A 141,169-nucleotide genomic window follows, 5' to 3' on the forward strand; every position below is an offset into this window, starting at 1 on the left:
AGTCCGTTATTTTAATGGCATCATGATATTTGCCCTCATGCAGTTTCCTTTCTTACTTACTGCATTTCTGTTCACTGAATTAATAAAAGAAAAGGCACCATTAAAAATGTCTGGGAACTGACTTTAAGATGTTTGCTAAATTATTGCGAGTTGCTTCCACATTGATCATGTTTTCTTTTTTGTTCAAGTTCTGTCTTCTTGAGCTGTTGTCACTCAGCTTGTTGGTCCTGCTGCAGCTGCCAACCTGGATCCCGGGCCACGACGGGATGTCAGCACTCACCCGTCAAGTGAGAGAGTCTATGCGACACTTCTGCCCTACTTCCTTGGGACTTGACCTAGCACCACTTGTGTGTGTGTGTGTGTGTGTCAGGGGAAAGACATATACATGTGAGAGTAGCCTGTTACCTTCTTTGCTCTTCAGACAGTGACGTTTGTATTCTGTGTAAGTGTATGTTCACTTCACAAAGCTGGTAACTACCCATATGTATATGTGTGTATCCTTGGTTCAGTCAGCACCATACTAGTTTGTTTGTTTCCATATTTATCTCATTAAGATTTACTTTACATTACTCCCAACCATTTTCCAATCCATAACTTTACAGTATAGATTGATTCCCTACCTTCCAGTTTACGGTTGCAGTAATCATGAAAATCATGTGCAATGATTTGCAGCATCCAGCTTCTCATGTCTCAGGTGTGAGTGTTTGAATTCAACAACAAGACACACTTTTAACATACAGTAACTTTAACAAAACCTAAAGGTGACCAAATGTTTAGTGTGATGGATTACCTTCAGCAAGCAAATTTAAGGACTCTGCAAGCTGATCACACAGCTAGAGAGGGATGTATATCAATCTAAAATCAAATCAATCTAAAAGGCTGTGGTGCAAACTCACAAACGTGTGAGTCAGATCTTCTCTTAGTCAGTAGGTGTCTGACAGGATCCACCTGACCACAGTCTCCAGCAGTGAATTATCCCTGCAGGCTCCTTTGAATACCTGTGTTGAGAGCTGTATGTATGTGTGTGTGTGAGTTGTGGGGGTGCATCCTGAGCGATGAGCACTACATTGGGGAGCTGCAACCTCAGCACATCTCAGCAACAGAGAGGATCCATCATCCAGGACAGCCCTAGAACAGTGGAGCTGCTGGTCCACATGTACAGACAGACATACAGTCCAGTACACATGCAGGTATACCCAACATGCGAGCTTGTTTATAAGCCATCCCCTGCCTTCTCACCCAAGGCTGCTGTAATCAATCCTGCTGTGTGAGAGCTGGCCAGTCCAAATTAATGCAACACTGCATGCTGCTCTGCGTCCCACCATCTGTACTGAGCTGTCCGACTGCTGCCACGGACGATGAACAGCTACTGTAGTGTGATCGCACCCAGAAGCATCTCAGACACATTGGAAGTGAAGCGCATGTCCTGAATGAAGCAGAGACTCTCCAGGGGCACCCCCCACATTACAAAACAGGCCAAAATAAATGCACAAAAACAGACTGATTTCAATTCAGACATTTTAATTGAGGCGGTGACATCTTACAGAGTGGAAATGGGCAAAATGCAGAGCAGGAAAATGTGGCCATATAATATCCCGTTAGCTTGACAAAAAAAAAGTGACACAGCTTTGTTTGCAAACTACATTCTCTGACCTTATATAAACTACTGTCTCCAACAAATCAGAGGTAAACGGGTTACCAACAAAAAATGAACACAATTAAATCTGTACTGAAGACTTGTAATGAGATGTAATTGTCCTTGTTATGATCCAAATGACTTGTCAATGGAGCTATTCACAATAAAGGTGTTGCAGTGAAATACATTTGCCCACACAGCCGGCAGAGGATTTTCAAAGACATGCAGACAGTGTCCAGAGGCGACCTCTATTCCCATCATCCTGGACGTGTGAGGACAGATCTGACAAGTCTAAGAGATTATTGGTGAGATTTGGTGAAATGGGGGCAATTTAGCCTTTGCAACCTCCCTCATATTATATCTCCAAGAGAGGAGGTTTGGGTTGTTGATTGTAGGCCATAGGCTCTCTGTGTAGGGCAACGACATGGCACATTGAACACATGCAGCAGTGACATATAACCCTCCACAATACTGAAGGTCAAAGGATATCAACAGAACTGTATGATGGCACGTAGTGTTAATGTCAGGACTGAAAGCTGGAGGTACACTGGTTTTAATCTGTCTGTGTGTTTCTGTGTATGCCCCAGACCAAGAAAGCTGTCAAAGTGATCATGTTCACTACAACCTAGTTTACACAGGCAGCTACATTTCACTCAAAGCAAATGAGTGCTCTAGCTCTGCTCTGGAAATACAACTGTAAAAATTCTCTCAGAAGTAGCATTTTTCCCAAAGGAAATATAGCAAACACTGAAATCCCACTTGAGGATTTAATTTAAAAAAATAATTAGTGACTGCCCTAGAAGGAATCACATGACATCCTCCATGTCAGGAGAAAAGCTTAACCATTTGCAGGGTAGAAGGTAAAAAATATTGGGTTTTTTTCAAAAATGTCTGCTAGAAAAACATGTGTCATCTTTATTTTTCATAATAAATATAGACTTTCTCACAGTTTAACAATTACATCTGATACGATTATCATACAAACAAGGATCAAGGAGAGCACTGATCGGCCACAATGCCACCAAGATAACGTCTCGGAGAGGAAGAGAGAGCGTATGAGGGACTGATAGGACGTCTGAGATTTTTGAGATACTGACACCAACCTGAAGTTACAATTCAGCTCCCTTGATTTTCTTTCCTCATATTCATGATAAAAGAGTTGCTACCAAATGCCAACAACGGTTGCCCTGCACCATACAGTTTCAATAAATGGACAGTGGTACAGGCATTGTAGAAAGGACTGTGGATGAGAGTTGTTGATACTCTATCGCCCCCTAGTGTGAGCCAGAGTAATGGTTAGAAATAACTCAGGCATTCAAAGAACCAGGGATTGCAGTGACTGAACCAGATGCCAGTGTAGTAGAATTCACCAACAAGACACACTAAAAGAGAAAGTGAAGCACTTAGCAGTAGCAATGTTTCTGTTGTGAAGTGAGCCCATGTCCCACTTGTCTGTCCCTCATCTCCTCGAGCCTTCCTCTATCCCACTTTTCTTCCCAGCCAGCCCCAGGGCCTGTTCAGGTACAGTATGTTCTCTCCTGGGGTGAAAGTTTTTTTGTGCGTATCAAAGAGTCTTAGAGGATCTGTTCGGTGCTTGAAGCGGAAATGTCAAGTAGTCTCCAGGCAGCATATGGGTTGAGCTCCTCCTGGTCTCGACACAGAGCCCACACGTACATCATCCTGATCACTTTTTCCTGGAGGGAGAGAAACAGATGGGTACACTTACTCTTAACTGTTCACTATTAAACAGGGAAGACAGATGTACACTTACAAACCAAATATAAACATCTCTTTTGTGTTTATGTTAGCCTGATGTAAGCCATGTTACAGCTAGACCATTTGCAGGCAACGGGAGTGTGAATGACTCCAACAGCTAACCAGTGACCGCTCACATTATCTTTGCGTTAGCGGTGCCCAGTCAATACCCAAAAGTCCCAGTTGTCCAAGAAAGTTTAAAAGGAAAAACAGTCTGATGAGGAGTAACAGTGAGAGCTGGGTGTAGGAGACACTAAATACTGTAGTCCAGAGTCTATCATTTGATGTGCAGAAATTCAGCTGATAAAACACGGAAGAACAGTACATCCACCATTAATCCTCTTGTAGTAGTCTTTTAATATGAACACTGGGCAGATGCCAACTGCATGGTACTGAGTGGACACCAATCACAGGTGTCCCTGAGGAGCCCTGAGTGGACAACAACAACACGGCTGATTTACAACCAAAACAGCTTTAGTCTGTGTGGTGGATCTAAATGAATAAAAGCCTAATAGTAAAAAGTGGCTTCTTTATCTTATAATGTTCTCTCATTTATAAGACGTTCTAACGCACTTGTGATTATGACAAATGCTAGCTAAAGCTTTGTATTAATTCTATAACATTACACAGCACAAATGTCATATAATTTACATTTGTTGTGTTTTAAGATGCTCCTTACTTTATCATAGAGCAGATTCTAGCAAACCAAAAGACTGTTTTCTTAGTGTGTGTAACTTACAGGGTCTCCCTCCACCACCTCTCCTTTGGTGTTTCGGATCACCATCACTAACTGGGCCTGGAAGGTGATAATCAGCACTGGACCCTGGTCCATCATCTTCCCCATGGCCAACTGGAGCAGAGGACACATAAATACTTTACTGAACAACAAAAAGTGATCTTTAGATAACATTCAAGTATTAAAGGAGTGTATTGTGGCTCAAGAGATATTTAAAAATACAAAAGTCATGGTTGATAGAGACAAAATTGCTTGAATTGTTAATTCACTTGGCTTGTAATAAATATTCCAACCAGTAACTATCATTTCGATTACCAGCTATTGGCGTGAGTGGAGTGGAGTGCCAATAGTCAAGGCTTCATTATTAATCTTGTGCGGTGTAGTCTGGAGTAACTTACATCAATATTGTCAATGTCCAGGATCTTAGAGTGGAACTGAAGTCCCATGGCCTTGGCTTGCTGCAGCGGGTGTGCCAGCTGGCTGTACGTCTACACACCCAATATGGAGAAAAAGAAGATAAGATAACACTATGACCAAACATTTCATTAAGAGCTGCCCACACGAAGGCAATATGTGCATCAATGTCACCAATGTGCTCTGTGGACAAAAGAAGCAGAAGTTTCAGCACTTCAAGCTCAGAGTTAGTGTGCGAGAAAGGACGTACCGCTTCATAACACCAGTCCTTCAGTACCTCCAGCTCCCCTCTGATCATCGCCTGCATGGAGACAGAGCAAACACCAGCTTAAAAAACTTCTGGATACATCTAAATCAATCTGAACTCAAGACCTAATCACAGAGGTCAATCTATGTTTTATATTTCTGCATAATTAGTTTTCACTTTCACAATAAAGTATTTCTTATCCTGATCAGAGTCACAAAATCCTTATTACATCTAATGTAATTCAATGTTACATAAAAATTAAAAAAAACACCATCTGCCATTTTTCCTAACTTGATCTATTCATACAAATTGTTTCTCAATTAGATCAAATGATTCAATTACAGACACACTGGTACCAGCACTGTTTGCTGTCCAACATACCTCCAGTATATTGGGGATGATATCTTGTTCACACTGCTTGAGGAAAGAATCTTTGTCAAAGGATGGGTCCACCTTCAAAATCTCTGTCAGTACTTCAGACATCTCCGTCTTAGAAAACAACCCACCTAAAACAGACATGGACAGTAAACATATCATATACGTGAAGAAAAAGAGTACATTTTTACATGTATTAAAGCATTTTTGACAAAATGCTTCTTCTATTGTGTCTGTGAGGTAAATAACACAATCCGGGCCATTAACTTCGGTTTACTTACCTTGCTTTTCAGCTCTGTCTTGACTCGATATCACTAAATATAAATAATCTCTCATCTCATTCAGTAAAGCAGTTATAATGAAACACTAAATCTGCCTTTATGAAAGATTTTAGAGAAAAAAGTAGTACACATGGGCTTTGTATCATCTGTTATAGCTTGATTAGACCTCTCAGTGTGATTAATGCAGACTATCAAGCCAGAGGTCTCTCACCAATGAGGTCAGTCATCTTGTCGGTGACAGCACGAGATGCTCTGATGAGGGCGTTGTCACTCTCATCATACTTCATCTTCATCTCAAAGAACCCTGCGGTGAACGTAACAACAGGAGTTTTATGAGAGACATTTTAAGTTGAAACCTAAAGCTTCCATTTCCCCCACACACACACACACACACTCAGAGGTGAGGCAAAAATCATCTTCGATCAGCAAATCCTTTCAAATTCATAGTAAATTCATATACAGAGATTAGAGATCGTGTTTTCCTGTCAAAATATGAAATCCCACAGGGCTGCTGGTTAGACAACGTGAGGAATGAAAAGGCTAAAAACTGAGGCTCAGCAAACGGCTGCTGTGCTCCGCTGCTGGTTGATTGATGAATCACTGTATGATTCCAATACATGGCCTGATAAATAAACATACACTCACATCTCTTCAGTCCACTCACACAGAAACACACACAACCAAGAGGAACATGAATTTACGAGGATTTGGTGCAAAACCTTCCCACTGGGCATCTTCATCCCTGCAACAAGCAACATCCAACATACTGGGGTTCAAGAGGCAGTGGAGTGTCTGAGCTTCATGCCACTCTGCATTTTGCATCTAAAAACTGCAGTCTTGTACCGCATAAAATAAAGAGCCTTTGAACAGAACATATAGCATATGATGCCACTAAAAAGCCACGGTGGAGTGTTTCAGGTGGTTGTTTTATGCTGTGTAGGACAGTGAATGAATCCCCATATGGAGCTATTTTGCTGATTTAAGTCAGCCAAAAACATCTCCTGCCATAGATTTAGCCTACTACTGAAGACTGATGTACTGGCTCAACGCCCAACCCTAGTATTTAGTGTAGAGTAAAAAGTGTTGATGCTGCAAGAGTAGCTATGGAAATCTACATATTTGCAAATCTGTTGACTTCGCGCTTAATGATTTGATTAATCATCAATGTTGTTTTCTTAACTGATGTGCATAATATCAAGTAAATCAGCACAGTGATGTTCATTTATAAAATCCCCCATTTTACACACTTTCCACCTAAACCCATAGCAGCATCTTCTATTGGCTGACTCTTTCAGCAAATGCTTATTGGTGGAGACTCAACAGCTTGAAGGTTAGTAAAGTGTTCCAAGCCATCCAAGGACAGGCACAAATATAACTTACATAAGTTTTATCACTTGGGAATTTTTGCTACAGATTAATTTATCTCACCAGAGATGTATAAAACCCCCAACAATAGCAGCACCACATGCAGGACAGCCGGAATGATGTGGACAAAATCACATAATATTTAAGGCCTCGGATTTCATGCTGGTTGACTTGGACTCCATATCACTTACATGCAACAGAAAACTGCTGGTACACTCTACATTACAAAGGTGACTATATGTAAGATCAGTTAGTTCTTACTGTTGAAGACCACATTGTTGTCTTTGAAGTCCTTCCACTGCTGGTACCATTTTGAGTCTTTGTGGAGCACCACACCCATAGCTTCCCTGAAGAACACATAAAGCAAATCTTCAAACAGCGGGCCGAGGGAAACAGGTGTCCCTGTTGACTTGCTGAATTCATGCTGACAAGAAAACACTGCAGTATTTACAAGAACAATTGACTAAATGTAAAGGAAACACTGGGAATGCTATCAAGGTTCGGCTTTGAAATTTCATTTCCAGTATTTTTAATATTAATTATTAGACTGAGTTAGGGCGTATAAGTGGTACTAGCTATCTCTGAACCTGAAAGGCGTTTTCCTCTCAGTATCAGGGCAAAGCAGAGGGCACTCACGTACTCGTTGGCTTCGAAGACCTTGCTGTCATCCCCTGCCCCCTTGGAGGAGAACTCACTCCTCTTCCTGAGTCTTGCAGGAGGCCGATAAGGGCCAGTGTGACCCAGGTCACCAATCTCTTTCTTCACACTCTCCATACCCTGACAACAGATGAACAGGTAGCAGACAAGAAGATCAAATATGTTCCAGTATTCAGGCATGTCATTTTCAGGACTAAATGTTTTTTTATACCTAATTCATTTCTAGAGGTACATTATCATTTCCCTACCTTTATCTTTAACCTTGAGCAGTTTCTATGGATTATGACACGTTATTAACAGTGCAACAGTGTAAGCAGTGCATACAATTGGTAATTAAGTGAATTATCATTGAATAACGGGTGCCAGTATGGTGAAAAACAAATTAACACTTCACCTCTAGTCTTACAATGAGACACTTCTTAGTCCTACCTTACCAAAAAGAGCTCAAGATTATGTATCCCTTCTTTATTTAAGAGAAAAATGAACCAATGAATGCAGTTTAACTTTTGGAAAAACAAGGAAATATATCTGCACCATAGTGAGCACAGTGACTCCATACCTGCGATATTGCTCTGAATGCACCAGTCTTCCCCAACTTCTCTCCACCCTTAGAGACAGTTTCCGCTGAGGTCTTAGCTGTTTTGGCTGCTTCCTCCATCCCCTCCTTGATTTTCTTCCCAATTTCTGTACGACTGACCTCCCCTAGTCCCTGTCCACACACACAATCACACACACAACTTGTAAGGGTGGATGGATTAACTTGAATAGCATATCTGATTGACACAGATATCACATGTACCTCTTTAACTGTCTCAGAGATGTTTCCCAACTTCTTCTTGAGAACCTCAGAGGTCTTCACTGTTTCAGACTCTATAGTTTTCTTGGAGAGAGATGGGGGAGCATTGGTAAATTAGTTTTTCATATATAACATACATAGAAATGCTTTGTGGTCAAATACTAACATATTTCCTTCGGGCTTGTTTCAATGCGTCTGATTCCTCAAGCTTTTGGGCCTCTTCCCGGAACTTCTTGATGTTTTCTTTCATTTCCTTGTTCTTGTTCAGCTCCTGCTTCAGGTTGTCCAGAAACTCCCCCAGGAAACCTTTTCTGCCACCGCCTCTCTCCCCTGACAAATACCTTACCTGCAGGAGGGGTGGCTGAAGAACCTTGTTGGTATGAGTAAGAAGCAACACGTACAATTAATTTACTCCAAGCATGTCTGGAGCAGTTCAATTACACTTAAATTTATGTTCTTAGTGTTGCTAATGCAATCAAACCTATAGGGGAGGTGTGTCCCACTGCTCACTGCGTCTTGATAAACTTTAGGAAGGAAACAAGTATAAAAACTTTCAAAGACAGCAGGAGCACTTTAGACAGATAGATATGCAGAGAAGTACACTTTATTCCAGGAGCTGATGTTTCAGCAAACATGTGCTTTCTTCAGGGCTAGAAAAATGTCAATGCTAATGTCAGCTCATGGAATCAAGTATATGCAGCGTATCAGTCATTCTAAAGTGCTCCTGCTGTCTTTGAAAGTTTTTATACTTGTTTCCTTCCTAAAGTTTATCAAGACGCAGTGAGCAGTGGGACACACCTCCCCTATAGGTTTGATTGCATTAGCAACACTAAGAACATTTTTTTGCAAGTTATTATGCTTGTTTTCTACCTTAAGTTTAAATATACACTTTATTTGTAAAGACACACCTAGCTCAATCAATGTATCATCAAATGTAGTCTAATATAGCAGTCTGGAAATTAATCATATCTTCATGAAGGTTATAATGCACTCAATGAGAAAAGACTTAACACCGGATCCATCTCTCTGTATAATGCATTGCAGTCCAACAGCACCACATGTACATCTTCCAAAATTACCATACAGTTGAATCAACACCTCTCTAAAACCCTTTCACCAAAGACTGGACATTATAACTTTATGGCGGCAGGAGTTATTGCAGGACTGCATTCGTTTTTGCTAGGTGTGCCAATTAATTGACAACGAGTGTGTGTGTGTGTGTGTGTGTGTGTTCATTTTGCTGGGTTACAACAACACTATCCAACAAGTCTTTTTCAAATTCAATTGCAGTGAGGTTTGTTGGGGTTGAGAGCATAATCCAACATCAGGAAACGTCTCCACTGATGAAGTCAGATAGTGACACATAGCCTGCAAAGTATGGGTGTAACATGGCTTATGTCAGGTGTTCGTACCTGTGAGGAGCATGTGAGGAGCCCACGTATCCTGTAGACATTGGGTCTGTTGTGAAGGAGCAGGAAAGACGTCGGGAATGCCACCAAGCCTCTTCTTACACATATCTAGAAACACCCATACACAATCACCCTTGGATAACCACGTAGCTACTGACAATCACGTAGACTAGAGGCAAACTCTTCACAGTTGGGCATGTCACTGATAAATTACGACTGCATGAAACCTCGTTATATAGACGACGGCGTAAGATTACGAGAATGGCATAACTTTAGTGTTGGACGAAATCGCATGCCAATAAAAAGGCCCAATAGGCAGGCACTCTGTTCATTACAAGGCAATGTGGAAAATCAGAACATGCAGCTAAACACCCAAGTTGACATTTTTACTTAGAAAACGATTTCGTCCTGCGCTTTAGAGTTCAAACACCGGCTGGACAACTTCATACTCAAAGCGCTAACTTAGCTAGCTAACGCTACGTTAGCACATAGTCACAAAAAAAACTCGTGACACTCGCAGTCAGTTCAAAAACACAGTTTAAGTTCCCATTATTTCTTGGTGGTTAAATACTGATATTTAACACTGAAGTCCCAAGAACTCACCTGGTAGCACTGACACAAGGGGGCCGCCATCTTGAATGTAATGCCTATGACCTTCTTCCGGTTGTGACCTTCCATATCCACGAGGGAGGGTCTTTAGAGCTCATGTGATTTCCTTCACGTGCCTAACCACCACATATTGCTCAAACTGGCATTGGACTACAGTCATTGCTCAGTATGCACCATTACACGAGCATCATCCTTAACGTAAAACGTAAACAAGTAAAACCATCACGTTATACATGACGAACCTATCATAAGTATGTCAATCACACGAAAGCTACAGGTTGATGATCCTGACTGTTCACCGGCACTATAACAGGGAATGCAATGACACAACATCCAAAGCATTTCAAATATTGAGGTTTATTTATCAAAACACCTTATAGAACAAAGGCAATGACAGGTGAAGCATGACAAAAAAAATTTAAAAATTTGGTCTCTAAAAAAAGTAATAAGCAAGAACTAAAACACTTTCACAAATTACTAACTAAAACAACATTTCACCATTACAAAATATCTAACAAACCAAGTGAATGAATATGAATATGCTGAAGGGCAATTCTGATGATACAGAGCGTTTGAACATTAGTGACTAAATGAAATGTCAGATGTTACACAGACAAATAACCTATGCATTCCTATCAATCCTAACATCAATCTCTCTTCCATTCAGCCGATAGCCATTCATGGTCCGGCATGCGCGCTCTGCAGTTTCAGGGTTGTCGAAGCGAACCACACCACAGCCCTTGGACTTGCCATTCTCCATCTTAATATCAGCATACTGAACCATGCCTGCAGAGGGAACAGTACCAATGTCAGAAGTCATCTTAATGTAAAAAGCAAATAATCGTTGATTTTATATTTTCAAACTACGTTTACGCTTACCGCACGCATTGAAGTTATCCTTCAGCATCTTCCAGGTGAAGTCAAAGGGCAGCTGAAAAACAAAAGCAATTCAAAATTGATTAAAATCATACGTGAGAAGATTTAAAAAAAAAAAAGCCCAACTACCCTGTAGATAAACACTTACATTTCTGACAAAGATCTGGCATCCCTTCCTGACATTGCCTCCACCAGTTCCAGGTCCTCCAGCTCCTCCAAAGGAATTCCCGCCAAATCCACGATCCAAGTCAGTAGAGCGATCAAACTGACCACCAACACCTCCAGACCCCATCCGATCCATGCCAGAGCTCATGCGGTCGAGGCCACCGGAGGGGAAGCGGTCAAGTCCCCCAGTGGAGCCAATGCGGTCGAAGCTGCTGCCCATTCTGTCAAGCCCGGTATTGGCCATGCGATCCATACCCATTGGGGAGCCAAAATCCAGGCCAGAACCCATGCGATCCAAACCAGACGGGCCTAAGCGGTCAAACCCAGCTGGGCCGAGGCGGTCCATGCTGGAGCTCATACGGTCCAGGCCAGGTCCAAGCCTGTCCATACTGGGCCCCAGCCGGTCCATCCCCGAGCCCATCCGGTCAAACCCAGAACCCAGTCTGTCCAGGTCAGACACGCGATCCATCCTGTCCATGCCCATCCGGTCCATACCTGCCATACGGTCCATGCCGGCTCCCAGGCGGTCCATTCCAGAGCTCATGCGGTCCATACCCAGGGAGTTTCCTATAAAAATAAATAAAGAAAAAAAGTAAACAAAAGAAAAAAAAAAAAAGATTACATGAACATTACATCTGATGAGGCTTATCAGAGGAATTTTAAACAAAATCCTGAAAATACTAACCCATTCCTCTTTCAAAGGAGTCTCCAAAATTATTGCGAGACATTCCCATTTCATTTCGCCCAAACTCCCTGTCAAAAGCACCACCAATCCCACGGTCCATCTCTGACAATGCAAGAGATTAAACCATTAGAAACATCCAGCACAACGTGAAAGAGTTCCACGCTTGCCTTTGAGTGCTTAACACGCCTCAAAACATCTCCTTACCGTTCATTCTGCCCATCCCTGAAGAACCAAAACGCTCCATATTGTTCATTCCCCCAAAGTTGTCCATTCCTGGAACAGACAAGAAAATCTTAATGCCAGAGGCCACAACAAGAAACAGATGGAACAGGCTGGATATGGAAATCGGATGCCTTTATGATACCCAAATGTGGGAGTTAATATAAAATTGATGATTTATACAAATTCCCCTTTGCTGAGCTCACTGTAAAGCCGTTTGTAATGGAGCAAAAAAACTTCAGGTAAATAATAGCAACATTATTTCAGGGACTTGAATGAGATTATAGCATTAACTGTGGAAATGTTTTGAATATGATAGTTACAGAAGTATTGAATTTGCTTCAGTTCAAGTGTAGACGTTTAGGTAAATACAGGAAGGACACTGGAGAATCTTCAGTACATACCTCCTCCCATACGACCTCCCATGTTGCCAAAGCCGCCCATTCCTTCCATTCCTACAAGTGAGAAGAGTGATGATAAGCCACTGATTTCACTGGCGTCTTTTATTTAAGGGTTTAACAAAATAACAATGGAGCTATTTACCTCCAGGGCCCATGTTACCCATTCCTCCACCTCCACCACCACCACCACCACCACCTCCTCCTCCTCTGTTGAGTTGGGCAGCATCAATGGGCTGACCACCAGGTCCCAGGCCCAAACCAATACCACTCAGGCCACCTGGGCAGAGAAAACAGTATTAGGGCATTGTCCAAAACAGGACATTCTGACATATCCACAGTATTACTATTCTTCAGTATAAAAACTACTGAGGTAGTACTGAAACCATGGCAACCTCTGAAACATTTGTTCAATATTGAAATGTTCAGCACAGAGGCCCCAGTGGTTAATGACAGACCACCCAGTGTACATCACCTTTGGCAATATTTAAGTAGCCAATAGTGTCACTGCTGCTCCCTGGGTGTTTTTGCTCTACATACAATGAAATATCAGATGCAGTGTATATCAAACTATCCACAGCAAGTCCATGTCATCTGATCCTCCAGCAGTGTAGCTGTGAATACAGACCTAGGACTCACATGAGTCATTGAAAGTGCATTTCTGTATAACACATTTTAAATCCCAGTGAAAAAAGTAAAGTGTGTACTTACGGGGAAGAGCAGCAGCTCTGTCAGGTGGTCCAAAATCTTTGGGCAGAGATTTCTCATCCTGAAAAAAGCCACATAAACGCATTCAGACTATGCTCTACTTTCACAATGTCATCCAATGTACAGTAAAGTTGAGGCAACATACCAGTTTGACGTGCATGACTCTGTTGAACAACAGCTGCCCATTGAACATAGCTGTGAAATCATTAAGGAAAGCGTACCAGAGACATTTTGAAACAATATGATTCTACTGAGTTGACATTCTATGTATACACTTGAAAAGGTTTCTCAATCAGCCAACATTTCCAAAAGGATACAGACAGCTTGGACTGCTTCAAGGGGCATATCAAATGTGACTGTGCCCATGCCTCTGCTTTTCCCATCTTTGTCCTCCAGAATGTCGGCCCTCACCACCATGCCCGCCATGCCGAATACCTCTTTCAGTTTCTTCCAGCCCACCTTGTAGTCAAGCTGTAGGCACAAGGAACAACTTGAGAAATGGATACTTGTTTACCCACAAGCAAGGCTACAAAGACTAAACTAAGGCTTCTCACGATGATACAAACAATAATACTGTTTGATTAAACTAGCAGTTGTACACTAATGGGCATTGCAGAAACAGTCATGTCACTTTATAAAGTAAAAATACCATTATTTACTGGCTAGTTTGCATGTATGTATTCATTTACCCTCTTTTCATGTCGCTTTATTTCATACATGGGGTTTTATGGATTATAAAACAATGGGAAGCCTCACATTAGCCACAAAGACAGTGCTGCCAATCCTGCCAGCCTGGAGACCATGGATGATCTCATTTGGGATGTTGGGGTTGTTCATCAAGCTAGGAGGAATGTTGACCATGGGGCCATTTGGTCCAGGTCCCATTCGATCCATGTTCATGCGATCCATTCCACCCATTCCACCCATTCCTCCCATTCCACCGTGCCCTCCTGGAGGGCCGCCGCCTTGAGCCTTGTTGATTTCTCGCTGAGCAATCACACCATCAGGGTCCTAACAAAAAGCATGAAAATATGACTCAGGAAAATCCACAACCATTATTTTGCTCAATTTGCTGCTCTTTGTTTATCCTGGTCATTCTTGCTGTGGCCTACCTCTTTCACTTTTAGGGGTCGTCCATTGAGGTTGTGCTTGTTGACCTTCTCCACTGCTTTCTTCATAAGCTCTTCAGTCCTAAACTCAACAACACTGACAGAAACACAGTATATCATCAATCAACAAATCTCCTGGATTGTTTTTTTTAAATAGCTACCCTCTCCAAATATGTCTTTGACACTGATGGAAGTGTTTCTATTTGGTTAACTTGAGGATTTCCATTTTGTCAATCTGAGATGCATTGACACAAACAATTAGAAATGATAATAAATGGACAGACTACTTACGCACAACCCTTTGTCGATTGAAGACATCAGAACAGGCCGCACCAAGAGGAGTAAAGAATAATTCAAATTAGTAAAAGCAATGGTTATAATGGGTGTCTTAATTGACAAACATTTTAAGCCAAAATAGAGAATTTCATGCACAATGAAAAGTTCAGACCTACAGCCTTGGCCACAACTCTGTGCTTCCAAATAAAATTACAATGTTAAGATCTCACATCTTTCCACAGTCACTAACACAATGCAGGCAAGTCTGGTGAATATTAAAGAGTATTTTTCCAACATCCAAAAGGGCAGAAAATCCACAGTGAGATAGGATTCCCCACTACTAAGACATTGGAGGGAACTTTTCCAGTAAAGCAGTTCTACAGAATGAGTTATATTTAACAACCGTCTAACAGCCTTGTAACAACCTCTTGCAGACTAGACCCCTTTACTTCATGAGGAGCAAATCCAGCACATTGTCAGCTACTGCCATCCCACAGGATTGGCTACAAAGAAAGCTGAAGTCCTGTTATAAGAGCATCAACTCTCGGCCTCAAGTCAGTGCCACAGACGACACCAAATAAAACACACCTCCGGCATGTCACCATCTCACACACTCCACCAGGTTTCTGAATCTGAACAATTCCCAACAGTGAAAATAAAGAAACCAAAGCTGACAAACACAGGTTTGTCTAGGATTATTCATGTTTTATTTGTATGTATTTGCACTTACCCTCGATTTGCCTTCTGCGTCCATTAAGTGTTCCACGTACGTTACCTCACCCACTACAAATCAGATTCCAGAGACGACACACACCAAGGGGAGAGAAGCCGAGAGAACAATGGGGGTTTAGAGCAGAAACAAGTAGGGCGGCCGGTGACAGTGCGCTCAGACTGCCAATCCCGAGCCTTCCCCCAGCACCTCTGCAGCAGCACAATTTGGTACAGGTCTACAAAAAGCAAGCTTGGGTCTTTTAAGAAAAATAAAGACTTCTTAGCGTGCCCTTGTTTCTCCCGAAGCACCAAAAGCAATAGACTGAGGACAACCACTGTTGAAATGGCCATCAGCCTTCCTATTTGGATATAATGCCGTGAACACCACCTTCTACCTGAAGATAATTGACCAAATAATTTCAAGAAGGCAAAACCCGTTCAATGCCTCAGCCCATTTCATTGCAAACCTGTGTAATACATCAATACATTCGCCCATCAGCTGAGCCTAAGAGGAAACCTACAGCTAGAAAACTAACCATAATCTTAATGACGGCACGCTCTTAGGGGAAAGAAACTTCTCTAACTGCAAACATGTTCTTAAAGTGGACTTGTTCCTGAAATTCACAATATCAGAATTTTGATTCAGCGTCGACCACAGCCACGCCTTCGTTCCAGATCACGGGTCTGTTCAACGAATGGACATCAGTGACCAAACCTCTAGAGACAAGGACAGTGCATAAGAAGTTGCTTCATTTTGTAGACCTGTACCCCAAAGAACTCCCCAACGCATAGCTGTGTTTGGCACAACATGGAGATCTGCTGAGAAAACATTTGTTTGTCAAGGTCACACCTAAAAGAGAAAATGCAATTTAACTCCACAGTCAGTTGTCATATACCAGGCACTCCTTCTGAAAAAGGATTGTACCCTTCTTAACACATGTTTTAAGTAAATGCCAGTTTAGTGCATTACTTATGATATATCGCTTTCCAATACCCCATAACTACAAGTACTTTCACATGAAAACTCCATATTGTACATTTAAGAGAGAACTTTAGGCTAATCCCTGCTGAAATTCAAAGTTGCTGCATCACTAATGATTTCGTTTTACACTTCTCCAAAAGTTTGACTTATTTATAAATTATGAGAGCTCAGGCTTTACTGTTAGTTACATGTTGCCACTGAAAGCAACGTCATGATATTACAGCAATGTACTGTATATTTTCATGTATTTCTTGGGGAAAAGCATGTCATTATGCCGCTCATGATCCCAAGCCATTTGGATTTTCACATTAGTGGACCGGCTTTACACATGTACAACTTCCACTTCACAAAACCCCCAAAAGGTGTAAATAATCTCAATGGAGAATAAATGTTCAGTCTAACATCCAGGTTCACAGCACTTGTGCAAGTCTGCAGCAACTCCTTAGCTGGCAGACAAATAAGAGGGACCTCGTCCAAAATCCTTGTTCCAAATAACACCCACGAGATCTCAAGCAACATTGTACAACTTAAGTTCCTGCACAAATTCCCAAAAGCCCTTCACAGCTGCAGTGGTCAAACAAAATGACCCTGGATGCTGCATTTTTTTTTGGTCATGTCCAAAGCTGACTGAGTCAATCCCTTATTCAAAACCATACCTTTTTCTTTCATCAGGTCCTTGAGGGCTTGCCATTTCACGTCATATGGGATGTTGCTGACAAACACGCGGTATCTTTTGTTCACATTTCCATAGGGTTCGTAGCGCCCGCCTCCACCTCTCTTCTGGGGCCTCTCCTTCCTGCTGGAATTGGGCTCATGCTTTGCCTTCCCATTCACTTCTCTGTGAATAGAGATCAGTTAATGCAGTGAGTAAAAAGAGAACATAACTCATACAAGGATGTCAACATGCTTTTACAAGTCATCCCAGAAATTAAAAGAATTATGCATGATTAGATTTTGAAAAGTGAATGCTAAAAGGGCAGCAATTGTGGGCACATAAGATATATAAAATTACTACAAACACATTTGTGTTACATATCATAACCAACTAAATCAAATTAAAACATTACACAGGCTAAACCAGTTGGACTGTACTTTTGTCTGACCACTGCCCCGTCAGAAGGGCCTAATTGTGGCCACTGCTGTAACGTTAACTCAATCCAACAGCGGGCCTAAAAGGATTTTCTTAAATCTGATAATGGGTAAAACCTCTTCAACTAGTTAGTTTTTAGTGCCTAGGAGCCGAGGTTTGTGATACTGCTAAAAACAAGTATTAAAAAAAAAGAAGATATTATTTAGACAGTTACGATGGCTTAAACTGTAATGGTGGTCTGCAATGGTTAGCTATTCAGGCGATAGCTCATAAGGCGCATGGCAAGGCCGCTCTTCGGACGTAGTAAGCTTGTATTACATTGTATTAACGTTACACGAATTGAATTTCTATAACCAAATTGAATATAAACAGAAAATCACTAAGTTGTTTGACTTTAAGAAGTAGCTAAGTGAACTGCACAGTTACTTTAAATTACGTAAAATGGATGGATTCTCCCTGTAAATAGACGGGTCCCAACCACGATAAGTTACCTAACAGAAACTCATATAACGACGGAATGTCAACGCACAGTAGGTGTTATTATATAACTGCTTCATCAGGCTGCAACTAAGGGAACATTTTTCATTAAAGAGTGGTCGAAGTACGACATTCCCGTGGATCAGAATCGTTACGGCTAATACCTGGCTAGCTGGTAAGCGCCAACAAAGGAACCTTCATGAATGGACTTACCCCTGCTGCTGCTGCTGCTGCAGCGGCGGCGGCGGCTGCTGCTGCTGCTGCTGCTGGCCTACTGTCTCGGTAGTATTTTCGGCCTGCTCGTTGGACATCTTCTTGCGCAATTTAGTGTCTTGCTAAATTAAACTTTGTTATTGCAAACTATCGTCGTTGATATTAACGAGACAAGCGCCTTGTAAAAGCAAGCTTAATGACAACGCCGACCACGACCACTTCTGCGACACCAGCTAACCAAAATGGCGGCGAGAGCAGTCTGTGAACAAGGCTACTAATGCTGGGAAATTTAAACCAGGGACAGAAGGGCCTACGTCCGGTGTACCTTCCAAAGTAAACTCAATCATGGCACAAAAGGGGATTTTCAAAATAACAAAATGACATATGTATGTCAAATGAAAATGTATAATTTTGTGAGTGTGTTTGAGTGTGTACGCTTGCCTTGTTTCAAGAAAGCCCTGTTGTAAATGTCACAATTTACTGATTGTTCATAATGTGTATCCCTTTTACTGTTTTGAATGTCACGTGCACACAGTTTTGTACAGCTAACAATAAATATGTGATCATTTAAATGTAAAATTGAGCATGTTGTTTGGTAATGCTTTAGTTTGGGTAAATAACCCAACAGTATATAAAAGAACCCAATTATGGGTCAGTTATTCTGCTTTTCTCCAATTCTCTAAAACAAGCCAAAACCTCAACAACAACAAAAACAAATCACATTAAAGAAAGAACGTGTTTGACTGTTTTAAGTCATGTTTCAACAAGTTTACCTGAATCGCTCTGTGTCTCTCCTCTCTTTGTCACTTTGTCAATTTTAACATAAATATGTTTTATCACACAGTTCCTTAACATTGATAGCACTGCTACTCATTGTACTGCATTACTATACTATACTATGCTTCATTGTTACTAAAAAATGTGTTACCTGGTTTCTGCAACTGAAGCATAATTTGAGAAATTAGACATTTTATCAATTTAATCTTGCTATAATTTTGTAAATTCCATGTACATTGTTGTAAAATTTCGAACTATTCTTTTCTTTTCCAAGAATGAGCACTGTTCTAAATCGGTTTTATGAAGAAGCTTTTAGAAACGACATTAGTCATTTAGCTTGCAAAGGTTCGTTGAGTTGTTGTTATAATTGTATTATTTGTACCAACCCTGTTTGTGCTTTCAGTGTCACGTTCAGTTGTTTTGATTTATTTGAAATAAAAAATGATAATAAAAAAATAAAATAAAAGAGGTAAATCTGCAGTTCACCGCCAGACCTCACGGGGGCGACAGTCAATTCTTGAGTAAATCTGTACAGTCACGACGACATCTTCGGGGACGGAAGTAGTGTTGGTTTAGGTGGCTAGCTACTCACCTAGCCTGAACAAAAGCTTAGGAATATTCTTACTAACTGCCCCTATAGCTTTCACGTATAGTAGAAACGTTCTCGGTAATATTGCGAAAACAAATCTTACAAAATCGTTACTTGGCTTTTTGCGGCTCTGTGTTAAGTTCACGTAGTTTAGAAATGACAACGTTAGCCTTTAGCTAGGAGCGTATTCGTTGGACAGTCCCGCATTAACGTTAGTGAATGAGCGCCTGTGAATGAATGAACAGTATTTACCTTTGACAGGTTGTGAGAAGCGTTAATTAACGGCATATTAAGTCATGGCTACCGGTGCTGATGTCAGGGATATTCTGGAGTTGACTGGAGGAGAAAATGACGGTCCCATCAGCAAGAAAGATCTCATCAACTCAGACAAGGTGAGAGATAATCATAAGATACCCATAATGATGTCTATCCCAGTTTCTCTAATTTTACTCAATATTCAACGAGTCCCACAGGCTGTGGGACAAAACCATGCCATTGCCACAGCAAGAACACGATGCTATGCTGTGCTTGAGAGTATTACCAAAGGTTTTCTTTAAGATAAATAACCAATTTCTCCATCACGTCTCAGAAAAAAACCAAGAAGACAACAGAAACGCTGACCTTCAAGAGACCCGAGGGAATGCACCGAGAGGTCTATGCCCTGCTCTATTCAGATAAAAAGTATGGGGTCCTTTTGAGTTTGTCTTAAATCAGTGTACTTAATTAACCTTAAAGTTTTGATTAGTAAGTATTGTGTGTAATATGTTGCATGAGGAAGGGATCAGGACAAAAATGAGAGGTAGGAGCGTTTTTCTCTCTTCCATGGATAATGATTGTTCATCATAAAGTCAGAAAAGGAAGAAAGAAAATGACAACAGTTGCCATTATTATCAAGTGTGTAAATCTGATATTAAGACCAACGACAGCCCAGTGAGTGGCATGTGGCAAGGGTTTGTGTTCAAAGTTTTCACTTTTTATGTTCTTTTGTAGCTTATATGTATATGCTGAATATCCTAATTGAGCTGGTTAGATTACAAAATAGATAAAGCAGATTTTCCACATATTTTGTACTCTTGCTTTAACAAAGACTTGTTTATCCTGTTAATCCCCCAGAGATGCACCCCCTTTGCTGCCAAGTGATACTACACAGGGCTACAGGACAGTAAAAGCCAAGCTGGGCTGTAAAAAGGTGCGTCCCTGGAAGTGGATGCCTTTCACTAATCCAGCTCGCAGGGATGGGGCTATATTCCACCACTGGAGACGTGTGGCAGAGGAGGGCAAGGATTACCCTTTTGCCCGCTTCAATAAGGTAGGGATGACTAGAGTCCCCTCTTTAGTCTTACCATGTATGCAATACATAAGGGTGGATTTTTACAGCTACCCATATTCTCCTATCTCCCCCTCTTCAGATGTATACACTAATTTACTCTTTTAAGTTATTCATCCTGATTCACTGCATTCTCTCTGTTCTCCTGTCTGCCTTTATAGACAGTGCAGGTACCAGTGTACTCGGAGCAGGAGTATCAGATGCATCTCCATGACGATGGCTGGACTAAAGCAGAGACGGATCACCTGTTTGACCTGTGCAAGCGCTTTGACCTGCGCTTTGTAGTTGTCCATGATCGTTACGACTATCAGCAATACAGAGTAATCACTCAGCCACTCATCTACTCGTGTTCCCTTGTACTGAGGATGTATTGCAAAAATCACAATGAAGTAAGTTAAAGCACATATTTGTAGTAACATTCTTCCTTTCATGCTTTTCAGAAACGTTCTGTGGAGGACCTCAAAGAACGGTATTATAGTATCTGTGGTAAGCTTACCAAGGTCCGCGCAGCATCAGGGACAGAGCCCAAGACCTACATCTTTGATGCCGGCCATGAAAGGCGCCGTAAAGAGCAACTGGAGAAGCTCTTCAATCGCACACCTGAACAGGTTAGTAACTTTGTGATTTTATTTTTAATCTTATTATGTTGTTAAGCTTTCATAACTGAAATATTTCCCATTCAAGACGAGAAGCATCATGCCCATGCCCAACATTGCCAAAGCTTGTAAGATATTTTCCAGCTTGCACTTCTCTCGTTTTTCCTGCAGGTGGCAGAAGAGGAATATCTTATTCAAGAGCTAAGGAAGATTGAGACCAGGAAGAAAGAGCGTGAGAAGAAGGCCCAGGATTTGCAGAAACTCATTAAAGCAGCTGATACAACCACAGAGTTGAGGCGAGCCGAAAAGAGGGTTTCCAAGAAGAAGCTTCCACAAAAAAGAGAAACAGAAAAACCGGTATTATATGCACTCATACAAAAGGAGCAAAGTAAAGCACAAGTCCATGAGAAATGTTTCCCACCAAATTAAAGTATCATTAGAGGAAAAAAGCCCTGTTTTTATTATTGAGACGGCACAGCCTCATGATAGTGGAAATGTTAAGATTCAGCTAAGTGTCAATATTTTGTCATTTTATCATTTTATGTTATTTTGATGGAACAGCTGTGTCTCAAAGAAACTGAGGTGGCTCTTGTGTCTCAGTTTGTGACTCACTATAAAGGCCTGATTTATCCCATAATAATTATTTTAACAGTTTTACACATTAGGTCTATTCAAAATTCAGAAGGGTGTCATGTCTCGTCTCTTATCAGTTATCTCTTCTCTTTTAGGCTGTTCCAGAGACAGCAGGCATCAAGTTCCCTGACTTCAAATCAGCGGGAGTCACACTGCGCAGTCACAGGGTGAGTATAGCTAGATCCTATTAAGGTATTAAAACTTCACTTTGGCTCTCAAATACCAGTGAGGAACTTAAAACACCAATCTGGAACAAAGAACAACCTGTATTTTTCTGTACTGACATTTATTATTGAAATGTATGTAAATATAATATAATATAGTATTAATGTTTTGAATTTGAATTTTAACATTTCATAAAGTTTTGTTTGAACCACAAAACAATTTAGTAAAGCTTGACCCTACAGTTGATGTATGTGAGAAACCAGAATGTCTGAGTTGAGCTAGCTATTTCTCATTAGCACTGTGATGATTAATTCTGTTAGATATCTATAAGACCTAGCAAGGGGACTCTTATTCATCTTCAAGACTGATGAGGAGCTGCCGCTCTCTATGGAAAATGCATTAGCACAGCTAAAGGAGTGGAGTATCCCTCGAGCTAATCACTCAGACAGAGTTCAGTGGATAAAGACATTTTGATCTGGCCTGCTGAAGTGCATTTCATACGAATAAAAAGCCCTGAGGTGGAGCTGTTTATCCTAATATCTCCGACACCTTAAATCACACCCTTGTGTGTGTTGCCGTGTGTGTCTGTGTGTTTGTGTGTGACTCAGATGAAACTGCCAGGCTCGGTAGGCCAGAAGAAGATCAAGGCCATTGAGCAGATCCTGATAGAGCAAGGAGTGGGTAAGTGTGAATAAACATTAAAAATCTGCGAACATTTCAAAGTTTTACATTTTGAACTGTTCTCTGCAACAGAATGACAATATAAAGATCCTAAATTGGGTATTTAGTGGTCTCCGTTTGGTGTTTTCAGTATAGCAGGGAATTATTTTGAATTACTGCCAGGAATATTCTGACATGTTTGAAATGCATCAAGCAGTGTAGTCCAAATACAAAGAGGACAGTGTGGTTTAACAGCAGTAAGCTTACATTTAGGAGCTGTTTCTTGACCAACACCACCTGGGTGCAAAGGCTGCATGCAGCATCTCAGAGGTCCTGTCCTCAAGGTGAAGTTGTCTGATGACAAAAAGATATGACTTTAAAGACATGGCTTCTCATTTGATTTTAACATACCAAGGATACTAAGTAGCTAAACACACCTATCTACACTGTACCGAACAGTTTGGGACAAATACTTGCATCGGTTACACCATCATCTTCTACTTTGCATAATAATGTCACAATTATAAAGTAGTTTTGTAGTGTTTTAATCAAAGCGCTTCAGTCTCATTTTCATTGATCTTTGCTCATCTGTCTGTCTGTGGATCCAGATCTAAACCCCATGCCCACAGAAGAGATTGTTCAGATGTTCAATGAGCTGCGTAGCGACCTGGTGCTGCTGTATGAGCTGAAGCAGGCCCACAGCAATTGTGAATACGAACAACAGATGCTGCGACACCGCTATGAGGCCCTACTGAAGGCCGGCAGCGGAGGCGGGTGTGGTGGAATTACAGGGGCCGGACCAGCGGCTGCAGCACAGGGTGGAGAACTCAATGCTACCAACAGCACTACAGCATCCACCCCAGGGGGTGAAGCTCAGTCCTGGCCCAGTGCAGACGACATCAAGGTGGAAGCCAAGGAGCAGATCATTGATGTTGTAGGAGCACCACTTACCCCCAACTCAGTAAGTCTGCACAGCTTAGACCCAAACTCTTTCAAACCATCACCCAACATTGGGTGAAGATATATTTCTACCAGAGCTGTTAGTAAGTCTTTTGAACCAAGCCAAAGTCAAGTCTTAAGTCTATGAGAAATGTCTTCTGGTCTATCAAAATTAGTATGAAAATGGCAAAAGCACAATGGCCAAAATCACACCAAATACTTATTTTTAATGGAAATTGGGCATCCTGGTTTTGATTTTAACACATTTCTGCTGGTCACATTGAAATCAGTGTTAATACTGAATGTGAGTATGCTTCCTAATTATTTTATCGCTTTATTTTTTCAGAAAAAACTATGAGGATTAGGTAGATTAGACTTGAAACGGCTTTACAAGTGAAAAAATAAGCATGACTGGAAGTCAAGCTTAACTAGCAAAAAAAAGCAGCAGTTCAGGTCATTTATCATTAAGCTGGAGGAGCATTTATCCAAAAACATTTTATTAGATATTTTTTATCACAAACTCCTCAAGCAGTAGGCAGCTGCCCCCTCCTCAAGGTCTTGTTTGAAATAGGGTGGACATCATTTTAAAAAGTTTATTGATAATACAATAGACAATATACAACTTATTAATAATAATCTTAAATATTTGACAAAAGACGAAACTCTTTTGATACCTAAAAGCAGGAACTAGCACATGAATAAGTGATTTGTGCATCAGAATCATTTTCATGGCTGCAGCAGGGAGGAAAGAGAGATGCTGATATGAACAGAGGAAACTATTGAGCTAATCATGTATGGACTAATTCATTTTATAATAAAATGTAATAGGCGTTTTTTGAGATGATTTGCAACACATATGAAGCTTCAAAGCCTGTCAGCCTGAAGCCGATAGCAAATGTTGTCTTCTACCCTGTCAGCATTTGGCAGTGTTAACGAGTGGGAACCCCGTGAGGGATCCAGTCCTTGTCATTGCACTAGCGACTCCTTGTGATTGGTTTGGGTTCGTATGTAGAAGTGGGTAGGATCTGGGTAGATGATGTGAAACCCTGTGCAGAGTACAACCTCATAATAAAGATCTGGGCTGGCAGGTAAAAATAAGCAGTTGTTGACTTCAGGTGTATTGGTTGGAGACACAGGACTGTCTTCACATTCCCCCGGAATCAGCAGTGGGAGTCCGCAGTGTCGAGCACAGCAGAGCACTGAGAACTGGTGATTTCAAATTGGTAGAAAAAGGGAAAACAAATCAAAATAAATTGCTATACCTCTAAAGCAAGTCCGCTTCCTGCCTCATTTCTGGTGTTTTAAACATGGTGATCCTGTCATTCATTAAACAACATTCACTATTTATGGCCAGTTTGCCCTGCTGTTCATCAAACATGTACACTGGTAAAATACTCTCATGACTGTTAGGAATGCAGAAAGAGGAGGAAATCCCTGATGTGATTGTTTTGTGTATCACATTGCAGCGCAAACGGAGAGAGTCTGCATCCAGCTCGTCTTCAGTGAAAAAGGTGAAGAAGCCTTGATGAGGACGAGAGCACCAGCTGGTACACGGTGGAGGACAAGGGACCGTGTTAGTTACTCTGGTCACAGTGGAGACGCCCACAAGTTTTATAGTTGGACAAAGAGGGACACACGGGGTCTGTCCATTTACGAAGAAGCGCCACTGACTACACACACACACACACACACACACACACACATACACACAACTTATCACCTACCAATGAGACCTCTCCAACCCCCTCCCCATCTGGCCTGCCCAGCATCTTTGTGACAAAGGCAACAACTGAGTGACATTTCATTCCATTAGTGCACGTCTCCCTGCCTCCACCATTGCTCAGCCTTAGATGAGGCAAGATCAACTGTAAATTGCCAGGCTGAGCTAATCGGGACATGGGGAAGAAGGTGGGAATGACTGGGTAATTGAAATGAATTGGAATGAAAGAAGAGACTCTGGGAGTGGGAGCACCTCGATGCTCAGTTGACCCATCTGAGTTTTTTTTGTAGCCTAATCATGCCATAGTGTTTACTGGAAATGTGTTTTTGTGTTAGCCTTTAGTACCCACTGTAGCTCCCTCTCCACCAAGACTGCATCTCGCTCTCTCATAGATGGTGGTTCCATCTGCTGCCCATGCTTTTTGTTGGACTTATGAGGCTGATTTGTGTTGTTTGTCTTCAGGTAACCTTGAAGATGCTTTAGTCAACGATTCAATAAACCTCATTGGTTTTTTTTTTTCTTGCTGCGTGTTACGCACGTTTATGCCACCATGGTCCCTTTTCACATTTCAAGCACTTTTTTTCTTTCTCAGATGAGATCTTAACTTGGAGGCAATTAGTGTTGAATACACATTTGCTGAGGAAATTGTAGGATCATGACATTCTTACCTTACCTGTCATCTAAGTTAAGTGACAACTAATGACTTCATTAATATGATAATTAAGCAGTGATCATTCTTTGGTTGGTACAGCCACTGAAACTTCATTATGTCCCCTCTCCATAATATTGCTAATTGCATGTCAATTATGTCATTTAGCCTACTTAGACATTCATTTCTATGCAAATTTTGAATGCCCAATTTACCCAGAAGAGGGGACTGTGATCTGGTCATGCTGTGTGTTTATATATCTACAAAGATGTATACTATTCAAGTTCAGGTACTGCAATCTGCATATAAAATTATCCAAATTTCTTCAAATTGCAACCATTTTGGGGGGTCTTGTTTGTCATCACACACTTGTTCTATAACCGAAAACCATTCGATGGTCACTTAAAATTGTTTTTGGAATATAAATGTAGGTTTTTAACTTCTTAACTTAAAGTCCAAATGTGATTTTGTTTATGTCACTGTTATTTCTCCAAAAGAAATAATTTACTCAAAAGCAAGAAAAAAGCAGTACCTTTTTATTTAACTATATATTTTTTTAAAGGTTTGATCCTCTCCAACTTCAGAAGCCTTCTTTCTCAGCTGTCATAGGTGAAAATTACAGCATCCACCGAATGTTGCCTCATCACCACAATCATAACATCTTAATTTAAGGCTCTAATAAGCGCTGCTAAGGTTACAGTGTAAACCCATTCACATGCTGGAGGCCGTTTGATTGAGAGAGAGAGAGAAAGAGTGAGAGAAGGCAAGTAAACATGGGTAAAATGGATTCTCACTGTCTATATTTCATGTTGAAAATTGGCTCATAAATCCAGTGGTTTGATCTATGGAACCCGTCGTTGCTTGAAAAAACCTCCGTAAATGTGTAATTTCTCCCTTGACAGAACACAGCCGAAAGGCTATCTTTCTTTTGCTTCCTCCTCCCCTCTCCCCTTCTTTCTCTGTCTCTCATTCTCGCTCCCTCTCTCTACCAGCCTGGTGTTGGATTAATGCTCTGCTCTCTTCCCCTCTCTCCTTTCATGCTCCTCTGATATCTTCTTTTCATCACTGCTCATCCATTTATCAAAACTGGGGCTTCTCTCTCTCCCCCTCTCTATCTCTCAATATCTAAACCCATCTTAAGTTATATGGCAGGTATCTTGTAAGATAGGCTTCAAGAAAGTGGAGGTTATTAATAAATACTTGTCTAAATTGAAAATAGGTGGGCAGGGATGCATCACCAGCCATGTGTGAATGATAAAGACCTCCAGCAGCCCCCATCTTGCTCCATCTGCCGTGAGCTCCATCCAGGCTACAGTGTACGTTCTGCAACACTGATGTGAAAAGCATGATGCAGAACACCACGGCGGAGTGTCTTATAATGTGGTTGTGATGGCATTGAGATGGGATCTCTTTATCAAGGCCAGGCTGAAGCTTTAATCACGGCCTAAGAGGTGTGCTGGCTGTTTATCATAATTGAACTGTATCCAGGCTAATCGCTGGCATACGTCACTGTCGAGGGGTCGCTGGGGCTGCACCAGCAGGCGATGCTGGTGGTGGTGATTGAACACACAGTTAAGAGAAAAGATGTGTACTGAGGGACATAAGGCAGGAAGAGGCAGGTAATAGCAGATGTGATAGAACCCTGTTCAAATACATCACGCCTTGAGGTAATCGCTGATGTGACGATGATTAGATTGTCGATGCCTCCTTGCTGTGGCACAGTGCTTTATACCCATCATGTCACATACAATCACTGATTACTACAAGGGGAGGAGGCAGGAATGGTACAATAGGAGTATAAGGACAGGGTCTGGATAATTTCCCTCCTGAGCTCAGGAGGAGCGAGCACTTATGGGCCATAACAAATGTCCAAAACAGACTTTCACCTCCATGCCCCTCTCTCGTCTCCATGTCTCTCACTTTGACTCTCACCTCCTCCAGTATTTAGGTCACCTTGAGGGAGAAAACTTTTAATCATTGTTCCACATCAAATTCACCTGTGCCCTCTGGGACGCTGAGCTGCAACAAAGAGGAGGGGAGTTGAAACCGCGAGTAGGAAAATCACAGTGGCCCACAGGGCTGGACAGTGGAAGTCATTTCCACTGGATTTTTTTTGCAAGTGGGGGAAGGCCTGCTACAACACAAACCCAATCACTGGTGCTAAGCAGTGCTTACAGCTAGGCATTAACCCCACTGTCCACTCTCCACATTAAAGCCCCGGGGAGGCAGAAGAGAGTGGAGTGGAGTGGAGCGGAGAGAGTGGGACTAAATCTAGACTATCCTATTCTCCGGTACTGTGCTGCTCCCGGGAACATCTCCGGTCAGGTGTTGTTGTCTTTCAAGATGTCCTTCCTTGAAAAGAAGTAACGAGGAAGGATGGTGGTGAAAGTCATTATAGGAGGAGAGATTTTCCTTGTATAGTCATATACACTGAGTGTACCAAAGACAAACCAGGTGGATTTGGGTGAAAGATTTGACCCTTGTTTGATTTCATTTATGAAGAAAAGTCTTAATTCTCTGTGGGTTTATCATACATTAACACAGTGATTTGATACATTGTTATTAATTAAAACATCTTTATTAGTGCAGCTTTAATTATGTTAGATGTCTAAAGAAGATTTCTAAATCAGGTGATGAACAACACACTAAGATGAAACAATGGTGTCCTGGGTGTGTATGAGTTTACTCTGGTCCTCAGTTTGTACGTGTATCCATATTTATGGACTTTTATTTCATTGTCTATCTTAGCTAACATGATGAAGAAAGGGGGGCACAGAGGGGCGAGCAGAGTGTGGTCTGCTCAGGTCAGAGCTGTGATTGCATGCTGACTATAAACAAGATCAGGTTGGACAAATCAGCTCCACTCTGTTCCACCATCAGCCCTCAGAAACAAACCGGCTTGACTTGATTTGTCAGTGAGAGATAGAGAGGCCTCTGAACAATATGTGACAGTTACCTCTGCAAACCAGTGCAGCGAATGTCCTCCTCTTCACCTGCACAAGCACAATTCTAACAAAGAAAAAAAAATCCAATTTACCATGCGGATCCACAGCTGTCACGGCAGGGGAATTAAACATTACCCATAACTCACTGGGGGTTCTGAGCAGGTCAGCGGATGGCAGGGATGGTAACATCACTCTGGGGTGCAATAACAAAGGATTTTAACCTCTGACTCCTCCGCTAGTGCTGATGGCAGAACATCCTCCTCACCAACAGCAGCTTTCACCAAGCTGGTTAACAATCTCTGGTTGAGCTGATGACTCAACTTACCGGTGCACACCTTACTACACAACGCTCACTTTTCTCCCTAACACAAACAGGAAGACACGGGGAAATGTCAGCATAAATGCAATGCTTTCCACCCCGCTGGGTCCTGGAGCAGTTCCTGTGATGCTTCATAGGGGTTTGCTGAGATCCCATATAGCTGCAAGCGTCCCGGTGTCATCACCCACATAGGCTGACTGCTTGCCTGGCTGGCCCGCCACCACCAGAGCCTCAATTACCTGACTGACGTTTCATTAGCGCCTGCAGCTGATCCCGTGGCTGAGAGGCAGTGGGGCGCAGAGGAGCATGGAGCGAGAGAGAGAGAGTGAGAAGGGGGGAAGAGAAGGAGGCTTCAACGCATTACATTCTCATGCGCTGTCAGAGTCACAGCCTTGAGTACAGCCACACAGCCACTCATTACATTGCAGTCATTTAGTACATGCTCTTATTGAGCTGGACTGTGTATATACTAAAATAGAGCTGGCTGGGTTTTTATCCGGTGGCACCAGTTCTGAGATGACATTCACATTCCTGTCCTGGATTGTTGGAGCAGCTGAGAAGTGTGTGTGTGTGTGTGCGTGTGTGCACATGGGATGTAAGGTAGCAGTCTATGAGACAAATCAATCTGGTGCAGTGTACTGATCAGAGGTTCATCTCTTCTTGTGTTTCTCTGCATGTATGCTTACATGTGTGGAGCCATATACGTGTGGTTGCGTGTCCTGTATACATACCTGGGTTTGTGTGTGTGATGCGTGTGGCCTCTCCATCCTTGGGGTTAGTGCAGGCCATGTCAGAGATGATCCAGGGCAGAGCTGAGGGGGCTTAGTGAGACCCCCGGCCTGAGCCTCTCCACAGAGCCCACGCTTGGCTGGCCTCTCCTTCCCATTTGTCATCCTGGGCCAGTAAGACCCCCGGAGAGATTATGGCAGAGCAGAGAGACTGGAGGAGTAGCAGGAATAAGAGGATCAGTTAAGCTATAAACACAGACAAGTTTGTGTCTCTCACCCACTCTGGTGCAGTGACAGTTTGTAATGGCTGTCAAAAGTTCGCTCCGTGCCGTACATCTTCCTTTAAAGGACACCGCAGTGCCTGAATGTGCCATACCTCTTGTGTTGGCAAACACAACAGGTGTAAGAACTTTTATGGGTTTGATCAAATGTGGCGTGTGCTGTGAAAAGCGGCCTCAAGTTGGACATGAAACATAAAGAGTTAACTGCATCAACCCACGTTGACCCACGCTAATGAACCATGACCCAGTGCAGAACAGAAAATGCAAAGGTTTGTCTATAATTACAATTCTGTAGCACAAAGACCATTAGTCAAATCCTGAGAGCTCCTTCATTTCCATATTTTTGAATATTCTACTTAATTATGCAAAGGGAAGAGTGAGGCAGATGAGAAGTTTTAAGAAAGCCTCATAAAGTCCTTATTAAGAGCAGAGGGGATTAATGACAGTTAATATGAGGGCAATCAAACATTTAATGCAAAGGCCCTCCTGCAGGCAAACAGTATTTAAATGAGTCAATTAGACATTCATTATCTACAAGCCTATAAGTGGAGTCAGATCTGCATAAATGTTGGTGAGGAGAATCACTCCCCACTAAAAAGGAACTAATGAAATATTAAAAAAGTTAACAACTTAGACATGGAAAATGTACAAATATTGATTGCTAGAGGGCTGGTTACATGTTGTCGTCAAATCAGGGGAGAATGCGTGATATCCACTGGAGATTGTCTCATAAATCATAATTATCGAGTTAGCATGATCTCTCCTCCCAATTAGCTATGTAGTATTGTTGAAGTGGAATGAGAGAGGGGAAAGGGGGAAGCCCTCTAATTGTCTGTTATAAAATCACATCAAGTCCTATACGGGAAGATCTCCAGTCTTACTGTAAGTGCCTCTAAATTATTGTCATGCTAACAAACCACCTTAAAATAAGTAGATATACACACAAACATACATATTCTGCAGAGGATGACTTGAATAATGTACCAAACTATGCAGATATATCATTGTCAGGACATCCACCCTCCCTCCTCCTCCCATCCTTCTTTCTTTCCCTCTCTCCATGTCTGAGCCTCCACTCTTGTCAGTTGCCCCAGCACACAATTACTGTGTGTGATTGCTATCAGGCGGGACGGTCGGGGAGGCTCCCAAATTAGGGCCTAAATAGGATTTCCTACATGGCGAAGGGCACAGGCCTGGACATGGTAATGAAAGCCTATATATCACAATCAGGCCGACAATCCTATTCATACTGCAACACATTACTCTCACTCCTCATAATTATAGAGGGGTGACAGACGGGCCTGTGAGGCATGGTGGAGGAGGCGCAAGAGCGAGGAGGAGGAGGAGGCAAAGGCGGAGGGGGGGTGTTACTGGGAAGGTGGCTGAGCAGTGTCACAGTTAGTTTCGAGTGGCTTCTTCTCTCTACTTGTGTGATCTCTTGATACCTGGAGTGGCCGGATTAGGTGCGAGTCCACTGGGTTCAATTCTACATAGTTCCAGCCTGTGATCCAGCCACCTATAGATCCGTGTAATTACAGAAAAGAGCTCTAATTTGGGCATTTTCTCCCAGTGGGAAGATTCTTCCAATGGGACACTGACCACATCTTCCACCAGACTGACTGACACAGACACACACACAAACACTCACACACAAACATACTCCCTCACAGAGAGCGATGTGATGAGATGTGAGAGGGACAGCTTTGCGATCAATACCATGAGCAGGAATCAGCGATGGGGAGAATAAGACAATGGCCTATCAGATTGAGGTTGACTTCTCCTTGTATGTGTGGCAGGCCTGTGACAATAGATTGGCCCAGAAATCCGATGGCACTCGCCGACGGGGGGAAAAAAGAGGAGACAGATGAAAAGAAAGATTGCTAATGCTCTCCAAGCAGGCATTTTAATCTGTGACAGAGGAGGGATTTGGTGAAAGCCATTATCACACAGCTACCCCCCTCTTCCTCCCTCCCCTTTCTTTTCTGATAAGACAACCTTATCAGACTGCTTGCGGGAGAATGTGTATGTGTGTATGTGTCCACACCTTTGCATGTGTTTGTGTTGCAAAATGAGATATTCCAAATGCGATTCATTGGACCTAAGAAAGCCCTGCTCTATCGATGTAAATCACCTTAAGAACTCAGTCAAACGGTAAGCATCACAAAGTGGATTCAGATCACAATAAACCACTTCGCCGGGCAAAGAAACACCCATGACAGTGAGGAAACATGAGGCGCATTGTGTTCATCTGTTCCCCGCTGAGACCCGTGTGTGTGTGTGTGTGTGTGTGTGTGTGTGTGTGTGTGTGTGTGTGTTTTCGCCTGTGTCTCACCTGCAGCTGCAGAGATAGCTCTCATCTCATGATCACATCACAAACTTCAAAAGAGAGATGAGATGATGATGGTGTCTGCCCACTCAGGTCACATATTCACCTCTGGAAACTTCTCCACTCTGTCAGCTGGACCAGGTGCAGGAGGTTGAGTAGTGTGCCTGTGTGTGGTGTGTGTGTGTGTGTGTGTGTGTGTGTGTGTGTGTGTGTGTGTGTGTGTGTGTGTGTGTGTGTGTGCGCGCGCGCGTGCGTGTGTTTGTGCACGTGCATGAGGCAGCAGATGGAGAGATGTGCTTGAGATGACTCTTCCTGATGTAATGGACTGATAGAGGTTAACTGTGTGTGTGTGTGTGTGTGTGTGTGTGTGTGTGTGTGTGTGTGTGTGTGTGTGTGTAGCCAGGTTGACAATGGGTGTGAATGCATGTGCTGTACATGTGCTTGCATGTCTGCGAATTGTGCTTGTGTGTGTATGCATATATTTGCATATGTGTGTGTGTGCCGGACAGCAGCCTATATCCCCATTTAGTGTGTGTGTGTCTCCTCAACATGGTGTCCCTTCTGTGATCAGGACAATCCATCAGGCCTTGCCGCTCATTAATCACCAGACAGACACACATGCACATACACACACAGACAAACACACACACACACACACACACACACACACACACACACACACACACACACACACACACCTTTGGGATCAGGGCAGGCAGTGATGAACAGTAGGGTTAGTTTAGTGGAGCACTCACACCTGCACCACAAAGAGCGACAGGCGACACAACACATCCGCAGACATGATCACAGCCTCAGAGGGCTTCTGGCTTCTGGAGACAACGTCCAGAGATAAAATGCTGCACCTTGAAGAACTTATTCTGAGTTTTCTGTTTTAACGTCAACATTTATTCTTCCTCTATTTCCATGTCTCTTTGAAAGGAAACTCCACTGATTTGACATGTCAACTTAAAAAAGTAAGCCTGCGATACAAACTGGGGGAACAGAGTGTGAGAGATGCAGGTGTTTAGCAGGCAGGGATGGTCTAACAAAAGACGCTATAGAGTTGAATCTTGGGAAGTGTGGGATCCATTCCTGGGAGTAAAAGTCAGAATGTCTCACCCTCTGCTGCATTGATTCTGATATTCCTTTTCTACATCTCTCATGAGTACACCAACTGTATGAAAGTGCAATACTAACTCACTGTAGTACTCTTTTGAGGGTTTAAACTTAACAGAACTGTAATTATCATTTATTGTCAGATTAATCATGATTACTTGCTGAACAAAAAAAGCTCTTTTCTTACTTCCTAAACATACTTTGTACATCAATCAGACCTCAAGACCAAGTCCTCCAAATGAAACAGCAAAATACGACATCTGTCCATGCCCTCCCAAACGGCACACAGTGTTTTCTGATCTGATGCTGCCATTGGCAGGATGACGTATTTTGTCCTCCCAAATCAGTTTTATGATATGACAACACTGTGATTAGGTTTGGTTAGCTTTAGGCACCAAAATGACTTGGTTAGGTTTAGGGAAAGGTCGAAATGGGACACGAACAGCGGCCTCCCGTGTTGAAGGTCAATGTTTTGTTGACCCATCCACCCCAACCTCCTCCCTATATGGACTTTGTGGTTCTGTAATTACATCACCCCACTTCTTCCTTTGCTTCTGACAGACAGTAGTCATAATTCCTACAGCCATTAAAGGTCTTTGTCACTTGAATGTAAATATGTCATTATTGAGGATTTGAACGACTGTTGCTGGACAGCTGAGGTGCTTTACATACAAAGTTACTAGGGGATATTTCAATTTGAGTAGGTCACCACTGGATAGTGGATGCCACCGATACAATCCTGAAGTCCTCTTTGCCTCTGTGCTCGCCTCAAGTCTCCACTCGAGGCCTTTTACTATGGATCATCAGATCAGAGCTGAGCAGCCCTCCATAGAACCAGCGTACTGGCTAATTCACTATTGATCCTGGCCCATAGACCAATTTCCACTTGTGTTTGGTTTGGGACTACAGTTTCGGTCACGCTCTGGTTCTCCCTTAGGGGCCAGGGAGGAGCCCCTGCCACTCTCTTATCAGGCAGAGAGCACACACACAAAGAGTGTGTGGGATGGAGAGGGATGGGGAGTGAAAGGCAGGAGGGGAGCGTTACTAGCTTGCAGAGAAAGGGAGAGAGGTCATTAGTGGATGGTGATAAGTTCCGCAGTTTGAGAGAAAGCAGAGTGGCGCTGGCTTTGTGCGAGGTCGCAGTGTGTTATGCAGACTCCAGAGGACTGGTCGCCAATGGTTCCTTCAGTGCAAATCTTTGTGCTGGTAAAATAGGGATAGTGTTAAAATTGAAGCGCCAGATAGACAAGAAATACAGAGCTGTCCATGGTGCTGAAAAGAGGTTACACATTAAAAGACAAGCTTTCCTTCTTTCTTTCCTTATCTATCTTTCTTTCTTTCTTATGTCCTTCCTTGCAGACACTGAGGCCAGTTATTCCTGGAGGTCAACGACAGTGTCTGTCTGTGTGTGTGTGCTGGGGTGATGTGACTGGGGAGATTCATTAGGATTGTGTCACTAAGTAAATGTGTGTTGACCTGGGCCACTGGCAGACACACTCCCCTGATACGATGCCACGAGCCAATCTTCTGCGCGCACACACACACACACACACACACACACACACACACACACACACATACACACACTCACACACACACACACACACACACACACACACACACACACACACACACACACACACACACACAACAAGGGATGCCTCAGAGATCAAACCTGTCCACTCCTCACAATCCTCTTTTACCTTCCTCTATCTACTCACCTCTCACTCTCTATTGCTGTCTTCACACACACCCCTCCCCCAAACACACCTTCTCTCCTCTTTATCCACCCACCTCTCATTCTCCATCCATCTCTCCCTTTCCCTGCCTCTCTTCCCATACCTGTCCCTCCTGCCTCCCCCTTACTGGCTCCCCTCTGTCTCTCTTTTTCTTTCTCCCACTAACAACATTCCCTGGACTAATTGCAATTCTGTCAGCAGGTAAATGCTTTGTGACCAGTCGCTGACAGTCACGCCAGCCAGCCCCCAGGTTGCCACTGACAGTCATTGTGGGGCAGACAGGGCAGACAGGACAGCCTCGGCAGCGTTGGCAGTCAGTTAGCAGGCAGTGCATATGGATGTGGCCCCTCAGCTGAATAGTGAGACTCCAACTGTCTGCTAGTGTGTGACACTCCCATTACCCCGCCACAGAAAAAGGTAGACAGCCACAGAACAGCTGGATAATGCACTGTCTGACTGACGATACACTCTACCTCTCACACACTCTGCTTCTCACCTCGTCTCCGGGCCTATGACAACGCCATCTTGATACTGTCAGGTAGGGAGCCAGCCAGTGTGACATGTCAGCACTCACACAGTTGACTCCTGATGTACAATATTAAAGCAAATGGAGGCTGAGGTTGGGGGGGAAAGGGGATTGATGATGAATGATGGATTAGAGGAGATACAGGGGTAACACTCATATTTTTATACACAACTGCAACACCTGTCATGCTTGAATCCTTTCAATTACCATAAATCAAAAGTCAATGTGATACTTTTGTTACTGTGTGGAATATGTTCTTAGTAAACAGGATTTTGAATGTAGAGTCCGTCTTAGCATAGCTCCTTGATGACCAGGCTTAGCTAATTAAAGCAGGCTGTTGACAGTTGTCAGCGTGACCCTTAGCACAGTGCTCCCCTGGGGGTCCTGTTAGCATGCTAATGCTAATCCCCAGTGACGGGGGACAGGGCAGGGCTGTCCCCTGCAGCCCCTGCTGTTGTGACCACGGGATGTGTCAGGACAGGCACAGTGATGTGCTAACATGGAGACGTCCCCATGTGCATGTCACACATCTGTAATTAGAAAGGAGGCAGGCAGCGGGAGAGCTGGGGGGGACAGTTGTTGTGGGACCACTTGATCTCTGTTCCCGACACGGCTCGGAAAAGAGCAGTCTGCGCCTAAAACGGGCTTATAAAAGAGCAACTGGTTTCACAGGCTTTAACGCGACGATTTGCCTCATGTAAGCTTGGGAGGCATGTTTGAGATTTGATGTGAGTGGATTCACAGAGAAAAGAGCAACACAGGGCTTCACAAAAACACAATCACAAACCAGTTAGCATTACAACTGGGGGGCGGGGGGGGGGGGGGGGGGGGGGGGCAGAGAGGGCTCCTACACCTGTCTGTCAGTCTATCTGTCTGTCTCTCTTCTCCTCTCCAAGGGAAGGTCAAGGACACATGCATATTCATGGTCGAGCCTGGCACAGGATCGATGGCTTTTAATTGTTTTCTCTTGGTTGGTGGAGGGACGTGCCAGTGTCTATTGATCTGTTTGAGCAGAGGCCACTCACAGAGCACGACTGAGAGACCTTTACCTGACTGAACACCGATAGACTGTGTGTGTATGTGTGTGTGTGTGTGTGTGTGTGTGCGGACGGGCTGGGGGAATGTGTGGTGATTAGGATTTTGACACACGCAAAACCACAGGCTGCATGAAAGGGCCTCATGGGGCTTAGAGGTAGATAGACATACACAAAGGTGACACGCTACAGCACAGAAAAGGGAAACATAGTGCAAGGTTTGCTAGGTGGGGATTTGAGTGATGCTGCAGGGAAAAAACAGACTAAACACTAAAAGACACTACTTAAAATAAATTATTCGAGGTATGTGTACTTTACTCAAGTATTTACATCTTATGCTGCTACTTAATACTTCTTCTCCGCTACATTTATTTGAGAGCTCATGTTACGTTTCAGATTAAAATTTTACATGACCAAATGATGACCTTGGTCAAATGGTTTATAAGTAAAAATTAGCTCCACTGTGACCAGCTTCATCAGTAAAATACTATTTACACTTTGATGCATCAGTATAAACAATCTATCATGTCATATGTAATAATATATCACGTACAGGGGCAATTGTTCTTTCATTTTTAAGTACGTTTTGAATTATACTTTTACGTTTATAGGATTTTGAATGAAGACAATTAAATACTTTCTCGATACTTGTTGTTGTTTTCTATGGTTTTGAGAAACATTTACATCTGAATGTTTACATTGTGAATAACACATGAATGTGTTCACCTGCCCGTCTCCCAGTCAACCATTTCCCTCTGCAAAGATTATCCCCTTCAGGGGCCTCCTCTCTCGCTTCCATTTATTCTTTTGTAGCTGGTTGAATTTGTCAATTTGAACAGGCAAAGTTGGGAGATTGGCAGCAAGTGGGGAGTAAAAGGAGGGTGCACAGAGTGGAATAGAGAGGAAGAGACAGAGAAAGATAAAAAGATTGTGACAGTCATCCATTTGACCCAGGCTGTTGAGTGCGAGCAGTCTGGCTTGTCAAATCTCTGTGCTAACAGTGAATAGCCATATCTGTGCAGAGCATAGAAGGGTGTCATGCACTATGGTTTCATGGTTCAGGATAAGGCTGGATAAAGCCATTGGCTGGATGACACACAGACAGACACACTTTCACTTTCTCTCTAACTCCCTGTCTCTCGCTCTCTGTTACTGTCTTGACCTGAAAATGAGAAGCATGAAGAACTTTTTTTAACCAAGGCGGCTTGTTTATGTGGAAACTGACCATCAACGAAAACCCCTGCCGTATTTTAAAGAGAGGAAACAGTTTCTCTGCTCACCGATTAAACCTTGTACCCTCCGATTATTGAACAATGAGAGCCCTCCACCCCTGCCCTCCTCCTCCTCCTCCTCCTCCTGCTCCTTCTCTCCACTACACTGTAATATCCTCCTCATCCACACACACGCAGGACCTATTACCAGCTCATTAGCCTGAATCAAACAAGAATTAGACTCCTGCCCGCTGACAATAGCTCAGAGAACGGGCCTTTTTCTGCTCAGGAGTCAGGGGTTAAGTTACCAATCAAAATAGCCAGGCAGATATATTGAGACATTTTAATATTGGCCATTGTGGGAGCTCTAAAAATTTTAATCTCTCACTGGCACGGCTGCCCCCCAAGGCAACTCAAATAACGGTCTTCAGGAGGGGGGTTGGTGTTCAAAGAATTGATGTACCCTGTGGCATTTGGATAATTGTGTTGGAATTGCTGCCACCTTGAACAGTTTTCAGCCTGAGCGCCCTTTCTTCATTTTACTTCTTCGCTCACCTGGACCATAAATCTTTTTCTGTCCTCTCACCCCCAAATGCTGGATTTCACTGTCTCTTCAGGTCCCACTCCAGTGTCCTTTCCCCTTTAAATCCCTCAAACCCAGGCCACTTTGGATCAGATAAGGGGGACACTGCCCACACTAGGAACCAATATACTGAGAGTGCTAACACAGTCAGTGTTCGCACTCTCCTGGACAAAGTGGGCCAGGTGTTGCTGCCATACCACAGTTAATATAATGTAAACCACCAGAGGGGGCCAATGATGAGGACTGGGCCAGAAGAATCGGTTGCAACTCTAACAAACATCCAAGCTCACAACAGTTTTACATGTTTTATAACTGGAAAGCAGGTTATTTCAATCTCACCTGTCAGGTCTCCCTTCCTCCTCTTTATTTGCTCCCTCTACACATGGTACGGACCTCCTCATCATCCACACACATCCCACCCCCCTCTCGGTGGTCCTGTCCTCTTCCAGGGTTCAGACTAATGATTAGTGACAGTCCACTGAGGGGAGCGAGCTGTTTGCAGTCAGCAGTGCGTTTGTTGGTAATTATTTTCCAGAGTGTCACATTAGTGTCAGCCTCGTGGCGGTGAGAGAGGAGAGAGGACGGGGGGCCTGGCTGGCTGGATGAGGCGGAGAGCAAGGGGAGGGGAAAGGGTGTGATGTTTGGCGGTGGGCAGCGTTGTGTTTATGTGTGTGTATATGTGTGTAGACTGAAGTGGCGGTGGTGGGTTGAGGACACAGGCTGTCACTGCACTTTACTCTGCGCCTCGTGGCTACATAAGACTAAAGATTAAGGTTGGAAGAGAGCGGAGGGAGAAGTGTTGTACAGTTTTCCTGCTGCTCTTCTCTCCTGGTTCTGTCCTGAAGACACTCAGTAGCCTTGAATGCATATTCTACATTTTAATTACTGTCCACATGTCTTGTGAAAAGTCCAACAATACAAAGGAACACATCACTTTCTCCAACAATTTATATGACCTTTCTTTTAGTTTTTAGTTTGCATCTGTAATGTTTGAGGCAGGGGTCACATGAAAGAGGGATCCAAAGGACTCTAATAATGATCTTCTCCTTCACAGACGTTTGTCCACAGGAAATAAAGACTAAACTTCATTGGCGGTATTTTGGTAAATCACTGTGGAGCCACCATGCAAATGTTTACCTCATTTGCATATAGTCCACATTTTTTTGAGCCCTCCCTTTTTTTCATGTCAGTCCGGGACCACCTAGAATCCCACAATGCATTCTGTTTTATTCACTTGCGTCCCATAGAAAATAAATATGGGCAAATCACATCGCATTCAGTGGATCATTTGGGCAATGTCTTAGCTTTTTTAAGTTTTTAAACTTTACATTTGTGACCCCCTTTAAAGACTCATGTCTTCAGAATGAACAAATAGACTTTGGGCTGAGTGCTGCAGACATGGGATTTGTTGACAGTAAGAAAAATATATTCTTGAAGTTATAATATAATTGGACAGTATGTTTCCTGAAGTCACACAGCGTGAATTGCATATTCTCTATCCCTATTGAATAATTTGCTTCCTTTACAGCCACTTAAATCCACAGCGTTCTGTTGATAAAACTACATTCAGTTCAGCAAATTTAACTTCAGCAATGTAGAGACAAAGTTGAGTACATGGAAACAGTATTGGCCCGCCGACACGCGTGTGCTGTGAATGTGTAAACATACAGGATACTGGTGTGTGTGTGTGTGTGTGTGTGTGTGGTGGGGGGCAGTCACCAGCCCCCTTGGGAGGAAGCGATCAATGATTGAGACCATAATGCACCTCTCTGTATTCCTCCTCACATTCACGCTCACTGGCTGCTTTGGGAGCTGTCACACACACACACACACACACACACACACACATACTTCCACTTTCCCCCACACGCACACACACATTGTCACATGTTCGACAGCTCATCTCTCACACGCTCCCTTCCACTCCATCTTGTAGCTGTCTGGTCGATGGCCTCTCTCTCTGTCTCACTTCCACTGCTCAGTCTTTGGCAGACTGCTCTGCTCTGGCGCTGTCTCTCCCTATGTTAATATAGTAGCTAACCTCTCTCTCCATAGCACTGCAACCAGACAGTCTCTATGTTGATATACTGAGGAGTGTAGCACTCCGCAGCACCACTACTACCCTACTGACTCCAGAGAACTGAGCACTCTTCATCTCCACCACTGCTGCTGCCACTGCGAGGATCCTGCCAGGGCACTCTGTTGTCCTGCACACTTGTTGTTGACATGCTGACATTTTCAATCCGGCTCTATCTCTCTTCAGCTTTTGCAGCAGGTGCAAATCACTTTAAAAAGCAAATTATTTCTTTTTCTTTTCAATTTCCATACTCTTTTGTTTTTGATTAGGGGGAATCGTATGAATTTTGAAGGCAATCTGCTGTAATTGGAGATTGTGAGTCTCACAGCAAAAGGCAATTATCACTAATTGGTCTGTGGAAATGATTACAGCAGTAACTTAGTTTACTCCACGCCCCAAAATATAAGAACTGGGAATGAAAGGAGAAGAGTGAGAAAATAAAGACATGACTATTTACTGTTCACCACTCCAATTAGGCATTGTGAAAGTTAAAAGACTCCGCTGATGACCTCTGGCACCATAATAAAAGAAGTGGAGAGCTCTCATCACGTTGATTTAATTTGCCTCAACTCATCTCTTACTTGTTGCGAATTATACTGAAGACCACAGAAACTAAGCTGTAAAATTGAAATGTTATCAAAATTGCTCGAAAATGGTTCAAAACTCTATTCAATGTCAAACTAAAAGACAAACTGTGATGTGGGACAGAGGAGTGTGACCGTGCTGATAAACAGAACACACAAAGACACAAAAAGAGACCAAATCAAAGCATAAACTTCATGCATTAAGATGTTATGATCTGTGTGTGTGTGTGTGTGTGTGTGTGTGTGTGTGTGTGTGTGTGTGGCAGTCAAGAAGACAGCCAAGTGACTCACCTCCTACCAGAAAATGAAGACATACAATTAATATCGTATCCCATCATCCTCAGCTGAGCGGGCAGGCCTGTAATTGGCTGGCTGACCAGCCTGCGTGGCTCCGGGTGGCAATTTATTCTGGGAGCCATGCAGTTTACCCAGGGCGGCTAACGGCCCCTGTGCCATAACCTGGCTGAGGCAACGGGGACATCATTAACACTTCACTGGGCCTGCAGGACACACACCCATCATCCACTATACACCACCCACAGCCACTAACGCACAGGGCAAATTGGAGGAACAGGGTAGAAATAATAATCATAATGTCAATGGAGCCACTTGTAGTGTGTGTTCACTGATCAGCTGGTTATATGAGGATATTTTTATGTACCAGTTTCTAGGAATACCAGTTTCCTCGATTACCTTTGATTATTATTTGTAATGAAACAAAGGTTATCCTTTCCCTAAGCAGTTCTAATTTGGGGAATCCAGCCCCATATTAGTTCAGTCTTGTCTAACCCTGGACTATGACTTTGTCTGTTTGACAGTGTGTGTGTGTGTGTGTGTGTGTGTGTGTGGTGGCATGCGGTTGTCTAACCCCAAAACAATGTGTGAGGGCGAGGGTGCTCTCTAAGTGGAGTAATGACCTTCCCTTGTCACAAGGAAGACTTGTGTTACACGCTCCCCATATTGGTCCGAGGGCAAGACTGTTACAGAGTCAGTCTGGACTCTGGTTTATGTGTCCATTTAAAGGTCTGCATCTGCTGTCTGGCCCTCCACCTCCTCACCAACCAGCTGTCTTTAGGTGTGAGAGGAAGTGGCACACATGGAGAGCTCCATCTCAGGGATCACTTTATGGATGTACGGGGCAGATGAAGTGTCCCTGCTAAACCGTGGCTCTCTTCAGTCTTAGGTAATGTAGACAAGAGAGTCAATATTTATTTTTTACATCCCAATTATCCGGTGTGTTTTCAGGCTGAGTTAGCACAGTGAACCCACTGATTTCCAGCTATGTCTCCCCACTAGCCTCTTCCTTGTGTCTTCTTCTTGGCTGTGATATTCCCAATTCGCTCATTTCCTATTTCCAGACTCTTTCTTGCGCTCTGATTACACACACACACTCACACACATGCACACACACAGGCTCACAGCCAAATGGCTGTTCATTAAAGACAGGGACCTGAGGGGAAGCAATCGTCTGAGAGACGGAAATTGCGTGTCACATTAGATTAGCAGTGTAAAGCCTCTGGATTGGCTCGGGGGAATAAGGAATTATTTCAATTACATTATTTCAAAAAGTCTTTAAGCAATACCAATACCGATAAAAACAAATTAAGAGTGATTTGGGCTGATTTGTGGCGCTCTGAGCTGTGCTTTCTGACAATGTGCTGGAAATCAGATATGAATAATGTAGATATTACGCTGCGTGTAATGTGTTGGAGTTGAAAGCAGATTATCTGTGACAAATAATACCATTGGTTTGCATTGTGTCTCATCAAAAGGGAATGTTCCCAAGTGTCAATCACACAGGCTGGAGACTGTACGGGCTCAGTGAGCCACAGAGGAGAGGACGACTCCATCACCTGCCATTCACAGTAGGAAAGCAGTGACACCAACACACACACACACACACACACACAGTGAAAGTGGTGACTTGAGTGGGTTAACTTGAATGTAAGATTTTTATGGTGAAAAGTCTTCATATAGTGCAGGTACTTCCTTTCTAAGTTTGTTTGGTGGATGTGATACACCCTTGATTTCAAGGTATTTACAGGTGTAATTCTTGCAAAGGTATTAACATTATCATTATAGGCTAATAAGATAATGATCATAATAGGAAAGGATATATGTCTTCATCGAGACTTTGTATTCTATACTTGGAGTTATATGGTCTAGCAACTCTATGGCACAAAATTGTGCTGTTTTTTTTTACTTTGGCAAAACTGAATACTGTATTTTTCTTTTGACTCAATTTCACTCAAACACATCTAAGGCAAGAAATTGAATGTGTCCATCGCAGGCAGCGCGTCTCAAGGGGAGAGAGCAGCGGGGGGGGGGGCTACAGAGAAAGAGGGCAGGGAAAGACGGAGGGGGGGTTGTCACAAGGAGCGCATGAAGGAGAGACCAGCAGAGTCAGACCGACCCGCAGCCAGCCCTCTCACTGATGCCCTGTTCCTGCCCAGAGACGCAGCGACGACTCTTCTCCCAACTACAGCGACCACTCACCGTGTAACACTCGCAACATCTGGAGCACGACTGGAAGAGCCGACGCTGCGCGCCGCTGCACGTTTTCTTTTTTTTCTTCTTCTTCTTCTTTTCTCTCTTTTCCTGCGCGACCGGGTGAAAGTGCCGCGTCCTTGAAATCAGAAGTTGAAAGAGAGGGAGAGGGAGAGAGTTGCTTGACGACGAAATAAATCTCGCTTCTTGTACAAGGTAAGAGCCGGCTGATGCCGCGCGATAACACCAGCGATTACAGCTTCATCTGTTTTAATTGCTTTAATTGGCTCTTTGACTGCGGTGTGTTTCGTCTTTGTGGTTGTTTTTCTCAAGCGACGGAACTTGTTCGCTCTCGCTGGGAAAGTGTTCTCGGTGTTGAAGACTTTGAGAAATGTTTAATTCTTGGGATGTAACAGAGTCTCATTTTGACTTTTTGACTTTTAGATTGTGTAAAAAGTGATGGCATCGCTGAATTGTTTCTTAATTGCAAAACATATATATATATATATATATATAGTTTTTAAGTGGATTGAGTCTGTCTCTGTAGTGCGCAAACTTTCATTTTCACTCTGGTTAAATTCAAGATCAGATGTTTTGGTTCATAAAGTGGAAAAAGGTGAATCAGTGGGCCCAAACTTTCCTTTCTTATGTCGGCCTTTTTGCAAGAATTAACGGGCTTTTTCTATTTATTAAATGTATTTGTTAAATTTCAGTTTAAGAAACAGGAAAATAGCTAATTAGATGAGGCAATTTTTTCCGATTCTAATATATTATTGTTCAAACTTTTTTTTATTATTTGAGAGAAACAATTAATTCAACTCAGTGAATCCCTTTGTTTTTGTGCAGATTGGTGTTTCAGAAATGTTGAGAAAACGCCTATTCCGGGATGTTTATTCTACTTAAAAAGACCCACTACAGATTTTATTTTATTGGACACAATCAGCATGATTTACAATGATTTACAATTTATTGATTTACTGAGACAATTGGTTCATTGCAGAGGAAAAAAAGAGAGGTATTCTTTTTTCCGAACATGTTTGGAGGATTTTCCCAAATCTAATTGCTCATACCTCACTATTAAACTTATCTTTTGCAGGCTTCGGCTACGTGTGTGTTTTATTGGCAATTTATTCCGTCGTAATTATTTACAGGCACAGTAGGCCTCCTCCAACCCTTTTCTGTTGAAATTAGTCCAAAACTGTAATTGTAAAAATGCCTCCAGAGTTATAACTGTGTGTTTCACAAAATGAAGAGATGAAGATTTAGTCATTTGGATCATTAAAAAAAAAATCCCTGTAAACTTAACACAATTAAAAATGTCCAGCCTAAATCAAACTCATCATTTCTTCATAAAATGATTCAAATTAATTATTACAATCCAGTAATGGTATAAAGAAAATAAGCACTTTTTGTTTGCCACATCTGAAAGAAATAAGAACCTAAAAATGAGCATCTTTTGAAACAGTCTGTAATTTCTTTTCATGTCCTGTTGTAGCTCAGCCTCTCTGCTCCACCTCATCTCTCTCCTCTGGCTCTACGTCCTCTCCCTCTCCTCAGGACCACTAACAGGGAGGTGAATGGACCTCCACCGCCCCTTCAAGATGGACAGCCCCTCCTACCTGCCAGCTCCACTGGCCTCCCCCGCCCTGATGGTCCTCGCCTCCACTGCCGAGGCCGGCCGAGACGCCTCCGTCCCCTGCCAGGCGCCCAGGCCCTTCGGTGTCCCAGTCTCCATGGAGAAAGACCTCCACCTCTCCTTCCCCTCAGCCTCTTACACCTTCACCTCCATGTATCAGCGCCAGGGCCCCATGTCAGGCACCTTTCCCTCCCGAGACTTCCCAGCCTCCCTGCTCCACCTGCACCCCCAGTTCACCCCACCAAACCTGGACTGCTCCACCCTGAGCATGCTCAACCACAGCGGGGTGGGCGCCTTCCGGCCTTTCTCTTCCCCGCAGGAGGAGAGGGAGTCGGGGGTTTACCAGTCTGCTTTCACCCCCGCCAAGAGGCTGAAAAGCTGCTTCCCGGAGGTGGAGGGGAAGGAGTTTGATTTTGGCTCCCCGGGAGGCTCCCTCAAAGCTGGGGACGACTCAGGGAGGAAGCTATTCTCCATGTCCGGCCTGCTGTCTGATGGAGAGGCTTCATCGAGCCCGGAGGAGCGCAAAGAGCACAGTGAGTACACACTCGACTCGCAGAAACACACATGTGATGCATGTTTCGGTATGTAAACATGCACGGCTCTCCCTGCTCACACACAGTCACACATCTCACACTTTCAAAGCATGCAGTGAAATATCCAGAGTTTAATTGGCACATCAAAGACCTCACTCACCCTGACATGACACGGCAGATGAGATTTACATACCCTCCACAGCTGCATCGACTAATGGTGACAAATTGAAAGGAGCCTTTGTGAGTAAAGAGGTATCTGGAAATATTTTCCCTTTTGCACTCTAGTCTTTATCATCTAGTTGGACAAAGTGTTTACAGCGACTGGCTGTGACTGGCTTTGACACAAATAAATTGAATAGTGTCACTTGTTCAGCTTAGTGATCATTAGCCACATATGACCATTAGGCCTATTGGAAGTCAGACTTTTTCTTGGTGGCTGAGGAACACAAATACATGGGAGCGTGAGGAGGGTTGACATAGCAGGAGTGAGAGTTGGAACGAATGACACCCTGTCAGAGATAACGAGGTGGCAGAGATAGAGAGGAAGGGATGGAGGAGGATAGAAAGAAAAAGAGAGAGGGAGAGAGAGAGAGAGAGAGAGAGCGAGAGACGTGGCGATGTGCCTCAGCCTGAGCTTCCCAACGACAACCCTCAGCTCAATATGGCCGCCCACACCAGCCGTCTGATTTGTTGACAAATGAGTGGGAGAGGTGTCAGTCAGTGCGCCGTGGAGGGAGAGACGCTCCTCATTACTCCCGGGGATAATTGCCCAACGACGCGGGGGCACAACACTCGCCTCAGAGGGAGAGGGGGTGGGGAGAGAGGGAGCCGGAGTCAGGGAGGCAATGCTAGGCATGATGGGAAATCAAACCCCCTCAGTGGCGGTCGCCAAGGGGAGCGCCTGACAGATAAAAGGGACCAGAGAAAGACAGAGAGAGAGAGAGAGAGAGAGGAGAGAGAGCACCCAAAGGCTCGGCAGATCAGAGGGGGACACCATCGAAAATAATGACAATGAGAAGGGGGGGCCGAGATGGAGAGGGGCGAAGGTGGGAGGGGGGTGGGGGGGTGCTGATACACGCTCTCATACATATCACCTAAAAGAAACTTTCATCCCACACATAAAGGGCGGGAGCAGGGACGAGTTGTCTTAAGAAAAGTTTGGATTGTGTGCCGTGTGTGTCTCTATGCATATATGTGCGTCTTTGTTGAAACTTGCTGATTTTGTCGCCGGTTGGTGGCTGAGTGACAGGGCCAGGGAGGCGGAGTGGCAGGAAGGAATCTCAATATGGAATTTTAATAAGGACGGGAAAGGAAAGAGATGCCAGCCAGCATGCTGGTGTGAGAGGTGTGTCTGTCTGACAATGTTTGCTCTGTGCACTCGAGCATGCGTGCTCCCCTCACCTCCTGATTTTGGGAATCTCATTTGGGGAATGTTGACAAGGACAAAAGATGGGGTGGGCTAGAACATGGGGAGCATCTCTCCTCAAAAAAAAAGAAGAATTTGGGAGAAAAAAAAAAAATGGATTCGCTCACATTGGAAGCTGCTTTTCCAGCTTTATCCAATTAGATTGGAGTTCAGCAAACTAAGAGCTTTAATGCAATTGAGCTCCCTGCACTTTTCTAAGTCTGACATACACTTGTTCCTCTTGACTGGGTAACAGACAGTCACTTCAGGACCCAAAGTCTTAAGTGTTAAGCTTGAAATCTTCTTGGGTTGTGAGAGTGTGTCTACTGCTCGCATACTGCTGCAGCGATGGCAATGCAAATACTCACTGAAGTACAAACTAAACCATAAAAGCTACTTTTATACTTTCATTATTGGGTTTGCATGTTTTCCCCCGTGTCTGTCTGGGTTTCCTCCTAGTGCTTCGGTCTACCCCTAAGACAGGTATTAGGAAAACACCTGGCTCTGCCCTTAAGCAAGGCACTGGCCTCAGAACTGGAGCTGATCCCTGGGCAAATAATTAGGATGGATCAAATGTGTAATTGGATTGGTAAACGTGTAATTTAACTAGATATACGTACACTTTGTTGAAATAATTTTGAATCGAATGAAATGATGCTTGTGTCGGCTTTCCTCTGAACAAATCAAAACGTTTTGTATTTGACTTTTTGAGGACGAGCCACATCGTCTCCAGGTCTGAGCACAGGTGACCAAGATCCTCTCGTAGCTCCTTGTCAGTCTACACAACATGCAGGTAGGGCACCTCGTCCCATCTGCCTTGTGTATCACAGCCAGTGGACTTTTTTTTTCTGTCGATTTTTCCTTCCCAGACTTGCCTCTGTTTTATCAGGGAAGGTCTGAGACGCACGGTGTGCTCTGACAGCTGTTCAAACAGCCACGCTCGCTTTCAAAGGGCAGATGTCTTCACTGGAGCGAGTCATGCTTATTTTCCTCAGGGAGATGCTTTCCGCCGCAGGCCTGAGCTGGAACTAAAATGGCCCTTTACCAGAAACACGAGTGGCAAAACACACCATGGCCAGACGCTGACGGAGTGTGTGTGTTTGTATCTTACTGTGGTGGCAAAGCTGTGATAACTGGAGCCAGATGTTTGAGAGCCCCTGTGTTGTGATACTTGTAACACGCCAAACTCCTGGATGTGGCTGTCAGAAAAGTGAAAAACCTTCACCTGCAGAGTGGACGAAGAGATCCATGAAGGCCACCAGACAAAAAAGAAAGTCAACTGTTGTCAGACTGGCAGCGTAGCCTATTGAATCAGTGAGTTCACCTATTTAGTACAGCTTGTCCCTTTCTCACCTCTTTCTTTCTTTTCTTTGGGCTGACCTGGAGGTAGTTTTACAAAAGCGATCTGTGAGCACTGCTTACACGCATATCGCAAATAGTAGCAGCGATTGTTTCACAAATGTTTGCCACTCGCAAACTGTTTAATAGTTGAGCTTGCACGTCTTTCGCGTGCTCATGCATGGGTCGCCACAAATATGTCGATTGCTTTGAAACACGTCAAAACTAATGGGAAATGAAATGATCTCACGTTTCTGCTTGCACTTGGCAAATTTGATGAAACAGCCCCGTCGCTGACAACGCCAATGCAAAGCAAACATAACAAAACTTTACTGTGTCAGTTGCAACTTTTTATCCGATATATTCTCAATTCATATAGCTAGCATATAAGCGGACCATTACAAAGAGATTCACACATGCATAAATTACAGCCATTTTTGTCATTCCATGATGTTTTTTTAAAATTCGTATTTAGTCTATGGTTATACTACTACTACTAGTTATTTCCTGTCATGCATGTGACTTTTATCTGCCTTTGTCAGCGCTAGTTCTTTGACATCGACTTGGTGGCCATTGCATTTCAAAATAATGCTTTTCTAAACCTCATGCTCGTCAGCTGAGTATTATTATTTATTTGTGTATTGTCTGTGTCTGTAAAACATGAAATTTAAATAGACTATCTTCTCAGCAAGTGTGGAATCTGACTGCAGGTATTCATCAGGGACAGATCTCTTCACCACAACAAAGTCTGTGCATCAGGCCTTTAAATAAGACATGCACTGTCAAAGACTTCTCTTACTGGGATGAAGAGGCACTGAGAGACTCACCAATTCTTCACCTGAGTGAAAAGAAATCCTGCAGGAAGTTAATAGAGGGGAAACATGTAAGCGTAACACACACTGAGGACTCTCCACCAGATGCGCTCAGAGTGTAAGTGTCCTCCACGGTCGGTTATTCATGGGTTGTTAGGGGACTAGTGCGGCGCCCGAACAGAATCAATATTACACAGATTCATCTCAGATTTGGCACATGGATTATCTCTGTGGTGAAGTTTGATGGGTTTGAGCTTGTTCCAGACACCATGCTTTGTGTGTGTGTGTTTGAAGGAGGGTGTATGCCTTGTTGCATGTTTAGATGGATGTGACTTAGATTTCAATATATTACTGCTGCCAGGTGAAAACCTCATATCTCCACAGTGTCAGAAATTGAAGAAAGCAGTGCTGTCTCTTAGCTTGATCGTGTGACGGTTTTAAGATATCTAATTGCTTATTCATAAAGCCAAATATTGCAGAATTAACCCACGTAGGCGCTTGTGATCATTGTGTTGCTTGTGGTCAGTAAATCATGAAAATTATGCCGTTACACAGTTTTCACTCACCAGCAGAGCATGTTTGTATGTTTTTCATACATTTATTTGGCATATAAGTTTGTATGGTATATTGACATCTCTCTTCCTCTCACACACACACACACACACTAGGCCATATACTCTAGCTGTGTGTGCTGATTTGATAACAGGGAGGGCCTCCGTGCGCCGTGTTTTCTGTGTAGCAGTCGTTGGCGGCTGCTCGTATTGAGTGGAGCTTCCTGTTGAAAGACACAGTGTTTACATCCCGCTGGCAGACCACAGGAGATCAATAGCAACCACTCGATGCTCATGCATACACATATAGTATCTGCTGCCCCACTATAATTCCCAGGGTGTACGCTCCTTATCAGGAGGACTTGCATGCGCACTCCATGCATCAGCGGTCACACTCACCATATGTTTATGTCTATTTTTTTTATGTTCCTTTTTGTTGTTGTTGTTGTGATTTTGTGTTGGTGTGATCTGTCACGAACAAACTTTAGTAAGGAAACCGAAGTAATGCGGTAATAAGAAGGTGCAAACATGAACAACACAACCGGGAATGGTGGCAGATAGAAGCAAAGCAGGAAAAAGATGAGACGGACAAGCATCCAAAGTGACAAGTAACAAGTAAAGTTTTTGGTCATTTGAATTCAGACATATGAAGAAAAAATCATGAAGTCACACCAAGTCAAGATATTGGCACGTAAAAGACAACAGCTGATCGGAGTGTTTTTTGTCTTTGATCAAGTTTAGGACCAACACACATTAATAAATCCTTTCAGAAACCATTTGATGAACTCAAAAACGAAAAGAAAAAAATGTGAAAGTCAAGATACAAAACTCAGAAACACACACTGCAGCCACAGTGCTGTTCAGTCTGCTTTTAAAGCTTCATCGTCCCAGATAAGTGACATCTGCAGCCAGCTCTCTCTCTCTGACCACACGGGTAGTCTTGTTCTTGATTTCAAACTCTCAGGGAGGAAGCATTACAATATTAATGGTGGTTGTGTTTGATGTGAGAGCACGCCGCGGTCGACTGTTTCCCCTCCTGTTGTGATGGTAGTTTGTTCTCCTAATGTTCTCCCAAGTAAAAGAGGCTTTCATCCTGGCAGGAGGGGAAACTCTCCTCTGCTTTTTGCCTCCTTCCCTTCATCTTAGAAGGGCTGGAGCGAGAGTATTTTCCCCATGTATTTAGATGTACATGTTGTCTTTGTGGTGTGTGTATTTGTGAATGCAGTGTGTGTGTGTTACAGCTTCCATGCAGGCCGTTGTATCTTCAGAAGTTTCAGAGTGTCGGGCTGTGGGGCCACACGGCTTGTCGGAGACAGACAGGATTTCTATAAGTCTGGCAGTAGGCCTTTACAGTAGCATGGGGAAATCTGTGTGTGTACGTGGGGGTCTTTTTGTGGTGACCATCAGCACCTGTTAGACGGTCAACTGAATGTTCTGCCGAAACATGAGTCATAACACATCCTGTAGTTGCTGCATCTGCCTCCATCATCTGCTGTGATCGGCCCACACGAAGAGCGCTGTCTGTATAAAGAGAGAGAGAGAGAGAGGGAGGGAGGCTCGAGTGTGCTGAGAGAGAGACAGAGAGAGAGAGGGAGAGAGAGAGAGGGTCATAATGAGTGCAGAACCCAGGGGTCGTTAAAACAACAGCCTTGTTTTAACAGAGGCCATCTTTCCTTCTTCCCCGCTCTCCGTTTTCCCTCTTTCTACTTCTCTCTCTACGCACCTGATCGACTTGCATCACAGCTGCCTCTGATCTCACATCAAAGACCTGGTTTGCGTGTATGTGTGTGTGTGTGTGTGTGTGTGTGTGTGTGTGTATAGGAAAGGCTCCGGGTGACGGCGGAGGGGGTATTTTCTGTAGAATGAATCGCATGTTCGTAAGAAGTGGCACACACACATACACACACACACGCACAAACTCACATCCTCCGTCCTGTCCTCCGAGCCTAACAAATCAGTCAGGCAGATAGAGAGGGCAGGAAGGCCAAATGCTGGGGTTAAACACATGCTGCAGAGGAGCAGCGCAGACAGACAGCAAGACCACACCAACCCTGCACGCCTGGATGGCAGCCAGGAACCTACACACATATATACTGTACACACACACATATATATATATATATATATATATATATATATATAATATACAGTATGTGCTTGTGAGTGTTGTATGTGTGTATTTGCCTCATGTCACACACAAACTTCATTACTGCATGTCACTTGTGCTCGCTGCAAGTCTCCCAGCTGTGGAGGAGCTTGACAAAAGCCAATATGTCAAAGGCATGCCAGGCGTGATAGCTTTACCTCCCAAATACATGACGTCCCGACATCATTCAGTGGCTTCATAAGCAGGATTGTCAGCCATTGTAGATTTTATTTGAATAAGAAGACGTCTTCAGGGAGCTGCAAAGTGTCCTGGTGAAAGAACAAGGCTGTATCACTCCCTCAATTACATTTTCTACTCCCTGTATAAGGGGGTTTACAATAGTTTACTCTATAGTGAGCTGTAAATTTAGAATTCGGACACTTAATAATTGTCATTTTGCATCATCACTAACAGATGTAAATTTTGTAAAATTGTGTAAAATTCAATGCAATGTGTTGTGGGATTGTTTGCAGAAAGTAGTGTACATGCTGTGGACACACGAATGTCAGACTCAGAATTTAGACACTCAAATGAAGCTGTAAACAGGGAGCGATATTGGACACAGCCTCAGAGAGAAAGTAAGCATTTGCTGGGTTATATAGTCATGTGCACGTGACAGTTCAAACATGTCAAAGCACAGGAACCAGTGCAGATTACTTACACATGCATCCTAAATAAATCCACTGATCGATTTAGTCACTTCCAGTGCTGCTTAGCTCCCATCAGTGTGGGTGCACCCCTGCCTTAAAGGTCAAAGTTTGCCAGGATTGACCCCTCACCCCGCTGTGTAGGGGTGTAAACACTCCCCCAATTCTCCTCAGAGAATAGCATTGGGTCTGGGCCATAAATCACAGGCCTGATAATTGATAGGAAAACAGCAGTCCAGCAGTATATAACCTTTTACGTGTCGTCTCAACTCTTTATTATGGTGCTAATGAGTGGCCGTGGATCAGGGTTAGAGCCGCGAGCAAAGGGGGTGAAGTGGGGGGGGTTACTTCAGTAAAATACTGACTACTGACACACACACATTGGTAAGGCAGACACACACACACATAAATACATAAACACAGGAACTCAGTGTGCACTTAACACTGACACATACACACACACCAGAGGGCAGGCAGACGCTCAGCTACACACAGGAAGCCACTCACACTGAAGGATATGCGCGTATGCAAACATTCCCTCACACACACACACATGCATATGCAAACACACAGAAACACACACACACAGTGGCTGGCAGGCTCAGCAGTGTCCATTACAGGCTGCCATTAGAATGGAGATTGTGCTAATTGTCCCCACAGACCACACAGGCAGCGCTCAGCAGGCCCCGCTGTGAGTCTGTGAGTCGGGACTCTGCTTTACACATCCTATTGTCTCGGCCGTGACCCTATTAGTGCAATTACAAATCAATCACTGAATGATTATGGGATACATGCTGTGGATTGTTTCAATGCAAATGACACCATTATAGCACATCAAGTGTCTGTGCTACTGTAGCCGAGTTTCATATAAGAAACGCTATACAGCTGTTTTACTTCATATGTAAAATATCCACCACAACAGTCCAGTTCAGAGCACCTGTTCTGAGAATTTCAATAGAATTTTAAAGTTTCTTTCATTGGAAACAGGTGGAACAACTTCGCTATAGTGGCATCCTTATAACTCTTTATTAGAAAAGAAATGGTAATTGTTTTTAATTGTGGAAGATAAAAGTGTAACTGGACACAGGTTTAGTTATTTTTGTGTTACATTGAAAGATAAAATTAGACCAGTATAATTGTTGATCTCTTGGGTTTATTGGTGTTTTATTCAAAGTTTGGTCTCAGCCTGTCGGTGTCACATGGCTCTGATGGGATGAAAATGCTGCACTGGGTGTCGTGTTGAATCACTTGACCTGAATTTATTCTAATGTCGATTCTTAAATCAGAATCTAAATATGCATGAATAAATATTTATGGATATGTTTTATGATTATAATGTGGGTTTTAAAGGAAACTTTAATACCCTATAAAGTATAAATTAACTGTTGTCAGAGACATTTCATGCTTTCAAAAGCATAATGAAAATGATCAAATTCATAATTATTAGTATTATTAAAATCCACCAAAATATCATCAAATCCCGCCTGGAAAATACAGATACATTTTTAGTTTTAGTTTATTTAAATTTTTAGCCGAACCTTTTAAAACATGTGTTTGTATGGTATCACTTTAGTGTTTTATTTTTGTCATGTTGATCCGTAGTTCCTCTTTTTGCTGGTATAACTATTTTAATTTTGAAGACAAATATTTTTGAGTATTTACAAGCTCTTTTTCCTCTGAGACTCATATTTTATGTAAAATGTGTATCACACTGAATCAGTGTCTCTCTACTAAGTAACCTTTGATGAAAATGCTTTCACCAACAATGTCTATAACCAATAATTGCCTTTAAATTGTTTTATATGGAATTACAGTAAAATAGCTGCTTGTATCTGAGTCGACTCCTGGACTCTACTGTGTAGTATTTCTTGGGGTGGGCTGGTTCTGGGTCCTGCAGACTGGAGAGGGTCCAGTCTCATTAGCAGCGGCTCAAAGCTCTTGATCGGTCAAGTAGAGGAGATTGAACTGTGAGCGGCTCCTGTGTGACCCCGCTGAGCGAGAACACAGGGGAGAAGATCTATACCCACTGGCGCTGCCACAGGCCTCTTTGTTCTCCTGTGTTTGCTGACAGGGGAGATCGGAGGGGCGTATCGATGGGGGCTCACACTGCGCTGCGCTCACCACGGCTACACAGCGGTGTGTGTAACTGATATATATGAGCACATACACACACACAAATGTGTTTGTACACAGATCTACCATCTTTCTCACACGAACCATTACAATGTGTGCACATTCACACTCTTAGTTTCACTTCACACTTGCTCTTTTACAAACTCACTAATCCACATATACACACACACACACACACACACAATAAAACTATCAGCAGCAGTGATTTCTAGTCTGATGCGGAGGGTCGTCCGTCCACTCAGAGTGTTGTATTAAAGCTCAATATATCTTTCTCTCAACAAGGCTTCAGGGCTGTGAGAGTCAGTCTGCTGCTGGGATACCACACACAGCACGCAGGGATGCTTTGCCCTTTATGCTCAAAAGAAAACAACACCAACAACTACAAAAGCATTATTTACAGCCCACCTTTGTTTGCAGTGTAATGCTTAAAACCACACAATAGATCTCAGCATTTAGGCAACATACTTGCAAATCTTTTCAGATTTTTAATGTGGAATTAAAAGTATTTCATCACATGGACGGTGCACAACATCTTCAACACTTGTACAATATAACTGAATCCAATACAAAAGCCCTGCAACAAACATTTACTTTGTGAAATACGTGTTGGTATTAGTTAGTTCTGGTCATTTTGGGGGGGTTGTGGTGTTGTTGCATTTGGTCCTGTAACACGCTTAGTTGCCAGAAAATGACATACAATTTTCATACTTTTACGTGAATGTTATGCAGTATAACCTTGTCCTTATGCTGTAAATCTGAGATGTCTCTCGGAAAATTAAAAACCTCTGCTAAAAATTATAAGAATATTTTACATTTACATAAGTGATTTATCAGATATTTAAAAAAAATAGTTTTCCTCAAAATGTCTTCACCCTTTGATATGAAGTAATCCTGTCAGCTTAGTGCTTTAAAGGCCCCTGATTCCTCTTTCCCTTTGTGTGTGTGGGTTACTGAAGATAAGCAGCTCAATCATCTATATCTTTCCACTACTTGAAGATAAAACCATCGTCATCTGCCGTAATTGTTTGCTCATCCAGGCAGACACAATAACATCCTTTAGGAAGTGTGACTAACCCAAACACAGGTGTATCACAGAGCGCCAGGTGCTTGTGGTCCTCTCGTACCAGCAGCAGTCAACATTGTTTCTGATGTTATCTGGAGGAGAGGCAGGAGGGACAGATGGCTTATCTGTAATGATGCCCGCTGATGAGGCTGAAGGGAGGGACGCTGTGAGGTGGTGTCCGAAAATTTCAGCAAGTTCTGACTGGAGGCCTGCTCGTACTGCTGCGATCGAGGCCCAATGCGGGCCACAAATTGCCTGGGAGAACACAACAATTTAGAATGTGTTTGAAGCGCACCGCCAGCTTTAAGGATCTCTCAGTCTCCCTGCAGAGGGCTGCTCCCTAATGGCTAAGGTTTCTGCTGCTCACCTGCACCACAAAAAGTGTATGTGGGACAGGTGTGTGAGGAGAGAGCAGGTGGGTGTGTTTTCCGTGGGAGAGCAGGACAGTGTGTGTGTGCTTGTGTGTGTGTCAGCTGCCACAAATTACTGGTTGAAAAGGAAAATGTACTTTCAAACATGTTAACTACACAAAAACAGCGACTGATGCATTTTCTGTGTAGTAATGTGTTTTTCTTAATCTTGTGGATTTCTGGCAAAACACTGACAAGCTCTACTATAATCGCAAGTAATCTCAAAACAGTAACATGCTGAGCTTTCCATTTTGTATCTACTATTACTGTTTATAGTAATGGTTCATTCTGACTGGTGCTTACTCTTCTTCTGGAGGTTTCTCTTCTCTGCTCTTGTCTCTGTCCTACCTCTTCTTTCTCATTGCTTCCTTTTTTGTCATATGTATTTTTGATGAAGCTGTGTTAGTGTTCACACAGTTGATCCTTCAGTTTTCCATGAAAAATAAATCCAGTACAGCAGAACTCAGAACACAGTGTAAGTACATGAATTAAATGACATAAATGAAAAGAGAAAAACACAGTCCTGCCCAGACGTCACTCTGATACAGAGTGAGAGTTATCATTTGAATACTGAAAATTGCAATGAAGGGGGGCCAAATTTTCCTTCAGAGAAAACCTGTTTCTTTCAGGGACAAGTCATTTAGTCCATGCTTTACTGAAGGTGGTTCTGGTGTTGTCGTAAAATCCTTCATTCCTCTCTTTTTCCTCTCTATTTCTTGTAAGTCTTTCCTTCTTTCTCCTTTATTTCCCCAGCAAACTCATCTGGAGTCATATTAACAGGACTTATGTTCAGAACAGTTTAGTGGAGTACCTTTTTTGTTATATGCTGTAACTATGCTAATAACTGTACCCTAAACCTCTCACCACCATCTGGGAAACTCATCTGAATTTTCAAAATGTGCACCTGATAACAGCAGTAAGAACGCAGTAAATCCACTGTTTTTCTTTGCTAAAAAAAACATTGTTTGCTAGTGTATGTGTTCAGAGTTCTCACTTTGAGTCTCTTATTGAGTCTCGCTGTTTTAAAATTGCCAAAACTGTAGCGTGATGTTTGTTTAAGGAGTATAGGAGGGTGAGACAGAGCCTCGGTAATTGTGCCTACAGCGCTGAATGTGTCAGAGTTGGCATCATAGTCGCCTACTTGATGCAACAAGTTCAGGCGTGATCTCTGGGGGGTTTATTTCCAAGGCATTGGGGGAAATGTAGAAAATCACTGAGTGATGGAGAAGCAGACGAAACACCAAAAACATAAAGTGCAAAACTGAAGCAGTGTTACAGTATGCAAGAGTGGAGCTCTCTATAATCGACACTGCTGTAAGAAAATGGACCCAAACGATCAAATATATAGTAACAACTCACTCTTATAGTCTTTGTAGTTGTTGTAGCTTTTATAATTAAACTCTTCAGTGAGTTCAGCACACAGTGACACACTGTTTGTCCAAGACTGTTTAGAAAAGTTGAGTACTTGATGCAAGCAACAGAGCGATCGTCTCATTTTCTCCTTATTAACCACTAATTGAGAGAAAGAGCGAGAGGGGAAAAGAAAATGAGAGGGAAGTGATGTGGAGACGATGGAATAATAAGGGAGAGAGAGAGAGAGAGAGAGAGAGAGAGAGAGAGTATTAATGTGTATTAATCAGTGGTCTGGGTAATGGTGATCTGTATTTTTGGAGCCAATCTAATTATCCTCTAATGAGGGATTGTGATCTGTTTATTAGCTTCTTGATGTCCTCTCTCACTCTCTCTCTCTCTCTCTCTCTCTCTCTCTCTCTCTCTCTCACACACACACACACACACATACACACACACACAAAGAGTGGTTGAGATGGAGATGATCACAATAGGAGTAATGTATGGATTTGATTCAATGGCCTAATACATGTTTTGCTTCAACCCACACACACACATACAGAAAAGAAAAGAAAATATATTGCATCAATCACACCGGTACATAAAATATAAATACCTCACAGCAGGTTACTTACTTCCAGAGGAAGGCACTCATTGTGCCAGTTGGTTTCATTGCTGCTAAAACAAAAATGCTAACAAGCAGGGCGTCGCTGTCGTCATTATCTGCAAAAGGTAACAGAAGCACCCTTGTGTTTTTCAGCTTGATCACTACTTTTTGGTTTAAAAGTGTTTATAAACCGTAGTGTGGTATATTTTCTAAACCAATACAAAACTGTATGTATGGGATGTAAATGTAAAAATCTCCAAAAAAGCAGTTTTAAAGTTCTCACATAACAGCAGTGGGAAATGTAACTGAGGAGCACAAGGAAAAACTTCTCCCTCTTGGCGAATATTAACTCAAGTTAAATTTAAATTGAATATGGCCATCAATCGCCTGAAGTGTGTTGAGAGAGGTCCACGTCCTGACAGTATGATATGACAGAGCTGGATCTCTGTATATTTCAGTCTGTCTAGCGAGTGCAGGTTGATGGCATCAGAGAGAGTGACAGGCCACCGGTGAGCAGCTCTATCGTTGTCCGCTGACAGCGGCTTCTTGATCCAACACGACTGCACTGACTTTGACAGACAGCAGTCAGCAAACGGATGTCTGGATTTGGCATTTGCTGCCCGGAGTATGAGCTCGGTTACGTCTCAACTGTTGGAGGATCACAAATGCTGGGAGGCACTGCTTCCTTTTCCTGAAATTCTAAATTTTGGGGCATTTATGTGCTTTTATTAGCAATTCTGACAGTAGATAGGTGACAATGAATGAGGGGGGAGGGAAGGGGAAAGACAAAGCAACAAAGTCTTCCTGGTAGGTAGAGGTTTTCATGGGTCCACAATTATGGATGTGATTCCAAACAAACATCTAGAAAACGTACCCAAAACCAGTTTATTAAAAAGAGATGCGATCCCAAGAAACTCTGGGACAGTCAGAACCAATATGAAAAGAAGAGACCTGATCCGAATTGACTGAAAAGACCCAAATAGAGAGAGAACAACAGCTCATTTATTATCATCATCATCATCATCATCATCATCATCATCATCATCATCAAATATTTGCAAAAAAAGAGGTTTACCTCCTTGTACTTATTTAATTCTTCACCAAAATTCATACTCACCATCTGTCCTCAAAAAACATTTTTCACCTGTGATGATCATGACGCATCATGTGATCAGAGCTGATAGTGAGTTCGCTTGGATCCACTCAGGTCATAGACATATTGAAACACAGATCCCAGACCTGCAACAATAAAATGAGACCCCATCCTTCTCAGATCCTGGTTTCAGTCTCAGTTACGGAACCAAGTGGACCTGTGAAGGCTTCTAATGTTCATTAATGTTACAAAAATTAAAAAAAAAACTTAATTGGCATTTATAAGCTCTGCCCCCACAAGGAATCATCAGACTTAATGTTTTTCAAATGGAAGAAATTTCAGTACAAAACTCTTCATAGATCTGCAGATATGTTCCCATGAGGTGGCTTGTAAGTAGCCTCATATTGCCACAAATACCCAAGGACAGTCCTAACTTTCCCCCTGACTTCCACTCCCTCTCTCCAATCTGTAAGTCACTATCAAAGACCATTGAGCCATGCATCTCAATGAGGGCCAGATTGATTGGTTGGAGCGAGGCGGAGGCAGGGTTCGATCTTTGCCCTCAGGTCCTGAGAAGGGAAATGTGGTCACAGGGACACAGTTGCACAGCTACCCAGTCCACTCTCCATCAACGAGATGATTGGACACATACATGCTGAGCCACGCCCGCACCTGATGGAACAATTGTAGTGACTAATGGAGAAGATGAGAGAGAGAAAGGACGAGAGGGAGAGGGAGAGAAACTGGGGGTTTGTGTGCTGATTGACCTGTGGTCAGAGAGGTTATGTCCATTGATCTGTGGGGCAGAAGAAAAGGGCTTTGGCCTGAGGTGCTTCAGAATGAGTCTATTTGGGGTTTAGGATTCCTGTCCATTTCCACCAGGAGCTTTTTCATCATCTGACTCCCCAGGACTTACAGCTGCTGTCACCCGTTGTCCACATAATGCACAGAGCAATACAGAGGCCAAAGGCCAATCAATGTTCTACAAGAGGTTGATACAGATCTTATTAGTCAATGAATGATCATTAGTGGTGTAACGAGGCATTGATTTGTGCAAGGGCCAAAGGTTGCGGTGGTTGTGGTGAGTGTCTTTAATACATTAAACACAATTGATTGCAGAGTAGGAGGGATATTTTTGAAGGATGCTGGAATTAGATTGGACAGTGAGAGATTTGAGGTCAAGCCAGGAGAGGAAGCGTACCTTCGTCGGCCATTGAATGTGGTTAGGATTGAACATGGAGCCTGGCAGCACATTTGTCTTTTATGTATCACCGGTGTAGCAATTCTGCAATTAATAAAAAGCAGATATCTAGAAGTACTAAGTCAAAGGCAACTGGACTTGCTGTTTCAAAGGCTGGTGCAGCAGCCTTTGAAAACTGAGGAAATGACTCTGCTCATAGCAGATGTGTTACTACAGGGCCTATTATGTTGCTCATTAAATACCCAACCTCTCAATAGGCCATTATTTCCCCAATAAAAAACAAACGGCGGCCTGCATACTTTCCCCTCTCCCCCCTCCGCTTCAGAGGTTGCTTCTACCTCACAGACGGCAAAAAACCCTGACTAATATCCTGCATGTGATGCTTTTAAATAGGAAGCAGGCCGCGGGATAGGGTGGGGTACAGGTGTGGCAGGAGCCAATGGCTTTTATAGCCCTCCATCTCCTCTGAAAGTGTGCCAAGGACCTGCCTACACAACCCACCACTGCAGTGTTAGCCGCCAAGCGTTAACTTTACTCCCCCCGCCAACCTCTACATGCCTACTGGTTATATAGAGTCTGTGCTTGTTATGACTTTATAGAGGGATTTCTGATGTGCTTAGAGAATTGTTTGATGATTGGGATAATGATGCCAGTTGGAGTGAGTTGTCTCAGCACTTTATCGCCATTGAACACAGAGAAAAACAGACCCAGCTGACGCAAAACAAGCTCCACATCCTCCACATCCTCCACATCCTGCCCTGGATGCTTGCTCGTACGTCCCCTGCCATTCAAAGCCGTCCAATCCTCCTCACGTCAATCAGAATTATACCACGTCCACAGGTTTGTCACCGGGGGGACGTTCGTCACCATGTCTCCCCTGCAGAACAGCCTTTTCATGCCCCAGCATAATGTCAGCGGGTGACATCCAGGCCTGATGTGATGTGGCATTCACTAAAGGTCACGTTAGGCATCTCCGCTCCGTCTGCATCAGCACAACTGGCAGCCGTCATATGGGCGCTGGCATCGGCCATTACCCAGGCCCTGGGGGGGACTCGATGCTTTGAGGATTTGTCAGCGGGATTCTGATCTCTCTGTTTCAGTGGCAAACACTGAACGCAGGACAGTCACAGTCCACGTCTCGATCCAGAACAACAGAAACTGGATTTGATCATTATCATACGAGAGGACAAGGAGGACGACGATATGTTGTTTTGTTTCAAAACATTAACTTTACTATCTCATGATGCTCTTGATAGCAGGGATGGGGCTGCGACATATCGCAGCATTTTGATGGGTTATTCCCCCCCAAGGGGTGTGTTCTCTTCAAATCCAAGGGGAGATAAGATAGAGATTGTACTCAGGCATGTTTACGTATGCTTATCCTGTGTGATTTTTTTAGGTTTTCCAGTTGCACATAAAAGCACCATTGTAAACTGATTATGAAAATAGTTTAGTCAGTTTTGTGACCACAAAATAGGGATAAAAATGAAATTGTGCCATTCTGATCCAAGCATTTAGTTTCATCAGAGCAAAACTTGAATATAGCCAAGGAAGCATCCCAAGTGGGATCAGTAAGTGAAGAGAGCAAATGGCAGCTGCACAAAGGCTAGACATCCAGGAAAGGAGGTCCTGAACTGGCGAGACACAAAGAGAGAAAAAGGAAACAATCAGAGACACAGAGACAGTGAATCATTAGGAGATGGGCCAGTCAAACTCAGCGCAGCCTGGCGAGAGAGGGCCAATCCATCCGAGCCAGTTGCCGTAGTGAGGGAACAGTTAACAAGCCCCACAGGCAGGTTTTACAGCCCCCTGTTGTGTGTCTGAGACCCCCCAGGCTGAAGAGGGGCTGAGGCTGACTGATACTGACAGGGTTTATGTGGGCGGGGGGCGCAGGGCAGCAGGGGGATGGAGACGTGTAAAAAGGTGGTCATGAACTGACAACTGTCACTTATGAGAGCGCGGCACAAGTACAGAGTCAGGCCTCAGCAAAAGCATGTGCACAAATACACACACACATTCATGCATACATCCAAACATGCCAGCTCGCACACCATTAAATCTGATGTTTGTGTGGAGCAGAGGTGAAGGGTGGGGGGAAGGCTGTAGTCGGAGGAGGGGGGCTTATCCAAAAAGTGGACCAATAAAACACCTGAAAATCAAATCCCATTGCTCTTATCGCGGCGCCATTCAGAGACGTTATCTGTGCAGGTAATGTGGTTATAAATTCAATTTCAGCCCAGAGATTTCATTGTTTACTGATGCCTGCATGTTCCGGGCGGCAGAGCGCAGAAAGCCCGGGAACGTTCGATGCGTGTCGGGAAAAGTCATTTAGGCTTCCGCAAGGGGATGCAAAAAAGGCGAGGGGGGGGGTGAAACCAGGAGAGCTGTCACTCTCCCAAGGACACCTGACTCCGCTTTCTATTTTCCACCCTATGTTTTATTTAGAGGCCATTTTGTCCTATTTGGTTCCTCATTATGGGGGCTCATAGCTCAACTGATGTCAGGGGACGGCACTTGCCGACAGACATCGGCTTTGGAGCTCGTCATTTGGAGTGGAGCTGGGGAGAAGTGTTAGTCCAGTGTTTGGATAATAGGGTCCTCAAGGAAGTTCAGTCCACTATGCTCCACATTGAGGGGTCAGAAACAGTCAAAAACAGTAATCTGTTTGTAATGTTCAATATTAAAAAGTGTTAAATTGTTGCCAGCCCTGTCATTTATTTTCCCTTGACTGTGCAGAGATGGGAAATTAGGTGCATCTTGCCTACTAGCTCTCTTCTTGTGATTGATGGCTTTCAGGAGTAAATCACCTCATCTACTAGGTAAAATCTTGATATAGTAGAGCTCCTCCGGCTCCCAGCTGGCTGCTTATGGCAGTAATCCATCAGTGGGGCCCAATGGGCCGAGTGGCCCTCCTGGGTAATGTTCCTATTGACAGCCTATGATGTCAACACACTGACAGCAGGAGGCCACAGCAGTGTGTCTGTGTGTTTATGTGTGTGTAACCTTATTTTACTCTCACTGTCACTGTCTGTCAATAGCACAGATAGGTCTACTGAACACACACACAAACACACACAGTGAAAGCTGTGCTAACTATGAGTTAGAGGTGTCATGGTGGTCTTGGGATTTAAGATGCTGACCATGTAATCACAACATCCAGAGTCCAGCTTGAGTCTTTACTTTACTCTTAGTCTTTACTTACTCTTAGTCTTTACTTACTTATCTTATCCTTCCCCTCCTTTCCTTTTTATCTGAATATTGTTTGTCCTTCATTAATGTTCCCCTGTAAATGGATGCAGGCCTGTGCAGTTAAGTGACTTAGACACAGACTTGGTATTCGTCAGCTAGCTCAGACATTTTCAGCAATTACCCAAAGTAGAGGCAAACTACAAAATGTAAAAAAGGGAAAAATCCCACCTGCCCGACTGACTAATGAGTCAGTTTGTCTAATTTCCCCCCGGAGATCAATAAAGTATTTCTGATTGTGATTCTGAGTTTAGATCATCTAAAGCTTACTGAATGAAAGCTGATTAGAAAAGAGAACTCTCCATAGTAAACTGTTATATAGATAATCTTTTCATTGCCTCAAAGTCCAGCCCCACATGAAGAACAAGAGTTGTCTTCCTGTAACACTTCCTTTAACTCTCTCACTCTCCTTTTGTCCAGGCAAAGTGAAGGGTCTCTATGACGCTCAGGCCCCAGCGTGTCCTGTCTGCCAGGCTGTTCTGCGACCAGGAGAGCTGCAAGAACACATGGAGCAGGAGTTGACCAAACTTGCCCAGCAACAAATCAGGTATCACAAATGATTTCACTCCATTCACATGATAATTCAGTGAATCTTCTCTATCTTCTTCTACTGTCTTGTGCTGGTTTTTATCCAGAAATCTCCCGTCACTGCTGAGAATCATGTCTTCACATCCTCCTTCAAACCATTTTATTTTTCCTTCCAACTTTTCACCTCCTCCATTTATTCATTTGTCATTTTCTTCCTGTTTTGCAACCCAAACTTTCTGTTCAGTTCGGCTTTCAGGTGATAATTAATGTTGACAGATTTAGTAGCTATAGGCCGGCCCCCCTTCCCCCGTCAGTATCCCCAGGTGGTATCTCCCGTCGTCTCTGTCACCTGCGTGCAGTGTTTACAAGCTGCCTCATTGTTCCCTACATATTTCATATTACAGCCTCCGGCCTCGAGGCGACAAATCATACAGCGGGTGGATAATGTCCTGCTAATGGCTGCTTTGAGCCCTACACACACGCACACTCACAGTCTAAAGCGTGCACACGAGGACCAGAGGTGCACACACACACACACACACACACAGACACACACATTACCTGCTGCTTAGACCAGAAGAATGATTCCTCCAATAAAGACATTACACTCCAAATCTGCTTAACGACCGCTCCGTGGACAGTAATGGTTTCAAATTGAACTTGGCCCACGGGGACACTGTGTATACGTGTGTGTGTGTTTGTGTGAAAGTGCGTGTACAGTCTATGTGTGATAGACAAAGTGAGAAAGAGTAAAATGAGGTTATACACAGACTCAGATACAGATTCAGACAAGATAAAAGCAGAGGTTATTTACGAGATGACATTCAAAAGACAATATTGTGTTTGTGTGTTTTATAGGAACATAGCGTAGTTGATTTGTGTGTGTGTGTGTGTGTGTGTGTGTGTGTGTGTGTATGTGTGTGTTGGCTTCTGTTTCCAAGCTTGTTTAACATATGAGCTTCTGTATTATTTTCCTCTTTTCTCTTCAGTGGGACTCCAGTGCAGCACGAGCACCTCATAAGGACGCCAAAGGTAAACATCCTTGATATCCTCATGAGTTTCAAGAGAAAACAGTAGTTGTCTTCCTGCCTTTGACTCTCTGACTAATATCTATACTAATATCTTTCTCTCTGTTCTTTCTCCTTTGTCTGTCCAGTCTCTCTCGCTCTCTCTTCATATCAAGCGCGAAGGCGGTTCTCCCGCCTCGCCCCCTCGGCCATCTGAGGACGCCCACTCTGACCGATATCAGGTGAGGTTACAAAAAATTACAAAACTGGTATCAGAGTATCAGAGTATCAGATTTACAGAGTAACATGATTGTACAGATTTTCACAGATTACAGATAGATTTAGAAGTAGAAATGGATTAATGCACTCTTCCTCTTCCTAAAGATGTACAGAAACTTAAACTGCTGAGTTACAAACATAAACATGCAGTAATATGTAATGTTGGAAACTAGAGTTATTTATGTTATTTGTCAGATTCATAATGCAGGTAATCACTTGGTGAATCTGTGACATTTTCAGGTAGTTTTACCTGAATTTTGTACTGATACTTGAGCACTGGACACAGTAGTTAGCAACATCATAAAAACATAGTTTCTTTCCTGGTGTGCTGCCAGTGAGTCACCAGGTTTATGGTCTGGGGTTGATCAAACGCTGTGCTCAACACTCAACTACCTCACTGAAAAGTAATCGGTTCATCAGGAGTCGAGTCAAGTCAATTTTATTAATGTAGCTCAAAAACACAAGTCTGTTTCAAAGGGATTTACAAACTAAACAATATATAACACTCCTGACATCCTTGATTCGGATAAATTCCACACATACACAGGGGAGACAGTGCAGCAGTGATAGAAATAAAATTTGAAGAAACAGAATGACAATCTGAAGTAATAAAGGTGACTATGGTAACAGGAAATGAAGACATCCACAGTGTTATTATCTTACTGCCATCTGCTGTGCTTCTGTGCATGTATTCCAGTAGAAATGTGAGTGAAAGATGTTGTTTATATTCCACATGAGAAAAACATCCTGATGTTGTCCTTTGTGTTTGTTGCAGACGTTTCTGCGTGTGCGGGCCAACAGACACACAAGACTAAATGGTACGTTGATGCATGCAGAGTGTTTCATTGCTGCTGACTCAGTTTGTCGTAAAGAGAAAGCTCAGTACATGAGACTCTGTCACGTCTGCAGTTTTAAATGGCTTTGCATTTTAAAGAAAGTAAGGAGTCAGAGTTTCCTTTGTTCACACTGATGCGACCAGTTATGTGTTTCGTCCACCTCCCCCCTCCCCCTCCCCTCCCTCACCAGTTGTTCAGATATCACCCTTTTTCCCACAACATCTCAACCGGCCTAGCGCCCACACGAGCAGAGGAGCTATTAACCTTTCAACTTTGACCTCTTGATATGTTAACAGTCGATGACCTCTGCTGGTGCAGGTGCTACGTCAAATCTGCCCCATTACGCCCCCACAGCGCAGGAGCCCACCTAGACTGCACACAAGCTGGTAAGACACTCCGAGAAGCACTTTCTTCATCTTCACGTTGAACTACAATCAGCGGCTGTTCAGTTTTGCTTCCAGTCTCTCAATTTAAAACAGATATGACTTTCTAATAAAGTTATAACTAATGGTTTTATCAACAGTTAATGAATAATTTACTAATTGCCTCTATCCAGTAAAAATCATGTATCTCCAAAATGTCAACTTTTCATGAAATATGAAAATCTCCTTAAGTTAGCATGTCGTTAATAAAGGGTTGTTACCATAATTGAACAGGTTAAAAGGAGATGAACACCAGGCAATATGATTTTATACAATTAGTTCTTAATAACGGCTTAAAACTGATCTATGAATCACAGTAAATAATACCACCAATAATAACACCATTACTATACAACTTTATAAAGGGTCCCTTATTAGAAAGTAATACCATTTAATAAAACAATGAACAAACAATAATAAAACAGCATCCATTTCAAATTGTTCTGCGATCATCTAACCGTTTTGACAGTGATATGCTAGCGTCTCTGCACTGACGCAGACTGCAGAGCATCCTTAAAGCGGCGGCTGACATCTTACTACTGTTGTTATTACGGCTGAGATTCTCCGGCTCTTAGCTGACTCGTCAAACTGCCACTGCTGTCGAGCTCTGTTAGCCTTTATTGGGCCTTATAACAGGGCAGCATAATGAGCTTCTAAATACATGTCAGGGAGGAAAAAGAAGAAGGGAGGAGGAGGAGGGGGGGGCCCTCTGTTGATTAATCAACCTCTCTCTCTCTCTCTCTTTCCCTCTCTCCTGTCTCTGTTTGATGAGCTCTTCCTCATCTATGACCGTCTCTTTAACCCTCATTATGTTCGCTGGGATGGCGGAGCTCGGGTCACGGCCACCAGCTCTCTGTGTGTCCCCCCCCCCCTCCTCAGGGGTCCACTGTCATCCAGTGGGAATTAGAGGGCCCTAAAACTTAATGTCCCCTTATGCAATCTGCAGTCAGTCAGGTCACAGTGGGAGAGGAGGTGCAGTTGGTGTTCTGCCATGTTAACTTTTATATCAGAGCAGGATGGGAGGAACGCTTTGCATCCACTGCAGTTGTTGTATTTATAGAGCCCATATCTGTGCTTTCTGGCTCTTATGTGTGATTGTACTTCAGGGTCTGTGCGTGAATGTGGTTGTGTGAGTGTGTTACAGGTTGATACACACATGAGCTGTACACTTTTTGAAAGGAGCTCAAACAACAACAGAAGTTTGTATTTCTGAATGATGTTTCTGTGAGATGAAGTACATCTTCATCAGCAACTGTCATGTTCCAGATGTGTTCATTTAAACTGCTTTTAAACTGGATGTAATTAACATGACTAATTATATAAAAGACATAATAATCCTGAAACTGTTCAGGATTGGTCTTATTTTCTTTTTTTCAGTAGGTTTGGTCAGGTTTGCAATTGTGCTTTTATCACTTAGAAATGTCAAAAGCTGGAAGTTTCGACCATTTATCCATTACTTTTGACTTTGTATTATGTATATTTTTAAGACACAGAGCGTGTGTCAATACATTTCCATGGGAACAGGCCCCTTCTTCAATCTGCAGTCAGGAATAAATTAAGTCTGTATGAAGTTTGAGAGTTAAAATGTTCGAGGTAAAAGAAGACAAGAGCTCACAACTGCTCGTAACCTGCTAAATGTAAAGCATCCGTATCTGTAACCGTCTCATCGGTCTCTATCTTCTGTCTGTTCCCAGTCAGGATCGGAAAGCTGAAGAGGAGGAAACCAGAAGAGGGACAGGTATGTCTTTTATTTTTTTTGTTTATATCTTTGACATTTTTATTGTAAATGGAGATGATGATATATTTCATATATATAATGCTGGTGGTCTAAACCCCCCCCCCGACACTGTTGACTGCTTTTGTTCATGTAGCATCAGGATCACTGTCAGCTCGCTGTGTATCCATGTGAAAACACTGCCGGCGTTGGTTCTCAGCTATGAAAACACAGAGGCAGATACGAAGCTTGAGGCTGTGGGAGGCTGGGAGGCATATGGACGTATTCACCGAGACAGAGAAATGGTGTATTTTATGTGTGTGTTTATGTGTGTGTGTGTTTTAGGAGGGCTCAGCAGAGCTGCCGCCGTTGGAGGACGAGTGGAATGAGAGGAGAAGGATACAGATGACGTCCATAGTCGGAGGGTTTAAAGGTAAGAGTAAATCTGTGTGTCAGAAGTGAGTGTGTGTGCCATCGAGGTACCCATGTGTGTGATCTTGTTCAGTGGAGGGTGAATAATGGGACTGAGTGACAGCTGAAAAACCACTGAACTTTTCAGTCCAGATTACAGCGGAGCAGCTTGCCTTGAAGGTTAGCTTAAAAGTAGCGGTTTCCTTTAGCCGAGAGGGAAGCTCTGACCTGCAAACCTGTTACACTCTGACTGACAGACACGAGCAGAGCGGTAGGGAGACGGGCAAACATAACGTTTTGGGATTCTAACATTTATTTTGACCTTAGAAATAAGAGCATAACTTTTACAAGCAACTTCGTACCACAGTCGTTTGAACAGGAACACCATCAACATTAGTTTTGATGTTCTTGTGAAATTGTCTCAGGTGCGGCGCTGGTGACCACGACTTCGAAGGAGTGTCGCGACAGCGATGCAGACCTGGATGTGGATGGAGACGATACTCTGGAGTACGGCAGAGCACAGTATCCGTTACAGTGAACATGGGCAGCAACTCTGAATTATACTTTTGTTACTAAGAAGACAAGAAATTCTAACTATCAATCATGTTGAGAGCGATGAAACGTTGGCTTTAACTTGGAGAAAATGTGACTAATTGATGGATTCAAAATAGGACTGTCACAGTATGTACTATTTTTCAGCATTTTACAGCTTAGATAAGTGTCATGCTTGCTGTTAGCCTTGTGTTGTTCTATGTTTCCTGACCCTCGTCCTCAGATACACAGAGACAGATGTAATCCCCTGCTCAGGAGAAAGCTCCAAGGAGACAACAGTGAAGTACGTATCCCACCTTACAGGGTCTCGTTCACTGTGGATATTATATAGATATGAAAATGATCATACAATCTATTCCTATTTTTCTTTTAATCTTCTATGTTGTTTGGCTTTTAAATACCTGCTTTGTTACCTTTTTTTCAACAGCAGCACGTTGCCTGAGTCCAGAGTAAACCTAGAATTTTCCAAATGGTCATATGATGGTGAGTTAAGCAAATTCTGAATGAATAAAATTGATCAAATAAGGGGAAGAAAAGGAGAATTATATAAGAACAGGATCTTCCAGGTTTCAACCGTTTTTATTTGTTTGTTTGTTCATTCAGGGAGTCCGTCCACCAGCAGTGGAGACAAAGTGGACGGCAGCGTAGCTGGTCTCCCCAAAACCTGCAAAAACTCTGAGATAGAGATGTAAGTTTGCTTGATAAGTTTCTGGTTCACTCAGAGCTTAAAATACACAGCACACATGTTACTGTCATATTTGTCAGTGCCAGAAACATCCTCACTGCTAATAATCTCAAACATTTTCTAAGTGATGTAACACACTTTACAGTTTTAAAGCAGCTAGAAGGATTTAGTGACTTTCTGTTTAAGGGTTTTTTAGACTCATCATCTAAAGAAACTACAAAGTATTTTGTTTTTATTTGGTAATATAATAGTACAATAAAATTTTATTTTTCTTCTTCCAATGAATGAAGCTGTTAGCTCACTATTGCTGGTCCTGCACACAAACCTTCAGTCCTGTCTGCTATATCTGACATCACACACTGGTCAAGATGCTGTTATTTGATGCAGAAGTTTTTATTTTTGTGTAAACTCACATGGTTTGTTCATGGGTCACACTGGTGGGAGGAAGGCAGGGTGGTTGTAGTGACACCCAGGTGTGAATCAGCCAATTAGAGCTGAGGAGGTGTAACCGTCCCTTCCTGTAAAGAGTATTTTGGCGGCTCTCTGTGTTGTATCAGTTCAGACTACCAGCTCCTGCTCCCACAGGCGCGATACACAATAATGTGATGATATCATCAATCAAGGTCACAGCAGGCGACGTACACACATTTCATCACACTTAACGTATTGCAGCCCGTCTGCCTTGCTGTACAGTATGTTTGCACATATAGTCTATCCTGTAATTGTGCGTGTGTCTGTGTGTATGTCTATCTCTGTGAGGACCCTGACAGCCCCCCCCCTCCCCTGCTTATGATAAATGAGACAGCGAATGCAGCCAATGTGATCGCTGATAAATTTCATGCTCAGTGTCCATGTTGGCCAGCGAATAATTTAATCTGTCTTCGATTTATAAATGACTCTCCAGTGTCCGCCGAACTCACGCACCCTCCCATCTCCCCCCTCCTGTTACCGTCCGTCCTTGTGTGTGTATGTGTGTGTGTGAAGGCTCTCAGAGGACTCCACGCTGACAACTCTGGATGCACTTAAAGCTCGGATACGGGATTTGGAGAAACAGTTGTCTAAAGGAGACAGATTTAAATGCCTCATCTGCATGGTGAGTACGAAGGCAAATGAAAGTGACAGGGCAGACACACAAAATAGAGATGTCAGAAACCGCTGTAGGGACCTGAGTTCTGGGCAATAAGTCAACATTATTGGTCATGCTCAGTCAATGGGATATAAATATGGTGGTGATGATATTATCAAATTCATATTTGTCTTTTTTTTGCATTTTAAAATTATATGAAACACAAGTAATATCATTTTAATATCTTCTCTCACACTCTCAGTATGATTAGTTGACATGAAATGACGTATGTTATATTGTTAATTCTGTATTATGTTAATATAGATTGATATATAAAACAAATCTTGATCATGAAACTGAGCACTGACACTGATTATATTAGATTATAGATAAACAATTTCATTCTAAAGCTGTAATGATTAGTCATTTAATCAAAGAGTTGATGTACAAGAAGCCTGCAGACAATATTTTAACAATCAATTAATCATCATCAGTACTTCATTAAGCAAAAACATCACTCATTTGCTCATTCCAGATTCTAACATGTGAGAATTTGCTGCTTTTCTCGGCTTTATATCATCGATTTGGACTTTTGATTGAATAAAACCAGCTATTTGATGATGTTTCCCTGACCTCTGAAAACTTGTAATAAATATTTTTCACCACTTTATTTACATTTCACCGATTAACAGAAAAAAAAGGATGCATCTATAATGAAAATGATTATTAGTTACAGCCCTATTTTATACACCATCTTATCTCTGGAACAAGATGATGTGCAACAAAATGTACGTTGTAGTTTTAAAGTGATGAACTCACCTTGCTCATTTTGATGTGAACAAAATGTATCTTATCATCTATTCAAACTAAAACAGTATAGTGTAATAAATCACTAAACACACCAGCAGGACCTTTCTAATCGTTAATAAAAGTTGATTCAACATGGAGCGTCTCTTAATGCTCTTATGGTAGCTTCACATGGACATCTAGTGGCAGTGTGTTGTACTACAGGTAAGGAATCATCTGTATTTTCTCTCTGCAGGACACGTACACGACCCCCCTCACCTCCATCCAGTGCTGGCACGTCCACTGTGAGGAGTGTTGGCTTCGAACGCTGGTAAAACATCAGATTTGTGTTGATTCATATAAATGTGAAGTAAAATGACTAAAAGCACATCTGATAAAGGTCATAAAAGTAATTTTTCCTGTTCTTTTCTTTTTCTTTAGGGAGCAAAGAAGTTGTGTCCTCAGTGCAACACCATCACCTCACCTGGAGACCTGAGGCGGGTCTTCCTGTGACGCAGCTACTCACAATACAAGGGGAGGGGCTTCTTTTTAACCAATCAGGGGTGGACTTGTGGGCAGCTGGCCTGTCATAGACTCCCACCCTCCTCCTCCTCCTCCTCCTCCTCCTCCTTCTCCTCCTCACTGGTCCTACCTGTTCGTCAGTGTACTCCTAACATCTACTAACCCTGGCAATTTGAAGAACAGCAGGTGTGACCTTTGACCTTCCTTTACAGCCCTGTACAATATCCATGTTCCTGCTGCAAACACCAACCAGATCAGAAGAAGCATCTAAAACCAACTGAGAGCTCAGGCACTGAAAAACAAAAAAAAACGCTTTGGGACAATATTTATCGATTTTGTAATCCTTTTTTTCTGTTTTATGAGAAAAATAAATTAGTTGAATCACATGCAAAGCACATGTACATAGTTTTGTGTATGTTTGGATTGGTGTGTGTGTGTATATGATGTTGACTAGCAGAACAACCCGACTGTATTTACTGTACAGAGTTTGTCTTTGCTTAGATCATTTATTATTTGTTTAGCTCCTGTAGGTTGGAAACATTTACAGTCTCATTTTGTCTTTGTCATTGATGTGTTTCTTTGTAAAGGATCATTAAATCTAATTTTATCAATGTTACTACAATAAAACGTGTGTCTAAAAAGTCGTTGCTTCACAGTGTATTTTAACTGCAGGGATGACATGAATACTCACCTGCTGAATTTGTGGATTTTAGGTGTGAATTGACAGCAAGCACCTCGTGCTGTTTAGGCTTGTTGACAAGCCTTGTTACAATGACTCGATGTGGTGTATTCGCCCTTTAAGAAGTGGGTCGGTGCAGGATTAGCCAGGCAGAGCCCATCGCAGCTCATCCGGAGTTGAGGGACACTAAACCCTGCTATTCTGAGCTTTTACTCCGTGGGGGACGGAAGACCACTCAGGCCCTGACACCACAAGCATCAACCACATCGCACAGAGACGGAAAACACCACAAAAAGTCCAACAGTTTTAAATCTTTTCAGTTTTCAAAATGTAACTCCATTGTAGAGGTAAAAGTGAAAGAGTGGAGCAAATGCTTCCCTCATTTCCACCACTTTAACCTCCAACTGCTCAGTGAAGCTGCTCAATAGACTGGTTATACTGGGCAGCTTCCAGGTATGTGGTATGTAGGTATGTGCAACTTTCTGAGTGTGAACAGGGCATTAGTGAAGCTATCCCAGATAAATAAAGGTAAAGGATGCTTCTTTCAGACCAACTTTGTGTACAAACAAGTTTATTTACCTCCTCAACCTTAACCTGTGTTTTTCCTTTCAAAGCCAAAATCCAAAATATGGTGCTTCAGCAACAAGTTTCTGGATTCACAGCAGAAACTAATTCAAAAGTAAATGCACACAAAGAACGGATTTAAACAGTGACACGATCATTTGTTTATGAAAATCTTCTGCCTTGCCAACACGGTCTTGTGACCTGTGTGGATAAAAACAAGCCAGCATGCACATATGCGATTGGTCACTGAGCTGATGGGAGGTGGTGGTAATTCAGACTGACAGTGAGCTGCATCAGTGAATCAGTGTGACAACACACACACACACACACACACACACACACACACACACACACACACACACACACACACACACACACACACACACACACACACACTCAATGTAGACAGTCCATTAAGAAGCCGGGCTGAAGAATCATCTGAACGTTTCTACACCACAGACGTGTGAGAGAAGGTAAGGTGGAACTTTTCATTTGTTAAAACCTGGAAATTATCATTTTTTTCATTGAATTACTGAATGTATCTGTACAATCCTAAAACACTAAATAAAGCAACAGACACTTTTCAATGTCATGTTGAGTTCAGGTGCAAACCTCAACTAAAACTAAAGGAAAGGTGCATTATCATTGTATTGCACACAAGTAGTACAGCTCGTCATACTGCACATTCATAATGTATGTTCGTACAGTGTTTGTTAGCTGCTTAGATATCTTAAAAGAACCGGTGATGAGTTACTGAGGAAATCTTGCATTTAGGGCAACATTTTGCAAAAAATAAAATTGCTGTTTGGCTCCTTTAGGTGATTACAAATAGTTGTAATCTTTTAATAACTGTTTTTAAAAGATTGACACACTTCAGAAAAGGAGGCAACAACAAATGGTTTGGGATTTTATTGATATCTTTAACTGTTCTTATCTAAAACTGCAGGTGAAGCCAATGAATATTTCATAAAACCAAAATGTGGAAGAGAGAGGTTGGATGTTTTTGGACTGTAACAGACTTTGACCATATTATTAAGTCATTATATTAATGGGGATTCTAAATGAATTGATTCAAAAGGGTCCATGAAACATCATCCTCTCTTAGCGCAGCAGGTAAATGGGTCACCTGTCCTGGACCCTTTGTGCCGCCTGGCCCAGATCCAATTAATCCTGCTGACTGACCTGCCACGGCTTCATTAACAGGCATTCTTAACATTAACCTCAGGGCCTCCGGCTGTCTGACGAGTCAGCAATTAGGGCATGGACGTGTTTCAATATTTTAATTAAGGAAATAGGAAGAAGAATTTCCTGGGTGTCAATTAATTATTAGTGGAGATTAAAACCACAATAATATAAGAGCAGAGGTCTTCTTTTAAGCCTCTATGTTGCGTGTTGGGATGATTCTTCCTGACAGTGTAGTGGTTAAGAGAAGCTTGGATCAAAGGATTAGCCTTACTTCACATTAGACCAGTTAACAGGATAGTTGGGGAGCTTTAGTGCACAAGTTGTATGGGTAGAAGAGGGCTTTTAAATATTTGATAGAAGTGGTGTTTTAATCAAAAGGTAAAAAAAAACATTAATTCCAAACCATGTTCTGAATAAAATGATTCATACTAAGATGTATCCTGTTCTAGAAATGGCTGCCCCACCTTTAACGCTGGGTTTACACTGGCACAAAAGATCTGATTTTAATCTGCTTTTGGCACAAACCTGAGCTCACTCTGTCCCCGTCTGTCCATCTGTCTCAGAACAATGTCAGGACCGAGGCCCGTGGTGCTGAGCGGCCCCTCCGGAGCAGGGAAGAGCACTCTGATGAAGAGGCTGATTAAGGATCATGAGGGTGTCTTCGGATTCAGCGTGTCACGTAAGTTGTGCGCCAGCTGGTTATTTATTGGCTTCCATCGCAAAAACATCCTGTCTGAGGAGGAAGTAGGGAAGGAGTCACAGTGTCTCAGCTTGATGGTCTAATCCTGCACTGGCTAAATCAGCAAATCTTTTAATACTGAGACGGTTTTTGCTTTTCACTTTAGTTTCTATCAAAAAGCAGTATTACTGATGATTCATTACCTTATGTCTGGGTTTTAATGATGGAATCCTCTCCTCACAGACACAACAAGGAACCCTCGACCAGGAGAGGAAGATGGCAAAGGTAAAGTAGCTCTGGCTCAAATCTGACTTGTTGGTGACACCTTTTAGTATCTACACAAATGTTACAAGTGGTTGATGTTTTTAGCGCCCTCACACCGTAGTAGGACCATCATGCTCTGTGATCCGCCATGCAGGAGCCCTGGACTTGGATCTGAATCTGTAGATCTCTGATAAAAGTGTATTTCTGTACCACGTTTTCCCTGCCTCCCCACTACCGGCCCGGTCTAAAATAACACCCATTACACTTCTTACTCCCAAGTGAACTGCACAAATGGTTTTGTCCCCCCTGTATAGCTCCCTTGATTTAAAGGGATAAACCTCTTTCTGTGCATTTTTTGCTTTCTCCATAGGGCTGAACAAGCTCCCCATGCTTCTGGGGGCTACTTTACTGCCAGTGGCAGACGTCTTTTCCTCTGAAGACTTAGAAATGTCAACCTCATTTTCGTGTCCAAACGAATCAGAAACCACAGATAAAGGTGACCTCAGTGTGATTCCTGATCACAGTTTTGTTAAGGCTAAGGATGGGGGGTTACTTTCATCAACCTGGCACGCTGTCATTGGACTCGTTTGAACTAGTCATGAGACAAACAAAAAGACAAAAAAGAAAACAACGTTGAATTCTAAGGAATCAGGATCAGACAGTCTACACTGTGGAGTAAAAAGCTTTTGAAAATAGCCCCCTGTGATGCCTCTGTAGTGACTCCCTTTTCCGGTCCTGTGAGGTTTTATGTCCAAAAAACTGTCCCATTTCCCACCGTGGCTGATAGAGCACTGATCATTTGAAACCAATCATTAGCACCACAGGAGAAAGATCCATAAAGTGAATCTTTTTTGGATAAACAGGATCCATCTGAGCTTTTCAAACTCTGCTGTTACGTCCCTAATGTGGTAAAACTCCAAGAAATGTGTTAAAACTCAAAGAAAAGCAGCCCAGATTTTTTATTTATATTCAATACAATATTGGACACTGAATAGATTTTTCTTAACCTTAAATATGTCCCATCATCTGAGTACAACACAGCAGTGGTTTTTTGCTCACTCTGGAAATATTCCATATGCTGCAGTTTTCCTGAGTGCCGTTTAAAAGTAATTCTGCCTTGTTTTCGGGCATATTAACTATTTGTTACTTCCTGTTCTATCCAGAGTTTCCCTTCAGATTGTTATTTCAGTCTGAGCTCCTTCATGTTGTCATGCTAATGATTGTGTGCTATCGCAGTGCCCATTAGTGGTGGTAGTAGTATCGTGTTTGCTGTTTTAGATCCCCAGAGGTTTTGATGTTGTGAAGATTTAGGCCTATGGATCTGGTATCTATGGATCTGTTATACTAATGGCATCTTCAGAAAGTATTTGACAAAACACATATTTATCATCTTTGAATGCTTTTCCCTCAGAGAATGACCGCATACTTACATGCGTCTGTTTTTTTGCTATTCCGACACACAGTCTCAAATTTAGCTCAGAGGGGAACATCATATACTTGAACACACTCCAACAGCCAAGTGATATATACTTCTATACTATACTACTGTCACTATACTATCCAGTAAATGTTATCCAGTAATTTGTATACAACAAGGTTAACCTTTGTGCCTGGACTTTGTTTGATTTTTCCTGTGATGACTGTGATGTTTGCCGTTTATTGTGATGAAACTGGGGTCATCTTTCACCAAACTGTAGTGAGCTTTCATTTTGACTTGCATCACCTCTCTTCAATCATTTCTTCCCACTGTGACACAAGTTTTCATGGCAGAGCTAGTTTCAATATTAACGTTGCATTTTACAGACTACCACTACACAACAAGAGAGGCCATGCAGGAGGGAATTGACAACGGAGACTTCATCGAAAACGCTGAGTTTTCCGGCAACCTTTACGGAACAAGGTACATATTTGCTTCTCTGTGTGAATGCCACCATGTTTTTCGCCACATAATCAGGAGCAATCTTAGAAAACGTCTATGATTTACATGCATAATCTATTCTTTTTGTCATTATTCATTTATAACACCAAAGGCATGCCAGTTTCAATAACTCTTTAAGTGGCAATGCCTTAGCAAGTTGCTCACCTGCCACAAAGAACGTCATCTGTATATTTCAGTGTTGTCTAAATGCTGTTTCAGAAGCTTTTCCACCAATAGAATAAAGATCTGAATAATATTAGTGAAAATACAATATCTTGTTAAAGTATCTGTCACTGATATTGGTTAAACTCAATTCAATGGAAATTAAGACTGTTGCCTTATATAAGAGAATACTCTCAGGTTTATCCACAGGGATCAAGAGGATATATAATAGTCTGGTCACAGATGGAGCTTTAACCCCATTACGTCAAAAAGAGCAACGCTGCGGCTCAGCACCTTGTGTGTCGTGTTTAATCTCTTCCTCTTATTCTGAAGATAACACACACCCACTGCAGTACGAGTCTGAGCAGCTTGGATCAATGCAGCGATCCTCTTACCTTAGTCACTATGTGTCAGAAGCACAAAATGACATGATTACACTCTCAGTACCTGGTTGGACGTTCAGATGTGTAGTCCTGGTTGTTTAAAAATAATTTCATACTGTAATGATTCTGTAGTAAAGCTGCCATAGAAGACGTGCAGTCCAAGAACCTAATCTGCATCTTAGACGTGGACATCCAGGGGGTGAAGAGGATTAAAGGCACTGACCTGAACCCCATCTACATCTCCATCCAGCCTCCCTCCATGGAGATCCTGGTAAATGTCCAACTTAATATGTTGCATTCATGTAATATATTGCAATATTTCAATGCACTTTTCAGCTTATTGTATTCATTCATTAAGCTCTGTTCTTGCTTGTGCAAAGTATGCTGTCCAAGATTGACATACATGCGAATCTATGATATTTAATTGAGTTTTTTTTGTTGTTTTCTTTGATTTACATATTTAATTTATATCTCCATTTCCTTTGAAAACATTCCTAAATACTGAGGGACAGGACGAGATGATGAGGATCAAAAAACAAATATAACTTTGTGAGATTTGTGAACTGCAGACATGACTTCATGGAGCAGCTCTTGTTTCAAAGAGAACGTCTTGATTCCTTGTCCTTCTCAGGAGAAACGTCTGAGGGAGAGGCAGACAGAAACAGAGGAGAGTTTACAGAAACGCCTGGAGGCGGCACGCATCGACATGGAGCTCAGTAAGTTTACCAGCAGTTCTACTTGGACATGATGCTGAAATAAAGACGGCCATTGCAGTTGATTCAATTCTCTTTTCTAGGTAAGGAGCCCGGAGTGTTTGATGTCGTCATCATCAATGATGACTTAGAGAGGGCTTACGAGGAGCTGAAAGATATCCTCAATGAAGTGAGTAAAACCATAAAATATCCTTTGTCTTATTTATTCAACAAATACTTTGCTACTTTTGTCTGCCAGCTGTTTCATAGATCCTTTTACATTCATGAAGCTTTGGACAAGACCATTAATTAAACGCACAAAATGTAACAGTGTACCTCATTTCTTTCTACAGGAAATCCAAAAAGTCCAGGAGGCCAAATCATAAGAGGAAAACTGTAACCCAATCTTTCTGCTGCTGGACAGAAGAACCAACACTTGTGACTGACTAGCCTGAAAAACTCCATCTTTACTGACTGCGGAGAAAAGTTTGTTTTTCTTTTACCCTCTACGTTACATGGTCGGAGGTTTGCTCAGGACAGTTTCATGCTCAGTGATGCTCAGGTGGAAAAGAGGGACTCTGAATTGAAACATTTTATGTTCTTGACTAAGAGAACAGAGGGTTTATGTTAGATTTAGTCAAATTAATGGTTGACATCTAGGTATGAAAATCCTGACTCACACCTTTCCGCCAGCTGGCTCAGCTGCCATGTAACAGAGGATCAATAGGATACAGCTGCCAAGTTCAGTGCTACATGGTCTTGAAACCTTGGTCTTTATTACCCACAGTTTGGCACTGGTGAGCCCACAAGTGTGGAGTACACATCAGGACCACTAGTCAGTACCCAGAAAGCACACCGCTAAATACAGAAAATAGTTACACTTTCATTTGTTTGTTTTGTTGAATTCTAATATAGTAAAAATAAATTCACTCATAGTTAAGTCGAAAATGTTGGTGATTACTCACATGCTGCATATTATCTAAAGATTACATGACGATGATGATCTGAGAGAAAATCACTGCATGTGTTACATTTAAAACATCTGCATGTGTGTTTGTGTGTTTGTATACAAATGAGACTGAATAAAGAATGTGAGGACAGTGGCTGACCACTTTCTTACTTTAATTTTTCATTCACTAACTCATTCAGGGGGGTGACTGCCCCAATATTTAAGTATTATGAAGCATCCAATAAAACTTATAATTCTAATCAATTTCCTATTTATACAGTGTAACTTTAAGGCAAAACGTGTACATTTTTAAATATCACTCAGAAGAATATCTGCTCTCTGTATGAAGAAAACATTTTTCATTTTAAGGCCAAACATATGAATCTGCGTCTGACACTGCGAAGCAAAACAGCAGTTTCTCAACAATTTTACAACTCATGCAATCGTGTGCACTCATTGCTTAGACTAAACGTTATCCCTGATATGTTTCCATATAAACTAAAGCACAAAAGAATGCAGCACACTCACATATACAAGCTAATTGATAAATACACTTTGAAACATCTGAAAACTCATTAAGACGCATCACATTTTCAAAATCAGAGGATACTAAAAATGATTTTAGAAATCTGACCTGGCTCCAGCTAGCCAGAAAAGAGCCACACAGGAAACATTCAGCTGAAATGAAGTTTGCTGGTTACGAAACTGCTGGTGAAAGAAACCCCTACAGCGTTGCCTTACTGGAAGAAGGGACCCTGAAGCTTGGTGTGGACCTGGTCTCGTTTCTCCTCCTTCTGCTTGAGGTAATCTTTAAGCTTGTCAGTGGAGAAACACACTTTGGAGTGTCGGGCACGATGGGCACGCAGCCACGGGTTCTGGAGACACTCGGCGGCACTGGGTCTCCCCCTATATTCATATCAGAATATACACATTTATGTTCCTAATTCACTAATACAACTTTCCACACCAATAATCTTTGGTTTACATAAGAAGAATGAGAGCTTGAATACAGCATGTTCAGTATGTTCTGTATGTTTAGTTAAGTTGCACTAATGCTGACAACATTTTAAGAGTGACACTCACCAGGATTTGTTATTCAGACTGCACTTCATGAAGTTTAAGGCTCCCTCAGACAGACCGGGGTAACAGCGTCCAAACTGGATCTTTCCCTTTTTGATGTTTCTGTCTTGCTCCCAGCTGAGATCTGCTTGAAACGGGCTGTCGGCACTCAACCTAGTGAAGAAAAGAAAAACATATACAAAAATACGAACAGTATATATTAATATTATTATATTATTATTAATATTAATTTGATTTATATTATCAAATCACAAATAAATCTTTTTTTTATTGTAAAGTAGTACAATTTGAATCCAACAAAAGTGGTTGAATACTTTCTTAAAACAAAAAAACTATATCCAACTATTCCACCTGTATCTCTGTACCTACATGATGAACGACAGAACTCCAATCGCCCAAACGTCAGTTTCAGGCCCGACACCCTGACCTTCCAGGATTTCCGGAGCTTTAGGAAGGACAATATAAACTGACAAAACAGACAGAAAAAGGATATTGTTCTTAAGGAATTGTGCTGTTACTGGCAATGCCAAGTTCACTCACATGCTTCATTTTCTGAATTAGGAAAATGACCAGAAAGAAATGGATAAGAAAAAAGGATAAGAAAATGGACTTGGGTTTGTTAGGCTATAGTAGCAAGGATCAGCTGAGGTGGATGAAGTTAGGCTGAATTATTTCCATCCATCAATCCGTCCTCCCTTAAAGAATGAGTACCTTTGCTGCGGCAGTCTGTTGAAGGCCATGACAGTCAAAGGTTTAGTACATTAGAAGAGTTTACAACAACGCAAGCATCAAAGTCTTTTAGTCTGCCTTTTGAAAGGAAACAAGAAAAGCATCAGTACCTTTGCTCTCTGACAGGCCCTGGATGTGCTCGATGTTGAGAGGCTGACCGGGTGTGAAGGACTGAGCCGAGCCCAGGTCAACTATCTTCAGGTGGTTACAATCATCCACCAGCATGTTGTCAGACTTCAGGTCCAGGTGGATGACTCGACGGCTGTGAAGGTAGTCGACTGCACTCAGGATCTGAACCAACAGCTCTGCAACATGAGCCTCTGCGTACACATCTCTGAGAGGGAACAAACACAGAAAGATGGGTTTGTTAAGCTTAACTACAGTGTGGGAGGGATTACCACAAAGGAAGAATATAACATAGGTGTGAAACGGGATAATAATGAAAAAAGTCCATTTGGCTCACCTCTGTCATCTACAATTAGTGTTTGATTTGTTTAAATTTTCTCAAAATCACTCAAAAAGTATTTTCAAATAGAAATAGTCCATTAGATGACATTAGATCATTTTCTGTAACACCAGCATGGCAGCGAGTTTGAAATATGTTGGCCTGTTGGCCCAAATTAGAGCAGCATTTCTCAAAGGAAATCTGTTGCTTATTTTAGTTTTTTAATGTCTTTTTAGACTAACCGGAGCGTCTTATTTTGGAATTATATAGTGATCAACTCTGCCTGGATTATTTCTCTTTCAGGCTCCTTAGGACAAAATAAGGAGTTGAAAACAAGAAGTAATATGGAGGCTTTTCACTGTAACAGACAAAGTCCAGTGATGAAATACTTGTGTACAAGTGGAAACTTTGACCTGATGTTGGCACTAGAGCAGAGGACTGGGACTCACCATCCTCCCAAAACCACAAATATATAAAACCAAACTTTATGGCACAATGGCCAGCTATTGTATACCTACTTACACACACTGACAAAGATGACACATGCATAAAACAGAATAAGCTGTTTTCTTTAAATATCACTGTATTTTTGTGTATAAATCCATTCCTTCTTCATGTTTCTCAAGCCTTTCTTTACCTCATTGCCAGACTGTAGAGCAGCTCCTTGCCGGGACAGAGCTCCTCCACTAACACCAGGTAGCAGGAGGTGATGTAGGCAGTGTGCAGCTGCACCAGGTGGGTGTGATGAAGCCTCTTCAGCAGCTGGTATTCCCTCAGCACCAACTGCCTCTGCTCTGCCTGGTAAGGGGTGATCTTGGCAGCAAACACTTGGCTGGTCTCAAAGTCTCTGCACAGGGTTATTACACTAAAACGGCCCCTGAGAGAAGAAAACAAAAGATGAAGAGGTGCGTACTGCGTGGCAAACTGGTACCTTAGAGAAAGTGGGAGGAACCAGATAAGACCTTTTCCTAATGCATGCAGGGACTGGTTCCAGTCCCCTGGTCAACCAGTTTTCTTCCCTAAACCTAATCCTTAATAAAGTCAGTAGGTAAATACTTAACTTTTTTTATTTAATAAGGGAAAAAGAGGAAAAATATTGAATATCAGCACAAAATATCAGGTTCAATTCATAAAAATCTGAATCTGCGACAGGCTTGAGAAACCTGAAAATGTATACCTATGTTTAAAAATAGAAATTGTGCAAACAAACAGAAGTCAATACTACAGTAAATAAAAACATTTACATTCTTATTTTGATCGTGAATGAATAAAAGAGAAGTAACAAATAGTTTTGCTGAAAAATTCAACTTAAAAGTCCCACCTGTTGATCTCAGAAAGGAAACTGTAGTTCTTGTGTGTTGTCTGTCGTTCTGAACCAATGACCTTTGACCCCAGTGACTCAGTCTGGATGAGAGGAATGTGAGTCTCTGGACAACAATACAGTAAATACAGATGAAAACACTGTAACCCATGTAGCAGCTGTTTGTACATTGCACAGTTGATGTGTGTATCATTGCTGTAAATCTGTATCACACCAAACCAGTCAGGCAAATTCCCGCTACATTTACAAAACCTGGTCTCAGATAAAAAACGAAATGAGAATCACTAATGTGCAACATGCAACACCATGTCTGAGAGTTGAGAGTTTTCTTGCCTTCAGGATGTGTGGCCATAACAACAGGTGCTGAAGCATCACTGAATGGTCCTGCTCCTGTCTTGGTGATGCAGCCCGTCCTGAACACATAAGAAGCTCCTCTGGGTAAATCCTTCACCACATAGCAGCTATCTGTCACCTCCTCTGACAGCACTGTCCATTCCCCACCTGAGGAGGCACACGACACACGACACACAAGTTTTACTGGGTAATCTACACTAACTGCACAATTGAATGCTCTTACAGTAGATTCAAACAAGTCATTGGGTTTCCTTTGAACACAAACCATCAATTTCATTTCTGTACTGCTGCATCATCTCTGTGAACCCACCATCTGTACAATACTGCACACAGTAGGTGACAGGTTCACTAGACTGGACTGGTCTCCAAACCAGCAGGACTCCACCTCCATCTAACTGGAACACTTCGGCCTTGTTGGGACGGACTGGCAGATCAGGAAATTATGGAGTAAAACAAATAAACACAACCAGGCTTATAACAAAATGATGATAGCAGGATTTCAGACTGGAAATACATGATCCACAGAACGTAGCTTATTCACTACCTTTTGTCTTTTTGAATGCAGGTATTTTAAAAGAAGGCAAGAGTTTGGAGGTCCTCTTTTTTGGACTCTCAAGACCAGCACTGCGCTGTCTTTCAGGTGGGATGGGAGCTGATCCTTTTACTATTGGCCCTGTTATAAAAGACAAACAACACCAAAAGGAGAAGAACCCCATTCAATTGGATAAAATGACAAATGTACAGTGTGGATGTACAATATAACATACCAGAGACTGAGGACTTCTCAGGTAAATTAAAATAAAGAAATAATGCCCTTATCTGGATGTCTACATACTGTATTTTTAGCTTTTTCCTTAATATGGATGCTGCTTAACATAATTTTCAGTTTAATGATAAAACTAAATTAACATAATTTGCAATAGCTCACCTCCTTTATTCACATCCTCATTACTAGAAGACCTGGAAAACAGCTTGGTCAGGCTGGAGGCTGAAGCTCTCATTTTCTTCCTCAGAGACATGGTGGGAGTATCTGGCTTCATGATCTCTCCAAGCGTGGGTCCTAACTCGGTGCTCTCCAGCTGGGAGTATGAGTGGCCGGTCCAGGACTGCCTGCGGAAGATCTTCAGCAGTCCCAGCTTGGGTGACTTCCCTGTGGGTGGCCGGGCTTCAAGGGCTTCAAGGGCTGGTGCGGATGCATGCCTCTGGAGGCCGTGACCCTCCTTCTTGTCCCGGGCCCTGGGAGGCCTCTCTGGAGCCTGGAGAGAAGAGAGGCTGGGACTGGGGCTCACCATTAGTGGGGTCCCCGGCTGACCTCTGCTGTTTGCAGATAAGTTGGGGTTGGAGCGGGTGCGGTTACGCGGTGGCGCCTGGGGGAACGAGCTTCTGGGTTTAACTTCTTGGAATGAGCATGGTGATGATGAAATCAGAGGCTCCCCCTGATCATCGTACCCTTCACTCTCTCCTGATCTGTATCTTCCTCTGAGATGACCATGACTCAGCTCCTCGCAGGAGCCGAGTCTACTTGAAGACTCAGAGCCACCATGCTCTAAAATAGACGACTCAGCCAGAGACCCCTGGGAGCCAGCAAAGGTGTCGCCCTCTGTCTGCTCCTTATCCAGCCTGTGGCTCGTTCTGTCTCCGGCAAGGAGGCTTGAGGGAGCGGCTGATCCACCCGGCATGTGAGTCCCTTGTATTGGAGCGACAGAGCCTCTTCTTCTTGCGGGTCGCCGAGGGCTTGGGATAGCCAACAAGTTTCTCCTTGCCACTTCATCATCCATGAAATCTTCCTTCAGACTTTGAGAGCCTTCTTCTTCACCTGACTTAGTGCGCTCGGGTGAGCTGGGAGAACGTCGAGAACACTCATCAAGAGACCTGCTCCTCCTGTGAGGGGGTGCATTGGCGTGGGCGAGGCCAACACCACTGTCAAAGGAACAGGATTTCTGCATTGTAGGCTGAACAGAAGCCCGCCTCTGGCCACGACCGGTCTCCGTCTCATCCTCGACATATTCAATAAGAGGCTCGTTGAGACGTCCTGACAAGCTTCTCCGGAGTGGTTTGCGGCCTCTCTCCTGCTTTTTGGCCTGGAATTTGTCCCGTAAAGTCATGTGTCTGGCAGACATGGGTGAAAGCTGATGAGAGGTGCTGTAGAAAGTGCTTCGGATGACACTGCCACGAGGGATACGACCTCCGTCACTCCCTGAACCCTCATCCCCATCAGACAGGTAGAGAGATGGACTACTGTCTTTACTGAACCTACGCTCCCTCTGAGGTGTCTGTTGGCACGACACATCTGATGAAGCAACTGACAACCTGCTCATACTCCGCTCTAGTACACTCCTCCTTCCTACCATCTCCCCATCCTCATCCTCCCCTACTGTCACTTCCCCTTCCTCCTCTGCATCTAGGTGGAGTTTGGCAAAAGGCTCGGGGATCTGCGCTCTCTCCATGAGAGGATCATAGTCCTCATCTGTTTCTTCCTCCTCCTCAGTCGGGCTGCAGTGTTGGAAAAAGTCCCAAGAGTCAGCTTCATCATACTCAGACGAGGAGCCACTGCTCAGAGAAGTGCTGCTGTGCTCCTGGGGCTCACGTGGCACTGTCACTGCAGTGTCTCTGAGAGGAGCGTCCAGCAGCTCAGGGATGGGCCTCAATGTGAGGACTGACCCAATGCAAGTCAAAGAACGCTGGAAGGATGGATGGGAAAGATACGGGTGAAGACAGATTGAGACAGTATGTTTTATTTTAGGGAAATTAAATGATCTACTGTGAATTTAATTACATTAAACTCCAAGAGCATCAACATTACAAGAAACCAGTACTTTTAAACTAAGAGGTTGTGGTTTCAATGAATGAAACAGTCAGAGAGCGGTAACTCACCTGCCATTTCCTTTTTGAGATGAAGACTTTCAAACTCTTTGTGTTGATTTCATCAGTGTCTTCTCCTGCATGTTCGTCCTGAACGTAGTTACAAAGGTTTGCGTGTTTAGATGTGTGGCTTTTTGAATACAGTATAGCTTGATTAAAACACCTATATTGCTATATTTCCTCTCACCTGGAACCATTCATGGCTCAAGCACTCAAAGGCAGATGGTCGCTTCCTAGGCAGAGGAAAAATTGGAAGTGATCAGACGTGTGTTGTGTTGCACCTGAAACCACACCTAGTGTTGTCAGGCTGTCAATCAAATGAGTGTCTGTAATGTGAAAGGGGTGCTAGTTCAGCCGCAAAGAATAATCAGCCAAGTTAATATAGTTTTATTCAGCTTTCAGCCACTTTTCAATTCATTGTGTGTTTAGACATTTTTTTGGTTGAGCCCTACGAGATCTCACTTTTGATCAGTTAGGGTTCAAAATTAGATAAATTCAGCTTTAATGTCAGTACATACATTTTTTTAGTTATTTTGTTTTGCATTGTTGGGTTATGTTTGATTTGATTTGATTTGTTTTTTTTTGCAATTTACAAGCAATGCTAAACCAGGTTCCCTACTCTGGATCCGGCTGGAGGAGCATGTGGAGAAAGTTCTGGGCCTCAGGGCTCCTGTACGTGACATCAGGGGCGTCCCAGTTCAGGGTCCCCTCCCCCACCCTCAGCAGAGTAACGCGGTCCGTGTCACCCACAAAAGGGCATCGGCACACCAGACTGCAAAGGTAAAGATAAAGCGTGATGTAAATAGTAACTCAGGAGGTCAGATGCACAGCTTTTTGATGCACTGTATATTGAAGATTTTGAGAATATTATCAAACGTGCAGTGATACATACCATATGTAGGCTATAACACCTACAGACCTGACAGGAAGAATAAGAGATATTAATGTAGTGTTGTCTTACTTTGCTCTGTAATTTACAAATTGTACGTGGTTTATTGGACACAATGTTTAGCTTTTCTTTAAATCTCCAAGTAATACTAGAGGGACAGTTCTACAGCATCTGGAAATTCATCAGAGAGAAATGTATTGTACATAATACATTTACACACACAACAAACTGTATCTGATGCAAGTCTCAGTCAGACAGATTAGTAGTTAAACTTACCAAATATCAGTGGCCACAGTTACTGGTTCTTGGTGAACTATCTCAGGGGCAACAAACTCTGGTGTCCCAATCATGCTGTATTGGTGTCTGGATGCGTCCATCTCTTGGCAGAAGCCAAAGTCACAGATCTTGATCTCATCTCTGGGCGGATACACCATTAGGATATTATCAGGCTGAAGGGAGTATAAATAAGTTAGGTTTAAGTTAACTTAAGAACTGCATAACTCATGACACAGACAATAATGCAATGTTGAAAATCTCACTTTAATGTCAAGATGCAAAATGTTCATGCTGTGAATGTGACCAACTCCCTCAAGGATTTGCTGGATGTATGACTGAACCTGAAATAAAACGCAGAATATTAGTCAAGAGTCATATATAATATTTGCAAGATTAGACTATTTTGTGGGGAAAAATGTACGCTTGTACCTCCTTCTCTGAGACTGATCCTTTCAATAATAAATGGTCCAGAAGTCCATGAGAACAGCAGCTAGAAATGGTGTTAAAGAACTCTTAACTGAATACAAATCAACCCACTGTGAGGAAAAAGGAGTCATTGTATTGTGAGATTTAACAGGGATACATTTCTGTGATCAGCACCAAAGTGCGTCTGGTGCAGAAGAAGTCGAGCAGACAGGCCACTCTGGGGTGAGCCAGACGGGACAGCAAGTCCCTCTCCTGGAAGGCCCTGGTCCGAGTGCTGCTCCTCAGAGGAAGAAACTTGGCAGCAAACACTTCACATGTCCTTCTGTGGACTACACGCTTTACTACCCCAAAGGTTCCCCTAAAACACAGAGAGATGATGTTGATCATATCCAATCTTAATGGGGCTCATGGGCGGGTTGGACTCCATCAGTGTAAAGTACAGGTTCACCTTCCAATCTCCTCATGGACATCATAGATAGAGAATAACTTCCTTCTCTTCCCCAGCTCTACCTCTCTCTCCTGACGCTCCAGTGGACCTGCAGACAAAACAAAACCTGTGAATAAAACAGGTCCTCCACCAACATCAACCACAATATATCTCCTAGACCTTTCTTATAACAATATAATCTTGTGACAGGCTTTATGTCTAATCTACATTGACCATTAGCCTTTGGTAAGGTTTTGCAGTTAGATCTTATTAATTAATCTATATCTAAAGAACTAAAATAATGATGCATAGCAGCATTGCTGTTGTCTCACCTTCCTCCACTGTCAGCTGAGCCTGGCATGAGGTGTGGCCAGAGTCATTGTAGGCGAGGCAGGTGTATATGCCACTGTCCTCACTCTCAGGGCACACTATGGTCACTGAGCAGCGGGCACCATGCTGTACTATCTCCACATTCTCATTGGCTGCAAGCTCCTCTCCATCCTCAAATACCAGAAGAAATAGTAAAGTTTTAATAGGGACAGCTACCAGGTCCACAAATTCAGGTCAAAGTTTTGTCTTGTGGCCCCTTAAAATAATGTAATGCCCTCCTGTGACCTCTGTGACCTATCAAGAGTGGAAGTTTAACTCCAAAAAGGAGGCAGTTTGACTGTAAACTATTTAGTATTCTACAAGACAAAAAACATAAACTAGAGAAAAAGAAAACAAAAAGATTTGACAACAACAGACATGTGACATTTATGGTATCCGTTTCTTGGTATGTAAAAATATTACAACACAAAAGTACCTTGTTTGGTAGGAATATGATATTTTTTCCTATCATGTCCCAAGCCACCCCAACATTTTCTTCCCCTTCAGGTGGGCATCACTGATGCAGTTCTCCTACCTTGTACCACTGTATCTTAGGAGTAGGTCTTCCAGTGATGATGGCAGTAAATGCAGCTGGTTGGCCAGGCTCCACACACAGGTCCTCAGTGGGTACCTGGATGGAGGGAGGAGCTGAACAGGAGATTAAATCAGTAAGCAATCATACAAAGTTTGATAGATCATAGTTTGATAGTCACACTCTTATGTTTAAGGGACAAGAATACCATCTGTGATTTCCTGCATTGACTCTGAGATGTAGATCTCTTCCTCTTCATCCTCTAGGTAACACACAGGCTGCTGTACCACCTGATCCATGGATGCAGGAACAGCCTCTTCAGCACTACGTTCTGCTCTGGAGACAGAGATAAGATAAAAGGAAAAGGTTGATTAAATATTACTGATCAGTCCAGGGGAGTAACTTTTACTAATAACTTTTAATGAATAACTAACTCTTAAAGTAAGACTTTTACCAACCACAGACAAAATGTACCAGGTTGAGGCTTGATGCCTATTTATTTCAAAGGAAGGAAAGGAAGGTCAATACAACAATGTTGGTGGTACTAAACTTACTGTTCAGGGTGCCCAGGAGGGAAGAGCATCTTCGCAATAGAGGTGGGGCTGAAATCAGTCTGTAACCATTTCTTCACAAAGGCAGTGGACCAGCCCTCTGAGTCTGCATCTATGAAAACCAATGCCACTCAGCAGGAATGTTTTGGGTCAAACACTTAAAATAAATATATATTTTTGATATATTGTGAAGAATTATCATGTTGCCTTGACTGTACTGAATTATTGGAAAAGAATAAGTGAAAAAGTACTTTACCTTACATACCAGGAGCAGTAATAATGCATTTCTTACCTCGGCACTTGAGGATTTAACCCCACTAACCCAACACATCAACAGGACAAGGGCGCATGCCCAGTCCTGCATGGGGGTTAAGGGAACACCTGCCCAGCACATGACCATCTTGTGTTCGTAGGAGGGAAGAGTTAGCTGGGCATGCGTTGGCAAGAGGAGAAAGGGGAGTGTCGAGTGGTTATTTGTTATCATGACAATGATGACTTACATGGAACGGTCCATGTGAGGAACCTCCTGCTTTAGGACTAGTAGAGGGAAGATGGAAAAACATGTAGGTTATGGACAATGGAAGGGAATCATGGTGAACCCGTGTCAGAAGCCCTAAAAATATATAAATATGGGTGAGATAACTTCATAGTCCATATAAGGAATATCATATGTCAAACTTACAGAAGGTTTTCATCAACATCTAATAATATGGCTGAACTCTATTCTACTCTATTTTACTACTTTTAATTTTGACATTGCTGACGCTATGAGAAAATAACAGTGATAAATTGATAGATGCTAGCACAGTAGAAAATCACTACATAATATAGGACAGTAGTAGCAGTACTTGCTATCTCTGTATTTAAATGACTGCTTTTTGTTTATGGCACCTCAAGGTTCAGCTGACTTTTGGATCCTAATGTCAGTCTAATGGAGGAAAGTGATTCAACCCATGCCGTCTGTGGAAAGTGGAAACATGATGAAAAACACAAAAACATTCCATACTATAAATGTATCGATGTCTTTTCATGGGTGAGGATGCTGGGAAGTGCAGTATGGTGACAATGTTGAATGGTAGCCACTAGATCCTGCTGGGTTATGGCAATGGAAGGTTGTTAGAAATAGTTATTGTTAGGTATTACGTTTGAGGGTTTTTTCTCACATGACTGTGACTGCCATGTGACCTAAATAACTCTCAATGTATGAATTCCACACAGAAGTGAAAGTGCTAGGGACTCACCACTAGTCAGACGAACATATGAAGTGATGAAGTGAGTGGTGAAATATTAAAGACCAAAAGAGAAAAGTTAAAATTGGTTATGTGTAGGTATTAGGTCAGAGACGGTTATGTTTAAGTTTGGGTTTAATGTGGCTAAGGTGAATGGAAGCGGTCTGGGAGAAGGGTTAGCCACTGATACCTGCATTCAGCAGACACACAGACAGAGTGCACTTATGAAATATACATTAGTCATCAAATGCCTCCTTTAAGTGATGCAACCTAGACAATAACATTACTCAAATGGCAATATTAGAAATGGAAAAATGAGAAAAAACATGTGTACGAATGCTTTTAGCTCATGCATACCTCCATATAATACTGTTAATAGCACTGTGCAGATGGGAACTGCTCATTCCTTATGTTTCATCTTTTTCACATTCATACATGCACTGCAGTCCATGCCATAACCCCTGTGGATCTAGTGACAACTGGTATGGTAGTTGGAACTACTTATGATGTGAAGGTGTGTGAAATGAGAAAAAGGAAAATGTGAGTAAAATCTCAGAATGACATCAACTGGATAGAGTGGATGAATGGTAGTGGTTGACAGTGGAAATGTATGCAAATTGTTGCAGTTTGTTGGAAAGTGAAGAGATGTCATATGATGTGATGCAAAAAAGGGTGACAGGATCAGAAGGGAGATGAACTGAAGTGAAACTGGACAATGGCATGTGCTTCATCCCTTCTCAAACACAGCTGAACTAGTGTGGAGCGTCCGCATGAAAACCCTGACCTGGGTTTCCATCTTGTGTGGAGGATATGTACCTGCAGCGGCTCTGGCTGTCCTACCTTTAGGAGGTAAGTCCTGCGGTTGGTCGTTCTCGATGTCATTCGCCGGTACATAAGCGGGGCATAGCCCTGCCTTGCACTTGACGCAGCCAAACTCGTTCCAAAGCTAAAGCAAACACAACATTTGACAGACTGTATCTTAAAGGAAGATCGCCGATATTAATGATACTGACTATCTTGATACAAGGTAGACTTTATGGATATGGGTTTTATACCTCACACTCATACTGTCCAATATCTGCCTCTGTTGCACTGATGACTGTCAGACTTAAGATCCTACTCCGAGCATCATTCAGGATGAAGTATTTCTGCTGGTCGGTCAACTCTCTGCCATCTTTCAACCACCTGCCAAACCCAAAGATGGACGAGTTTGACTCACACAATGACCACAATGTCATAGAGCAACTACTGTGGCTACATTTGCTCTGTGTTTTCATACCTGATTCGTGGTAAAGGAGTAGTAAGTGTGGAACAGCTAAACTGTATATCCTCGCCTTCTATCAGACAGGCACTCTCCAGCCGACACACGAATCTGGGTGGAGCTGGAGAGAAGAAGAAATTCATTAACGTGTCATTACGAGTTCTAGTAGTAGTAGTAGTATTGTATACCAATATGATGAAGTAGTAGTAGTAATATTATAGACAGACAGAGACATAGACTCACCCTGTACCACAACCTTAGCCAGAGTACCAGCACTGCCCATGGAGCTGTTAGCATAGCAAGCATACTGTCCAGAGTCCTCTGCAGTGAGGCTGTCCAGGATGAGACTGCAGGTGCCTGAGCGGTCTGCTGTGATGATGTGACGGGGGTCATCCTCTAAAGGAAGGCCATCTAAGAGGTGGATATCAGACATTGTAACCAAACCACACAATGCATGTATGAAAATATGGTTAGGAAATCATCCTTGGATAAATCTAGGTGAAGAAATACAGTGGGCAATAACTGCTTCACTGTGGAACATGTACAATATATACATATTTTGAGCTATTTCTGACCTTTGAGCCAGCTGACCACTGGTTTCGGCGATCCTGTCACCTTACAGGACAGTTTGATTGTCTGTCCTATCTTTGTTGTGCAGTCAGACAACAGTGACTCAAACACTGGTGGGCCTGATGATAAACACAAATACAGAAATCAGGCCCCAAGCATTTAATGAAAATGTTAGCCATATCAGTTCCATAAAAAAGGTTTGACTCTCAACAGCTGTGAGAAACACACAAGACAAAACACTAATAAACAAAACCATTAGTCCACCAGACAAAACAGTTTAAGGGTTCAGAATATAATATCAGAAGTCAATGTCATCATTTATCTGCCATTGTAATTTTAAGAATAGAACATAGTGATTGAAAATAGAAAGGAAAAGATTGGATAGTGTCAAGTGTTACCTTGAATTTACTTACCCAAAGAGACACTTACCGTTAGTGGGCAGGCTGGACCGTTGCTGTAACTCCTTCAGGTCCTTGAGCCAGGAGAGTTTGACCAGGGAGGAGCGGCCCTGCAGTGTGTACCTCCGCAATGAGCCCCTGTGCTCATGCCACAACCCCCAAGACTTTTCATCTCCACCCACAGTCTCCTTTATTTCCACATCATTCAGCTGGGTAGATGGCACAAGAGAGAATGAGAAAGACGAGCGAGTGGGAAGATGAGTTGGAAAAAGACATGACAGCACACTACAGGTACAAGTACAGGAATTGTCATCACATGTGGCCTAATGTAGTATTAAATGGTTCCTTTTTTGAATCGTTTCACCTCCTGTAGGAAAGTAGGATAAGTGAGAAAGCAGAGGAACAGATCTTACCTTCATTTTGTTCTTGAAGGTGTAGGTGTCACTGTTCATGCTGGTGTCTCTTTTCAGTTTGCACAGTACAATGCATTCCTTGAAGAGAAAGACTTGTCTCTGATGCCCCCTAGAGGCCGTCTTCATTTCTGGAGATTCCTCCCACACTGTGAAGACTCCCTGAAGGGAAGACGGCAAGTGAGGACCTTACAGTGTGATGACCAAATGTCTTTTTATCAGAGTGCATGTTTAAGACTGTTTTAAGACTGAAGCCCTAACCCCTCAAGTAATTTGGGTATTTTTACAGAGATATACTATTTAGGCCAGTGGTTCTCAAACTTTTTCACATCAAAGACCCCTAACCTGACACAAATTAGACCACAGACCCCCATTGGATAAGACTTTGTCCCAGCGTCCCCCTTCTGATAGGATTTTTTCTTTTCGATGTTTTATAGCAGAAAGTTAAAAAAAAAACCTAATAACCATCTAATGGTGTTCAGGCTTTTATGTTCATGTTGGACCCAGAGCCTAACCTGGATATCAAAAACACATCAGTCATCTGTAGTTACCTGTCGCACGGGCTCGCCCAGGGCAGTTAGAGGAGCTGGGTAGTTCTCGATGAGGGACACCTGGTGCAGGTTGTCAGACCTCCAGGGAAGACAGGACACTACGGAGAAGGCATCTTCCAAAAGACAGCAGCTCTGGCCACCTTTGGCTTTGTTCTTGATTAACTCCTGCCAATAAAATGTTTACTTACATCCCAGGCATTCGGCTGACACACTTTCAAGGAGAAACTACAACGTGTGCAACAGCAGAACAAGTTTGAATGCTTAGTGTTGAATTGAAATAAATAACGAATATGCAAATATTCCAAATTCTCCACAATATTCCTCTGTGATCAAGGAAAGAAGTCTATAATACAATAATAATACATACATAAGATCAAGGTTTCCCATACATATTTCTAAAAATGAAACTGTATGCTGACCTTCAGTAAAGCCTGGTAGGTTTGAATCCTCTCGACTGGTCGCTGTAGGAAGGTAAGGACATCCAGGACAGGAGCCTCGGACTTTCCAGCTTCTGTTAACTCCTGAAGTGTAACGAGCAACATATTAAAGAACATTAGATCAGTGTCATAATGTTGCTATTCAGCACCTTCATTTTCCATAAGGATCATGTTAAATGTTTAAGTTGTGAATACTTTGAAATACTGTTGGACAGCCTTGTCTGTGACGCAGGCCTCTGCTTGTGCTTGTCCCACCATGTAGTGAAGATACTTCTCAAAGTCCTCAGTGTGCTTGATCAGATGCATGGCCACGTCGTCGTCTGTGGCACACTTTGTCAGACCGGGAAGTAGGCACCTGAGAAGACAGGTCAGACATCATTAGTTATGTACACTACAGTACAAGTACAATGCATTTCTTGTGTGCGTGCGTGTATTACCTCTCATGCAGAAACACAATGTCCTTGATATTCCTGAAAACTATCTCTTTCTGGTTGAGAATGTTGATGGGGACGTGGCGACTAGAGTCCAAATAATTTAGCTGGTGAGAGGTGAACATCTTCATCTCCTTTACAAACTCCTCTTCTCCATCAATCAGGCCTTGGATCAGTTGGCTAAAGATAAAGGGAATTTAATATGGACTGGATGTGATGCAGCAGTATTTGTTTTTACATCTGAGATTTGTTACACAAAAGCCAAGTTATCAAAGTGCTGCAAGGAATGATATCAATATATCTCATTTATATATTTTATATATAAATACATATAAAATATATAAATGACATTAATTTATATATATCTATATATATCTATATATATATATATCTGTCATTCATATATTTTATATATATTTATATTTGACTTGTCAGTATATACTGTAACTGCAGAATGGCAGACCTCAGAGCTCTCCTGTACTCTTCTCCTGTGGACCCAATTCCATCAAGATCCTCTGGAGGGGCTCTCAATTGCGGGAAGATCTCCTGTTCAAAAGACCATCAAGTATTTATTATTAAAAGCCTTTTCATTTCTCATTACTTGGTGAGATGAATGTCTCTGTTGACAGCACACCATTGCAAACTTAAATGATAAATATTTCAGAATATAACATGTTTATTCAGTATTGGAGTTGACATCTGGACATCCTACCTTCCTCTTCTTCTCCAGATAAGCTGGACACACCCATCCCTGTCGAGCAGGGTAGGTTTTGGTGGGCTTGGTCCTCACCAGCCATCTGTCAGGATGAACAGAGTCCAGGACCTCTACAAACTGGCCCTCCTTCAGAACAAAACTGTCCTTATTTCCGCTGTTAGGACTGCAATCTGCTCGGGCCACATACATTTCGAATGTCTGAGGTGAAAAAAGCAAATACAAACAATCAAATGGGAATTATTACTTTTTCAGACTGTGACTAAATTAAATCACAAGCACAGAGCACAACATAAATCTATAAATATAATGCATTCATCCAAGATGGAACTAAATATGAAAAAGTACCTCTCTTCTGTCCTCTTCCCCTTCTGACTCCGATCCAGAGACAGTACTAGTTAAGGGTGTGTGAGCACGGTGGTGCTTCGGAGAGGGTGTCCTCATTCTACCTTCATGAGCGCCTACGAATTAGAGTGGAAGATACCTATATATATATCTGATGGAAATTCAATAAGTGATAAACAATTAAAAACACCAACGCAAGAAATCAACATTGCTGACCTTTGACCTTCAGTAGTTTCTTAGGAGGTTGTGGAGGAGCTATCTGTTCTTCATTATCTTTTGGAGGCACTTGTTCTGCTGTTTTTGTAACTTCCCTGTAACAGTATTCATAAATATGTTGGGTATCTTCATGAGCAAAATTAAAAAAGATTAGCAATAAAATTCAGATAATAAAACTAATCTTCTCTCTGCCCTCTGACCTTGTTACAGCTGGGATAGTCTCGACAGGTTCCATTACATCCGGAGCTGTGTCATAATCAGAGGGACTCGACACTGTTGACAGCAGAAAATCACATGTACTTTACTGCAACTATATGTATATAATATCCGTATTTTTTGTGATTACAGTTAAGAGAATAAACTCACAGGAGCTGGCAGCAATGAGTGAGGATCCTCTCCTCTCTTGCAGGCTCATCTGAGTGTCTTGCTGCTCAGTCAAGTTGTAGGCCTCCCACAGAGAGACGCTCACACTCTCTACATAGTTTGCAGGAGCTGTAGCTGAAGTGGGTATCTGATTCTGAGGCAGATTCTCAGTCTGTGTTTCGGCCTGGGCCTCAGGCTTTGGTGGGGCGAGTTGCAGAGGAGTTATGGCTGCGAGGGGTGGGTGTACAGGTTTCTGGACTATTGCAGCGTGCTTCTGAGGCTGTACTACTGTTATGTTTCCATTGTAGGAGGTCACACCAAACTTATTCACCACCTCACATGTATAGATTCCACTGTCACTGGTGGTCAGATTTTTGATCACCAGTGTGCATACACCATTCTCTGTAGTCTCAATACGGCACCGCTGGTCATTAGTGATTTGTTGGCCGTTTTTCAGCCAGCGCACTGTGCTGGGTTTTCCTTCTACAATACACACTAGAGTGACTGTCCCATGAAGATCTGCACTCTGGTTCTTAAACACCTCTTTAAAGACAGGTCGCATGTCTTTGCGGGTTTTGTAGCCTTTGAAGGCAGCCTGGATCTTGACCGCAGCCTCTTGCATTTGTGGTTCATCCTCAACGCTGATGTCAATCTCTGGCAGAGCATCCTTTGGTGGTTGTGCCTTCTGGGGTACAGTAATTGCAGGAAGAGTGAAGGGTATGGTTGAACACTCAACAAAAGAGCCAGGGGGCTGGACATTGCTGAGGTTCACTGGTATCTCAGTCAAAGCCTCTGAGAAAGTTTCATCTTCAGAAATGTAGAGGAGAGGAATGTCTTCTGTCATCTTTATTGTTTGTTGTTCTTCCTCCCTTCTCATTGGCTCGACTGCCAGCCTCATTTCCTGGTCCTCTTCGGGTTCTTTTCTCATGGGTTTTACTGGTTGTTTTATCAGCTGTTTGGTGTTTGCATCCTTCTCTGCAGCTTTCAGAGGTTGCTTACTTTTCTCAACTATCTCAGTGTCTGCTGTCACTAATTGTTTCCTCTCAAATATTGGTTTCTCTTCAACCTCTTTTTTCAAAGACCCTACTGACTGTTTAATTGGCTGATCATCCGTTGTTTTCACCACAACTCTTGTCATCTGTTGATCATCCTGATCTGTCTCTGTGTCCCTTGAATATTGTTTTTCCAGTCCCCCCTTTGCTTTGCTTTTTATCCTCACAGGTGGTTTTGGAGGAACAAATTCAGCCTCTTTTTCTAAAGCCTTTTCTGGTTGTTCTACTGACTGTTTGTCCACTACAAGTTTCAGTGACTCTTTCTGTCTCTCTGCCTCTGCAGACACTTGTTGTCTCAAATTGTATCTCTGTTTATGGTCTTCTTCAGAATCATTTACAGTAGACGTTACTGATTGGACAAGGATCTCCTCAGTTTCCTTTGGAACATATTTAAGTGGTTCCTTTCCCCCAGTTACCTTTCCTTTAGATCTTACTGGTGGTTTCAAAGGTTCCACATCTGTTTTGTCTACTTCACCCTCCTTCTCCTCTTGTTCCTTCATCGTTTCTTTCCCAATAAACTTTTCTGGTGGTTTCACAGGCTGTTTTTCATCCTCACTGTTCTTCCACAGGACTGTTTCTGGATGGTTTACCTTCCTCTGAACTTCACTTGTTTTCTCTGAAGGCTTTCCTGGTTGTTTTGACCTCCGTTCAACTTCGTTTTCCTTTTCACACACAGTGTCTCCCAGAACCCTGTCTGACTGACTCACGTTATGGTCAACCTTGACTAATTTCTTTGCATTCCCTCCTGGTTGTCTCGTCTCCATGAAAACTTCTTTTTCCGTTTCCAAAGGCCTTGCTGGCTCTTCCACCTTCCTTGTCTTATCAACTTTCTTGTACACCTCACTGTCTTTCTCCTTGTGACTCTCCAATTGTGTTACATTCTGTGCAACATCAAAGTCTGTCTCCATAGACCTTTTAGGTCGGATGCCCTTTTGGTCTTCATTATTCTCCCTCTGCATAGACTGTTTTATGTCAAACATTGGCTCCACATCTTTTTCTAAATTTGTAATAGATGCTTTCCTGTTAGCTCTCTTTTTTGGCTCTGGAGGAACAGGTTGGGCCTCTGGGAAGCCAGCCGTCTCATTCTCTGGAGTAAGAGTTGGTTTGGAATCAGTGCCCTTTGCCCGAGGCAGTATCGCAGGAGGTTCTGCCTTTGGTGGAGTCGGTTGTAGTGCTAGACAAAGGAATATTAACATATTTTGTTGTCAGTTGATTTATGTGTGGTGGAGGCTGGACAGAAAAAGAATATGAGTGAACTCATCTTGTCCCTGTAACTTTGCTAATTTGGTATCAAGATGCACAAACCTTTTACTGATACAGTTGCAGTGGTCTCTGCACTTCCTGCTTGGCAGGTGTAGCTTCCACTGTCCTCAGGTTTGAGATCCTTGATCTGGAGCTGGAGGAGGCAGCCATCCTGCTTCATCTCATACGTCCTACTGGCTCGTAGAGGCAGCCTGTTCTTCTTCCATTGCACTGACATCCCAGGCTTAGACAGTTCACAGTACAAGGAGGCTGTAGTTCCCTCCTCAGCCTCCACACTTTCTAATTCTTTGTTGAAAAATGGAGTGAGCTCTAGGTAGGGGTGACAGAACAGACCAAAATATTGTTTGACACAGTACTATATAAGGCACAAAATAGGATTTGTAAATATATTTAATGTTCATGGTTTGATTTGGCTTACATACTGAATGTCTTGGTGAGTGGAGAATTCAATTTGAGTTCCAGACAGTTCACACAATCAAATTTGAGTGTTTGAAAAGGTTAGTATACCTCCCTGTCATTGGGAACTTGAAAGATGACACAGTAACATTTTCAATGCATACACCACAACACCCACGTGCACAGACCTTTTACTGTCACAGTTGCAGTGGTCTCTGCACTTCCTGCTTGACATGAGTAGCTGCCGCTGTCCTCAGGTTTGAGCTCATTGATGTGCAGCTTGAGGAGGCAGCCGTCCTGCTTCATCTCATACTTCCTGTTAGCTCTTAGTGGAAGCTTGTTCTTCTTCCATTGCACTGACACTCCAGGCTTTGACAGCTCACAGTACAGAGAAGCTGTAGCTCCCTCCTCAGCCTTCACACTTCCTAAGCCTTCCTTGAAGAATGGAGGAAGCTCTGGGAAATGGGTACAGATTGGAAAAAACATAATCATGCATCATCAGCGTAATGGGAAAACGTTTAAGACCTAACCAAAGGAGACAGTATTTTTAATATATACACTATCAAGACTTTTCAGCAAATTAATAATGTAGGTGGGTTTACAATATAAGAAACAGAATATGTACTATAAGTTTTAGATAATCATAGAAAAGTGCTTTAAATTGTACAGAGTACATTGCTAACACTGAAATTGTCATTGCTTTGCAAATAGCCAAACATACACACCCTTTACTGTCACAGTTGCAGTGGTCTCTGCACTTCCTGCTTGACATGTGAAGCTGGCACTGTCTTCAGGTTTGAGCTCCTTGATGTGGAGCTGGAGGAGGCAGCCATCCTGCTTCATCTCATACTTCCTGTTAGCTCTCAGTGGCAGCATGTTCTTCCTCCACTGTACAGGCACTCCAGGCTTAGACAGTTCACAGCACAAGGAGGCTGCACCTCCTTCCTCAGCCTCCACACTTTGTAAGTCTTTCTTGAAGAATGGAGGGAGCTCTGGGAAAACAGGCAAGGATTGGAAAAACTTGAGTATAATTTGAAAACGCTTGAAACCTAACTGGAAGGGGACCAAATTGTCTTTGATGATACACACAGTATCAAGACTCGTCAGCACACATACAATGGAGATGGGTGGGATTGTAATAGTAGCAACTCAGTACATACCAGAAGGTTTAGACAATCATCAGTAGGTCAAATTTTGTGCTTGAATGCATGCATTGCTAACACTGAATTTGTCATTGCCAAATGCTCACACCTTTTACTGTCACAGTTGCAGTGGTCTCTGCACTTCCTGCTTGACATGAGTAGCTGCCACTGTCCTCAGGGTTGAGCTCCTTGATGTGCAGCTGGAGGAGGCAGCCATCCTGCCTCATCTCATACTTCCTGTTAGCTCTTAGTGGAAGCTTGTTCTTCTTCCATTGCACTGACACTCCAGGCTTTGACAGCTCACAGTACAGAGAAGCTGTAGCTCCCTCCTCAGCCTTCACACTTCCTAAGTCTTCCTTGAAGAATGGAGGAAGCTCTGGGAAATGGGTACAGATTGGAAAAAACATAATCATGCATCATCAGCGTAATGGGAAAACGTTTAAGACCTAACCAAAGGAGGACAAGACAGTATTTTTAATATATACACTATCCCAGACTTTTCAGCAAATTAATAATGTAGGTGGGTTTACAATATGAGAAACAGAATATGTACTATAAGTTTTAGACAATCATAGGAAAGTGCTTTAAATTGTAAGAGTACATTGCTAACACTGAAATTGTCATTGCCTTGCAAATAGCCAAACATACACACCCTTTACTGTCACAGTTGCAGTGGTCTCTGCACTTCCTGCTTGACATGAGTAGCTTCCACTATCCTCAGGTTTGAGCTCCTTGATCTGGAGCTGCAGGAGGCAGCCATCCTGCTTCATCTCATACTTCCTGTTAGCTCTCAGTGGCAGCCTGTTCTTCTTCCATTGCACTGACACTCCAGGCTTTGACAGCTCACAGTACAGAGAAGCTGTAGCTCCCTCCTCAGCCTCCACACTTACTAAGTCTTCCTTGAAGAATGGAGGGAGCTCTGGGAAAACAGGCAAGAAAAAACAGAATTGTACTTCTATAATGTAATGGGAACAGTGCTTGAAATCCCACCAGAACAGAATTTGTACAGGTTTTTCAGAAAACCTGTTTTCTAAGTGGGTGGGTTTACCATACTGTATAGTGCTATAGGTAGACCACATAAGCACAGGAATGCATTGTACAATGAAATGCATGCAGTTCTAATGCTAAAATGTTCTTATAAAGTCAGAATTCTCCAAATGCACACACCTCTCACTGCCACAGTCGCAGTGGTCTCTGCACTTCCTGCTTCACACGTGTAGCTTCCGCTGTCCTCAGGTTTGAGCTCTTTGATGTGCAGCTGGAGGAGACAGCCATCCTGCTTCATCTCGTACTTCCTGTTAGCTCTCAATGGCAGCTTGTTCTTCTTCCATTGCACTGATATGCCAGGCTTGGACAGTTCACAGTACAAGGAGGCTGTAGCTCCCTCCTCCACCTTCAGACTCTGCAATTCTTCTTTGAAAAAAGGTGGCAGCTCTGTAAAATATAATTTTTTTTGTGGAGTAACATAGTGGGATGTTTTAGTGTAACAGAAATAACACTGAAGACATTATCGAGTAGCTTAGTTATTGAATGATGAATGGTGTTTGCTCCATATCAAATCAAATTGTTTTTCAGGATGTTTTGATTATCACAAAATAATCATTGAAAAATGACTAGGTTTCATTTTCTATGAGTGAGATCTTGCTGACACAATGATGTGTGCCATGCAAATCTCCAAATGCACACACCTTTCACTGCCACATTTGCAGTGGTCTCTGCACTTCCTGCTTGACATGTGTAGCTTCCACTGTCCTCAGGTTTGAGCTCCTTGATGTGGAGCTGGAGGAGGCAGCCATCCTGCTTCATCTCGTATTTCCTGCTGGCTTGTAGTGGCAGCCTGTTCTTCTTCCATTGCACTGACACTCCGGACTTAGACAGTTCACAGCACAGAGAGGCTGTCCCTCCCTCCTCAGCCTTCACGTTCTGCGTTTCTTTTTTGAAAAATGGCGGGAGCTCTGGGAAAGATAGGAGGGTAAGAGACTAATGAAGTAAAATGTTTTGAGTGTAATAGAAGAAAAGTTTCTGACATTAGCAAATAAGTAGAAGCAATTATGTTAATGTTTTTGTAGCTTAGTTATGTGAATGATGAATGGTGTTTGCTCCATATCAAATCAAATTGTTTTTCAGGAAGTTTTGATTATCACAAAATAATCATTGAAAAATGACTAGGTTTCGTTTTCTATGAGGGAGATCTTGCTGACACAATGATGTTTGCCATGCAAATCTCCAAATGCACACACCTTTCACTGTCACAGTTGCAGTGGTCTCTGCATTTCCTGCTTGACATGTGTAGCTTCCACTGTCCTCAGGTTTGAGCTCCTTGATGTGGAGCTGCAGGAGGCAGCCATCCTGCTTCATCTCGTACTTCCTGCTGGCTCTCAGTGGCAGCCTGTTCTTCTTCCATTGCACTGACACTCCAGGTTTAGACAGCTCACAGTACAGGGAGGCTGAACCTCCCTCCTCAGCCTCCACGCTTCTTAATTCTTTCTTGAAGAATGGAGGGAGCTCTGAGAAAAAGGGTTGAGAAGGAGGAAATTATATATCTTTATCATAAGAGGTACAATGTGTGCTTTTCGTTGTTTTAGTTTAGCATAATAGTACATGCAATATTTGCATTTCAAAGTCAGGAAAGTACCTGAAAGTCACTGGACTATGTAGGCTGGACTGCATTCAGTATTGACAACAAAATGTACTGATTAAGTTGGGAACATTTGGGTGGGAATTCAATCACAATCACAGGAAAGTACCTTAACTGACAAATACATTACTCCTCTGTGACTGAGAGTATTCTGATATAGTAGAATTTGCAGTACATTACATTTTGTTGTGAGGTTAAATGCATGCAGAGTAAACACAGAGCTATGGTTCCCTGCAAAATGCACACACCTTTTACTGTCACAGTTGCAGTGGTCTCTGCACTTCCTGCTTGACATGAGTAGCTGCCGCTGTCCTCAGGTTTGAGCTCCTTGATGTGAAGCTGGAGGAGGCAGCCGTCCTGCCTCATCTCGTACTTTCTGCTGGCTCTTATTGGCAGCCTGTTCTTCTTCCACTGAATCGGCACTCCAAGTTTAGACAGTTCACAGTACAGACAGGCAGAACCTTCCTCCTCAACTTCCACACTTTGTAATTCCTCTTGGAAGAATGGAGGGAGCTCTGGGAAAATAGGAGAGAAAGAACAGAAATTGAGACATTTGGTGTAATAAGATCAAAGAACGAAGGTATAACAGTCAGCACTCCGAGGGAATATGGTACATTTTACAATATCTCTCAATCCAGTTTTTACCTGTTACAGTAAGTTTGGCACTGCTCTGCACATCTCCTGTATCACAGGAGTATATGCCAGTATCCAGGGGATCCACATCATGGATAAGCAATAGGTTGACTTTTCCCTCCTTACGTAACTCGTATCTATCACCATTTTGAAGGGGGATGTGGTTGCGCCTCCAGGTAACCAGAGAGGTAATATCAGAGGTGGTGCAGGACACAGTGGCTGTCTCTCCTTCCATGATCACAATGTCTTTAGGCTTCTCCTCAAATAAAACTAGAATTTGAAATCAAATATCTGGTTCAGAGGAAATAATTTTAGCTGACATTTAACATTACTGAATGCTGAAACACCCTCTATCCTTCATGTTTCTGCTCACCTCTGGGCTTAGGAACAACTAGCAGACATGCAGAGGTCCTCTCCTCCCCAACCACAAATGCCACGGTGCCCGTCTCCTCAGGCGTTGTCATGGTGAGAACCAGTCGGTGCTGGCGACCCTGGCACGTCATCTGGTTCATCTCGTTCTTCTGCAGGGGACTGGAGCCAAGCCACCAGACACCCTCACTCACGTCCGCATGACTCAGCTCACACACAAACATTGCATCCTCACCCGCTGTCACCGTTACGTCTCGCAGTTCTGTAACAATCCGCACGCGCTCTGTGGAGGAAGAGGAAGCTATATACAGCTGGGTTTTTAGAGATGGAATGGGATATATTTACAGCAACTTAGATGAGAATGGCTTGTTGGTGTTATTCATGCCGCATTTCCTGTACTGTAAACAAATATATCAGTAAATAAGGGGTAAAACTGTACTGTAGTGTGCACCTACCCCTCACAATCAGCTTGGCAGTGGTCTTCTTGCCTCTGGTGATACAACTGTACTCTCCAGCATCCTCCAGATACAGTTTCTTGATCTCCAGGGTGTGTGTGGGGCCTTTCTTCTTTAAAATGCATCGCCCTCCCTCTTCCACCACAGTGTTGTCCTTCTTCCAAGTGACAGGGACATTAGCACTGGAAACTTCACAAGACAGCAGCACAGATTTCCCCTCCATCACCGCTTGGCTCTCCAGTTCCTTCTCAAAGAACACAGACGCTGCCGCTGGTCAAAGAAGGAAAACGGAAGACAAAAGTTGAATTTACACCTAAAGTAATAAATACTGATGCAATTACCATAACAAAATCAGGACCACCTGCTTAATACTTAATACTAACCCTAATCTGTAGGACTAAGTGGGTGTTGGATGAATGCAATTTTGTCAGCAAACTCATTTGAAACAAGTTTATTATTATGTGAATGTAGGGTTCAGTGTGGTTAGGCTCAGCACAAAGGAGAATGGTGATTCATTCCTGCCTGGTCTGGAGTATTAATGAATCAGAGCCTACAAGTGGATGTTGGGATTGGAGTATAAAATATATATTATAATATAATAAAATAACGCCATATATAAGCAGCAGCCGTGTTTGTAAATGATCAGTGCCGCCTTATTGCAAATGGGGGAATGGGATAAATGTTGCAGTGAGTGACACACAGTTACAGCTACTGTTAACGGATTGTTAAAGCAACAGAAACACAGTGAAATAGTGTTGTTACCTCAGAAGACAGAGTTGCACAGGCAATAGATGGATCATTAAAAGTAACAACAGCAACAACAAGGATGCAACTAAACAGAATGTAAGTTTTAAGTTGCTGCTTGGTGTAAGAAACACAAAATGGCATCATGTCAAATACCTCTCACGTTCACTTCAGCCGTTGTCTTCTGCTCTCCCAACACACAGCTGTACTCCCCGACGTCCTCAGGCTGGATGTTTTTGATGTGCATCTCAGCTATCTTCCCTCTCTGCGTCATCTGATATCTTCCCCCGTGATAGAGCGGGTCCTCCGCCTTCCACCACTGCACAGGCACCCCAGGCCTGGAAAGCTCACAGATAAGGGACACGTTGCCTCCTTCGGGGGCCTCCTGGTTTTTCAGACCCATTTTAAAGGTGAGGGGAATAGCTGTGGAAAAAGTTCATGTTGTGTTCATGTGTTTATAAGGTGAAGACACTATACTTCAGCTTTGACAGCAGATAAAAATGGCCCTTTTTCCTTTATGTCAACACTTAGAATGCACAAGTAATTATAACATCATAACAAAAAAAATAACAAAGGAAAGAATATATAACATAAGCAACATTTCAACAGGTTGGGTAGGATGGTACAATATTTTGCTGTTTAATATTGTCTTTTCTTCATTTCTGAAAAGTGTAAGAATGCAACAACACACCAACATGCTTGCATTTACAATCTTTACTTACGTGTAATGGTGATGCTGGCTGCGGTCTTGACGTCGCCGTAGATGCAGCTGTAAAGTCCGCTGTCCTCCAGCTGCGCGTTTTTGATGGTCAGCTCCATGATGCTGTTTCGATTTTTAATCTGGTACTTGAAATTATTCTTCAGCGGCTCTTGTCCTTTCCTCCACTCCACAGCAAGGCCGGGCTTAGACAGCTCGCAGCTCAGCGTCACACTGTTCTCCTCCTCCACCTGCTGGTTTCTTAACTTTGTCTTGAATGTGATGGGAGGAGCTGCAAGGAGAAGAGCCAAGGAGTGGTTATATATTTGAAAATGTTCAATTAATTAGTCGCAGTAATTTAATTAAGAAAGTCTTATTCTTTAATTACATCTTATATTGCTTTGTATCATTTTAATTTATCTTATTTTAGTAAGTTCTTTAAATTCCTATTCTATCAAATGAGGATTGGATTTTTGATTCCATGTTATAAAAAAGGCTTAGATATTCTCTGATCGTGTTTTCAATGCGGGCTGCCATCTTACCTTTGACGGTGAGCTCAGCAGTGGATTGGCTGTCTTTAGTCTTGCAGGTGTATTTCCCTGCATCACTCTCCTCCATGTTGTTGATGATCAGTTTAGTGAGATGTCCCTCCTGCTTCATCTCATATTTATATCCAGGTTTGAGGACGACTCTGCCTTTCCTCCAGTCCACTGGAGCTCCAGGTTTGGAGAGTTCACAGCAGAAAACTCCACTGTCCCCTTCCTTCACCTCCAAATTCTGCACCTCTTGTTTAAACGTTACAGGAATTGCTGAGAAAAAGAAACAACAAATTAAACAAAATCTGAAACTGGAAATAATTCACTCTCACTCTCATTTTTCCACACAATTATGAATTTCTTTCTTGTTAGATTTCTTAATACATCTACCATTTATACTTCATAGGAAGTACCAGGTCTGTCTCATGGTGGTTAAGACACAAACGCCCCAGCTGAACACTGTCTTTCCATGTGGCTGTAGTGAAGCATACCTCTTACTTTGATGTCAGCTGAAGTCACAACAGTGCCAACAAAACAGCTGTACTCTCCAGCATCTGTGAGGGTTAAATTTCTGATCAGCATTTCAGCCATCCTGCCTTCTTGCTTCATCTGATATTTTTCTCTCTCCTTCAGAAGTTGAGCATCTTTCCTCCACTCCACTGGAACTCCTGGTTTAGAGAGCTCACAGCGCAGAGTCACACTGCCCTCCTCCACTGCTTCCTGGTTCTTCAACTTTTGCTTGAACATTACTGGGATCGCTGAGGAGTGATAACCCAGTGAGAAAACGCAAAATATTGTGTAAGATGTGCAAATTACCAAAGTATAATTAAGTTTTCTATCGCATAATGTGTAATGGCTCTCACCGGTGATGATGATGGTGGCAGAAGTTTTTATGTCATCACAAACACAGTTGTATGTGCCACTATCCTCGGGCTGGCTTTTCCTGATAAGGAGCTCCAGGGCGGAGCCGCTCTGCTTCATCTGGTATTTCTCTCCGTTGCTCAACACGTTGTCTCCCTTCTTCCACTGCACTGGAGTGCCGGGTTTGGAGAGCTCACAGCAGAGTGTCACTCCATTGCCCTCCTGCACCTGAATATTCTTCAGTTCTTGAAGGAACCTGATGGGCCGTTCTAGAGCAGACCACAGGAGAAATATCCAAATGATTGTAAACATTTCACATGGAGGATGTCTATCTGTTTTGTAGTCAAGTCAACACAACCATAGGTCATGAAAGCTTTCACGTTTACATCAGGTGTCAGTTTATGTCAGAAAGATTGACAGGCTAAAAATGAAAACATCAGAAATATCACCATCTACAGAATGCAAACGTTATTAAGAAAGAGGTGACAATGTAAGCCACACTGTTTCGAAGTTCTGGCAAGTGCAATAATAGAAATGTCCCAAAGTAGAAACAATACCAGTGGATCTTCTGGATTACTACTTTCAGAGAACCTTGCATTTTATATTAGCTGCCAAGATTTTGGAAGCTATTCTATAAATGTTAACATGTGAATCCCTTATTAACTCACCCTCTGCACTGACATATATTCCATCTTTCAACCAACTAAATCTTATACAATGTATTTGTGTATGTATACTCCAGAAATCCACTTTCAACTTATTAGTTGTGCCTAGTATATGTGTGTTTTACTCTTTACTGACACATTCAGTTGTATTTAGTATGTTTATTTTTTACCTTTTGATGTACTGTGTATCAATGAGATCTCACCGTTCACGATGATCATTGCTTTTGTCCTCTGTTCTCCACATAAACAGGTATAATCTCCAGTGTCGTCCAGTCTGAGGTCCGAAATCTTCATCTCCACCTGCAGGTCTTTCTTTCTCATCTGATATTTGTCTCCATTTCTCAGCAGCTCTCCTCCTCTCCTCCACTCCACCGCGGGGGCAGGTTTGTTGAGCTCACAGCGCAGAACCACACTGTTGCCCTCCATCACCTCCTGGTTGACTAGTGGCAACTTAAAACTTGGAGGTAAACCTGTCAGTCAGAGAAAATGGCTGCATTTATATAGAGAATTTGCTGCGATGGCAGTGAGCTACCATGCAAGGTGCTTTCCTGACCATAGGGAGCGATTTAGGACTCAGTATCTTGACATGTGGACAGGAAGGCTGGGGATCGAACCGCCAGCCCTGTCATTAATCAGAATCAGGATCAGAATCAGAAATACTTTATTGATCCCCGGGGGGATATTGTACAGTACCGGTTAATGGCCGAATTGAAAATCAATTAAAAGGAATAAAAGTTAAAAAAAAGTACATCCTACACTTAATTATGGTAACGTGGTAACAATTATCTTATCATGCAAAGATCTACTGAATTAATCGGATTCCATAACACATTTGCTTGCCTTCAGTATGACAAGGAACATAATAAATATCACATGGGAGTTAAATTGTAGCAGTGGTGTAAGCGACATGGCAGGTATGCCCACAAGAAAATCTGTCATGCTCATAATCGCTTTTTCTAGCCAACCATTCAGTTTAAATGGAGCAGTGGAATGGATTATATGATAATCAGTTATTGGTGGTAAGTAAAATGTTCTATCCCCATGTCATGAAAAACACTGAAGCTAATGCTAATGATACAGTTTAGTTACAGGACTGTTTGGGATGTATCTAATTGCAAACTACAGCCTAAACATCCCATATGACGTGACTACATCTCCTGTATCTTTTCACCCAGCTCATGTGAAGTAATGTACTGTACACACAGAGTACTGTGACATTTAGCCATAAGCAGGACAACACATTGGATGACAAGATATGAAACAATAATCTCTCCATTGAGCTTTAGTGAAACTACATAATGGAGCTCACACAGTGCTAATACCCACTGGGTCTATTTTGTCTTTTATTGTACTACGTTTGAGCTGACCTCTTTGACGTCTGCGCTCAGGTGATTCTGTTGAATACATTAAGAAAATTCAAAAAAAGAGGAAGAAATGTGCTCAAGAGAATAATGAATCCAACATGTAATATGTGGGGGAATTTTCTCTTACCTTGGACAGTGAGCTCAGCAGTTGATTGACTGTCTTTAGTCTTGCAGGTATATTTGCCAGCATCGCTCTCCTCTACGTTGTTGATGACCAGTTTAGTGAGACGTCCCTCCAGCTTCATCTCATATTTCTCTCCAGGTTTCAGGATCAGTCTGCCTTTCCTCCAGTCCACTGGAGCTCCAGGTTTAGAGAGCTCACAGCAGAAAACTCCACTGTCCCCTTCCTTCACCACCAGGCACTGGATGTCTCGTTTGAATGTCACAGGAAGTGCTGTTGTGGGTATATCAGAAAAATCCTGTATTCATTGATTGCATTGATTTGCTTACTCAAATGAGGCTTGCCCAATCACCCCTGGATTTTTGTCTTTTGTTGAAAAACAAGGAACAGGTACATTTTTCTGCTCAACTTTGCCTTAAAGCCATAAAAGAAAATTCACACTTTTTTTTGATTGTTGTTGGATTTTGGATTTTGCACTATATGAAATGTCTAATGGGATCTGTAGTAAGTTACAGATACATGACTGAGTAAGTGTCCAAGGGCAGCTTTTTTGATATTTTCATCAAAATTACAGGGTTATAATCATATAATCATTATTTTAAATATACTGCAAAGCTAATATGGGCAACAGCTATGAAATGTGTTCTCATTAGTGTTTTCACTCTTCAAACATACGTTTCACTTTGACTTCAGCTGTGGTTTTCTCATCTCCTGTGATGCAGCTGTACTTCCCTGCATCCTCTGGTTGGATGCTGAGAATTGTCATCTGCGCCGTCTTTCCTTCTAGCGTCATCTGATACTTTCCTCGAAATATCTCCTCCGACAGCACCTGAGCCTCTCTCTGCCACTGCACCGGGACTCCCTTCTTTGACAGCTCACAGCGTAATGTCACACTGTTCCCTTCGTCAGCCTCTTGGCTCTTCAGGCTTACTTTAAATGTGGCAGGAACAGCTGTTGAACCAAACACAGGTACTGTTTATACATGTAAAGCAGAACACAGGCGACGTGTTATAGGTAGCTCAATAAACTTCTAAAAAAAGGGTCAATGAACAATAAACAAAGAAATAAGACAGTATGCTTCACTACACACATCTCACACTTTGAACATACCGATAACTTTAACAGTGGCCTTTGTCCTCTGCTCTCTACACACACATGTGTAGACCCCGCTGTCCTCTGGATCAGCATCTCTGATGATCAACTCCAGGGCCGAGTCCCTCTGCTTAATCTGGTACTTCTCTCCGTTCTGCAACAGATCTCCTCCAAGCCTCCACTCTACTAGGACACCAGGTTTAGAGATCTCACAATAGAGTGTGATGTTGTGTCCTTCCTCCACTTGGAGGTTCTTCAGCTTTTGTTTGAAGGTGACGGGAAGAGCTGAAAGGCAAAGATAAAGTTGGGCAATGAGAAAGAAAAAAATCACAGCGCTTGAAATCAAGAATTAAATGAACAGCAAGTAGCCTATTTTTTGTGTATTATTGTGCTATTTTGCTTTTACACGACGAGTGAAGTTTAGCATCTTGCTAAATGATTGAGGGTTATAGTAATTACTATGATATTTTCAGTTCATGACACATAACAGTTCATGACAAAAGAAGCTTCCAGGTACAGTCAGTGAGGCTCATGTGCATAGTGTATAGAAAAGTTATCTGATTCAATTCAATGTTTTTTTATTTCTGTTTTGTTCATAAACTTATGTTCTGATCTGATTCAGTCTTTTATCAATATGACTTCCTGCCCCTACAAAGTAAAAATAAAAAATAGAGACACAACTGTCAATAACCAACACCTACGATTAACAGTCAGAGTGGCAGTGGTCTCTATGTTTCCACAGATGCATGTGTAGATATCGCTGTCCTCCGGAGTTACGTCAAAGATCCTCAGTTCAATCAGCATGTCTCTCTGCCGCATTTGATATTTCTCTCCATTCCTGATGAGTTCGTCCCCCCTCTTCCTCCACTCCACACTGTGACCGGGTTTCGACAGCTCACAGCGTAAAGCCGCAGTGTTGCCCTCCTCAATCTGCACATTCCTCAGCTTCTGCTTGAAGGTGACTGGGAGAGCTGAGGAGTCATGGGTGACCATAGATTGAGATGAATAACTACTTATCAACTTTATCTATTGACTTAAATATATGGATAATTACTGAAACTCATCAGCCTATTGTTAAATTACCAGTGATTTTGACAGTGGCAGATGTCATCTGATCAGCACACACACAGCTGTAGACCCCACTGTCCTCAGGAAGAGGCTTCCATATCAGAAGCTCCAGGGTGGTCTCCCTTTTCCTTATCTGGTACTTAACCCCATTCTTCAACAGCTCATGTCCTTTCCTCCATTCTACTGGAATTCCAGGTTTAGACAGCTCACAGCGCAATAAGACATTGTTTCCCTCCTCTGCCTGCATGTTCTTTAACTGCTGTATGAATGTAATGGGAATAGCTGGAAAACAAGAGGTGGTTTTTAATAGATACAGTTAGGAGTAAGGTAAAATTGAGAAGCTGTGCACAGTACTGGTGAAAATAATGCATGATAATGCATTACATAAATAATATGCCAGCCAGTCAGCAACTTGTGATAGAGATATGAGCCAAAAAACATTTTAAAACATCTTAACCCTCCATAACAGCAAACATATTTCTGTGTAATGGTGCTATTTAACAGGCAAAATAGTTTCATGACACACACTTTCATACACTCTTGTGAAAAGTGTGGTTTGTTGAAACTGTACCCCAAATATTTTGTATACAATAATATAAGATTACAAAAAAGAAAATGACTAAGGTTTTGGTATAATTAGGTAAGGTAAAAAGTACATGAAGGTAAGTAAAGTTAATGACATACCATGTACTTTGAGACTTGCTGCAGTGTGGTGGTCTCTGCACTGACAGGTATATTCCCCTGAGTCCTCAGGCTTCAGGGCTTTGATGGTCAGGGAATTGATTGTCTTCCTCTGCTTCATCACATACTTGTCTCCAGGCCTGATACTCTCAAAACCTTTCCTCCAGTGGAACAGGACCCCAGGCAGAGAGTATTCACAGGTCAGGGTCACGGTCTCCCCCTCTTTGGCCTCCACAGTCTTTAGAGGCTGGGTGAACTCTGCTGGGATGGCTAAAAAAAGACAACAACAAGGGAAAACATAAGGATACTAATTTTATAACAATAAGCAGAAAGGCTAACGTCATTACAAAATGTACCTGTATAATAGTATATAATCAGTCACATCCCTCTGGCATTTAATGTTGGGCAATAACAGTCCTCTCATAACTAAATAAATGATATTCATACCTTTGACAGTTACAACAGCCCTGGTTGTAACAGATCCAGCACTGCACTCATACACTCCAGCATCGGCGTTGCACACCTCCCGAATTGTCAGCCGGGCCTCACAGCCGGAGCGACTGGCAAAATACCTTGAGGAGTTCCACATCAGGCAGCCATCTTTGTACCACAGGATGTGACATGGCTTGGAGGTCACACAAGATAAAACCAAACCACCTCCTTCAATGGCCTCACAGTCTTCCAGTGCTTTAATGATGGTGGGACGCCTCTCTGGCAACATGACGAGACGAAGCCAAATCAAGACCAAATGAAATGTGACATTCAAATACACAATAAAACTCTCTAGCAGATTACAGCCTCACCTCTAACCAACAGGGAGGCGTACGATCTTTTGTCCCCTGCTGCAAACGAGATAGTGCCAGTGTCTTTGCGGGCGAGCTGTCTAAATGTGAGGGTGTGGTAGCCTCCAGGCAACATCTGGATCTCATTGAGCTCATTGGTGTACAGCAGAGTCTCGTCCAGATACCACTTGACCCCCATGTAGTCACTGGGACAAAGTCGACACCTGAATGTGACTGTGTCGCCCTCTAGACACTCAACGTCCTCTAATTCATCCAGGATCAACACCTTCTGACCTGAGAGAAACGTGGAAAAAGATGGAAAAGTCAAAACTGATGCTGGTACAAGGAGACTTAATCAACATCCTCATTATTTTCCTGAGCATTACACTCAACAATGATAAAACTTGAGTCACTGTGGCAAAGGAATTTAGCCTAGCATCTATAACCACAGTAAAGATTTATTATTTTACAGGCATGCACTATTTGTTTATTAATATTTTGCCATTTTGTTGGCATATATAATATCTCAATAATTGATGCCCTTGAAATACATTTTTTAATGAACAGTGAGTCGCCTATTATTTGTGTATTATTGGGCTATTCTTATTTTACATAAATTTGTTCTTTGTACTGGCAGAAAAATAAATAAATAACAAATAAATCATAGAGTGTTACAGTAACTTCTATCAAATTTCTAATTATTAATTGCTCACAGTGATGCAATGCCCAGTGTTCCTTTCACTATGGTCTCACCCTGCACGGTCAGCTGTGCCCGGCTCTGCATGGTACCGACATCACACATGTAAATATCCGTGTCTGATTTCTCCAGACAGGTGATGGTCAGGGACAGCACCACACCCTTCTGCCTGATGACGTACTTCCTACCAGACCGCAGCTCCACCATGCCCTTCAGCCAGGTCACCCGCTTGGCTGGCCGCCTGGTCTCACACTCCAGGGTCACTTTACCCTTTTCCTCTGCTCGCGTGTCCCTCAACTCCCTCGCAAATGTGTGCTGGAGTTCTGAAAGGAATAATGAAGTTTAGAAAATTGAGTCAAGCTTCACATTTAGTGCTGCAGTCCGCGATTCACATTGCAAAGAGATAGATTTGCACAGCACCACAATAAAAAACATTACATTACATTGTAAATTATCTATTTATTTTGAAAGCTCTCACCTACCTCTGATCTCCAGCTTGGCACGCGAGGCAATGCCTTCAGCCTCACAGCAGTACTCTCCCGAGTCTCTGATGGTGGTATTCTTGATCACCAATTTCGCCAGGTTCTTCTCCACACTCATCTCATATTTAGGGCTCTGCCTGATCAAATGGCCATTTTTCAGCCAACGGATGGTGACTTCTGGTTTGGTGATCTCGCAGCTCAGCTCTGCATCCTCGCCCGGCACCGCCTTGACATTCAACAGGTCCCTGAAGATGTGCACTGGCTTCTCTAAAGGAGGGGAAATGCATCTGCTCACATTGGGGCTTTTTTTGTATAAAGGCATCTACCACATGTAATATTTCAAAATAAAATACAGAGACAGGTATCCTCACATACACAGACAACGCATTTTATCTGGGACAGCCAAGCATTCACCTTTAACAAAGAGCATGGTCCTACAGCTTAGGTCTTTAATTGTGAAGACCACGTCTCCAGCGTCAGTCAGTACAGCATCTCTAATGGTCATCTTATACTTGCGGCCATTGTTGATAACCTGGATACGACTATTGGTGACCACCACCTGGCCATTGATGGTCCAGGAAGGCTTGTCATCGAGGTCATGAGAGAGGTGACAATCAAAAGTGCAGCTTTCACCTTCCTGGACAGATGTTGTCTTCATACGCTGAACAATAGTGATGTGTAAGTCTGGAGATAAATATAATAACAAAACAGCCTTATTACTGTAAATATATCTGTAAAAATGCAGCGCTTTATACATTTTATATTGACCTGTACCCTGTGCACCAAATCTCAAAGCTACAGAGTACCAATACAGAGAGAGAAGCTCCACAGAAAGTCATTTAACATCTTTGTGACAGAATTACAAGTGCCTTAGTGTCAGTTTTAAGGAAAGTTATCTGAGGTTCACAATTTCCTAATATGATTTTTGGTGGCACTGTCGTCCGAAGGCAGACAGCTTAATGTGAGCACAACACTTGATTTTCAAGGTGTAGAGCTCTTCCCAAATAATACACAACTTTTTCCGACCACTCACCATGTACAGTAACTTTAGCCTTTGCCTGGCTGGTGCCCAGGTCACAGGTGTACTGCCCAGCGTCATCTTTGCTCAGGGAATGGATGACCAGTGCCATGGACTTCCCAAACTGGAGTAACTCATGTTTTTCATCAGCGGTCAGGACCATACCATCCTTCCTCCAAACAGGGGTCACTGTCTCTTTGGAAATTTCACACTGCAGGCAGACTTCCCCTTGCTCTTCTCCGACTGCATCCTCCAGAGACCTCAGGAACACCGCTGGGCGCTCTGGGGCAAAAAAACAACATTCATAGTGTGCATGTTTCTCAGAAATGAACCAATACAGACTGAAGTATCAGAAAAACTCCTATTCATGCGCTTCAGTTATTCCCCTAGCTGACCTTTGACCTTTAAGGTGGTTGTCTCAGAGAGAAGGCCTGCTTTGAAGGTGACCCTGCTCTCCTGGGGCCGCAGCTTCTTGATTGTGAGGCTGTGCATGGTGCCCATGTGCTGGATCTTGTTGATGGCGTTAGAATAGAGGCGAACATTGTTGAGGAGCCACTCCACGTTGGCGACCACATAGTTGAGCTCACATGAGAATGTGGCAATGCCTTCCTCCTCAATTTCCACTGGCTCAAGGTGTTTAACTAACTTCAGCGTTCGCACTACAATAAAATGGAGAAATAAATTATGCCAAATCATCAACTGAACTAACAAAAAGTGTGTAATAAAAATCTGAACAGTGTTTAACCTACCTTCTACCTTAACGTGTGCTGTGCTCTGTGAACCCCCAGCCATGCAGCGGTACTGTCCTGCATCCATCCCTGTCAAGCCATGAACAGTCAGCTCTGCCCGTTTCCCTTCCCTCTTCATGCTGTACTTGTTTGAGGATTTCAGAGCCGTACGACCTTTAAACCACCGCACCATCCTGGGAGAGGGGGCAAACTCACAGCTCAGAGTCACAGAGCTGTTCTCCTTCACCTCTACATCGTCCAAGTGGTGGGCAACCTGAAGAGGTCGCTCTACATGGGAGAGATGCAAACAGCTGAATGAGGCTTTCCTAAAAAACTATAAATTCATTCACTTTACCAATGTCATCCTTAACAGGACCACGCAGAGGATATCCTACTTGTTCTTAGCATACATAAGACATAAAGAAGGATAAAACTCCAGGGAGGTTGCCAGTTCATTGCAGGGCTAACACAGAGAGCAGGCACTTAAGGTTCAGAGCCTGCTTCAAGAGATGAAAATTCAATCTGACCGCAAAATTAAAGTTGTAGGGGCATTATTACTGTAAAGAAAATGTTTAGGAAACTCACCCTTGACAGTAAGCTGAGCAGTGGAACGACTCTTGCCAGCTACAAAGAGCACGGGGCCAGACATGGAGCTTTCTGTGGAGGTGAGACAGAGGCTGTGGAGGGTGCCCTCCCTGTCGATGTTCACTGCTGCGCTGGGCTCCATCACCTCACCGTTCAGGGTCCATCGGGGGGGCCTCCCGGATTTCAGGCTGGTCTCCACTTTGAACAGCGCTGGCTCTGGCTCCATCACCTCCACTGAGCTCATCCCCCGCACTATGCTGATAGCCTGCTCTGCATGTACAGCCATAATACACATTAGCACTACAAACACAACTCCTGACTCATAACAATACAAAAACCTCTCTTGATTGTACACATGTACACACAGGCATTACTCGTGATATTCTGAAAGTATTTTGAAAGTGTGGGAACATGAATGCAAAACATACTGTAGGCCATTAACTTAACATTGTGACTGATATGATTACTGTGACAGCAGGCATCTCACCCTCCACCAGAAGCTGACAAGAGGTTACGTCATCTCCTGCATCACAGGTGTAGGTGTCCTCATCTGAAGAGCAGACGTCATCGATGGTCAGCTGCCTGTAGACATCTTGGCTGATTAGTTGGTACTTCTTACTGGGCAGGAGCTCCTTCCTGTTCTTGTACCACCTGACCTGAGCATTGGGCCGTGACACCTGGCACTCCAGCAGACCCCGGTGGCGATACATGGCTATCTTGACCCTCAGAGGACGCACTATTTGGACTGGGAGCTCTGAAGAAGGGATGAACAGGCTGTTAACCTTAAGTGACCAAAAGGATTCAGACATTTCGTCCATACATTAGTGATAAATCGTAACATAAACAGTCCGGTAGCTCACCTTTTACTGTGAGAGCAGCATATGATGAGACACGCTCTGCAGTGAATCTGATCTCTCCAGCATGCTCTGGCCTGACTGACTTGAAGAACAGGGAGTGAGTTTTACCTGCAATCACATCAAAGCAAAAAATGTTGTATTCTTTTTATATATTGTATTTAACCTGGCTTTATATGATCGTTTTTATATATTAACACAACACAGGAACCACCTGCAATAACCACTAACCACTTAAAGGAGTATTTCTACTCTGTAGGCTTTAGTTTCTGTAAAACCCATGTGGTTGGTCTCTTACCCTGGTGTCTGATCTTGATGTTGTCCCCAGGTCGAATTCGGCAGTCATCTCTGTACCACCGACCATCCACATCCACCTGGTTGACCTCACACAGGAAGTTCACGGGTTGACGCTCCATCGTGTCAACATCCTCCAGCTCCTTCACTATGCAGATGTCCCTAGCTGGTAGAAGATAACCAAACCATGACTGTAAACTTAGTTAAAGCAACCAAACAGAACTTAATGAATTGTCAGATCGCTCTTCCATATCCTCGTTACGACTTTTGGACAAGATTTTGGCAAGTGTTTGAGTGTTGTTTGAGTGTTAAAACAAGACTAAGAGTCTACAGCCATGCTAGCGGCTCTGTGAGACTGTACTTAAGGCATAGCTTACGTTACTTTATGCCATCATTTGAATGTTTAGGCCTTAGTCAGGTCTTGGCTTTGACCTGGATTTGACCTGGCATGTACATTGTCTTGATCACAAGGATTAAATACTGTGGCCACTGAAGTCTATTTTACCACCTTACCTCTGACAGTGAGTCTGCCGGAGGTCTGAATGCCATTGGTGTGAAACGAAAACAGGCCTGCGTCTCCCAAAGCCACCCTATTGAGTATGAGGGAATGTTTCTTCCCATGCGTGCTGATGCGACAGTTGGGCTTGGACTTAAGCTGCATCCCATCTCTGGTCCACACACCCTCGATGTAGGCCAGGTTGAGGGTCACCTCGAAGGAGCAGCTCTCACACTCAGACATCTCCACATCCTCCAAGCCCTTCACCACCTGCAGACGGTTCTCTGGCACACAAACACACACAGCATTAGAGACTAAAAAACTCTATCGCATAGCTTAATCTGTACTGAAATGTAAAACTTTGTGTGAGAAGAGAACTTACTTGCAGCGGCTACTATTCCTCCAGGTTTATTGTCTCCCATGCCTCGTGCTCTTCTCTCTGTGTGAGTGGTGAATCTTGATAAAAAGAAATATATATCCGGTAATGGTCTGGCTCAGAAGATATAATATAATTTGTTTTATCATTATTATAATTGCATATATAATAATCTAATCGTCCATAAAGCTTCCACCAACTCATTCACACCTTATTCGCCATTCAGCTTCTTTCAGGTACACTCTGTCAATATTGTTGTGGAAATAACCTGTTGCAATGTATGATCTGTGTTTCACATGCCAAACAAATTCCTCTCAGGCTAATAATGATATAAACCATCACTTCCAAAATGGCAACATTGCATTGTATTACATTGGATACACACAGCATCATCCTCATATGGTTGATCCCTGTGATGGCATGACAGCCCTCCTCAGTAATGAAGAGCAGAGTAATCTCTGTCACCTCACTTGGCTGAGCTCAGCACCACCAATATAGACTCAGCTGTGATTCCACCGTCCACAAGGCTGCATGCACTGAACTGAGGAGAAGGGGAAGCTTTAAAAAACAAACGAGTGCCCAAATGAGATCTGCCCATTGCCAACTGATTGATATGATATTTGAGATCATGAAACACTTTTCGAGGGTTGGCTCCTCCCACTATCACTGGGGGCATGTTGAAGGATGAAGTAATCCAAGAGGAGGGTCGTCCTATCTCATTACCTATCAGCTAAAATGACATTTCATAATGCGTCACACAAGGACGAATTTGCCGAGCATCATCTAGATTAACTCTAGAGGCCTAATAAGTTTAGATCCTCTCCAACATGGCATGTGAAATGAATAGATACCATATACCTTTAAAAAGCCTTTGAAAAATTCAAAACAGCTGAGTGAAATATGGCCATTAAGACTTTGAAACTTACATATCTTAATACAACTGTGCAATAATAAGTAGAAAAACTACCAAAATAGCACAAGAACACATCAGATCACATGCAGCGATGCACCCACCTTCAACTTACACTGGAGTTTTCTAGAAAGTATAAATCCTTGCATGCCCTCTTGTCACACTGTTGACGAAATACAAAACACCTTCACCTGAAAAAAAAGCTGGATAAAACATCCCCCATGGCAACAGACCCGTCCGAGTGTTGTCTTGTTTCTCACAAAGCCTTTACGATTAACAACAAACGTTTAGCCAAAGGAGAGCATGCCCAGTTTGCAAGCTGCGTCCCAGTCCCCAAAGCAGACAGCCTATAGCACTTTCTCTTTTTTTTTTGCTTTGATGGAGCGTAGTGCTGAACAGCTGACATATCTCTCCCCACATACTAACCTCCAAAATAGCCTTCTGTCAGTATGAGGGGCAAAGATAGCTTTGGCTTTAATGGTGTGAGGCAACTCGTGTTCAGCATCACCGAACTATCAGAAACAATCAAAATGTATACAATAGGCTTAGTGTGTTTGATGGTTTTCTAGTGTGCATGAATGCATGAGAGACAAGCTTAGTGCAAATTACTTGCAAAGCATCTCAGTGAGTGAGCATTAAGATACCTTCATGTAGCATGAGGATTTAGATGAGTGGTCTATATTATTTGTACTGTCTGCATATGAATGTGTTGTTTTACACACAATCAAATTCACTACCAGGTTGCTCGCACAGAGATCCAAGAGCAAAATGACCGGTCCAAGACAGAAAGAGAGCACTTGATGCATTATGCTGATGGAGTTTAATCACGTGCTCTCTACAATACTGACCCATATCTGTCAGTATACTAAACCTCAGGTTAGAGAGATCAAAGTCCATGGATCCCCACAGGGGGTTTCCACCACTGCTGCAGTTGAAAGGTCACAAAAGATTAAACGATAATAAAAAAATAACACCTGATCTGCATTCCCTTGTGAGGTCATTTACAGACGTCAGTAAGTGATTAGGTGGTTTGCTGTCCATGATGGCTGAGCTCTCAATAAAAGGATTCAAAGGACTTCAGACTAAAATACACAAAACATTCAAAGTAACACAGCAGCCATGTGACGCACACATTAATTCCACATAGCTGGGAAATGCCAATGCACCCCTCTAGCTTCACCTACTCCAAGATATGTTGGGCTAAGGTGTATGTTTGCATTATAACAACAAAGTTGAAACTTGTGGGGTTCCCTCATCCAGACAGCAAGACAGAACAAAGCCAGCACTACCCAGCATTGTGTTCGGCTCAGTTTGATAGACAGCTCCATGTGCCACTGAGCACTCCTAAGTCCACTGAAACTCGACAGGATAATCTCTATGGGGCAAAAAAACAAGTTGTCGTCACTGAGAGGGGAATAATGGCCCGCAGAAGCAGACCAGTCTCATTTTACAGATCTCCAGCAGCCCATTCAATGCAAAGCTTTTCACAGCTTTCTTGGACATTTCAGTGGGAGAGGATGAAGAGCCCATTTAGATACAACCGAAGACTTTTTTCTTATGTATCCCCAACAGAACATGAGTTTTACTGGATCAAAGAAATTCTATTAAAAAGCAAAGAAGAAAGACGAAGACGACCAACAGATCAACAGGACTTCCTGAAATGTGTGCCTTCATGCATGTAGCATCCTATCGATGGTGCACATAGGCTAAAAATAGAGTAATGTTAAAGGAACCAAGGCAATATGAGGATGTGTTGAGTGAATTTAGAACTCGACAAAACAGCTGAACACTCCAGCTAAGCCTCTGGATCCGAGTTTGGAAACACTCCCCCTCCTGTGTGTCACATTTCCTCTGGTCGAAACGCTCTACACCTGACAGCAGTCACGATAGAGAAATGTTCAGCACATATATGATCATCAACCCAGACCAGGGGACCCAAAAAGCCATTTCATCCAGGTGTTATGTGTAACGTCATAATGTTATTTCTGTCAGACATACATGAGAACAACATGAGATGCCCTTGACTGAAGCAAATAAAACGTACAGTCTTGGCATGTCTAATTTCAGCGTGGCCTTCGGTCCGATAACTATAGCCATAGGAGGTTACCCTCCCTTTTAATCGTGATATTGTATCATATGTTCTAACAACAGACACTAGTGTAAGAATTTCACTGCTTACCATTTCTGTTGCATCCTCAAATACTCTGCAGTGCCACTTAACTAACAGTAAAACACACAACAAAAACAAAATGACTGCTTTTAATTGTATTTATTTATTTTGTAGGGAGTAAATGGGGTCATCAGAAGGCAATTCACATATAAGCGTCAATAAATATTTAACTACATTCAGTTGTGATAAAAACATGATGACAAACTTATTTCTTCCCTTTTTTCTTTGTGTCTTTGCCTTTGACTGGTGCCTCCTCTTCTTCCTTTCCGGTGGCAGCTTTAATCCTCTTCTTTCCCAGGGGGGTCTTTGCATACCAGTTCTGGTGATATACAAGAAAGAACAAACACAAAATCAACTAAAACTAAACAACTATGATCATCTTATTAAAATTAATTCACAACAAAGCAGTTAACAATCATGACAATGCAATGAAAACTAAATATGACATATCCACTGTACTTTAAGGGCCTCTTCTTCTTCCTGAAACACGGGATCAATCTTGGCTAATGGAGCAACGAACTCAGCAGCAGTCAGCGGTCTGTTTGCCTGCTGTAGGATGCGACGCTTGGTGACAACGCTCTGGATCACCTGGACCATGTGACCTGGCGTGTAGCCATCAGAAATCTTCGCAAGAGAGCTTAGGTCCAGCGCCTTGGTTACCTCACCTCCCTGCTTTTTGATCAGCTGCTTCCACAAAACTGAAGGCAAACAGAGTCAACGGTCATTTTTTCATACCAACAACCGAAGATATCATTAATATAACATTCAAAATTAAAATTGTTTCTCAGTGTGTCTGTTCTTACTGTATCTTGAGCCGTAGTCAGGTCTTGGGATGAGGATGATTTTGCTGTACATTTTACACAGTGACTTGATATCAGCACTTAGTGGGTCTGTAGTTGTTCCTACTATGAGAACACGATCTTCCCCTTTGATCAACTTGAGAGACTTGGGCAAGTCTTTCTTCAAGCGTTTGGGATCTAACTGTGTGCACATACAAAATGGTTCCAATTACCATGTAAATCCATACCTGAAACTTTCAGAACAACGTGATAATGCGGTTCAGCTTTTATCTTGCTCAGAGATACCTCTTTTTCTTCCTTGGGAACTTTCTTGTAGAACATTTTTTCTGCGTCTTCAATCCATATTACCGAAGGTTGCAGCAATCTTGCAACCTGTGCGAAGATGATTATGAAGAACTGCATTTTTACTTTCTGGCCATGCCCAAATGTAAATACCTGCGAAATACTCCACCGAGTTCACCACAAAATATTAAATGTAAGAACTTTGTAGGACATGATAACATACCACAAACCATGGTGGAAGAATATTCACTGCATGCATTTTTTGGGTGTTTTGTAGGTGAGGATTATGATTTCAAAGAGAAGAATTACTCATTTGGTTTGACAGCAGTTATTAAAAGAACTTTGGCAGCAGCACTGGATTTTATTAAACACCAATGTGTTACCTTAAACACCATGTGAAGCATCATGGCGAGGCCACTCTTGCCTGGGTACTTTCCAGCCGTGTTCAGAGGAGACAGATCAAACAGGTTGGCACCCGCCTCCTGACAGATTGCATGGACCAACATCTTCTTACCTACACCTGCCGGCCCTGCCATTAGGATGGCCTTTATCAGAGGAGCCTTTTCATGTACCACCTGAGAGCCTGTAGACAACACGCATCTTATATTCAAACCACAAACAATATTTTCAGTTAGATTTATCTCAAATATTAATCAAATTTCTTTCATACCTAATGGTAAAATTGCATACAGAGATAAGACCTGCCGTACGTCCGACAATGATGGCATGGGCTCAATGTCATTTTGTCTCAGTGTGGTCCCAAGGTAGCTATAGTCACCTAGAAACAGGAGGGGACAACTGTTAGACCAAAAGTTATTCATCTGCACTGTGAATCATAGGGAAACTGCAAGAAAGGACTTTAAATCAATTTCCTGAGTGAGCTGATAACAAATTGTTCATTGTGATCATAGTGTTTTGGCAATCACAAACCAGAAGAGGGCAGCACATCACCACCAAATAGTTTCCTGTGACATTGACTGTTACCTTGAAGTGCTCAATTGGGAGAGCTCAGTACTGTGTCTACACATTGATTGCAATCAGATTAAAAGCTCACAAACTGTTATGATCATTAGAACACAAGAAGAGTTCTGAAAGATGGCACACCAGTTTACACAAACAATATACAAAGTCTTACCCAAGTAATCCTGCAGTCTAACATTATTTGCCTGTTTCAAGAAGCCCTGTTCCACCAGCTCCTGACACAGAGAATCAAGAGTCCTAGTAGACATGGATAAATGAAGTAATCGTTTTCTCCAGCATTTGCATTGACTAATTTATTGACTTCACACAACTCAATTCTGTACCGAAAGTCATATACATCATAAGGGCATCCTCTGAGTGACCTCACCTGTCAGATGTCAAATCTTTCTCCTTTTTTTTCTTCTTCCCACTCTTTGATCCTTTCTTTTTCTGTGGAGTAAAATATCATCAGGACACAGCTCAAGGCACATAAACGTGACATACACAATGTGTAGCTTGTTATTTGTCTTTCACTTATTACCTTGGCATTTCCTTTGGTTTTACCACCCTTGTCTTTATCCACAGCTAGCTTCCATTCAGCCAGCTCTTGTCTCATCTGCTCGTCTACCTGATGAGAGCGGAACAGGCCAATGAGTGCAGCTACAGATGGTGCTGTTCAGTTTTAAACACCAGAGACTGAGACACTGAAACTGTTCAAATTACAGCATCAGTGTCCTGTTAGCCTGGTTGTTAAATCCCTATCATGAGTTGTTTAGAATATGTTGTGCTTTAAAATGTTTTGTATTCTGTAGTCGACATCACCTGTAATCGAATCTCTGCCTCAATAACTTTCCTCTTTTCTTCCTTGATCAGCTCCACTTCGTGCCTCTGGTTGAAGTTTTTGGACTGATTGCGGGTTTGCCAAAAATCTGAGGATGACAAACGTTCAGATCAGGCTTTATTTATTTATTTAAGGGAATGACCAACTATTACATTACTGTACGTATTATGTGGTGTATGGTAAACAGGAAACAGGAAAAACTTGATAGTATGTTGTACACCCATTCCCTGCTTCATGCTTTCTTTCTCCTGTTTTAATTTGACATGTTGTCTGTTTTACTGTTGTTTTAATAGCCTATTTAACATATGACCAAGGGAAAACTGTTGAAAAATAGCCTTTTGGCTAACACGGGCACATTTACAGTGCTCTGATCAATACGCATTCTCCCTGAAAAAGTAAATAGTTCCCATTTTGTAGGTTCCCATCTAAACAACATACTCTTAAACTGGTTTTGAACTGAATGTGAATTTATAATCCTTATTCTTAGCATGGCAACATGTTACAAGTGTTGACGTTTATTCACAAGGGGCTTACACTTAAACAAAGTGTGAACCACTGGATATCTTTTTTATTTTTAACATACCGATAAAGGTTTTGTTTCCCACTTCCAAGTCTGAGAGAAAAGCCGAAGGTAGCATCTTCAACCCTGCCTCCTCTTCCTGTGGTTCAGAGGAAAGTTACACTGGTTCACTGAATGTGCAGCAGTTTTGCCTGAGTGAAGTGGCTGACAAGGATTGGTTTTAAGTGAAATCCCAATTATTCCATATTATTTTCATTTTAAATAAGCTGATATCACCAGCATTTACTGATTGTTATATTAAATCAATAAAAATTAATTCAATACAGCTGTGAGTCCTTACTTCCTCATCATCCTTTCCCTTGTCCCTTTTCCCCTTTTCCTTCTTCTCCTCCTTCCCTTTTGGTTTGTTGTTGGATTCCTCCTCTTCCTTTGCAGCAATTTCTTCCATTAACTGAAAGAAATGTGCACACCAAACACCATTCTGTAAAACTATACAATAAAAAATACTTTTGTCTCAGGGCGTATCTTACCTGCTGAGGGTCTTTTTCAGCAAAAATGAAGGCTGAGCCTCCATCCTCCTCATCTGGGTAGTCTGGAAACGATCCTGTAGCATCACTATTAAAAATTAAAAAAAAACAGAAGGGAACACATAACACGATTTGATTAATTTCACTGAATGTGGAAATGCTCCACTGAAATAACAAAAATCATGTCAAGCCGCTCTTTGCCACATTACCGGCATTCAATGAACCACTGTCGGATTTGGTCTTTCATGGTCTTGCTCATGTCATGACCCTCCACATCTCGTAGTTGGTTTGTGATAGCTACTACAGACTTCAGATAGTCTTCGTCGTGCTCCTCCTGTTTAATCCGTGTGCAGGCTTCGCTGGCCTGGGCAGTGATTTCTGCAGGGCATGGCACCTGGTATTTTGGATCCATGGCCTAACATGGGAGTGACCAAACATACATTATACATTAAAAACCTGAACTTCATGTGTTGTAAGCTCTCAGAAGGAAATTACAATGAAGAAAAATATTGTAAGGGAAAGAATCACTTGAATAAAGTGGTATATGGATTCATGAAGAGGAGCAAGGAAATATCGCAAAACAGCTTTCATGATATAGTTGCTCCTTTTAGTATGTCTGGCTTAACTTAATCTCAAGCAAAACAAAAGATGACATAAGGTCTTGAAGTATGCATATCATTCAGCTTTTAGATTGGTTTCATTAGAAGTACTGGTGGTTATGTAAAAAGTTGTGGACAATTACTCACCATTCCCAGAAAAATCATTTCTTCATCACGAGCAATCTTTGCCCTCTTCCTCTGTACGTAGCCCCTCCACACCTGCAAATAATATATGACCAAATCTTTCAGCATGAAAGATGACACCAAGAGGAAAAGAAAGAGGCATGTAGGATTATGTTGGTAACAGAGGACCTTCTGAATGCAGACCGCGGCCAGCTCAATGCCAGCTGTTCCAGGGTCCTTGGTCCTGTACATCCTGTTCATATTTCTGCTTTCTTCATTCAACTTTGCCCTTAGGCGTCCCTGGCGAGCCCTCTCCGCCACTTGAATGATCTTAATGGCCTTCTCTTGACTCATGTCCTTGGCCATTGGGGGCTGTAGGGACCATAAAACGAAGTAGACAAAATCATTGAAATATGCGATCTGCTTGTCATTGATTCATTAAATATAACAATTAATGAATTAAAGCTCACTTCAACTGAAGCCCGTGTGTGTTAAACTTTTATCCTGATAAGTTTTTGTATGTAACAAAATGAAACGATAAATTAAATGAACAAATTAAGTTCAACACATACAGGTTGATACTAAGATACTTGTCAACTCACTTCTGGGCTTTCAGTGACCTCCACCATTTGCAGGATATCTGTCAGCATCGTCTTTCGTTCTTGGAGTTCTTTGCTGCGATCACTGATGAAATAGCGAGGGATAGGGATCTCAAGGTCTGCCTAGAGTGACAACAAAGACAATGGCTGTTTCGTTATGTCATTATTGAAGGGTCATCCTGATACAGCCAATGCCTGCTCTCACTAAGTCAACATCATCATTTCGTTCAGGTAATTTCAGCAATCACATTTGATTAAACTTGCTCTGAAGAATGAAACTCACAGGTGTAAGCTTCAAGTCGTGAAGGACATCATCCATGTAGTGGTACTCTGAAAACTCTTTTTCCACCATTTCATTCTTCAGCTCTAACACCCTGCCCATCACACCATCTAGTATTGCCCGGATAACTCGTCTCTTCTGAGGGTGGACCACCTGGTCATAAACTTTCTCCAGCTGTCTGAAGATTTGGATGTAACGCACATAAAGCATGGCGAGACGCTGGAAGAACACCACCCTGTCCTTTTCTGGGCGAGGAGGATCAGCAGGAAGTTCCTCAGTTAGCAGACGGCTCAACTCTAAGTGGGCATCTGCCCACAGCTGGTTGTATGTCCTGGAACAGTGTAAACAACGATGAGCTTCGGGCTAGGCTGGAAAAATCCTATCTTAAATAGTGGTAGGTGAGTGAAAGACAAGAGGCTATACCTTATTCAAAGAAAAACATCAATCACATTAAGATGGAAATATTTTTTGGCTCCCTTTTGTGTCTTTTGTGGTATTTGTAAATGTATTTCATAAAAGGTCATAAGTTACAAACGCCAAGGGTAACAAAGCCAGGAATTTAAAGGGTCAGAACTGTTCATCAGACAGTGGAACAGCGCCGTCATTTCGCCAGCAGAAGTCTCGTTTGCATACAATCATTGGTTCATTCAGTTGCAGAATCGCACGTTATGATTGTTGCCATATTGTTAGTCACTGCTGTCACCCTCCTGCCATGAATGAGGTCTGGAAAAACTTATTTTATTCTCAACATGTTTTGCTTTCTGTCGTGTTGTTCTATGCTAATTTAGGTTAAGCCATTTTTTTAGCCAAACATTTCCAGATTGCACGTTCAAGTATCATTACTGTCAGTAACTTAAGTTATCGTTAATGCTTTGAAATGTACTTTGAGTAACAAGACAAGTATAATAATATTAATTATATGTTTTCGTTTCATGCACAGCATGTCAGTACAACTTTGCTAACATTGCAAGGGTTGACTGCATGAGACCGACTAGTTAGCTAGCTAAAGTTATATTTGACAAGCTAACGTTAAACTACGGTAGCCGCTGACGGCAGCAAGAATGGCGGTGGCTGCTGGGAAGTTTACCTTTGCGACATGTCTCTGCCTCCAGAGAGAGAAAAGTGTTTCTTGTCAAATAAGTAAACAAGTTACAAAGTGTAAAACTAAACTAACGTTAGCTGCAGAGAATCAAACATGAGGTCAGCTTTCCCAAGTTGATAAAGTGCTTGGCCCGTCTCCATAGTAACAGTCATTCCGGAAGTAACTCACCTATTTATCAATGAGTGGAAATCATGGCGGAAACTGACAATGTGACACCTTCCTTTACACTTAAACTTCCCTGAAATAATAATAATAAGAGAAGAAAAGAAATCCCTAATGGAAGAGAAAATGTGCATTTAATAATAATAATAATAATAATAATAATAATGATAATAATAATAGTCCTGCAGCCTCTTTGAACCACATCAACTCTTTGTGCAACAAGTGAGACACCACTAGGTGACATCCTTCTTTTGGATTCACACACACTTCTACACGTCTAAAGATGTGTTTTTCATCTGATGTACAGTATAATGTAAAGGGGTGCATGCAAAGTGCAAATGAGCTGCCAGTGCCATTACTTACAGATACATCTCGGCAGATATAAAGGAAGCTGTAGACTAGTATATTCCCATTATAAAATGACAGATGAAAATAAGAACCAATCTGCAGACTTGCATTGTTTAATCATTACACTCATTTACATTACGCTGGAATTACTGTTTGATTGTCTTTAAAGGGAGGACTAATAATTCAAACAGCTGAGCCAGCAGTTCACGAACTTTTCTGGATTCCCTTTCAAATGCATTTTTTAAATAGACCCTCGAAATTCATTATTCTTAAAAGCTCTATCACAATGATAGATTTCTATTCAGCGAGGGCGGAAAACAGCCGGATGGCTGCTCCTGGAGGCGCATTCTCTGCAGCGCTTAGGCGGTCACAAGACTTGGACATCGGTGAACATCGACACGCTGACAGGTCAGCTAGAAGCTTACAGGCCCACAGATTCTTCTCTTCTCTGCATCCAACATCCAACAAGTTGGTCCATTTGGAAAACTACTTTATTGCGCGCTGTCGCGCCACACTCTTTGTCGTTTATTTTTTCAATAGAAATTTCAGTGGGGCTCTTTTTTGGATGTTAAACCATTACTCTGTCTCGAAAGAGTTATTTTTATTTGCAGTTGAGTAGTCCTATAAAGCTACAAGTAGTGATGTTTTGGTGCGTAAAGGAGGGGCGCATGCCAAAGTGAGCGAATGCCACTGGAAGAAATTGCACCAAAGATGTCAACATTTCTTTACCACCCACTCGAAATCGATTGTATTACCTTCAAGAAGGTGGCTCCTCGTATAAATAGAGACGCATTATTTCAAGAAAGACGGCGGTGAGCACAATCTACTGGCTGTTCTCTCTCTCTCCTGTCGGGACCACAGACAACGCCTGGAAGAATTTGCTGAAAACAACTGTGTCCACTCTCCAGGACATAAGCATCTTTAACTCCTAAACTAGTAAGTCTAAAGTTAGATTGACTACATATGTTTTACCCTTGTATTAAACTAGAAGAAATGCGACTGCTGCGTAAAGTGGATTGCACCAGAACATTTCTGACAATTAATTCCACTTTTAGAGGCTATGCATGTTACCTCTGACGCAATTGTTTTTGAGTCATTTTGGGAATGTGAAGGGTCTCAAATGGCAAGCAATGCTGATACATCTGTTGGAGTTAAGCATGATGCAAAGTGTACTTCTATCTTTTTGGTTGTTAGAATCACAAAAATAGTTGAATGACTAGAAACCATGTAACCCCTGTGTGACAAAACTTATTTACTTATGTTTTCAGACAGTGAAGTCATGCAGGTGGAGAGGAAATGGCACATACTGTTGACTATCTTCTTTCTGCTCATCACCTCGGGCCAGTGTATGGACAGCAAGGATGTCAAGCAGAAAGAAAGAAGGACCCTGTTGGATCTAATCTTACAGGTTATCAGAGACAGCCAGCAACGAGACAAACCCGTCTCCAGGCGCTGTAGCAGTGGACTCTTCACTTCAGCCCAAGACATGAAGTTCTCCTCCCGTGAAAAGCCTTTCTATGTTCCTAGGCTGGATAACAGTAGACTCATAGGTAAGCTGATAAGATTTATTTTTAGGTCCTGATGATGAAAGCATAATCCCCATTTTACTGTGGGAGACAGCTGTCATTGGTCTGGTCTGTGCTGTACACCTTATTTAGTTTAACTGAATGGAACTTGGTGTATACATGTTAATTCAAGATGTATGGAAAAGAAATTAGGTTTGCCTGTTCATGAAAGGTAACAGTATGCTTAACAGACAGGGTACAGTGTCCAGATCTTTCTGTCCTCAACTCAATTTAAAGTGGCTATATAATGCATGGACAAAAGGGTTATATCACATTTATCAACTTGGTGTTCTTCTTTCTAAGAGAAGAAGAGAGAGAGCTTTTCACCTCATGCCTTGGACAAACAGTGTTGCTCCCTCATTCAAACTTTGATTGATTGACAGACGGAGACGTGGATAGGTACGATGAATTCATGTAGGAGGAGCATCGTCATGCCAAACTTGTGAATGATTCATTCAGTATGATTCATTGTGGAATCTTAAACATGAACGATGACCACCCTGCACGCACACAAACACACTATGACGTGCCAGAAAGCATCTCCAATCGGGAGCGTCTCCACAAGACATATCAGACAGAGCAGAGAAATCTCTGAAGAAGAATAGCATTGGCTGTGCTGTGTCACATTCATGTAATTTACAGCGCCACATCAAAGTCACTGTTACTCAAACACTCTGTTTGACTGTAATTATGGAACGAGGTGACTATATAAAGACTGCATTTCATTTATCTGTATAAAACAGTCCAGGCCACGTTACTGATTTGTGTTTCTTAATCTTACCTAAACAAATTGAATTTAAACAGATGTTGAGCTTTTTCTGAGGTCTCTGTCAAGTGATAATGTGCATGTTGCAGCTCTGCCTTTACTGGCTTAAATAAAGCAATATGTCCAGGCTGGAATTAAGCCATTTAATTCAATCTTTGATACATATCTCTTCAATTATCTGCGATCCAAGACAGCAAGTTTCTCCAAGTCAGACTGTAATGAAGAAAATGTACCCAGAAAATGATTTAATGTACAGTAACTGTTTTTTATTGGTGCGACAGGCAAAGTTAACTTGGACTGTAGTCTATGCCTGTGCCTCATTGGTATGTGCAGTGGGAATAAAATGTGTTGTTTATCTGCAATTTCAGATTCTCCCTACCTTCACTATCAATTAGATCATGTTTTAGAGACATTGCACAGGCACCATAAAGCTCAAAGTCTTGGCCCCAGCTTATGCAATTGGAAAAGTACCTTTCTCAGACCACTGACTGGATGGAATTTATCTTTTGAGGATATTAAAAGCAGCATATTAGCAACTGGTGCGTGTGACACTACCAAAGATCCATGGTCACGCAAGGATAGATGTTTTGAACACAATGAGGAGGAAGGAGAAACATCTGTAAACCCACTGATGTGTTCACCCTCTAGTTGTCTCCATGTATTCCTCAAAAGCCACAGCTGTGTCATCAGAGTGACAGCTATGGTACGACAGACATGATATAAGGGAACACGTTTATTTCACAAGCTGTTTTATCTGTTACGGTTTCTCTTTTCATATGTATGGCACAAGAAATAGACTGGCAGCTTCAGTTTTTTGTATTTTATTCTTGTTGACATGTATTTATTAATGCCCAGGAAATACAGTACACAGGTACAGTACAAACCATAGTAGCTGACTTTGTGTAATGCAGGCAGCCATTTTCACTCATCACATCTGGGTTTTGGCTTGATGGCACAGTTGGCTCTTACATGTCCATTACTCTTTTTAGAATAGTAAAACATGGTGTGTTTTATCCTTTTAATTAGTGTGGATAGAGTGGTTTGTTTTGGCTTTACTACACTATATCTGGACTTGTATTTAAATGCATCTAAATCATCATCCTAATTCATCCTCCCCCTGCAGTTACATGCAGTTACAGTATTGCATGTTCCTGGGCCTGGGGGCTAATGCAATGTTAGCCCAGTAACTACTAGTATGGACTTATTCTGATGAGCATTAAACTCCAATACAATAATCTCTTTAGCCTGTTAGCGTGGCTAATGTGTTATCAGGCACCTGCATGTGTTGCCTGCATGGGCATTGAGTAGAAAGGGGGGTACTTGATGCCCTTAATCCTATCTAGACCTTATGAAATGCCCCCATACACCAGATCTCCATAGAGAATAATGGTAAGGTATAGATTAATTAATTACAGAGTGCAGTAAAATAATTGTAATAACCAAAATTATCAAGGATATTAATCATGAATAATAATCATGCAGCTTCATATATTTTTACCTTAAAGTGGTGATATTGAGACATTTCCTGCATGATCACTGTGTAACCTTTGGCAAATGCTCAGTTGTTATAAAATGATTGACAAGCTAACAGTGATTTTCTTTTCCAGAAATTGTTCCTAGAGATGTAAACATGAAGGGCAAATTCATTCAGCATTTCACAGGTAAGAAAATTGCCGTCAAAGACAGCATCATGAGTGCAAAGTTTCACCCTTGATTGCACTTGCATCTGCTGTTCTTTCCAAACATTGCAAAACTGTTTTATCTGGAAACATCTTTCAGAGCATAGTTGGCACTTTTCCCATGCAACTTTTGGCTGGAAATTCTCAGTTTGCCCCTTTTTGAGAAAATTCATTCCTGTAAGCCAACATACAGTAAGTCATAGAAAGCTTCGTGAACACTGGCACTGCTGTGGGTCAGAAGAGGGTTGCCTGGCTTAGCTGTAGGGCAGCAGTGCAGAGAAATAGCACATGGTCTGAAGCCGACAGAATTAAGTTGAAGGCAGTATGAGGTTAAGCTGATTATTTGTCTCAGGACCTATGAGTAGACTTCATTATTGGTGTGAAAAAGTATAAAAGGTGATTATAATTAAAGACTCAGTTCCTCTGTTCACTAAGTCCAGTTGAACCTTGACTCTTTAACCATGTCTGTGATAGAGCGCTGTTCACTTTCACTGTGTGATTTGTCTTTTTTCCTTGAAATCTTTTTCATTTTGCCTGATAAGACCTTTTCCATTAAGCAGGACCAGTCAAGTTCTCGTCGGAGTGCAGAACACACTTTCATAGACTTTATCACAACACAAGGGATTGCTCAAGACCAGCATGTACGTATGCCTTTTTCCTCTCATGTTGCTCTTTTTACAATGTGCTCAATGTCTGTTTTGCCATCCTTTATCTTCACAAGTATTACTACACTTTTAAGCCCCCCGAAAGTCTATGTTTTCAATCAGCTTCTCGCTGTGAGTGATTTGTTCCCACATGAACAAACAATTTGCCAAAGTTGGAACAGTTGCCACATCAATCAAACCTGATCACACCACACCCACACAGTCCCAATGAAGCAGAGTGTTAAACTAATAAAGTTAACTTTGATTGTTAAACATTTAGTCATGAATACTATAGAGAAATACTTACAATTCAGGCTTTAACATAGCCTTCAATCATGGAGAAGCATTGAGATTTGCAGAGTTTTAGTTTATGTGAACATGGCTGGTTCCAATTCTGTGCAGGGTCTGACAAGCTGTAACTTCATATAAATAAACTGAATAAAACAAACTTCATATAAATGCCTCTTTTAAATGGATATGGATAATGGATCAATGGCAAAATAATGTATAGAGCATTATTTTATATTTCATATATATATATATATATATATATATTTCTGTGATTTGCACGCAGTTAAACCAAAGAATGATGTTCCTTTCTCAGATTGTTTAATTTGAATAGATTTTAAGTATTTCATAATAAAAAATCAAAGATTAGCAAAATAATGTTTATTTCCTTTTTCTCAACCTTGTTAATCAGCTTAGATTTATTCTGCGACCCCTTGAAGGGTCCTGAACCCCTGATATACAGTAGAAGCACCCAAAGCTATAACCACAATTTGCAAACTGAAGGATCAATCCTTCCCTTTAAGGTGATGACGTCAAGCAGACAACGGAGAATGATTGCAGACGATGCTCCTTGTCGCAGATGGACTAGTTAGGCTTTCCTTTGTTGTGGACAGAGTGAATAAGAGAAAGACGCCTCTCTGTGCTGCCTTTTGCATCTGTGATGCTGTCAAGTGAGCATCAAGTCAGACTTTAAGCCACGAATAAATCCTGTTGTGATATACAGTCGGTAGTTTAGTTTAAGCCAGACAGGGAGACAAATACAGATGGCAACTGGGTCATAATCAGTCTGTTGGATTGGGATGACGCAGAGTATTGTTGACTGCAACATTTACGGTTAATTTCTCATGCTAGTGTTCCTGATGATGATATTAGAAAACATGAGCGATTGTGTACTTTAAATGCCGAGCTGCTCTGTTAAAGGAACATTACAACTTTAAATACTCCGTCAGGAATTAGCATATTGCGACACCTCTGACGTCAGTACTGCCTCTTGTGTCTTTTTTACTGATATGAACATTTTTTTCTTTCACTTTGATTGACACTATTATATTTTGAGTACTATTTAATACATGCTGTGGTTAAAGGACCTGCAGTACATGAGTACTTTTAAAACACTGGGGCATGTGCAGAGTTGAAAATGCCTGTATTACAGTTTATAACAGAATTTAAAACTTTAAAAGTTTGTTTTCCTGTCATGTGGTTCCAATGTTCAAGAATCCAGCTATTTAGAGAGGAAAATTATATTTTGGAGCTTCAATTACAAGGTTGATATGATGTTAACATGTTCATGACCTTTTTCTGTTTTTTCAGATTACAAAAGATGTGCAAGATTGCTAACACGATTAGCAATGAGTCCACTCTGCATGCAATCGTAGATACTGCATGTGAGTAAAAGCGTTTTTGCTCTTCTTGTTTGGGGTTCGTTCTGTTGTGTGTACACGATTACTGTTGTCAACATCCTTTAATGGGCCAAAGTAAAGATAGTTAACTAAGATATATATTAGTTTTGTGTGTATTAATTCACATCACTTTCTCTCAGTGTGACATGGAGGAATTTGTTTGTTTCTTGTGGTCAGATTTATTCAAATGTGTCTGATGTGAAACTAAAGAAAACTGATGCTCATATAATCAGAAACACATCTGTAGTGCATCTGTTCAACATTTGTATGCTTTAAGAATATAGTGTTTCTTGGTGTTGGACACGCTGAAATACTTTCTTGTCTCTTATGTATTTAATCTTAATTTAACAGTTTTTTAAGGTTAGGGCTGGTTGGCTGAAGTTGCACACAAATCTATTTCAACATTTAAATAAATCTTTTTGAGCAAATGTGGCAAATGAGCACGCAATGTGGTCAGAAACTGTAGCCCCAGTGTCTCCTGCATCCGGCTGCAAGAACATCATGGTACATCTAAGAATTTGGGAAGAACCTTTCAGTGATACTACTTGTATGTCACTCTCGATAATTTATGTATATTGTTTATGTTATATGTTGTTTAGTGCAATAATGTATGCTCAGTTAAATACTGCTGTTCCTCTTCCTGGACAAAATGCCCTATGAGTAATAGTTTGCATGGTGTGCAAACGTAACCATGGTAACTGTTTAGGGCTGCAACTAATGATTAATTTGATCATGGATTACGCTGTTGATTATTTATTTATTTTTACTTTTTAGTTATTTGTTTTTCAGTTACATTACACTGAACAAAATCCACAACAAAACAACAAGTATAAACCTAAATATAAAAGGGGGCGCGCTACTCTCTCTTTACAACCTTTGATCCATCCTTTTCAGACCAGAACATTTAGAACATTGTATGCAGTCCATCCCAGCATCGTCCATGGGTCCCTGCTTTAGTCCTTAGATAATGAGTCAGTTTTTCCATGGAGTGTATTTACTGTATGATGTCCAGCCACTGTCCTGGTCTTGGAGGGTCACATTTCAACCAGCTCCTTGTGATGACTTGCATAATACATGCAAGTATCAGGATTTTGAAGAGATAGATGTCCTTTTGAATTATGTCACCGGGTATCAGTCCCAGGTGCCACAATCCAGGGGTCCCTGGGAATCTCATAGCATAAAATCTCCTTGAGAATCTGAATAACCCGTCCCAGAATGTTTGTATTTTTATACATAACCAAAACAAATGTGAGTGATTGACTGTCTCCAGCATCACTGCTGTTGATTGTTTTTAGGATTAATCGTTTAGTCTGTAAAATTTCAGAAAATGGTGAAAAGTTTTGATCACAGTTTCGATCACAGATGGAGTCTTCAGATGTCTTGTTTAGTCTGACCAACAGCTCAAAACTCAAAGATGTTCAGTTTGAAATGATATAAAACAGAGAAAAGCAGAACATCCTCACATTGGAGAAGCTGGAACCAGAGACTGTTGAGCATATTTTCCCCAAAAAATGTCTTCAATGATTAATCAATTTATTTTTTATTTTTTGTTGATTGACTAATTGATTAATCAACTCTATCTATATCAACTGTATAACCCCAGCTCTTGGTAAGGCTGTTGTCATTCCTGAATGGGTGTTCTGTCAATGTTAATAGTGTCTTTATACAATAAATATGTATATAAGTATTAAATACATATTTAGTAAATGTCTTGTCCTGGCTCCACTGTACCAGGGTTTTGAAAAATTGCATTAGAAATGTCTTCTAGTGAGAAGTCACTCACAATGCCGGGCCATCTTTTGATCAAATAAGCAACACTCCTGCAGATCTTTATATAAACATTATACATATTTGTAGGTGGATTTAAAACACAACATTTTCACATAAGTAATGCACAGTCTAACGGAAAATTAAGAAACTAGATGAACAAATCAGGGTGGTCTTCTTATAAATGAGTTGTTATTGCTAGAAACACTTCTACATGCTTCTTAAGCTAACCTTAAACACACTAAACCTAAACATAGCCATTCTCAAGACAAAGGTAGGACTCAGACTACCGTCAGTGGAGTAATTTTGGACACAGTCATAGTCATCCCTTTGTTAAGGTGATCTTCGATGACAGAAGGTCTGATGCGTTCACTGCCGTCTAGTCCTAAATCCAACATTGGTAAAAGCATGTGCTCTCAGTGAATAAGCAATTAGGTCTAGCTGGTGAGTGATTGCCGCCAGAGAGTGGCCATTTCAGTTCATTTAGTTTTTCGTGGTATAGGACTTCTGGTGATTATCAAATTGAAGAGGCTGACACATCTTCAGGTATTCAGTTTCTCAAGTGGATCAGATAATAAGATCCTGTCTGCACTGTTCTGAGAAATCTGACAAATGTATATCACATTTTGAAGGTGTAGCCTATTAAGTGATTCATTATTTAGTCATCTTGATCATTTTTGAATGAGCTTAGACATAACATCGAGGAATGCCAGTAATGGCAGGCCAGTAATGACCCTCATTAGAAGCTGACAACACGACTTCCTCAGAAAGGCCGAGATGTCAAGATTTGTCTTCCCCAATACTGGACAGAAGACATGTTCTCTAAAATACAGCTTTACAGCATGCAGGAACTGAAGATGTTTAACTCTAATCATTTTTTTTATTATCTAATTTCAGGTCCCCAAATAATGGAAGAGAGATCAATGTGTTGCCAAGGAAGTGCCTTCAAATCCACAGCAGTCATATGAACATTGTTGTTTTTATAGTGTTTCTATTTTTGTTGTTCTTTGTTGTCATTACTGAAAATGCTGATGGACATTGTTGGTTGATTTTCAATGGGTTTGCTTTTTATTTACCTGTATGTACCATATATTTGTAAGGAAACATTAATTTAATATTAAATACACCTATTTATTGAAAGGGTATGTATATAATAATTTCACATTCAAAGTCCGATTATTTTGGTTATAAAAGTTATATCTATTGACAGGAAGCTTTTCTCTTTTTTTTTCTTCATTATATATGAATTCCTCTTCCAGTATTGGTCTGAAAGATTTGTCATGCTCCGTCGTTGTCTTCATTACATTTTATTTGGCACTTGAGTGATTGCTGACAATGAGAACGTGTGGAATGACACTGGTGATAATGCACTGCAGCATTGAACAATAAAGAATATTGAAGCACAGCATATTTTGACATTATTTGAGATGATGGGAATGAGGGAAAATATGAAGAGGATTCAGAGTTGGATCAGCCCTGCAGAGGCAGGCGGTGTGATGGGTGTGACAGCAAATCAGGCTCAAGGGATTGGACTACTTATTACTGGAAAAAATGCAAAGTGTGTGCAGCCTTTGAATGACAACACAACATTCATCCCAGTCTTGTCCTCATGTCATTTCAGCACTGAACACAACTGGATTTCATTACGTACTTGCTGCAGTGGGAATACTTTTTTCTTCTCTCTCTCTGACTCAAACATTTCTGGTTCATTTGTCAGCACCTTACTGGTGCAGTCTCCTCTGTCCCTGCTCATCTGCGCAGGTGTTACCATTATTGAATTCCCTCCTCTAACTGGAGTTTGTTGCAAAATGTCTGGCAGGTTTTTGTGTTTGTCTCTGGCAATTGCACACTCAATCATAGCTGTCAGATATCTTGGACTCAACAGGATGTTGAGCAATTCAAGCTCAACAGAACCAAATATACTTTGGATAAGACCAGCAAAAGCTTAGCAAACTCCTTAAGTAATCACATGTGCAAGGCATTATACATGTTTGCAGTTTGCTATGGAGATTATCTAACTGTAGCTGTATTTTAATGTACATTGATAATCCTAGTTTTATCTCCTTCAAGTTTTATTGCCTTTTGGAAAGCTTGGCAAATTGCTTTGGCAAAATTTTCATGTACAGTTGATAAATGCAGTTTAAGCAGCTATTCTTTCAAACAAACTCGTTCCCGATCATCATAATCCAATGAATGAAGTGTGTCTGATATTACGGGCTTGAAGCCTCAGCCCGCTTGTTACATGTTTGAGTAAACTGGCTGAAATCTGACACACAGCGAAGATACAGTTAGGTCCAGGTCTTCGTGCCAGACAAGAAAAGTGTTTATTTCTCTCAAAGAATCCTGCTTGTTTGCTGTAAGCTTCGTAAATGGAAAACAGCAAACACTGTGTATGAGCATTAAAACAAGCAAAGCTGTGATTTCCTCACAGTGACTTTCTAATTGTAGATAAAGGCATCAGAGCTGCCATTTAATGAAACTCGTCTTGGGAGGTTTAAATTACCTACCCTTACTGTAGCAAAGTGCTACAAAGTCCTGACAAAACAAACAGGATGCAACATTCTTCTTCTTGTCATGTTGTATCATCGTGTACTGAGATGTGTGCCTGGGGAATAGTTACAGTGATTGTCTGCTGTTTTTATTAGGGTAGTGAAATAAATATCGAGCCATGCACACGTAGGGATGCTGATAGACATGGTTCTGAAGAAAACATACGCTAAGCCAAAGATTACAACAGCTCAGTTCTCACGCCAGCATGTCTCTACAGACTCAGCAGGAACAGTTTGTTACAATGAATCATACATTATTCAACAAAGTTTGGCTTGTTGTGAGATCATTAAAAAATCATCCACAGAAGCCGTCAGTTCAAAAGGTTGTGCACTGAAATTGCATTGAAAGGATGTGTTTTCT

General features: G+C 42.2%; 8 protein-coding genes across 12 annotated transcripts; 4 read left to right on the top strand and 4 right to left on the bottom strand.

Moving 5' to 3' along the window:
• Window positions 1-2,585: 2,585 nt before the first annotated feature.
• Window positions 2,586-10,316, bottom strand: timm44 (translocase of inner mitochondrial membrane 44 homolog (yeast)). Of its 4 annotated transcripts, none has more exons than XM_070909180.1 (13): window positions 10,275-10,316; window positions 9,675-9,779; window positions 8,429-8,632; window positions 8,266-8,346; window positions 8,026-8,175; window positions 7,450-7,586; window positions 7,071-7,156; window positions 5,656-5,748; window positions 5,170-5,294; window positions 4,792-4,842; window positions 4,526-4,615; window positions 4,131-4,241; window positions 2,586-3,330 (listed from the first exon to the last, which is right to left on the bottom strand). In XM_070909180.1, the coding sequence occupies exons 1-13, from the start codon at window positions 10,302-10,304 to the stop codon at window positions 3,211-3,213; spliced, it is 1,383 nt and encodes a 460-aa protein (XP_070765281.1). In that variant the 5' UTR covers window positions 10,305-10,316; the 3' UTR covers window positions 2,586-3,210. The 4 variants fall into 4 exon arrangements, with proteins under 4 accessions (XP_070765281.1, XP_070765280.1, XP_070765279.1 ...); XM_070909179.1 differs by having other exon boundaries at window positions 8,429-8,608; window positions 10,275-10,304; XM_070909178.1 differs by having other exon boundaries at window positions 8,429-8,623; window positions 10,275-10,304.
• Window positions 10,317-10,634: 318 nt separating this feature from the next.
• hnrnpm (heterogeneous nuclear ribonucleoprotein M) lies at window positions 10,635-18,412 on the bottom strand. The gene is made up of 16 exons (XM_070908412.1): window positions 18,190-18,412; window positions 17,066-17,247; window positions 15,447-15,499; window positions 14,732-14,739; window positions 14,444-14,537; window positions 14,088-14,342; window positions 13,649-13,802; window positions 13,477-13,526; window positions 13,335-13,392; window positions 12,769-12,903; window positions 12,645-12,680; window positions 12,211-12,279; window positions 12,007-12,108; window positions 11,305-11,888; window positions 11,160-11,211; window positions 10,635-11,066 (listed from the first exon to the last, which is right to left on the bottom strand). Exons 1-16 carry the CDS (start codon window positions 18,285-18,287, stop codon window positions 10,903-10,905), a joined length of 2,094 nt encoding a protein of 697 aa, XP_070764513.1. The 5' UTR covers window positions 18,288-18,412; the 3' UTR covers window positions 10,635-10,902.
• Window positions 18,413-19,851: 1,439 nt separating this feature from the next.
• dmap1 (DNA methyltransferase 1 associated protein 1) lies at window positions 19,852-25,442 on the top strand. 2 transcript variants are annotated; one of them, XM_070909368.1, is made up of 11 exons: window positions 19,852-19,947; window positions 20,145-20,236; window positions 20,669-20,864; window positions 21,044-21,202; window positions 21,323-21,490; window positions 21,650-21,835; window positions 22,207-22,278; window positions 22,885-22,957; window positions 23,545-23,754; window positions 23,809-23,897; window positions 25,342-25,442. In XM_070909368.1, exons 1-11 carry the CDS (start codon window positions 19,852-19,854, stop codon window positions 25,399-25,401), a joined length of 1,401 nt encoding a protein of 466 aa, XP_070765469.1. In that variant the 3' UTR covers window positions 25,402-25,442. The 2 variants fall into 2 exon arrangements, with proteins under 2 accessions (XP_070765469.1, XP_070765468.1); XM_070909367.1 differs by having other exon boundaries at window positions 23,545-23,897.
• Window positions 25,443-45,777: 20,335 nt separating this feature from the next.
• rnf220b (ring finger protein 220b) lies at window positions 45,778-73,170 on the top strand. Its single transcript, XM_070909335.1, has 15 exons — window positions 45,778-46,369; window positions 64,792-64,918; window positions 65,889-65,931; window positions 66,056-66,148; window positions 66,961-67,003; window positions 67,318-67,407; window positions 69,138-69,181; window positions 69,503-69,590; window positions 69,994-70,090; window positions 70,344-70,403; window positions 70,548-70,603; window positions 70,724-70,808; window positions 71,790-71,898; window positions 72,914-72,988; window positions 73,099-73,170. Exons 1-15 carry the CDS (start codon window positions 45,778-45,780, stop codon window positions 73,168-73,170), a joined length of 1,674 nt encoding a protein of 557 aa, XP_070765436.1.
• A 3,004-nt stretch (window positions 73,171-76,174) lies between these two features.
• On the top strand, window positions 76,175-80,146 carry guk1b (guanylate kinase 1b). Its single transcript, XM_070908598.1, has 7 exons — window positions 76,175-76,286; window positions 76,530-76,571; window positions 78,354-78,450; window positions 79,146-79,284; window positions 79,645-79,729; window positions 79,810-79,895; window positions 80,059-80,146. The coding sequence occupies exons 1-7, from the start codon at window positions 76,175-76,177 to the stop codon at window positions 80,089-80,091; spliced, it is 594 nt and encodes a 197-aa protein (XP_070764699.1). The 3' UTR covers window positions 80,092-80,146.
• On the bottom strand, window positions 79,949-119,973 carry obscna (obscurin, cytoskeletal calmodulin and titin-interacting RhoGEF a). Its single transcript, XM_070908907.1, has 80 exons — window positions 119,934-119,973; window positions 119,569-119,835; window positions 119,060-119,221; window positions 118,768-118,872; window positions 118,395-118,661; window positions 117,908-118,177; window positions 117,344-117,610; window positions 116,990-117,253; window positions 116,610-116,876; window positions 115,991-116,260; window positions 115,577-115,843; window positions 115,151-115,417; window positions 114,419-114,691; window positions 114,063-114,326; window positions 113,619-113,885; window positions 112,950-113,216; window positions 112,568-112,837; window positions 111,885-112,151; window positions 111,450-111,725; window positions 110,781-111,047; window positions 110,657-110,683; window positions 109,493-109,759; window positions 108,627-108,893; window positions 108,255-108,521; window positions 107,770-108,036; window positions 107,253-107,519; window positions 106,687-106,953; window positions 105,787-106,056; window positions 105,336-105,614; window positions 104,975-105,232; window positions 104,578-104,844; window positions 103,932-104,198; window positions 103,380-103,646; window positions 102,859-103,125; window positions 102,344-102,610; window positions 101,801-102,067; window positions 101,275-101,541; window positions 100,738-101,004; window positions 100,196-100,462; window positions 97,842-100,064; window positions 97,676-97,748; window positions 97,476-97,570; window positions 97,263-97,375; window positions 96,915-97,115; window positions 96,666-96,748; window positions 96,209-96,382; window positions 95,967-96,126; window positions 95,754-95,855; window positions 95,335-95,499; window positions 94,787-94,945; window positions 94,399-94,582; window positions 93,981-94,094; window positions 93,649-93,816; window positions 93,424-93,526; window positions 93,200-93,329; window positions 92,985-93,090; window positions 90,919-91,027; window positions 90,573-90,688; window positions 90,368-90,480; window positions 89,796-89,964; window positions 89,485-89,572; window positions 89,194-89,394; window positions 89,040-89,100; window positions 88,874-88,951; window positions 88,611-88,783; window positions 88,338-88,364; window positions 88,065-88,217; window positions 87,633-87,678; window positions 87,458-87,535; window positions 85,512-87,264; window positions 85,128-85,256; window positions 84,894-85,007; window positions 84,563-84,730; window positions 84,230-84,335; window positions 83,546-83,785; window positions 82,574-82,797; window positions 82,446-82,460; window positions 82,104-82,200; window positions 81,738-81,887; window positions 79,949-81,560 (listed from the first exon to the last, which is right to left on the bottom strand). Exons 1-80 carry the CDS (start codon window positions 119,971-119,973, stop codon window positions 81,392-81,394), a joined length of 18,633 nt encoding a protein of 6,210 aa, XP_070765008.1. The 3' UTR covers window positions 79,949-81,391.
• Window positions 119,974-123,154: 3,181 nt separating this feature from the next.
• On the bottom strand, window positions 123,155-129,636 carry LOC139287925 (dynein regulatory complex protein 11). Its single transcript, XM_070909142.1, has 19 exons — window positions 129,626-129,636; window positions 128,542-128,869; window positions 128,262-128,381; window positions 127,849-128,031; window positions 127,684-127,755; window positions 127,147-127,352; window positions 126,941-127,025; window positions 126,751-126,861; window positions 126,474-126,549; window positions 125,872-125,978; window positions 125,591-125,677; window positions 125,438-125,499; window positions 125,225-125,307; window positions 124,760-124,867; window positions 124,473-124,672; window positions 124,093-124,179; window positions 123,811-123,988; window positions 123,467-123,705; window positions 123,155-123,326 (listed from the first exon to the last, which is right to left on the bottom strand). The coding sequence occupies exons 1-19, from the start codon at window positions 129,634-129,636 to the stop codon at window positions 123,213-123,215; spliced, it is 2,457 nt and encodes an 818-aa protein (XP_070765243.1). The 3' UTR covers window positions 123,155-123,212.
• Window positions 129,637-131,429: 1,793 nt separating this feature from the next.
• alkal1 (ALK and LTK ligand 1) lies at window positions 131,430-139,288 on the top strand. The gene is made up of 5 exons (XM_070909617.1): window positions 131,430-131,700; window positions 134,089-134,142; window positions 134,718-134,801; window positions 136,404-136,477; window positions 139,157-139,288. The coding sequence occupies exons 1-4, from the start codon at window positions 131,430-131,432 to the stop codon at window positions 136,466-136,468; spliced, it is 474 nt and encodes a 157-aa protein (XP_070765718.1). The 3' UTR covers window positions 136,469-136,477; window positions 139,157-139,288.
• The last annotated feature ends 1,881 nt before the right edge of the window (window positions 139,289-141,169 follow it).

Source organism: Enoplosus armatus, chromosome 7, assembly GCF_043641665.1.
Source record: "Enoplosus armatus isolate fEnoArm2 chromosome 7, fEnoArm2.hap1, whole genome shotgun sequence".
NCBI classification, from domain to species: Eukaryota; Metazoa; Chordata; class Actinopteri; order Centrarchiformes; family Enoplosidae; genus Enoplosus; species Enoplosus armatus.

Bases quoted from the DNA above. Each gene is read 5' to 3' on its own strand.
- dmap1 (XM_070909367.1), top strand. From the start codon at position 19,852: ATGGCTACCGGTGCTGATGTCAGGGATATTCTGGAGTTGACTGGAGGA. The intron at 22,958-23,544 runs GTAAGTGTGAAT...CTGTGGATCCAG, and splicing joins CCTGATAGAGCAAGGAGTGG to ATCTAAACCCCATGCCCACA. The intron at 23,898-25,341 runs GTAAGTCTGCAC...ATCACATTGCAG, and splicing joins CACCACTTACCCCCAACTCA to CGCAAACGGAGAGAGTCTGC.
- obscna (XM_070908907.1), bottom strand. From the start codon at position 119,973: ATGGGAGACAATAAACCTGGAGGAATAGTAGCCGCTGCAA. The intron at 117,254-117,343 runs GTAGGTTAAACA...ATTTTATTGTAG, and splicing joins AGCACACGTTAAGGTAGAAG to TGCGAACGCTGAAGTTAGTT. The intron at 114,692-115,150 runs GTGAGACCATAG...CGTTTCTCTCAG, and splicing joins GGCACAGCTGACCGTGCAGG to GTCAGAAGGTGTTGATCCTG.
- guk1b (XM_070908598.1), top strand. From the start codon at position 76,175: ATGTCAGGACCGAGGCCCGTGGTGCTGAGCGGCCCCTCCGGAGCAGGG. The intron at 76,572-78,353 runs GTAAAGTAGCTC...TGCATTTTACAG, and splicing joins AGGAGAGGAAGATGGCAAAG to ACTACCACTACACAACAAGA. The intron at 79,285-79,644 runs GTAAATGTCCAA...TGTCCTTCTCAG, and splicing joins CTCCCTCCATGGAGATCCTG to GAGAAACGTCTGAGGGAGAG.
- alkal1 (XM_070909617.1), top strand. From the start codon at position 131,430: ATGCAGGTGGAGAGGAAATGGCACATACTGTTGACTATCTTCTTTCTG. The intron at 134,143-134,717 runs GTAAGAAAATTG...TTTTCCATTAAG, and splicing joins ATTCATTCAGCATTTCACAG to CAGGACCAGTCAAGTTCTCG. The intron at 134,802-136,403 runs GTACGTATGCCT...CTGTTTTTTCAG, and splicing joins GGATTGCTCAAGACCAGCAT to ATTACAAAAGATGTGCAAGA.
- LOC139287925 (XM_070909142.1), bottom strand. The intron at 124,868-125,224 runs GTAAGACTTTGT...TCCTGTTTCTAG, and splicing joins TAGACTGCAGGATTACTTGG to GTGACTATAGCTACCTTGGG. The intron at 123,989-124,092 runs GTATCTCTGAGC...ATGTGCACACAG, and splicing joins TTCCCAAGGAAGAAAAAGAG to TTAGATCCCAAACGCTTGAA.
- timm44 (XM_070909177.1), bottom strand. From the start codon at position 10,304: ATGGCGGCCCCCTTGTGTCAGTGCTACCAG. The intron at 5,749-7,070 runs GTAAGAACTAAC...CGTTCACCGCAG, and splicing joins CAACAATGTGGTCTTCAACA to GGTTCTTTGAGATGAAGATG. The intron at 4,616-4,791 runs GTACGTCCTTTC...TTGGGTGTGTAG, and splicing joins AGGACTGGTGTTATGAAGCG to ACGTACAGCCAGCTGGCACA.
- hnrnpm (XM_070908412.1), bottom strand. From the start codon at position 18,287: ATGTCCAACGAGCAGGCCGAAAATACTACCGAGACAGTAGGCCAGCAG. The intron at 15,500-17,065 runs GTATGGTTTTGA...TCTGATTTGTAG, and splicing joins GGACCTGATGAAAGAAAAAG to TGGGTGAGGTAACGTACGTG. The intron at 11,067-11,159 runs GTAAGCGTAAAC...TTCCCTCTGCAG, and splicing joins GGATAACTTCAATGCGTGCG to GCATGGTTCAGTATGCTGAT.
- rnf220b (XM_070909335.1), top strand. From the start codon at position 45,778: ATGGACCTCCACCGCCCCTTCAAGATGGACAGCCCCTCCTACCTGCCA. The intron at 66,149-66,960 runs GTGAGGTTACAA...TGTTTGTTGCAG, and splicing joins CCCACTCTGACCGATATCAG to ACGTTTCTGCGTGTGCGGGC. The intron at 69,591-69,993 runs GTAAGAGTAAAT...AAATTGTCTCAG, and splicing joins CATAGTCGGAGGGTTTAAAG to GTGCGGCGCTGGTGACCACG.